This window comes from Peromyscus eremicus, unplaced genomic scaffold (assembly GCF_949786415.1).
Source record: "Peromyscus eremicus unplaced genomic scaffold, PerEre_H2_v1 PerEre#2#unplaced_113, whole genome shotgun sequence".
Taxonomy (NCBI): domain Eukaryota; kingdom Metazoa; phylum Chordata; class Mammalia; order Rodentia; family Cricetidae; genus Peromyscus; species Peromyscus eremicus.
In genome coordinates, this window is record NW_026734352.1 from 197,291 (window position 1) to 308,836 (window position 111,546).

Genomic DNA, 111,546 nt, shown 5'->3' on the forward strand with positions numbered 1-111,546 from the left:
GGGAGGCCTTACCTTCTTGTAAGAGGGAATGGGGGTGGACTGGGAGGGGGAGGCTGAAAGTGCAAGAGGAGGGAAGAGGGGGAATCTTTGGTATATAAAATGAATAAAAAAAATTCTTAATAAAAAATTAGTTATTAGCATCACTATAAAAATTCTCATGTTTTTCAGTAGTAGTTGTTGATAAAACTAGTAACTGGTGTTTATTTTATCATCAGAAATCAGGGGATTTGGTAGTAACAATGAAGTAGAAATAGAGTCCCACAAGAACCAGGGAGTTGAACATATCTATCTTAGATTGGTGTCATTATGTCCTTATGTTCCATGACAAGCTCAATGAACACCCAGAATCCTGCATGAGTGCACAAGATTACCACATCTTCATCTTGGTATTTATTCACAATCTGAATTGGTTTCTGGTCCAGTGGGATGCAGCATCATAACAGACCACTATGCATCAAGCTCCACTTACAGTCTCATCTCTTGACACAACCTTTAGAAGGATTGGTTTTTCTGGTTGAAGAAGTCCTTGCTTGGCTATTTTTAAAGGGATCTGCAACAGTCCAGCAAGTACAAGAAGCAGTCAGTGAAACAACACCAACCACAAATACAAAGAGACATACAAGTGCCAAGAGTGCTTTACAAGGACACAAAAACTACTTTTACCTCCCATGTCCTTCCTTAGGTGTTATCTACCTTTTTGGAGACAGGGTTTCTCACTGGCCTGGAACTCACAAAGTATATAGTCTAGCAGCTTAGTAAGCCCAGGGAATCTGCTGGTCTGTCTCCTCAGTACTGGGATTACGAGTGCATGCCAACACACCTGGTTGGTAATAGGTGGGTTGGTTGGTTGGTTGGTTGGTTGGTGTTTGGTTGCTGGCTGGGTTTTTTGGTTGGTATGTTGGTGGGTTGTTTGGTTTGTTTGCTTGCTTGCTTACTTGCTTGCTTTGTTTGCTTTGTTTTGCATGAGTTATAGGGATTAAGTTCAAGTCCACATGCTTTCAAGGCAAGAACCTTACTGACAGACCTATCTTCTGAAGCCCCTGAATTTAGACAGTCATTATACTTAGGTCTTTATAAAGCAAAAGATGCAACTCTAAAACTGAAATACTTAAATTATCCAATAGATATTGCAAAGAAATTCCTTGGACAAATAGATCAATATGCTTTTCTGCAAATCAATGCCCCAGTTAAAAAGCAAAACTCCCCAAAAATATAACTTCTGAAAAAGCACACTCACCTGAGTTTCCTTACAAGGCTGGAAGGAGAAGTTCTGCAGGACTCTGACAAGAGCAATTTTCATGTTCATGAGAGCAAACCTCATGCCAATGCAGTTCCTGGGTCCATCCCCAAAGGGCAGATATGTGTAAGGATTAATGCTACCCTGGTTTTTCTTGCTGAACCTGGTCCCACAGGAGTAAATGAAGACAAGTTAATGAAGCCTAAGAATCCACAACAGTCACTTGCTTGATATTTTTTAGATACCCATAAGCAGTAGTAAACAGGAAGCTTTCCTGAGCCAGTTGTGGAAATTCTGGTGTGACATTTAGAGTTTCTTACTTGTATACAATGCATTGTGATTGTTTTCCCTGCCACATTAACTTCGTGTATACCCTCCCCAACTCTATTCACTGTCTTCTTTACAACTTGTCCCCTCCTATTTTCATGTCTATTTTGTGTGAGTCTTTCACAGGTTGTCACAGACATTGTGTGTTCATGACAGCAAAGGCTGTGTTCTAGCCAGAAGACACTATTGCCACACCTCCTCTACTCTTTAGCTCCTACAGTCTTTCTACCACTTCTTCTGTGATGTTCTCTGGGCCTCAGAGTGGGTGATATGCCATAAGAATTATACAAATTACAAGTCTTCCCTCTTGCTTTACCATGGAGGAACTTTTAGTCATATTGAGATGAAGTAAATGCTGTCTAGAACAAACATTCATCTTTAAACATGATCTTTGCATTTAGTATGATGTGTTCATTCTCTGAGACATAAGAAATGAGACCAAAGGAAGAAAAGTATGTTATTGGCTGAACTAACACTCATTAAAGCAGGAGGATAAAATTCTTACCACTACTGAAATTGTTTCCCTTGCACTGTCCTCTCTCTGTTATTCTTTTTTCTCTTCTCCATTATTATTTTTCTACTTTATTTCTCTTATTTCCTTCACTGCTTACCTTCCCTTTCTCCCCACTTCTTTCCATCTCTCACTCTGTTCCTTCCAGCTTCCCATCCTCCCTTCCTCCACTCTTCCTTTCCCTTCCTCTTTCCCCTCCCTTTCTTCCTCTTCCTTTTCCTTCCTTCTGTCCCTTCTAGCCTCCCTTTTTCTTGCCTTCCTCTTACTTCTTTTTCTTCTTGCTCTTCCCTTCCTTCTTACTGAATAGTTTAAGTCAGATAATTTACAAAGACATACAATGCTACTCTAATATAATATTATCATTAATTTATTTCTCTATGTATTCCTTTGAGTATAAAAATCTAGGAAGATATACAATTGTTATTCAAATCATATAACAAATAAATGATACTTAAGAGAAATTTTTTGGTTTCTAGAAAAGTGGCAATTGCAATATGACTATGTGTTTTAAGCTATTTTTTAATATTTTGGAAAAATTCTAATGTATTTAAGACTATTATATTTCCAAAATCATAATGATGATTTGTGGAGGTGTGTGAATAAACACCACACATGGACAAATGGATACTGGTCACATAGAATTCCATTGAGAGTGCTATGGATATTGATTTGTATACAGTACACTCGTGAATTTGTCAAACATTCTCTGTTGTAGACATTCATCAACATATCGCTTTATCAGTGTTTGGAGTAGTCCCTCATACACAGTAAACACAGGCTACCTGTCTCATTATTAAATGAATATAACAGCAATATGGTCAATCATCTGTGTGTTACAAAGCTATAAGAGATGTAATTGCTGAGACTGGAAGGAACACAAAAGTCATCTGGTCTGGAAGACAGAAATACTGATGAGCTCTGGTTAAGTTCTTTAGCAAGTACTATATATAGAAGCAATGAATGTCTAAATCCTAGTCCTTTCGGCTTGCCAGCCTCTGCCCTAAAAACACCATTCTTTATTTTGCTTACCAAAAAAACAATTAGACTGTAGAAATATGACTGAAGCCTGACCTTGCCTCTGGGTTTCCAGAAAGGACCACCTGAGCCACATCCAAAAGAAGAGTGTCTCAGACTCCTAGACATCAGGCAACATGGCTTTGGAAAAGTCACATAAGGTAAGAAAGTGGCCAGGACAACAGCCAGAGGCAAATAATGGAAGGACCTGTGGTCTCCTCTGTGTTCAGCAAGGCAGCTCAAATGACAAGGCCCTCAGATGACACCATTAAAGCTGCAGTGAAGGACCCAGGAGGCAAAATGTAGTCAAATGGAAAATGTAAATATTCTCTAAAGGTGAGGGGAGCAGCTAAAGGAAACAGCAAGAAAAACCTAGGCATGAAAAGCCTAATGCATAAAATGAGATAGTGTGGAGCACATTGTGACAGATGCTACTCTTGTCTTAAAAGTTTGAATAGGTAGATAAGTAGATAGATAGATAAGTAGACACAGAGACAGACTCTTGTTGCTACTTATGTGACTTCAACACCAAGAGACAGCACATCATGCTTGGACTAGTCCAGTTCTGGGTAGTTTATCTTTCCCATATCCCTGTACCTTTCAGGGTGGAACTCCTCAGGCTCTGGCCAATGCTTTGGGTCTCTGTGAAGAGCAAAGGTTGGTACCATCATCACAGTCCCTTTGGGAATGAGCACCCCATTGATTTCAACATCTTTCTTACAGACCCTCTCAAGTCTTCCAGCAATTGGATATAATCTGAGAGTTTCATTCACCATCATGTCCAGATACTCCATCTGGACCAGGGTATCACAGGTGGCAGGTGCCTACAAAGAGAGAGAGAGATTTTCATAAATTAAGATCTTGAACTAACTTTCATCTGTAGAGAACTACTAAGGGGTTACACTACCAAAGAAAAACTCCTGTTGATGAAAGACCTTAGCATTTAAAAAGCATTTTAATAACTGATACTTGAACATGCTCAATGCACCTATAAGAAATGTAGGGTAATTATGAAATATGGAGACTTTGTGACAATCCCAAACCCAGGACCTAAAATCCTCAGCATTACTATATACTACTTTTTCTTTCTTACGTAGGGAATCATAACTAACAGATCATGATAATTAGAGTCAACAACTTGACACACTTAGAGTTACCTTTTCACAGAAAGGGCACATACATGTACTTGAAGGTATATAAACATAGGAAGAAGAAAAATCCTTATTGTACTTATTTGAAAATATCCCATGTGCCATTCTTTCAAATATATATATATATATATATATATATATATATATATATAAAATTTGGAAGCATTAATAGGATAAAATTTTAAATGATCTGAGGAGATACTGGTCTCTTCTATATTAAAGGTGACAAAAGACAGATATAGTCATTGCCATCAAAATGCTCAGTTCCAACCCTGGTAAAAAGTTACAATGAAAACAGGATCCATCACTCAGCCACATTCTCTATTGCTGGTCCAGCACACTGGTTGTTCCCTCAGGGCTTGCCTGGGAGCTCTGAAGAGAATGATAAGGCAGACAGAGGGCCTCACAGACCACATAACCTCACATCCCAAGCCTCCCAGTTTGGGCAGAGTTGTAAAGACCAATGTGAGAAATGTTTGACTATTACTTTATGGGACTTTCAGACAAACTGTACTGTAGGGTTAAGAGTTTGACTCAGGCTGCCTATGAGTGGAGAGAGATGTGTGGGACAGAACTAAATCAATCTGCCTAGCCCAGTCCAGCCAAGGCCAGTCACACTCAGCCAACAGCAGGCAATAGCACACCCCATGACATCAGCAGACCTGACTACCGAGACACTTGACTAGCCAAAGTTCATCTTCCATGCCACTGTGATTTGGTGGTTGTTTCTTGGTAGTTTTTGATGACAGATAATGGATAAAGCTATACCAATATTTATGAACAAAGACATTGTTTTCCTAAAAGCAGTAAGTAGCCAATGCCTGTTTCCCATTCATTTCTCTTTTTAGAACCTTAAGTAAAGGAATCGATGCTTATCACTTCATTGAAAAAAATCTCACTGATAAGGAATCATTCATGTCAATGTGTCTCCTCTTCCCTTCCTCCCTCTCCAGGTACTGTTCCCTCACCTTATTGGGCAGAGCTGCATCAATTTCATCCTGCAGTTTCTTCTGGACATCAGGGTGAGTGGCCAGTAAATACAAAGCAAAAGAAAGAGCGCTGCTGGTGGTCTCATAGCCAGCAAGAATAAAGATAATAGACTGAGCCACAATCTCCAGATCGGGTAAAGCTAATGGGAAAGGAAATACATTTTATTTTATTTCATTTGTGTGTGAGAGAGAGAGGGAGGGAGGAGGGGGGAGTATGCCATGGCATTCTTGTGAGGGTCAGAGGACAATTTGCAGGAGTGATTTCTCTCCTTGCAACATTTGGATCCTTGGGTGTGAACTCAGGTCTTTGGCTTGGTAGCAAGTACCTTTATCTGTTGATCTATATTGCTGGCCCAATAGACACATTTTAGGTAAAGGAGATCAGTATTTCTTAAAAAAATTATGATTTGTGGCACAGGAGACCACTTCCTAAATATAACACCAGTAGCACAGACACTGAGAGGAACAATTAATAAATGGGTCCTTCTGAAACTGAGAAACTTTTACAAGGCAAAGGACATGGTCAGTAAGATAAAAACAACAGCCTACATAATAAGAAAAGATCTTCACCAACCTCACATCTGACAGAGGGCAGATCTCCAAAATATATAAAGAACTCAAGGAACTAAATATCAAAATACCAAACAATCCAATTTAAAAAAAAAAATGGGCCGGGCGGTGGTGGCGCACGCCTTTAATCCCAGCACTTGGGAGGCAGAGCCAGGCAAATCTCTGTGAGTTCGAGGCCAGCCTGGACTACCAAGTGAGTTCCAGGAAAGGCGCAAAGCTACACAGAGAAACCCTGTCTCGAAAAAACCAAAAAAAAAAAAAAAAAAAAAAAAAAAAAAAAAAAAAAAAAAAAAAGGGGCTACAGAGCTAAACAGACAGGTCTCAACAAAAGAATCTCAAATGGCTGAAAGACTTTTAAGGAATTGCTCAACATCCTTAGTCATCAGGGAAATGCAAACCAAAACGACACTGAGATACCATCTTACACCTGTCAAAATGGCTAAGATCAAAAACACTGAAGACAGCTTATGTTGAAGAGGATGTGGAGCAAGGGGAACACTCCTCCACTGTTGATGGGAGTGCAAACTTGTAGAGGCACTTTGGAATCAGTATGGCAGTTTCTCAGAAAATTGAGAGTCAATCTACCTCAGGACCCAGCAGTACCACTCTTGGGCATATACCCAAGGAATGCTCAATCATACCACAAGGACACATGCTCGACTATGTTCATAGCAGCATTGTTCCTAATAGCCAGAACATGGAAACAACCCAGATGCCCTTCAACTGAAGAATGGATAAAGAAAATGTGGCACATATACACAATGGAAACTACTCAGCAGAGAAAAACAATGACATCATGAAATTTGCAGGGACAGGGTCTCTTACTGAACTAGAAGCTCATCATTTCAGCTAGTTTGTCTAGCCACTGAGTTCTGGGCCCTCCTGTTCCCACCTTCTGGCTCTGGGGCTATACAAGCACATGTAGCTTTACCTAGCCTTTTGTGTGGGTGCTGGGGATTCAGACTAAAATTTTCATGTTCACAAAGCAATTGCTCTTAACCACTGAGCCATAACCCCAGCCCTGGAAAATGACTCCATATAAGTAAAATAGATGACACCATTTGCCCTTTTAAAAAAATATTCTGCCTAAAACTTAGTTTCAAACATTTTGAGTAAGTATGAAATAGAAAGGTTTAAGTGCATGAAACATTAGCAGATCTATGAACTATATAGGTCTTAAGAAACCTGAGGCAGTGGTATGAAAGCTACTCAAAGTGTGGTCTGTGGACCAGTAGCAACAACTTGGAAACTCTTAGTAGAATCTCAAACCCACCCCACGTCTCCCTGGTCAGTGTTTGAACTTTCATGAGCTGTGATATTTATATGCATAAACCATTGGACAAACGAGTATTACCAATCTTCAAAATGTAATTCAGAAATGAGAGAAATACAGAAAAAAGGAATAGCTACAGAGTATTTAGAGTGATGGGCTAGAGAAATGGCTCAGCCTGTTAAGAATATAGGCTATATATCCTGATAATCAGATTGGTGATTACACTAGCTGTCACCATAGAGCCTTCACCCAGTAACTGATGGAAGCAGATGCAGAGATCCACAGCCAAGCACCAGGCTAAGCTCTGGGAGTCCAATTGAAGAGAGGAAAGAGGATTCTATGAGCAAGGGGAGTCAAGATCATGATGGGGAAATCTACAGAAACAACTGAACCAAGCTCATGAACTCATGAACTTTAGACTGACAGCTGTGGAAGCTGCATGGAACCAGACTAGGCCCTCTGCCTGTGGGAGATGTTGTGTAGCTTGCTCTGTTTAAGGGGCCCCTGGCAGTGGGATTGGGGTCTATCCCTGGTGCATGAGCTGGCTTTTTGGAGCCCATTACCTACAGTGGAACACCTTGCACAGCCTTGATGCAGGGGAAGGGCCTTGGACCTGCCTCAACTGAATGTACCAGGCTTTGCTGACTCCCTGTGAGAGGCCTTATCTTTCCAGAAGAGGGAATGGGGAGTGGGTTGTGGGGGAGGCTGGAGGGGAGCAGGAAAGGATGAACGTGGGATCTGTGGTTGGTATGTAAAGTGAATAAAAAATTTTAAATAAAAAAAAAGAATGTAGGTTGTAGCTGGATAGTGGTGGCACATGCCTTTAATTTCAGCACTTGGGTGGCAGAAGCTTGTGGATCCCTGAGTTTGAGGTCAGCTTGGTCTACAAAGCAAGTTCCAAGACAGACAGAAAAAGTCTGTCTAAAAAAAAAGAATGCAGGCTGTTCTTGAAGAGCACCTGAGTTCGGTTGTGGGCAACTCACAGCCACCTGTAACCTCAGCTCCAGGGATGCTCTCCTCTAACCAACACAGGCACCTGCACTCATCCATTCACACAGACATACACACATACACAGACATAAATTAGAGAATAATTCCTTAATTGAAATGGTAATGACTAGCAACATTCTAATAAATGGAGCCTCATTAGAGATTTTGTTTTTAATCTCAAATGGAAGAAACATCAACTCCAGATAAACTGCATCTGTGGAATGCGGCACCCTGATGCTGTGAAATGCAGCCCTGTTCCCTAAGACCCAAGCTTTTGACTAAAGCTAAACTTGACCAAGCAAGACTGTCCTTATGTGTGTGCTCTTTATTTAACAGTTTTTCTTTACAGTGCAGGGATTACAACAAGGTAGTTGTATGCACAATGACTCATGTTATCTTCCCATAAAGTATAAACTAGCCGGTCAAGTATAAACTTGCCCACATTCATTGAGCATGAATCAGATGCCATGGACAAGACCAAGAATGAATCCTAATTATAACTATGGGCCTTCGGTGATAATATGAACATGTAGGTTCAATGCTCATAACAAACATATTGCTCCATTGAGGAATGTTAAAAATGGGTGAGTTTGATGGTACAGCAAGATGGCTCAGCAGGTAAAGGGCCTGCTGCCAAGCCTGATGAGCTCATCTCCAGAAACAAAGGGCAGAAGGAGAGGACAGAATTGTGCAGATTTTCCTCTGACCCGCACACGCACACCATTGCATGTGCACGCCGACAAATATATGCAAAAGCAAAATAAGTGAATTTCTAAAATTTATTCTAAAAAGGATGGGAGACTGTGCACGTGAGGGAGGCAGGAACATATGAAAGCCTGTATAAACTCAACTGAAATTGACTGTGAGCCTATAATTTCTCTAAAATTTGTAAACTACTTTTTAAAATATATAAAATTAGAGAAGAATAGGAAAGAACTTAGTCTGTTCCAAAGACAAGTTTCCTTGATGAGGGATGAAGAGTGTACTCATCTGATGCTGTAAGGCCAAATGTTTAGACTGTTGTTAGGGATTATATGGTTTAGTAAAGTGGTGGTTGTAGATTCTCCTCTAAGATCCATGACTTTACTAGCCCTGAGTAGTTAGCTGGGTTTTCAGTACCAGGCATGGTTTCCCTCTTGTTGAGAAGGTCTTAAATCCAATTAGAGAGCTGTTGGTTACCACCAAGGTGTGTGTGCCACTACTGCTGTGGAGCCTAGTCCGAGTAGATATATCTACAAAACACTCTCACACCCAAGGTTCAGGGGACATTGCAGATGAGGGGGCAGGAAGAGCCAGGAGATCAGGAAGTCCTCTGTGAGACTGTCTCCTAGTAATATCAGAAGCTATGCCCATAAAGTCTCAATAACATGACTGCCCAAACACGAGCTGACACGGATGACACCAATAGATATGCCAAAGTGCACGGGGAGAGTTCATGAGGCTTCAACACTACACAGAGAATGACAGGCAACTAAGCAATGCTGAGAGGGGGAGAAACAGTCTTCTCCAGGGAAGAGCACAGTTATTCGGTACCAAATTGCCGTTGCTGAAGGCATACATATGTATAACGTCATATAGACTTAGCAGATTATATTTAGGAACATTTATGTATATACATATGTGCATTCAATAACAATGAAAAAAGAGAACGTGAAGTTGAAAGAAAGCATGGATGGGTATATGTTAAGGGTTTGGAGAAAGGGAAAGGATAAGTCTTGTGATTACATGTATTAGGATCTCAAAAAAAGAGCTCAGATGCCCATATGAAAGGCTTATTCAATGTATATGCCTGAATGAACCTGAGTGTCAAAATAAGTGATGATAGTGAGGGAACAGAATTAATACATGGGATTGTGCAGGGGAGGTGAGGAGCAGGAGCAGGAGAAAAACAAAGGGGAGAGAGGAGAGAAGAGTAGGAGGAGAGAGAAGGAGGAGGAGTTGTGGAGGATGAAGGAAGGGAAGGAAGAGGAAGAAGGAGGAAAAAGAAGAAAATGAAACAGAAAACAGACGGCTTGCCCCTCTCTTACACAGAACAGAGCTCATAGCTGCATAGGATGGGACGGCATTAGAAAGCCATCATTCTTCAACCGTCACAGCAATGGCTTCCTCAGAAACCACCCATGATGGGATAATGAGCAGGTGAAAAGCTAGTAAGAGTAGTGGGGTATGTGCTTAATCCCAAGGCTTTCTCTACACGTTCCATATCAACTACACAGGAAATCAAAGCTTGGCTGTAAATCAAGAGCTGGACAAGCATTCATCCCAGGTTTCCAGTGACCATCACCACTGTGGGGCTGTTCCTCTCACTGGGTGAAAATCTCCAGGCAGAGCTTTTGACTCAGGGGATCTAGATGAGGCCCAGTTGGTATCTGTTCTGTAGTACCAGATCCAGAGACCACTGGTGATCTCCAGTCCTGAATTGCATGCTTACAGCTGCCCTTCAGGTTTTGAACACAGTAATAATCCTGTGCTTCTAGAAAGTTCCTCTGGCTGCTGTATATAATGTCTACATCTGTGGGTTGGGGTGGAATTTTTTTAAGGGGTTGGAATTGTTTGTTTGAAATTTGGAGACATAGTCATCTAATTGAAAATCCTTCTGAATATTTCCAGGACAAACTCCTCACTCTGAGGTTCCCCATCAGTAAACATAAAACATTCTTGCTTACCTTTATGAGACTCCTTGATGTTAGAACTCTGGGAGTTTATTATCAGCTGAAGAAAATCCACTCTTTGCTGAAAGAATAATTTTTGAAAGATTCAAGGTCAGTTGAGAGGTCAGAGTGAGTCACAAGTGCAGAACTAGTCACCATTCTGACAATAATGCTTATTGAAAGTCCAGAAGTCTGGCTGGGATTCCCAAAGTCAATGATAAAGAACAACAAAAAAAAAAACATGTCCATACACATGCTTTGGAGAGCAGAATGCTTTCCTGGGTGAACACTGGCTCTGAATCCAATGGCTTTGGTCTTTCCTGTCTTTGACCCTGAGTTCTCTGGCTTCTGAACAGTCCAGGTTGGCCCCTTCCCTTTGCGTGTGTGTTCACACAGAAGTTCTGGACTTCAGTCTGGTGTCCTCCCATCTTAATCTCAAACCATTGTCCTTATAATGAAACTTGGAGGCAGAATGACTGAGAGAGACGAGCCTGGGCTTCATAGCAAGATTATCTCAAAAAACTTAAAATTAAAAATAAAGCAGACTAAACTGTGCTGGGTAGGATAAAATGAATTTTTTTTTTGAAAATGTGTAAAATGATAAGCTTGGAAATGAAGTGATTTCTTGCCAGTATGAGGTCTGGGGAGTTGAAGTACCTGGAAAGAATTTGTAAGCAGAATCATTATCCTTTTAGGAAAAGGAAGTGGTAATTTTGTCTCACTTTTTTAAAATTTACATTAAATGACGCACACAAAAAAATTGTACATAGAAATGGAATGAAATGAAAATTTGATGCATGTATATATTGAATGTTGCTTAAATCAGGTTAAGTATATTTTTCTCAACATCCATCACTCATCTGTGATGAGAACTTTCAAAGTCCATTTCTCTATAGCTTTGGGGATTTTTAGAATGACTTCAATGAGCATAGGAGTACAAATGTCTCCCACACAAGCTTATGTCATCTTATGACCGACAGGAAGATGGCTGGATCACATGGGAGTTCTATTTTTAACTTTTTGCTCATCTTTTTCCTCTGATGTGAACTAAGATCACTGAAGACTTAATCTTTGAAGAAATTATCCATTAATAATGGTTGTTCCTGTCTGGGTGTGATGGCTCACACCTTTAATCCCAGCACTCAGGAGGCAGAGGAAGGTGAAAACCAAAATAATAATAATAATAATAATAATAATAATAATAATAATAATAATAATAATTAATAGTTTCTCTGTTGTGATCTTCCAGTCCAACATCAAAGTCATAAACTCTGTTTCCAATATGAAACTCTAGAATAGGATTGAGCTGGATACCCAGGGCAACTTGAACCATTGTTCAAGGATGACATGTTTGCTGATCACATGTAAGGATCTGGGTTTTATTTTATCTCCAGCACTGACAAAATAACAAACTTTGATTTTTTTTTTAGATCTATCCATATAGTTTTCCATAATTCCCCCAGTTTACATCCCCACAAATCATATGCAAACAATATCTGTTTACTAGCATGTGGTGAAATTCTTGCCCTAAAAATATTTATTCTGTGGTACACTAATTGTCAGGCATATCATTAATTTTAAATGCTTTCTCTGGCTCATTTTATTTCTCTATTCCCAACCACTACACTCTTCATTCTCTTCTAAATATCGAAAATTCCCTGTCCTTAACCTACACTCCTCATGTAACTTTTAAAGATACAGAGGAAATATATATATATGTATATTTGTTTTATAGAAAGAGGGAGAAATACATTATCAACAAATGAAAGTCCTCGTGTGAGTAGTTATTACCTTTGCTTTCTCTTGCATGCGATCCTCCTTCATTTGCTGTACAGAAGTTTTAAAAAAGCTTATAACATCTTTTGGAAACAAGCAGATATTTAACGCATCAAATACTGGGATAAGGAATGGAAAGAGTGCTAGAGGGGAAAGAAAAGAGAAACCGTGGTGAAAATACAAATTTTACCTGGAATGATTACATTTATTCCAAACACTCAGAACAGTAAAAGTTACCAGGATCTCAACCAAGACACTCTCTCTCTCTCTCTCTCTCTCTCTCTCTCTCTCTCTCTCTTTCAGGTTCCAAGCCACTGGCTGGGAAAGGGTGTGTCAATGTATGGCCACTGACATAGAAGTGATATCAATGGCACCTGCTGCACGGTTTCAGGGTTAAATCCCTTGACCTCTCACCCTTGACATGTTGGACTAAGGTCTTTTTGGATAAATCAGGCTTCAGTCCAGTTGCTGCAGTTAATCGTGATGTTCAAGAAAGAGCTTCATGCTGGAGAGATGGCTCAGAGGCTTAAGTGCTTGCCTTGCAAATGTGAGGCTCTGGGTTCAGTGTCCCAGAACCCACGTTAAAATCCAAGTGCAGTGCCTCGCGAATGGCAACATGAGAGATGAAGACACTGAATTCCTGGAAGCTTAATGTCTAGTGAAGCTTGGTGAAGTTCGCCTACCTACTTGGTGAAGTTCCAGGCCAGTAAGAGAGCCTGCCTCAAACAAAAGGTGGCAGATGCCTGAAGTTGCCCTCCGACATCTGCATACTTATACATACTCCAGTGCATACACCCATATACCCATATACTCCAGTGCACCTACCCACCCACCCATGAACACAGACACAAATGATGATGATAATGATGATGATGATGATGATGATGATAACATTAACCAAAAACACACAAAAAATGAAGAAAACCTTATAAGATAGAGACAAAACAATATCCAGAAGGGTATTTGTGGGTATTGAGGAAAAACTGATGCCGTATGACAATACTTTATAGCATGTACCACTAAAAGAGAAGGAAAAACACACTTTAGGCAGAGAGAGAGTGGATACTACTGACCAAAGTGCAAACTAATAAAATAAAAAACATGGAGGAAATCAATGAAAACAAAAGATTCTTCTTTGAAAATGTCTTCAGAGTTGGCAAAATGTTAGCTGGGATTGTTCTAGAATTAGAGTGATAGCTCAGATTACTAGCATGCATAGTGAAGTGGGAGGAGAATAATGTTATGGAAAACACAAGGGCATATAAAGGAATCCCACTAGTAATTGAGCAACTAGGACAATAGCCTCAATTATACATCTGAGCCAGAATGTACAAATTCCTAGAAATACACAAATTGTAGAAACTGACTCAAAAAGAAATGCATACAATGCATAATAGACTGGTGACATAATGAGAAGTTATTTGTTGCAAAGCAAGCACACAGAGATCCATAGCATTCCTCACAATCTAGAGAAAATTGAAAACTATGACAAGAGGAGATTATCGGATCAATGTGTTCCGGTATCATACTTAATCTTACCTCCTCCTATCTAGCCTTAAGTACAGAATTTAAAGTGCTGCTGATTTTTTAAAAAATGCTATCAACAAGGAAAGCCTAAAACCAGGAGGTTTCAATGATGACTTTTGCTAAATATTTAAAGAAAAGCATATGCCATTTCTTCCCAAATATGTCCAAAATATAGAAAGGACATGAAAACATCTCCAAAATTTTCCATAAGATGTGTGGTACCCTAACACTGAGACCAGATGAATATCTCACAGGAAAAGAAATCTACAAACTAACATCACTTGTAAGTGTGGTTGCAAGATTTTCAACACGATATTAGATACTAAATCAAGTGACTATAAGAAGAGTTATATTACCCTAACTCGGTAGGATTCATCTCAAGGATGCTCTGCTGTATAACTGAGTATATCAATGCAAATGAAAATGAGCAAAACAGATGAACAGATGAAAAAAACATCAAAGCCAACACTCTTTTGTGATTAAAGACATGTCCTTAATTAGTTCAGCACATTATATTAGATATTACTATACAACTCAGGACTTCCCCTTGAGTATACATCAAAAAACAACTGAAAACGTGTTGAAACACAAATTTGCATAATATTCATAGCAAGGCCAGGTAGTGGTGGTGAACACCTTTAATCCCAGCACTTAAGAGGCAGAAGCAGGTGGATTTCTGCGAGTTCAAGGCCAGCCTGGTCTGCAAAGCAAGTCCAGGCCAGGCTCTAAAGCTACACAGAGAAGCCCTGTCTCGAAAAACAAAAAGAATATTCATAACAGCACTGTTTCACAACAGCCAAAAAAGTCAAAACATTCCAAATATCCATCAGTTACAGACAGAACATGACATGTCCATAAGATGGAATATAATTCTGTCATAGAAGAAATGAAATACTAATACACACTTAAGATGCATGAACTTTTAAAACATACTAATTTGAAAGTGAGATACAAAAGGTGACATTATACAGTTCTATTTATATGAAGTGTCCAGAATAGGCAAATCTGTGCAGTTAGAAAATAGACTTACTTGTTGTTTATGCCTGTGAGAGGTAAGGAGTTAGTCATTAAAAGTACAGAGTTTCTGAGATGACAAAAATGTTCCACAGCTGACAACAGTGATAGCTGAAAATATTTTAAATATACTGAAAACCATCTTTTGGCCTGTTTAAGTGGACTACTGACAACATATGCAGATTATATTTCACTACACTGTTACTTAAAAAGACAGAAAGAATGAAACATGAGGTCACGTACTCACTGTGATGAACAATGGATCAAAGATGTCAACTTTTAAGATCTTCTTTATTTTTTCCACAAAAGGATCCTGTGGATTGTTGAGGGAATCAACATTCACACCAAATGATGTGGCAGTGATCACATCCATGCTGTAGGCCCCAAAAATGCTGAGGACAGAGAGAAATGGAAATTAACAGCTACAACTCTTCCTACTCTGCCTAAGACACATAAGGTGTGAAGTAGGAGTAAATTCAGTCCAGCCAAGATAATCAGAGTGCCACACAGAAACCCTTCCTATGATGCCCTTGTTCTGACCATACTCAATTGTGAGAAGTTTTTCAGGTGACAGTGTTGTACCTGTCTTTGTGCTGTGGGATGGCATGGATACTACAATGATTAGTTTTAATTATCAAAATAACATAATCTAGAAATCCCTGGGAAGAAACTCTTAAGGAGGAATTGTTTATACCAAGTTGGACAGGCGTGTTGCCTTGATTGTGTTAATGGATGTGGGAAGACATGATCCACATTATCATTCCCTAGATGTGGTGGTCTGAATGTAATTGGCCGCCAATAAGCTCATAAGGAGTGGCACTTTTAGGAGGTGTACCTTTGTTGAAGTAGGTGCAGCCTTGTTGGAGGAAGTGTGTCACTGAGGTCTCCTATGCTCAAGATTCCACCCAGTGTCCGAGTTCACTTCCTGTTGCCTGTGCAAGATGTAGAACTCTCAGCTACCTCTCTACCACCATATCTACCTGCACACCACCATGTCCCACCTTGATGATAATAGACTGACTCTCTGAACTGTAAGCCACCCAGTTAAATGTTTTCCTTTATAAGAGTTGTCGTGGCACTTTGCACAGCCTTGGTGCAGGGAGGAGGGGCTTGGACCTGCCTCAACTTACTGTACCAGGCTCTGCTGACTCCCCATGGGAGACCTTACCTTGGAGGAGATGGGAATAGGGGGTGCTCTCAGGGGGGAAGGCTGGGGGTAGGAAGAGGGAGGACAGGGGAATCTGAGGTTGATATGTAAAATGAATAGAAACTCTCATAATAAAAAAAATAAAGAAAAAAGTTGTTATGGTCATGGCATCTCTTCACAGCAATGGAAACCCTAAGACACTGGGTTCAGTCCTGAGTTTTGTAAGTGTGGGAAAGATAAGCTAAATATTAAGCTTGTGTGTACTCATTTTACATTGTTCTTCACTGTGGACATCAGTTCTCTCCCTCTACCATGTGGCTCCCAGGGATCTAGTCAAGTTAGCACTTTGGTGGCTGGTGCCTTTACCCACTGAACTGTCTTGCCAGACCAAGGAAAGATTTACTATTTCATTGATAGTCTCAAAAAGTTTATGATGGAATATAAATTGTTTGACATTTTAACTTTCCTGGTACACACACAGCATCCGAGTACTTTCTCCATCTTTTCTACTGAATCAACACTAACAGGTTTGTTTAGATAATGTCCTTTCTTTCTAAATTATCTTTTTTTTTTCTAGAATTTAAAAAATGACAGTTGAGTAGATGACTTAATAATGGATCCTGTATACAGAGGTGAGACTTGTTCTCTGTAAGTCATCCTACCTTCTTATAGGAGACAACCCTTTGTAGGCTGGCCCATTATAAGCCCATCCTAATACTGCTACAAGGATGTCTCCAGTTTCCTCTGGTCTCAAACTTCAGTAGTAGTCTGAACTGTTGTAATCAGTTGAAACACCATACAACTCACTTTCTACTGGTCCTGGAATAACCTAACAATGGACACTTCAACTCCACAGCTGGCAGTTATGGAGTCTCCTAGCATTATTGTTATGATTTGAATGTGCAATATTCCCCCAGAGGATCATGCATTTGAACACTTGGTCCCTGGCTAGTGGCACTGTCTATGAAAAAAATGTGGAAACTTGGAGGTAGAGCCTCATTAGAAGAAGCAAGTCATTTTGGGCAGGCCTTGAGTCTCTATAGTCTGGCCATACTTCCTTCGTCCTGATCGTAGATACAGTGTGATCCGCTAGCCTCCTGCTCATGCCGCCATGTCTTCATGCTGTGACGTACTGTATCCCCCTAGAACTGTAAGGCAACATGAAGCCTTTCTTCCTTCAGTTGCTTTTGTCAGGGTCTTTTGTCACAGCAACAGAAAAAGAACTCACACAACAACCCAGCCCCCAATGACCATGCCAGCACTCACTCTTTCATGGAGATGGAATTCCCATTCTCTGATCCATGCCTCATATTTCTCACCAACACATCTGCATACTGGTTAATGATGGGGAGCATCTATACACAAAACAAAACACCATTGTAGCTTAAGTTTTTCTGCCTGGCCCACAGTCAGGACAAATCTCTCTCACCTGCCAGTCCCACAGCCACTCAGACCCGACCAAGTAAACACAGAGACTTATATTGCTTACAAACTGTATGGCCATGGCAGGCTTCTTGCTAACTGTTCTTGCAGCTTAAATTAATCCATTTCTATAAATCTATACCTTGCCACATGGCTTGTGGCTTACCGGCATCTTCACATGCTGTTTGTCATCGTGGCGGCTGGCAGTGTCTCTCTGACTCAGCCTTCCACTTCCCAGCTTTATTCTCCTCCTTGTCCTGCCTACACTTCCTGCCTAGCCAATGGCCAATCAGTGTTTTATTTATTGACTAATCAGCAACACATGTGACATACAGAACATCCCACAGCACACCATCCATAGTGAGCTGAGGGGCCTCAGTTCCCAGTGGACACAGCTTCCCCAAGGACAAAGCAAGAAGTCCCATTAACACAAAGAGACATTCTTAGGAAGTTTCAACTCAGAGGACACTGCTTGGAAAAGGACTGTGATCTTCCACTCTACTTGTCCCCATATCTGTTCCTCATGTTTCCAATGACAAACTTATTATTACTTCATTACTTCCTTGAGCTTTCCACTGGTGAAGGTTGGAGACAATAATGCTCGAATTCTCTTCCATTCCTCATTCTCAGCGATGGTGATGGCTTTTTTCAAAATTCCCGATGGACCAAATACCTAGAATCCAAAGCAAAAGAGATGTTGCCCTATATAGATTTGGAGAACTGCCAGGTTGTGGTGAAATGTTAACAGGCATCATTTACATACAAATTGTTTATAACTATGTCATTGAATGGCACAGGAAATGTGTGTTTCAAATGCCTTACTCTCTGGGAGGCTAGAGGTAGAGAAATTCACTCTGTAGCCCAACTTAGACTCACACATTTTCTTCTACTGACCTAACCTCCTGAATAGTTATACCACCACCAGGCCAGATTGTCTGAATCTTAAAGACAAAAAAGCTGTAATGTCCCTTTTCTCCTCTGAGCCCGTCCCTCCCACCCATAATTCTTCATTTGATATTAGCTCACCTCCTCCAGGAAGTTTCCCAGCAGCCTGGGAAGGCATTCCTTCCCAGTTGTGGAGGTTTGATAAAGGTAGGCTTGAGTTGATTGATGTATCAATATGCATGCATTTTAATATTATGCCTAGCTCTACTAATAATATGTAATTAATAAATGCAATGAAAAATTTTAAGTGTATGTGTTGTATGGAAAGTCACAAGAGCAGCAGCTAAAATTGAGCCCAACTGTGGAAGAATAAAGTTTATCTCCTTTAAAAGTAAATGCACACTCAACATTCTGTTCAACATTGTACTGGAGTGAAGAAAAAAATAAAACAAAAAGTATATAGAAAGAAAAAACTTCCCTATTTTTTATTAAATTAAGGTCAAGATAGAGAATTCATGGAAGATGTAAACAAATATCTAGAACTTACAAATGAGTCAATTTGCAAAAATTAAGGCACACTGGTAAGTGAGGAATATGCAAAACTACATTAAATACACAATGACTTTCACAATCATTCCAAAGAAAATGAAATACTTTAGGTATGAATCTAACAAAATCTAACAACAGCAATAAAAATGCTCATTTAAAAAAATCAATGAAAATTTGAAGGAATGAAGAAATGTCAAGAATTCACAGATCAAAACAATCTGCTGGGGAGACGGCTCCGAGGGTAGGAGGGCTTGTTCTTTAAGCATGAGGACCTGGGTTTGAATTTGCAACAGCCACATTTTAAAACATTTTATGGCCAAGAGTGCCTGTAACCTGGTGTTGGGGGAATGGAGACAGGCAGATACCAATAGCTTACTGACCCACCAGACTAGCCAAAACAGCAGAGTAGAACAGTAGAACACGTAACATCCTCCTTGGGGCCTCTGCAGGTTCACACAGGCACACACATGTACACACACATTTATACAACTCTCACAAATGCAAGATTGAGAATCCTAAAATATTGTGCTATAGACATGCATACACACACACACACACACACACACACACACACACACACACACACACAAAATGGAGTCTTATTCAGCCATAAAGAGGAACAAAATTATATCATTTACAGGAAAATAGATGGAACCAAAGATCACATTAAGTGAAGACAAATTCAGGAACACGAATATCACCTATCAGTGTCGATAATAGTTTTTTTTAAAACTATGTTCATACAACAAAATATTACAGGGACTAGAGAGAGGGGTCAGCACTTAAGACCCCTCAGTGCAGGGGGAGGGGTTTGGACCTGCCTCAGCTGAATGTATCAGGCTCTGCTTGACACCCCATGGGAGGCCTTATTTTCTTGTAGGAGGGAATGGGGGGTGGATCAGGGGGAAGGCTGGAGGGGGTGGGAGGAGGAAAGAGAGGGGAATCTGTGATTGGTATGTAAAATGAATGAAAAAAATCTTAATTAAAAAAAAAGAAGACTTGCTGCTCTTGCAGAGGACTGGAGTTTGGTCCTCGACACACTTCAGCTGCCTCATAAATACCAATAACTACGGCTCTAAAGGATCTGTGCCCTCTTTTGGCCTCTGTGGGCACCTACACACATGTGCACATGCACACACAGAGAGAAACACATACAAACATATACACAAAATAACTATTTAAAAAATAAAAAAGTCACAAGAAAGCCCACTGTTTTTGTACAATAAATATATGCCAATGCTGTAGAAAATAAAGATAAAATGTTTCCAACTAAAAAAAGAAAATACAAGCTGTGTGTGGCAACTCTAATAGACAAGGATGTGGGAACCTCGAGGTGAAGGAACAGTTCTGTACCTTGGCTGTTGATGGTTATACATAGGTGCACCAATAAACATGCATGGAGTTACATACCCTTGTGCACACACACTACAAAATAAAGAGATGTAAGATTGGTACTGAATAAAATGTATGGGTTATACAAATTTCCTGTCACAGAAGCATACTAAATTTATAGTTATGTAAAATATCACCATTGAGACAAACAAGATGAGGGACATATGGACCATTGTTATGTATTTTGGGCCAATGCCCTATGAAATTATAATTATTTCATGATAAAAAACTAACATATTGCCAGGTGGTGGTGGCTCACACCTTTAGTCCCAGCACTTGGGAGGCAGATGCAGGTGGTTCTCTGTAAAAACAAAGCAAGTTCCAGGACAGCCAGAGCTGTTATACAGAAAAACCTTGTCAAAAAAAAAAAAACAAAAAAAAACCCCACTAACATATAAAAACATAGGATCTGAGTTTGAATATCAAGCACATATTTAAAAAGCTGGACATGGCCCTGTGCATCTATAACCTCAGCTCTGTGAGGGACAGAAACTGGAGAATTGCCAGTGCTTACTGACTGACAGCCTGGCTCCAGGTTCAGTGAGAGACCCTGTCTCAAGGGAATAAGGCAGATAGAGTAGGACATCCAACATCCTTCTCCGACTTCCATATGTGTGTAGGTATGTACATGGGCACGCATATGCATATCCCTATGCACATGCACGTAAACATTCATGCCTCAAAAAGACCCTAATATATAAATAAATAGAGAATAGGCACCTACCCGACGACTTGTGAAGGTAGAATAACATTCCTTCACCAACACTGTTTTGATCATGTCTGGATCCCTGATAGCTAACACAGGCTGTCAGCCCTCATAAAACCTGCAAAGCAAAGAGGATTAAACCCAGCCATCTAGATTTGATAGTTGGAGGCATGCCAAGGAATCCAGAATCTGATCCAAATGTTATATAACCAACAACTTAGTTATGCAACATGAGCACCTAGTTCAAGTTAGGGATTCTGACCATAGGTCACTGGCATCTCATGAAACGAAGTGTAACGTAGGACATTCAGGGAGGGGCAAACACAAAATAGCTCTATACAAAGATCATAATTAGAACTAAATTGGAGTATATGTTACCTGGATGGTGCCTACATGAATATTGCCCATGTACTATTTTTCATAATTTTGCATAATCAAAATATTAAAATACCAAAAAAGATATGAAGTGAATGGAAAATTGAAAGTAAGTAACTTAAGTTCAAAATAGTGGAACATCCAGACACTGGACTGAAACTCAGGTGAACCATTCCTGAACCGTCAAGTCCTGGAGAAAAATCAAAATATGCGACTTTCTCCACCAAAATCTGTCTGTGAAGCACAACACTGGCAGACATATGGGATCTTTGGTAGGAAAAGCCCCCCAAAATCTTCGTAATACATAGCTTACACTCCTGTGGGCTTTGACATTTCCCGTCTTCCCAATGGAGGTTGCCATAGTACTTACCCCCACATTTTCCCATATTTTCTATGACATTGTTTGTCAAATTCCCAGAAGCCCTGGAAAGAGAAAGAAAATAAAAATCCATAACTATTTTAAATATACTCTTCTCACCTCTAGTTGGGGCACAAATGATTTGGATCTTACAAAATCAGGTTTACTGTCTATCCCTAGACAGCAGTGAGAGGGGCATTGTTATTTGTAGCTGTCGGAGTGGAAAGGAGATTAAATTGCTAGAGGTATTTGAAATGGGGATATTAAAGTTTCTCAAATTTTCTCCCAACATTGCAAATGAACAAAAGCTCACCCTTGATTGTAAATAATTGCCTATGCTTGGCCACTTACCCTTCGCTACAAATAACAGCTAACAACATGTCTCTAAAGATTTCGCTTCTCCACATGCTGTCCCTAAAATCCCAAGACTCTCTGAACTGTTCCCTCCATAGACACAATGGAGAAACAGAAGCTAAGGGAATGCCAGTGAGATCCACTAAACTCCTTACCCAGCATCTTTTTCATTTATTTCATGCCTCTTTCCTTAGAAGACTAACAGAATTGTGACAGTGAAGAGACCAGTGGCCTCCTTTAATTTAGAGCATTTAGTCTCCACCAAGTTTCTGAGTGAGAAGGCAAGTGAATAAGAATGATAATGAGTGGGCTGAAGAGATGGCACAGTGGTTAAGAGCATTGCCTGGTGTGCCAGAGGACCAGGGTTCAATTCCCAGCACCCACATAGCAGCTATCTGTAATTCCAGTTCTAGGGGGACACCTTTGTGGGCACCCAGAACTCATACACAGACTTGTATGCAGGCAAAATACCCATACACCAAAAAAAAATATTTTTAAAAAAATAACAAAGGGAGTTTGCCTTTATGGCTCCCTGGCAACATGGAAAAATGGGGAGAGGCCACCTCTACACAGAACACAGCAAAGGAAAGTACTTTCTCCTCTACACACAATGTTGGAAATGAAATACTTGCAATGAGTCTCTGACACTTCAAAAGAAAACTTCTGCTAAGTTTCAGTTATAAGTTCTAATTATGCAAATAAAAATTCCAGAAGCATGGCTGTCCCTTGCTAGAATCTGCACTGAGAACAAAGGACATTGCCCTTGGAAGATCACAAGTCTGAACATCAAGTCCTCAGCATGAGTGTTGATATGTCAAAGGTCTGAGCTGATGAACTGCACTAAACCGGAATTTCCAAAGACTAACAGCAAGGCCTTCAAGAAGCTGATCTTGTCTCAGATGGAAGCCAAACATAGTTTCTGAAATGCTACCTCAGTTCTACTCAAGATCTTGTCTTTTTATTGATGGACCTTAGCCAATCTTGGCAAACACAAGAAGAAAGATAGGGAGCCCAGTGAACACTTACCTTCTTGTGGTAAGCAAAAATTGAACCCAAGAATGGCAGAGGCTTGGGCCCAGGAATTCCCAACTTTTTAAAAATCCCATGTGAATGGGTTCCATACCTATGAAGTGAAAGAGAAAACTAGTACATTGGGATTGTCATTGTATGCTATAGTGGCTCACCAGTTGTGGATACAGACACTATAAAATTCAAACAAGGGAGGCAACATGTAGGCAACAAATAACAAAAACTCCAACAACAATAATTATTTTTAGTCTTCACATCTTCTCCATGGGACTCAGCAAGTGTATCTGAGAGTTTTCTCTTGAGAGAGGAGGCATATTCTCCACTTCCTTGTAACTCATACCTGAAGGTATTTCATTTCATCACTGGCCCATCCTCTTCCTTATCCACCTGTACTAAGGGATTCACACGACCAGACAGACGGGTATAGGAAACACTGATGAATTTTTTAAAACCTAATAAGCAAGTTTATTTCAAAGCATACATGCGATCTATACCACGTATTTGTTTATGCATTAGGTTCCCATTCCTGGCACTATCATAAACAAATGAGTAAATACATCAGTTGTCACAAATATTGAAAGCAACAACCCCATTTTAACTTTTTGAAGGAAGGTCCTGGGATATCTAGAGCTGAGTAGAAAGAAGGAAATGAAACATTTCCATTAATTGTAAAATATTATCAGATGGAAAAGATGTTGCACAATACTTTAAATACTTACCTATTGCTTTAAAGATAAATAAAAATAAAACCACATTTGAATTTTTCATTTTCACATCATTATGAATGTCTAACTTCCCTTAGAGTAAAATGGTGACAGAAGTCACAGACTCATAGTTTCTCTCTCTCTCTCTCTCTCTCTCTGTCACACATACACACACATGCATGCACGCACTCACGCACACACACACACACACTCACACAGAAAAAGAGACAGAGACAGAGACAGAGACAGAGAGAGAGAGAAAAAAACAGTGGTTCTCAACCTTCCTAATGTTGCAACCCTTTAATACAGTTCCTCATGTGGTGGTGACCCAACTGTAAAATTATTTCATTGTTGCTTCATAACTGTACTTTTGCTACAGTTATAAATCATAATGTAAACATCTGATATGCAGAATGTCTGATATGTGACCCCTGAGAAAGGGTGGTTTGACCCCCAAAGTGCTCTTGACCCACAGATCGGGAACAGCTACAGTAGAATGAGCTGGGGATGGTGGCCACATATGCTTTGAATCCCAGAAATCGGGATAACCTCTCTCCTCCCCTCACTTGTACAGGACTCCCTTCATTGAAAGGAAATCCTGGGATGGATGTTTTGACTGATGCTCCCAGTAGAACTTAGAATTTTGGTTACAGATTGCCTGCCTTTTGAGGATGCCAGGAGATCTCAAAGCCAGGGAGGAGTAACTCCTTATACTGAGGCTAGAGGATTTGAAAGAAAAGAACCAAAGTCAGGTCTCATTTGCCCTAAAGATTCATCATTTATGGGAACTAGAGAGATGGCTCAGTGGTTAAGAGCACTTGTTGCTCTTGCAGAGGATCCAGAGTCAATTCCCGGCATCTACATGGTGGCTCACAGCCATCTGTATGTAACTCCAGTTCCAAGGAATAAGATGTCCTCTACTGACTTCTATGGGCAAAAATAACACATGTAGTGCGTATATATACATGCAGACCAAGCACTCACATAAAATAAAATGATCAAATATAATACAAAAAGACTCATTACTTAGAAGCAAATAGTTCAACAAATTATACGTAGAAGGACTGAATTGGGGGAAGACAGAGAGATCCAGGGAAGGATAACAAAACAAGGAATAGTCTGAGCGTACCATATAGCCTGGAGTATATTAGGGGCATTATATAAATCGTCTTAGAAGTGGGACAAGGGAGCAGAAACTAGCCATGTGCACATGAGGCAACACTAAACATCTCCTGCATCAGAGGACACAGGTGAAGATGACACAGAAGCTCCTCCCATCCCCACAATCCCAAGACCTTGCAGAAGAGGCCTCCTCCTATCATACACAGTGACCAGCTATTTGTAATCTGCTTCTGCTGAGCTCTGGTTGGTTAATCTGGGGAAAAACTGAGACTGAATCAGAGTATACCCCAAGTATAACTGAGGTCACTCAATCCTCCTATCCACAGAAAGTGGAGTTTAGTAGAAGGGGAAGGCCTACTTATCCCCTTGGAGGGATTTGCATAAGACCAATAGCAACACCTTAGGTCTTAGCATCTTACACTCAAGCAACATCCCCTTCATTTTCTCTTTGGATTTTCCAAACAGGTAGAGGAAAGAATTATCCAATTCACATCCCCAAGTCTTGATCACTGAGGAGAGGAGCCTGGGCAGTTTACTCACAGGTAGAGGAGCACCAGGCTGGTAACCAGGAGCATCCAGGTTTCCATGGAAAAGTTTGGGATCAGGTCCATTGCCGCTTTCTTTAATCAAGTCTCTCTTTTGTGCTTTATTCTCAGCTGTGTGCTGCACCTTGCAGGTCTGAGCCTGATGAGCTCCCTTCCCCACCCAGCTGTGACTCAAGGAGGCCAGCCTGCAGTGCTTAAGGACTGGGAAAGGGGTTGGGCTGGCCTTGCAGCCAATGAAAACACCACTGTGCTCCACCCACAGTTCCATGAGTCAGGTGCACTCTCTATCTTAGCAGTTGGCATGGCACCATGGATGTGCCCACTTTGATCTTTGAATTCATTTGGTATTAAATATTAACCAAAAAAATGCAACCAGTGATTTCATTATCACTGAGTGCAAAGGTTATTGCTTCTTACCAGAAACTCAAATGAAATCCTTGGCTTTAATTCTTTTCTAGTAATTCTGTCCTTGTTTGCTTTCTGTAGTTGTGATTAAAACAAAAAACAAAACACTATGATCAAAAACAACCTGGAGAAAGGGGTTTATTTCATATTGCAACTTATGAAAGAAAGTCAGGGCAGAAAATCAAGGTATAAATCTGGAGGTAGGAACTGAAGCAGAGCCCATGGCTACTTACAAACTTGCTCCCTGTGGCTTGGTCAGCCTGATTTATTCCCCACTGGAAATGGTTCAGAGAGCTGGGAAGGGTCCAAGGATTAAAGACACTGGGACATGAGAGTTCCCCCTCCTTTATAGACAATTTACATAGTGCCTTCTGAGTTTTGTGTGTATATTTGTGTGTGTGTGTGTGTGTGTGTGTGTGTGTGTGTGTGTGTGTGTGGCTGTGTGGCTGTGTGTGTGTGTGTGTGTGTGGTTTTCAAATTCTGTTTTATTGTATGCAGCCCATGGTCAGAGGATGTGGTGGTTTGAATGAGAATGGCCCCTGTAGGCTCATATATTTGAACACTTACTCCACTGTTTGGGAATAATTAGGAGGTCTTGTTGGAGAAGGTGTGTCACCGAGAGTGGGCTTTGAGGTTTCTAAAGGCCACATCATTCCCATTCTCTCTCATTGCCTCTTGCCTTCGGATTGGATGTAAACTCTCAGCTACGGCTCCAGTGCCATGCCTGCCTGTCGCCAAGCTCGATGATCATGGACTCACCCTCTGAAACTAAACTGCCTTGGCCATGGTGTCTCTTCACTGTAGTACAACAGTTACAAAGAAAAAGGGGGTTCTATCCTTCCTCTATCATTGGTTTACCTATATGTCAATCTTGATGCCTCTGGAACCTCCTTCCCTGCTGTTCTCCTACATCAGGTGTAGCTGATAGGTTTATTTCTACATCCTCTCCTGCATTCCTCTCATTGTCAGGAAGACGAATGGAACCAGAGATCACTGTGGTTAAGCAAAATAAGTCAGATTCAGAAAGACAAGTATTGCATATGGAATCTTTTTAGGTTTTACTTTATTTTTTCAGTCATGTTGGGAGTGCGTGCACATGTACACCCATGGGTGGGTACCTGCAGAGGCCAGAAAAGTACAGTGGACTAGAACTCCCCTAGAACTGGAGTTACCGACAGTTGTGAGCCACCCGACATGGATGCTGGGCACTCAGCTTCAGTCCTCTGTAAGAGCAGAAAGTGTTCTTAACAACCTAGCCATCTCTCCAGGTCCCTCATATGGAACCTTACAAACAAAAGGCCTAGTCAGAGAAGAATGGTTATAAAGGAATAAAGGGGGACCATAGAAGTGTAACAAGTTTGAGTAATGAGAGGAAATATGATCAAAGGGTCTTATGTAAAATTTCATATTGAACTCCCTTAGAATTTTGGACAATTTATTACACTAGGTTTTTTTTTTTTTTTTTTTTAAAAAAAAAGAAGCCAAGTAATTTGTGGTGGGACAGTAGGAAAACTGTCTTGACAGCATATCAGGTACTGCATTGCACCTCACCCATCACAGGCTCAATGGTGTAAAAACGTGAAGTCATTTGAAAGATTGCTTTGGGAGTTTCAGGGCAACCTGCTCACACAGAGCCACCTTGCTGTGACAGTTTCCCTGAGAAGATGGAACACAAACATCTATTAACCCCAGATAAGGAACTGATGACAGACCAAAAAACAATTACACCAAAGTCCAACTTGGCAAATCAGCTGGTTTATTGAGATTATCTGCAGGAGTAGGGGTGAGAAGTTCCTTATCGGAACATGGATAGCTCAAAGACATCACGCAAAGTTTGCTCATCCATCCCAGTATGAGTAATGACTCAAAAAAAAAATGTGAGCCCTGTAACTCTCTGGACATTTTTCAGGTACCTTAATAGGTCATAGAGTCTCCTCTCCTCAGCAATCCTTAGTGCGTATAAAGCTTTGAGAGGGGAGGACCTTGTACATCTAATCAACATCAAGGACTAACTGAGCCTTTTGAGTTGTTTCCTTCCTGAGTCTTAATAAGCTTCCCTTTAGAATTTCATGAGTGTTATGTGGATTCATTTTTGAATTTCCTGAGATTTAAGGCATTTCCTTCCAGGATGGAATGACTCAGAGAAAACCGCCACATAACAACCCAAGTGCTTGTCCACATTCAACGATCAAGCCACGCATAGGATGCCATAGCTGTGGTCCAAATTGGCCCTTTAACTGCTGTATCTGTTAGCAGAACTTGTCGGCATCTGAATTTCATAGGAATGCAGATTGTGAGCATTGAGGGGGACGGTCACGGAGGTTTCCATAATACTGCACAGGAAAGCCGAGAGGACAGAGCCTGTGTTCAAGTCACAATCCCCATGGCAGTTCCTGAATAGGGGACAGGTGAAACTGTGAGAGTGAAATTAATGCTGGAGTAGAAACCCCCATGAAAGGACTCTAGCCAGCCCAAGCATGGCAAGCATGGCTCTGGCAGGCCTTGCCCTTCTCCCCCACTCTATCTGTCTTGCTAAAAACTGTTAGATTACATTCCTAAAGCTAGCCACCAAGGTCTATTCCCTTATTTGACCTCTTCCTCCTCCTGAAACTGACCATTGAGGTCCAGCTATCAAAGTATTAAAGTTCAGCAATCAGAAGCCCCCTTTGGCTGTCATAATTAACATGTCCAATTAAAATTAAACAATTCATCCTAGCATGGGGTTTCTCATTTTACCTTTATAAACCACCCTTTGCCTATGAGCATGTCTCCCTCTATCCAAGTGCAGTCCTTTTGTTGTGCCCAGATTGTGACCCCCAGAAAGACCAACAAAGACGAGCATGCCGGAATGCAAAAGCAAGGTTTAACTCTGGATATCCAATACAAGCCTAGGCAGGGACTTGCCCAATACATCCAACGCAGTGGAGGCTGGAGGAAAAAAAAACCACCTAAAAACCAACAGTAAACAACCCCCAAAACAAGACCAAAAAAGTCACCTTCAACAAAAATCTGAAAAACAACAAAGCAAAACCGGACCCAAATCATACCAAAACAAGAACAAAAAGAAAAAAAGAAAGAAAAGAAAAAGGAGAAAATTGCTGAGGAAGCCTGCCTCCCTATCTCCTTTCTCCCTTTTGTCCTTTACTTTTTCTGACCTCCTAAAATCTAGGACCTAGGTCAGTGGTACTCTACCTTCCTAATGCTGAGACCTTTTAATACACAGTTCCTCATGTGATGCAGCTGTCTTTGAGTCATTTCTGTTCCAGTAAGCAATCTCTCACCCCATATTCTTTTTTTTTTTTTTTTCTTTTTTTTTGGTTTTTCGAGACAGGGTTTCTCTGTGTAGCTTTGCGCCTTTCCTGGAACTCACTCTGTAGCCCAGGCTGGCCTCGAACTCACAGAGATCCGCCTGGCTCTGCCTCCCGAGTGCTGGGATTAAAGGCATGCACCACCACCACCCGGCCACCCCATATTGTTGTTAGCAACCCCAATACAACTCATCGGTTCACCAGGTTGGACTTTGGTAGTATCCGTACTTTGGTGTGTTGTGGGTTCCCTGTCCCCCCAGGAAAAGTTTTGTCACCCAAGACCACACTCATGCTCACCCAATCAACCCTAGTTAAATTCAGCGAGTCATAAATTAAAAGAAACACTTGCTGAAAGAAAGAACGAAAAAGAAAAGAAATCGTTGAGAGACATTTTAAACGTTTACTTCACAGGCTGCTAGAAACCTAATTTTTAGGACCCCACAGCAGGATCCATATTGCTACCTAGTGGCAATAATCTGAAACTGCAACAGAATCTACCTCTAAGTCTTTCCTGAAGCAGGCTTGAAGAGGTGTCTGAGGAGGCTGCCTGGAGGTATCCGTTATTAGAGAGCATCCAGAGGTACAAGGACTTGTTTCCCAATGGAATGTACTAGTTACTTTCTCGTTGTTGTGAAAATGCCTGGCAAAAGAAACTTCAGGAAGAAGGGTTGGTTTTGGTTCAGTTTGTAAGGTGTAGTTTATCGTGGTGGGAAGGCATGGCAGCCGGAGCTTGAAGCAGCTGGTCATCTTGCATCCACAATCAAGAAGCAGAGGGTGGGGGGGGAAGGGGCAGGGAGAGGGGGAGAAGGAGAGGGAGAGGGGAAGGGGGGCGGTGCTCAGCTTACTTTGTTTGTTTTGTTCAGTCTGGTGTTGCCCACATTTAGGGTGATCCTTTCCACCTCAGTTAACCTAATGTGGATGATCTTTCACAGAGGAGTCCAGAGTCTCTTAAGGGACTTTTAGATCCTGTCAAGTTGACAATCGATATTAACCATCCCATCACGGGGAATATGGGGGAAAGGACAGTACAACTTTTCCTTGTTTCCTGGTTCCATTTCCTTGGAATCCCTTTTCCTATCCTGTCACTATAAGACAGTGTCTATACTTAGTAACTCAGTGTTCCATTTTCACTTCCTTGGAAGATTCTCTCCTCCTTCTGGTGCCTTTCTAGGTACCTAACCTCTGTGATTATTCAGATTGTAACACACATGACAAAAGCTTAAAATAGGGACATACTGATAGAATTTCTAGCCATGCCCCATGACCTCGCATGTGTTGGCAAGATGCTTAGTCACTTCCTGGGCCGTACCTATGTAATCTGTGTGCTGTGTGGTCATGTAATTTGTGTGCAGTGTGATCACGTAATCTATGCACATGCGTGGTGTAGTGTAGGCCCATATGTGCATGCGTTGGGGGAGTCCATGAAAGGCGGATCCCATTACCCTCTCTTCCCTCTCCCACACATGTCTTTCAAACAGGCCTGTCCCTCCCTTCTCCTAATAAACCCTTATAGTGGGTTTTGTTGTGCCCCATGACTTTTTCTCACAGGGTAAACAGCACTGCATAAAACTAACACATACATTCATAGAATACAGTGTGTAGCAAGCCCACAGCCAACATCAATCTAAACTGAGAGAATCTCAAAGAATTTCCTCTAAAATCAGAAATAAAACCCAGTGTCTACTGAAAGATAAACAGTACTGTTTGGTGGCGCTGGTTACTGGTGGAAAAGTCAGGAGCCACGGCCATAATTACTAGAGTTACAGAGAGCTTTATTAGAAGGGAAAGGTGAGGGAGAGAGGGGAGCTAGGTCTGGGGGGGGAGATGGCGGGAGCAGAGCAGAGAGCAGGGAGCAGAGAGGGAACACAGAGTAGAGAGCAGAGAGAGAAGGCACAGACTGCGTGACCATGGCAGGTTTAACTTGAGGCCCAGTCCATGAGAGGGAGTGGGTGCCCTATACTATCTGATGGCCAGGAACTGGAGACTGGATAGTCCAGAGACCTAGGGTGGAATCAAACACTACAGGCAAAAAACAAACCAACAAAACACACTGAAATAATTCCTAATGATATTCTGCAATACTCACAGATCAGTGCTTTGTCCAGTTATCATCAGAGAGGCTTCCTCTGGGAGCAGATGGGAGCAAGTGCAGAGACCCACAGCCAGACGTTATGCAGACAGAAAGTTTCAAGTGGAGGTAAACATCCAAATATTATTTTATCCACCTTATCCTGTCATATGAACTATGCCTTCTGCAGTTGTGAATACAAAACAACTCTGACCTCCCAATTTGATATTTTTATACTACATTTCACTGTTTCATTTCTTCATATGAGCAGCTCCAGATTCAGGGTTTTTATCAAGGCCAGGTAAATTTACTCTATATTCTAGATAAGAAAATTTTGTGTTTGAAAGATTATTTTCAATTCTGAGAAATAACATAAATGGACTCAAGGCAAAGATCACATGATGATCTTAAAAGATGTAGAAAAAGCCTTTGATAAAATCCAACATGCGCCGGGCGGTGGTGGCGCACGCCTTTAATCCCAGCACTCGGGAGGCAGAGGCAGGCGGATCTCTGTGAGTTCGAGGCCAGCCTGGGCTACCAAGTGAGTTCCAGTAAAGGCACAAAGCTACACAGAGAAACCCTGTCTCGAAAAACCAAAAAAAAAAAAAGAAGAAGAAGGCAGGCTGAGCAAGCCAATAAGCAGCACCTCTCCATGGCCTCTGCATCAGCTCCTGCTGCCAGGTTCCTGCCCTGCTTGAATTCCCATGCTCATTGCTTATGATGATAAACTGTTACATGGAACTGAGAATAAAATAAACCCTTTCTTTAAAAAAAAAAAAATCCAACATGCTTTTTTTGATAAAAGTCCTATGGTACCTCAATAGAATGGAGGTTTCTATGACAAACCCACGGGCAGCGTCAGGTTCAGTGGAGAAGAACTTGAATCAATCCCAATCAAATCTGAAAATAATCAGTGCTGTCCACTATGCCCAGTCCTTTTCATTATTGTATTTGATGCATTAGCTGGAACCATGAAGCCTTAAAAGGAAATTAAACACATACCAATAGGAAAAGAAAAAAAATCAAAGTATCCCCACTTGTCAACGATATGATATTATACACAACATTTTCCAAATATCCTGCCAGAAAACTTACAGAGATGGGGGGCTGGAGAGATGGCTCAGAGGTTATGAGCACCGACTGCTCTTCCAGAGGTCCTGAGTTCAATTCCCAGCAACCACATGGTGCCTCACAACCACCTGTAATGAGATCTGATGCCCTCTTCTGGCCTGCAGTCACATATGCTGTATACACAATAAATAAATAAATCTTTAAAAAAAAAAAAAAAAGAAAACTTACAGAGATGATCAACAGTCTCAGCAAAGTGGCAGGTCCCAGAATCACCTTACAAACTCAATAGCTATTCTACACACCACCAACAAACAGGCAGAGAAAGATCATGGAGACACTGCCATGCAGAATATTCTAAAGAAGACAGAATACCTGTGCAGAAGCTTCTAAGTGTTATGTTGGCTTATGCATCAAATCTTGTTTATTTCCCAAGCGACTGCATTCTTGTTCAGAAGGTCCTTCTCTGTAGTTATAGTTTGAAATTCACTCCTTATGTTTTCATCTAGCAATCTCCAGAGTATTCAGATATTCTGCTGCTGATCTGTTTGTATTCAAAAGAGAAGGATTGAGTCATATGCTTGTATCTTTTTATTTACTATCAAAAAGATTTCATGCAAAAATATTTTTTATTGGATGAGATGTATTAGTTCTTCACCTTTTGTTACTCTCCCCTAAAGTTATTTGGTATTACTTTTAAACTTTTAAATATTTTATTGTTTATTATTTTATATATGTTATTATTGTATTCATTTTTTGAAATGAATACATTTACAGTTGACTAGGGAGGCATTACAATATGTGCTAATGATATCCAGAGAGTGATTTGGGAATACCTTGAAAGCATATATTACAAATGGAAAATCAAGAAAGACACCTGTGAGATTTCAAAATTAATTCAGGAGAGGAGGTGCCATAGACTCCCAAATATAAGGATATTGCTCTTTGCTACTATTCAGAACTTGATATAAGAACCTATTGCTGATGGTATTGGCGTAAAAACAGACAGGTGGATCAATGGAATCTAATCAAAGACCCAGACATAAATCCACACACCTATGAACACTTGATTATCGACAAAGAAGCCAAAACTATACAATGGAGAAAAGAAAGCATCTTCAACAAACGGTGCTGGCATGAATCCAACACTCAGTACAAAACCTTATCAAAGAAAAGGGGGCTAAGAGTAACAGCAGCTTCCACCCAGCTTCATTTTTGATACATTCAGGGTTTAGGAGCCTTCAGAGGCTGGGTTTAAATGCATGGAGAGATTTTTATGACAGAGCCACTCAAAGAAATATAAATTTCCCTTGTGCAAAACAAACAGTGATTGAAGCTCAGACACACTGCCACCACAAGAGACTCTTTTTGTTTGTTTTTGGTTTTTAACATTCTTTTCTAGTCACTTCTTGGGGCGAAGGATAGAACTCAAAAAGCCAGGGGAAACTTATCATACTTGGAAATAGAACTAGGACCTTCTGGAGTGTGTGTGTGTGGGAGCGGGTCCTTTAAAAAACACAGACTCGTGGTGGAGCCTCCTGCCTCAGCCTCCAGAGCCCGCGCCACCACAGGCCCTGCTTGCATTGCTTTTGTTTAGAGTTCGGGTTCCAGGGCCTGCTGTATGCTCAGGGCCACCTCTACCAACTACTAAGTCCAGCACCAGGACTTTGGTTATTAATATCATTCATTCTAATAGCAGCACAAGCCACTCAGTAGCCTCCAGTCAGGGGACTCAGGCTCCACTTTACCCTGAAGCAACAGGACAAGGCTGGGGGAGGCGTGGCGTGGTGATAAAGCTGATGATGCATTTCCTTAGAGTTGAGGGCTTCCTTTCTTCTGTTTCCTGGGGGAGAGGTTTGCAATGAATGTTTCAGTGATCTTTCAAAAGAAGCTCTATAACCACTCTTGAACATTCTGATTTTATTTCAAACTTCACTCCAGAAAAGGAGTTCCATTTACTTTTTGTTGTTGCTGTTCCATGATTCTGGGGGGTTGTGGTTGTTGTTACATGTTTCTGGGATTTTTGTTCTTGCCTGCTGTTCCTGCCCTTCTGATTGTATATTACTTTTAAAATAAAAAAAAAAATCTAAGAAATTCAAAAGATACAAGAAACTAGATGTAATGCCAACACTCGGAAAGCTGAGGCAGGAGGATTGTGAGTTCCAGTCTGGCCTATGCTCCTTAACAAGGCTCTGTGGGGAAAAAAAAAAGCAGTTCAAAAACAGGAGTGTCCTGTCATATCAGTATAATCATGAAAATTTGGCCCTTGGGTCTGTCATGGCGGCTCATGTTCTGATCCACATTTAGGGGATGAGCACAATGAAGATCAATTCAGTGTTGCCTTTGACTCTGGATATAGTCCTGAGAGCTGCCTAGCCTACAGGAACCCCAGTGTAAAGAGAGAGAAAAAGCACCTGGGGGAGGACAAGTGGCTCACACCTTTAACCCCACCACTCAGGAGGCTGAGCCCTGAGAATCACTGAAAGCTGGAGGCCACTCCGGTCTACACAGGAAGCTCTAGGCTGTCAGGACTACTGAGCAAGGTCCTGTCTCCAAATAAATAAATAAAAGAAACAAATAAACTTGGGACTAGGAGATTGGAATAGAGCACTTTTCTGGCCTGGGGAAAGCTCTCTGGGTTCTATTCCCAGAGTTGGAAAAACAGACAGACAACCCAACAGTCAGCACATGGCCAGGATCCAGGTCCTTGCTCCTTTAAGGTTCCACCTTCCTGAGAAGGTGGCACCTGGCAGGCAAGCCGCAGCAGCAAAGGGCTGCTTTTCTCCTCTGGTCATTTTCTGAAGTTCCTGAAGCCACACTGAAATGTCTCCAGGGTTTTTTCAGCATTCTCCTCTGTAGGCACACAGACATCTTCCTGACCCCTGTGACAAACTCAGAGCCTTTCAGGTCAGAACTAATTTCAGCCAGGTGGCAACCCAAGGATTCAGAGGGAAACTCCATCCAGTAAATATCAACACCCAATTAAAACCAGAAACTGAAAGAAAACTATGTGAGGCTTGAGATCTACTCTGCAGTATAAAACATGATACAAACATCATCTCCAGTCCCCTCTGCTATCACTACAGAGACCAGGATAGCCTGAAACTGTGGCAATCCTCCTGCCTCTGCCTCTTGAATGCTGAGATTACAGGTATGGAACACACACACACACCCCTTTAAAAGAGAGTTTACTTGCATGTATAGATATGCACTACATTCATGCAGTACTCATGTAGGCCAGAAGGCGGCTTTGGATCCCCTGGACTTGGAGTTACAGGTTATTGTTCTGATCACTGTGTGGGTGCTGGGATTTGAACCTGGGTCCTCTGCAAGAGCAGCAAGCTCTCTTAAAAGCCATCCCTTTAGAAGAGAAAGTAGGAAGTACTCTTGAACGCATTGGCACAGGAGATCACTTCCTAAATATAACACCAGTAGCACAGACACTGAGAACAACAATTAATAATAATAAATAAATAAATACTAAGTTAATAAATGGGACCTCTTGAAAATGTATGAGAATTCAGTGGAGTTTCAACCCTAGTTCATCTGCACATCTTCAGGTTCCCATGTGTGCCTTTAATACCTATGGAGTGCCGGGCGGACGCCTTTAATCCCAGCACTTGGGAGGCAGAGCCAGGCGGATTTCTATGAGTTCGAGGCCAGCCTGGGCTACCAAGTGAGTTCCAGGAAATAGGCGCAAAGCTACACAGAGAAACCCTGTCTCGAAAAACCAAAAAAAAAAAAAAAATACCTATGCAGTACCCAGGGTTCCCGGGGGTTAGCTACATCTGGCATGGGATATGAGGGAAAAAAATCTACATACACTATGTTCTCATGTGTATTAACTTTATTCCTCTAAGACAAAATTCTATCAATTCAGCTATAGCTCCACCAGGCATTCAAGGCAGGAGGAATAAGTCTAGACATATCTATATCCATCTACTTTATTTCTCTGGGAATGAAATTCTGTCTCCATAACTGCAGTTCCATCCAGGTCCCTAGCTCATAGTCCTGCTAACGACTAATGTCAATTCTCTCAGCCTCATCATCGTCCTCTGTGTCCTCTTTCTCCATTTCTGCTACTCTCTACTCCTGGCACTCAGAAAACTCTACTCGAGATCTGCTTACCCTTTATGGAACCTCTGTCATCCTCTCTTCTCTCTCGCCATGCGGTTCTGTCCCTGTCTACAGAATATACCTGCCTTTTCTTTCCCTGGGCACCTCATTGCCTGCCTCCTCAGGAATGTTGTTTTATCTCCCACCTTGATATGTAAAAAGCTCTTTTGTTCTCAGTCAAAGTGCTCTGGAGAACCAGCAGGCCTCAAGGCCAGGGGATGGCCTGAGCTTCACTAGCACAGGAAACAAAGCTACATGTCTCTGCCAGCTTGTCAGCAGGGCAGTTAGTAACTTAGGTTCAGCAGGTCTGGGGAGCTGAACTGTTTACCAATAGGTCTGGGCACACAAGGATTTCATAGCATAAGACAGCTGAAATATTAAAGGCTGGGTAACACCAAATATTCATAATAAATGGCTTTGCCTTTTGACAGACCCTTGGCTGGTCAAAGTTCAGCTTTAATACACAGCTGAATCTCTATGATATATTCTTGCGGCCCGCAAGACTTTTTATAAAGAAATTAGACACCGTTGGAGAAGCTTCCTAACTCTGTCTATCCATTTTACCTCATGAGGCAATAACACATCTTCATCTTGGTGGCAGATGCCTGCTGCTTTGGAAGCAAGCCATTAGGGTCATGTCCAGTCTTGTGTGCTTTCCAGGTGTAATGCTGACAAGGGTCGGCTCCTTCCCTAGAGCTACTCAAGACCTTTCCTACAGGGTATTTAAGGTCCGGCCCATAAACTTGTCTGGTGGTTTCCCCTCTTCCCCTGAGACCACCGGAGAATGCTTTGCTCATTTTAAAACCTGGACTTAAATTCGGTTTGATTAGGCTTAGTGCATGGGTGGAGTTACCCACTACCTGGGGATATTTTGCTTAATACCTCTTTCTCAGGCTGTTTCCACCCTCTTTGTAAAGCTCTCTTTGGCAGATATCCCATAGTTCTGATACTTCTTTATCTTTCACTTCACACGATGGCCTCTTAGGACGGATGTCCTGACATTTCAGGGCCATCATGTGGGGACTCCCCTGCCACATGCTGTCTGGCCTCCGTTCTCTGAAACCACAGAGCACGAATCTATGACCCCTTTACTCTTGCATCCTTCATGCTGAAGCCAGCGCCAAGGAGGTGGCACTGCCAAGTTCTGCAGCCAGCTTGGGTTGGACCCTCATCTCCCTGAACCACACTGGCAGCAGCTTTCGTTTGTAGTTGCTTTCTAGGAGCAGAAAATGCTTTCGGCCTTTTCCTTTTACAAATCAGAAGTGCTGTGTGGGGTTCTGGCCTGGGAGAACTCTTCCGTTTGTTATGGTCAGATCATTAAGGTCACTAATCTTAACAATCACAGCCTCTGTTCTAGCACATACCTGGGATGGGATGCTAAGTTTGCAACATTTTTTTTTCTTTTTAAATTTAGCCACAAGTAGGTTCTCATGTCACGGGCAGAAGGCAGTCAGATTCTTTGCCAAAGTATCCCATGAATGGCCTCCAGTCTGTTTGCTGACATCATTCCCCTGTGAAACCCCTTGAGCTGTGTCTCCCTAGTCCACATGGCTCTCAGCACTACTGCCTTTAGGATCCTATTAGAATGACCCTTTAATCTCTACTTACAGTGTCCAACCACTTTTCTAGTCCAAAGTCCTAAAGTCTTCACATTCCTCTAAAACAAAAACAAAAACAACATGGCCAGGCTTTTCAACAGCAATACTTCATCCCTGATATTAACTTCTGTATTAGTTACTTTCCTATCCCCATGATGTTAAAACATTGTGACCAAGGCAGTTTATGAAAGGAGGATTTTCCTTGGGCTTATGTTTCCAGACAGATAAGAATGCATGCAACAGGAAGACATGGCAGCCAATACAGGAAGCAGAGAGCTCACAATCACAAGAGAGCAAGGAAGTGGTGTGAGGCACAGGGCTTGGGGATTAAACCAGTAGCTTCCAAAAAAGGTAATCTGACACCTGTGGAACATCTTGTAATGTCTGGAGACAGCTTCTGCAGTCAGAAGAGGGAAGGTGAGGTTGGCACCTAGCAGAGGGGAAACAGTCCCGGACTGGAAAGAAACCAAGTGTCTGTCACAGTAGGAAGAACAGACAATCTGTGGCATAGGGCTGTGCCCAGTGCTGCTGCTGGTCTACAATCCCAGCTCTTCAGGAAGCAGAGGTAAGGGAATCAATAGCTCAAGTCGCTCTCTCTGCTTTCAGCTTGTGCTGTGAGATGTGAACCCTCAGCTCCAGCTCTAGCCTCTTTGCCTGTCATCTGTCACTCAGCTCCATCATCATGGGTGTTTATTTCTCTAGAACCATAAACTTAAATCAACCCTTCATTCTATGTCTTTCCCTGGTCATGCTGTTTTATCACAGCCACAGAAAAGTGACCAAGACAACAACAGTGTGAATTCAAGGATAGCCTGGGAACTTAGTGAGACCTTGTCTTAAATACAAGATAAAAAGAGGGGTGAGCATACAGCTCAAGAGTACAATGCTTGCCGGGCGGTGGTGGTGCAAGCCTTTAATCCCAGCACTTGGGAGGCAGAGCCAGGCGAATCTCTGTGAGTTTGAGGCCAGCCTGGGCTACCAAGTGAGTCCCAGGAAAGGCGCAAAGCTACACAGAGAAACCCTGTCTCGAAAAACCAAAACCAAAAAAAAAAAAAAAAGAGTACAATGCTTGTAGAACTTGCTCAAAGCCCTGGGTTCTACCTCTAGTACCATTTTTTTAAAATGTGGGCCAAGGAGCTGGTTTAGTGGGTAAAGTACTTGGCACACAAGCATGAGGACCTGAGTTCAGATCCCCAGAACCTGTGTAAAGCTGGATGTGGTAGCACTCTGTTGTCAGGATGGGAAACAGAGGCAGGGGAATCCCATGAAGCTAGCCTGTCATCTGCAGCTGTAAACAACAGGAGACTCTTGACAAGGCTGGGGAGAGGAAACCTCAACTGAAGAGTGGCCTCCATCTGATTGGCCTGTGGGCATGTCTGTAGGGCATTTGCTTGATTGCTAATTGATGGAGGAGGGCCTTGCCAACACTGTGGGTGGTACCACCCTTAGGCAGGTGGCATGGGCTCTATAAGAAAGGAAACTGAATGTGAGCCCAGCCTACTCTCCAAAACATACATCCAGAGGTGTGTGTCTCCTAGGTGATTTCAAATCCAGACAAATTTGGCATGAAGATTAACTATCTATTCTAGTTCCTTTTTCTGACCAAGAGCAAGATGGGAAATAAAAGTTTTATTTTATCTTGCACTTCCAGGTCAGTCTATCATTGAGGGAAGTCAGGGTAAAACTTGTGCGGAACCTGGAGGCAGGAACTGAAGCAGAGACCATGGAGAAGTAATGCTTGCTCTCAAGCTCACATTCTAGATTTCATGTTAGGTAATGAAAACAAAAGAAAACAAAACAAAACACTGTAATATCAAACCTCGTACCTGTGCACCTTGCTTTACTCTCTGTAGTAGCATCATTTGCTTCTTGGCAAATGTGATGAGATCTTCTCCGGGCAACGTCTCCAGCTGAAGCAGTTGTCATATGATCGACTTCTGTAACCCATGCATCCAGTGTGTCCCCCAAAAGAAACACAACATCTGCCTAAAACAAAAACACGCTCAACATTCAAGGCAACCATACTTCTAAAATTAACAAGTATAACTTCAACAACTTTAAGTAATCAGAAGAATCAAAAAGCAAACAAAAACCCCAGGATAAAACTCTTACAGAAACCATTAAGTTCTCTAAGTGTACGAGTGGGTGTTGGACCTAGAGATTTGTAGAGCTGTAAAACTCATTCTGTTGGAAGCTGAAAAGTCATCCATGTGCACATGAAAACAAACATAACTACAGTCGCACATGAATGGAGGAACATTCAGGCTTTATCTAAAATCTTAGGCTTTACTAACTCTGAAGACTACTTAATCCTTGTGCCTTCCGTTTCCTCACCTGTAGAATAAGATAATGAAGGAACTCAGCTCACGAAGAAGCTTAAGTGACAGAATCGGGAGCTTAGGCAAATGCCTGGAACTCAGTAAGCAAATGAAACATTTTGGTAATAAACAACTACCTTTCAGAATCATTGAGCATTAAACATTTCACAGGGCTGTAAGAAGGACCTTATTCAACCCTCCTTTGACTATGGAGCTGAGTCAACACGATATAACTCCTTGACTCTTCCCTTTATCAGGTCCTCTTCATCGCGTCACTGTGTAAATGTCTGAAATACAGCAGGATCTCTCGGGATAGTGATAACAAGGAGCAGGAAGGAAACAAACTGCTTGTACATCAGAAAATTGAAAAAAAAAAAAAAAACACCAGGAAATCAATGGGTGATTATAAATTGAAATGGAAATCCCTGAGGAAAGGAAGAGTGCTTCTTTTAAAGAAGAAATCCTTCTCCCCATGCCCGAATTTTCCAATTGATTACCCTTCCGAGCTACAGGGAACCTGGCAGTGGAATGCTCTCCTCACCTTGGATTTTCTGGTCCCGGAGGGTGCCGCAGCCACCCCATCTTGAAGAGGACCGTGCAAAACAAAATCGTCACAAGAATTCAGCCAAAAGAGCTTGTGACAAGGAAGAGCCCCTTCAGGATCAAGAACCAGGGACCGTCGCCCTGGCACGTGCCAGCACCGGGCTCTACGCTGAGCGCAGCGGCTGGCACTGAGCCGCGGAAGCCAGGACAGCGTGATGGCCGTTCCCTCCCCCTCCTTGAGTGATGCAGACCAAAGGGGCAGAGCGACTCCACCGTTAGCTCCCTGCCCCTACCACCGTCACCGCTGCTATGCAGGAGTCTGGGTTGCTCCGCCTCTGAGGCTGCCAGAGCAGATTAAGGGTGGTGCTAAGGGAAAGCCTCCCCAGAATGCCTCCCCCGGTTTCCAAGGTTACATGGAAGAGGCACTTCCTCTTCCTCCTCAGCCTCCTGGAGGAAGTTAGTTCCCTGTGAGCTGGTCTCTGGCCTTTGCCTGCAGCACCAGGAGCCTCAGAGCTCTGCCCTGGGTGGAGTGAGGCGTTTGAACACAGGTGTTCGTTGATCACTTTGTTTCCTAATTTTTTAAGATGTTGTTTGTAAGTTTGAGTATCCCAACTAGTGGGCATATGTGGAACAAGTAGTTCCTAGGTGATGTAATTCTGTCAGATGTACAAAATTTGTTGCGTCGTGAATAGTAATTGGGAATGTATATCTGGATCCATTAGTTTATCAGAGTTGCAAAATGCTGACATGTTGACTCTGTCCTTCTAAAAATTAATTAATTGGCTGAGATAATTCTTGTGCTTCTTAAGATTGTTAATTTGAAAGGCTCTGGAATCATGTAGGAGACCAGCCTTTAGGCTTGTCCGTGAGATTTCTCTAGATTAAATTAATTGAGATGGGGAAACCCACGGTAAATGTGGGTGGCGTTATTCCGTGGATTAGAGGACATGTCTGCATGAAAAGGAGAAAGCAAATTGCACACCAGCATTCATCTGAAAGGATTCATCAAGGTCACAGTGTGGAAAGTCAAGAGTGACTGGTCTCTATAGGCTCCCTTCAGTGTGGTCCCTAAGGAGAGAGGGTGGTGGGATGCAGGGATCTAAGAGTTCTGCCAGAGTATAGCAGCCTTCCCTTTCCTAGTGGTTGCTCACAAGGGGATGGAAGGAAGAAAAGAGGAAAATCTCAGAGGACTCTCTGGAGAGGCAGGCAAAGAAGAGATGGAAGATATTCCAATATAGATGTTTGTTGTTGCCTCATAGAGTGGTAACAGATAACATCTAGACTGACCTAAGCCATTAAAAAAAAAAAAAAAAAAAAAAAAAAGGCCTGATATTTTTCAATAGTTAATCCTGGCCCAAACATAAACTGGAAGATGGAATAAGGAGTATCAATCATAGTGCTGCTTGTTTGTAGGTGAAAAGGCATTTATTTATTCCTCCAGTTTTTCAGGCTGTCTTCTCCCAGGTGTAGACACACACTAATTGCAGGTACAGGCCTTCAAGCAGTTTGGCCCTCACCCCAAGTATAGCCAGAGAGTATCTCAAGTTACCCAGGGGTAAAGGCAGATAGTTTTGTTGGCTTGATCCTCTTTGATCGTGGCTTCTGGAAGCTGTGTGGCATGATCTTACAAAATATGAAGATATCAGAGGTTTACAATTCAAAGTCAAGTTTTGTCCCTGATAATCCTCTGGTGGGGCAAAAATCCTTACCTCCTTTTTGTCCTCATTCTCAATACACAGCACAGCAAGCAACTGGATTCCTTCTCTCTCGCTTCTCTAGTTCTTCAGAAAAAGGTATTTTCTTCAGTTTTACAGTGGAATGAATACCTTTTGTTAGGAAATTGTCATGTGCTATGTAAACTCACTGAAGCTGGCTCCAGAGGTGAGATTTTCCCACAGACCCAAGCACGTATGTCTCACAGTGTCCTCCAAACTCCCTGTTTTCCATCCCTCTTCTCTCTACTTTGTAGCAGGAGAAAGGAGACCAGCAAAGCAGCACTGGGATGAAAAGCACTGTGCCCTTGGAAACAGCTGAAAAGGCACTGTTTCCAAAAGAGGATACTGTTGTTTAACCCAGGATATAAAATGGCTGTGGTACCCAGAGCAAGAACTGACCTGCATTTCTGTTCCCTTTGGATTAGACTTCCTGGTACCAGAAAGCACCATGCGAGATTCCAGAGATGGGAGACAACTCACAGTCCTTCCCAGCTCTGACACCTGTGAACCGCATCAACCAGCATGGCATGACAACCCGGGTGCAGTTGTGGCATGTGTGTGTACCTTGGACTAAATTGGACTCATTGGACTTAAGACCTGCTCAACAAGAGGGCAACCATGCTTGATACAGGAAACAAACCTAACTATTCAGTGCTAGTGAGGTCATGGTTATTGGTAGAGAATTTACAGCCACTAATTTGCTAAACCAGCATCATCCCTAACAACAATCTCTAAACATTTGTCCTTATGCCCACAGATAATTGTGGTCCTCACTGCTCATCAAGGCAACTTTTCTTTGCAATGTACGGAGACCACTACAGAAAAACACAATCAATCAATATGCAGAGTTGTAGAGGTCAGTCCCAATGGATGAGACTGAGAACATGGGCAGAGAACATGGGCAGAGAAGAGCCCATGAGGCTTCAACCCCACATAAAAAACTACAGGTAACTGAGGAAAGCTGGGAGCATGAGAGCACACCAGTCGCTTGTCCAGTACCAAATAATCAGCCCTGAAAACATCCATACAAGTAACAGGGACTGAAGAGGTTATATTTAGAAATATGCATGTATATATGTATGTACATATTTGCATACAATAATAGTTAACAAAAAAAGAAGCCATGAATTTGGTGGAGAGCAGGGATTGTTATATTGGAAGGGTTCTGAGGGAGAAAAGGAAAGGAGAAATGTTATATTGTTTACCTTCCCTGGCCAGGGAGGCTAAATCTCTTCACAATAAAAGGTCTGTGAAAAGATCTATAAGGGATTACCAGTGGACTCCAGACTTAAGAGTGGTGTGAACAAAGCACTTCCCACTTTTATTCTTTTTTTTTTTTTTTTTTAAAGATTTATTTATTTATTATGTATACAGCATGTATGACCAGAAGAGGGCACCAGACCTCATTACAGATGGTTGTGAGCCACCATGTGGTTGCTGGGAATTGAACTCAGGACCTCTGGAAGAGCAGTCAGTGCTCTTAACCTCTAAGCCATTTCTCCAGCCCCCCACTTTTATTCTTAAAACAAGAGAAATGTGAGGTGACTTTTACAGTTAACCTAAGCAAATAGAAGGACACTGAGGAAATTCAGCTGGTGGTATGTCTTATCATCTTTGGTCATATGAACAGAGCCAAGAGTATCCCACCCAGGCCTTTTCCTTTTCTGTAGAGGTAATGTGTACATGCCAAGCCGTTCCCTTTCATGTCCTTGCTTTCAAGTGCATTCACTTATGGTTTATACATTTTTTTTCTACAAAGCTACCTGGGGAAAAGAACATTCTGCACTCCAACCATATTTTACTGTTAAGGTTACAGCTTCTTTTTTTAACATAGGCTCCTGATTTTATAATCTCAGAATGGCTAGTAAACTCTTTTTTTTTTTTTTTTTTTTTTTTGAGATATGGTCTCTCTACGTACTTCTTGACTGTCCTGGCACTCACCACGTGCAGACCAGGCTTGGCCTGCAACTCACACATACCCACTTTCCCCTGGCTTCCATGTGCAGGGATTAAAGTTGTGCATCCCAATCAGCCAGTAAACAGTTTGAAAAGTATTCAATGTCCTTGGCTATGAAGGAAACACAGATGAAAACTACTTCAGGATTCCATCTCACTCCAGGCAGAATGGCTATGATCAGGAATACAAGTGACAAGCAATAGTGATGTGGATGTACAGAAAGAAACACTCTTATGCGCTGTGGGTGGAGGCATAAACTAGTACAGACACTATGAAATCAGGCTGGTCTCACAAACGTCCCCCACAGGCTCCCATAGTTGAACACTTGGTCCCCATTTGGTGACACTGTTTAGGGAAACTGTAAAAGGTAGAACCTTGTTGGAGGATGTACCTAACAAAGGATGAACTTTGAGCACGAATGGCCTTGCTTCACTTCCAGCTCATCCTCTCTGCTTTATTTTTGCTTTTGAAGATAAAACTGTAAGTCAATATAAATTCTTTCATAAGCTGTTATTACTCAGAGTAGCTTCCCAGAGCTAGTGAGGTCATGGACCTTAGAAAAGAATCTACCAGCACAACTTCTCTAGACTAGCATAATTCCTTACTACACTTGAAATCTTATCCTTATATCCACAGATAAGTGAAGCTACTATCCCTCATTTAAGACTCTTCTCTTTACAAAACATGTGGAGACCATCACAGAAACCACAACTGGACACAATGCGGAAATAAACCAGTGGGTCAAGGGGAGACCAGTACCAATGGATACATCTACATCACAGCTGTGTCTCTGAACAGGTACCAATATGGAAGCGAGCTTGTGAAAGCTAAAATACCAGGAAGTTTGCTCTGCAACAGTTTCTCCTAAAAATGACTCTATAAACAAGACCAGGACAACAGCAGTATCAACGGACATGTTGATGTAGAACACCCCTAGACAAAGGACTACAGGCACCTAATGACTGCTGAGAGGAGAATTAGTTTCTCCCAGGGTTGAACCCCTTATTCAATGTCTAATGCAGAGTGGTCAGCCCTGAAACTGTATATACACACACAACAAAAAATGTATTCCACAAGTTGTGTATACATATATATTACATATTGTCTTAGAGTTTTTATTGCTGTGAAGAAACACCATGACCATGATGACTCTTATAAAGGAAAACATTTAATTGGGTGGCTTACAGTTTCAGAGTTAATCATCATGGGGAGATTGGTGGCATGTAGGCAGACATGGTGTTGGAGAGGTAGCTGATAGTTCAGCATCTTGTGCAGGCAACAGGAAGTGGTCTGTCTCACTTGCATGGATTGAGCATATATGAGACCTCAAAGCCCAACTCCACAGTGACACACTTCCTCCAACAAGGTCATACTTATTCCACCAAAACTACACCTCCTAATAGTGCCACTCCCTAGGAGCTAATGGGGGCCAATTACATTCAAACTACGGAGGTCCACTCTCTGGCCCCCAAAAGCTTGTAAAAATGTCATAATACAAAATGCATTTAGACCAACTTCAAAAGTTCCCATAGTCTATCACAATATCAACAATGTTTCCAAGTCCAAGATTCACCCTTCTGAGGTTCATGCAATCTCCTAACAGTAATCCCCTACAAAATCAACATCAAAGAATAGATTACATAATTAAAACATATAATGCCATAGGATATACATTACCATTCCAAAATGTAGGGAAGGTGGTAGAGTGAGGAAACACCGGACAAAAGCAAGACCAAAAACCAGATGGGCAAACTTCCAAACTCTCTATCTCCGTGTCCCATGTCAAAATGCTCTTCAGATCTCTTAACTGCTTTTAGCTTTGTTGACTGCAACATACTTCTTTCTCTTGGGCTGGTTCCACTCCCTGTTTGCAGCTTTCTTCAGCAGGTATCCCATTGTTAGGTGTGACATGTTTTGTTCCACAGTGCTGTGAACAGTGCAGCAGTGTGGGCGCACTGAACGGGGGTGTGGACGTATGCATTGTGACAATGTGACTTAGATTCATTTTGTATAGACCCTGGAGTGGCTTCGCTGGACAGTATGACAGCTTTAGTGTTTTGTTATTGTTAACCTCCTGTGATGATTGATCTTCCTCTCCCTCTGGCTACATTTGTAATCACCTGGGAGCCACACCTCTGGGTGTGTATGTGAGGCTGTCTCCAGAGAGGGTAAACTGAGCAGGGGAGACCCACGCTGAGTCTGGGCAGCACCATCTCATGAGCTAGGGTTCCAGACTGCTTCAAAAGCGAAGTGAAGTGGATGCTGAGCAACAGGATTCATCTGCTTTCTGACCAAAGAGACAATGGGATCAGCCACTTCAGACACCTGCACCACTCCTTCCCCACCAGGATGGACTAAACCATTCAACAGGAGCCCAAATAAATATACCATCCTGCCTCAAATTCCTTTCTCAGATATTTTGTCAAAGAATTTGGGAAGTCACCAACAGCCCCCATATTGATTCCCATGGCAGCTGCACCAGTTCCCATTCTGACCAGCAGAGTATAAGAGCTCACTTCCACCTCCTCCCTGGAAGCTTTTGTTTCCTTAATATGACAGTTCTGACTATAATGAGATAGTATCACCACACAATTTTAATTTATATTTCCAGTGGATTGTGGTATTTGCCCTTTTTTTCAAATGTTTATGGAGTTTTTGTAAATTATAGTTGTATTTCTTCAATTTACTTGTCCATTTATTAATTGGAAGATTTTTTGATATTCAAGTTTTGAAATTCATTACAGAGCCTAGATATTAATCTGCGGACTGATCTTCTCCCATTTGCCAGGCTGTCTCTTTATGCTGGGGATTGCTTCCTTGCTAATGGAGCATGATTTTTAATTTTTGGAGGCCTATTTGTTGAGTTCTTGGAATATATTGTGTACTGGATTTCTTCTCAGAATGTTCTTGCATATGCCCATATATTGAGCAGTTTTCTGTAGCTTTTTCTCTAGTGGTTTCAGGTCTCACCTTAGGGTCTTTGTCTAATCTGAACTGCACTTTTGGTTGGAGGAGAGATGAGAATCTAATTTTATCCTCTATGTGTGAATATCCAAAACTACTTATTCAAAAAATATCATTTTCCTCAATGTATGTCTTTGGCATCTTTGTCAAAAGTATGTTGGGGCCTGGAAGGATGGCTCAATGGTTAGGAGAACTTTCTGCACTGACATAGGATACAGGTTTGCTTCCCAGTATCCAATCTGTCAACTCACAACCACCAGTAAGTAGCTCCAGCTCCAGGGGATCCAAAGTCCTCTTCTGTCCTCCAAGGGCACTCCCATTCACTGCCATACACCTGGACACAGACATATAAATAAAAAACAAAAATCTTGTTAAAGACCAGGGTGGTTCTAGCTGTGTGGCTTCATTTCTGTGTCCTCTGTCTATTCTACTGGTCTACTCTTCTGTTTTCTGATAGTACCATGCTGTTCCTGCCACTTAGAACCAAGTCTTGAGATCAAATGTTCTGATAACCTGCAGTGTTTTTTCCTGCTTTGGATTATTTTTTTTCCTAGAGTCTTTTTAGCCATCATATGCATTGTAGATTTTTTCCTCTTGCTTTGTGAAGAAGATCATTGGAATTTTCATAGGTATTACCAAGATCACTAGATAGATTTTGACAAAACAGACAGTTTATTTTATTCATGTCAATCTAAAAGCATGAGAAATTTTCTGTTTTCTAAAACCTTAATTTTTTCTTATATTTTTGGTTGTAGATATCATGTACCTTCAATGGTGGGTATTATTTAAAAAAAAAAACTTTTAAAAGTGGATGGGGTCCCCACCTCCTGATTTCGACAGTATCCAGAGTTTGATTACTGCGACCCGTGCAGCTGGAGCACGAAATCTGGCGAGGGACCCCGAGATTAGACAGCACTCTAGACACCCAGTTTCAGTTCATCAGGGAAGCAGCTCTCTTTATTCATACCAACATGGGCTTATATACCCCTCCAACAGCAGGGGTCAAGGAATGGTTACTCTGTATCCAGAGGCAAGCCGGACACTGTTTTCCAAACAGGAAAAACCACAGGGGAACTGATCCCCAGCACCCTCTGGAACCCAACTGCACATTTTTCACACAAACAACTTAACTGGGACAGGACAAAAAAAGGGCATTTAAAATGAAGGCAGCAAACTTACTGCTGCCGACATGTCCTCCCTTTTTATTTTCAAAAGGAACACATCAGCTAGAACAGCCTGTGGAAGATCAGATAGCCCCTGCCTTAGGTCACCTGTTGCAATCCCCAAACTTACCCGTCATAGGGGGCTGCCCTTATGCCCCCTGCCTTAGGTTGCATGAGGACCACAGGAGTTGCCCGTCTCTGGGTACTATCTGTAACCACACTTGTGCAGATTCAGAGGGTGACGTGGCCAGAAGGGCTTGCTGTCGGTGTCGAGTGAACTGGCATTGCCATTGGCATAGCAGAAATAACCCAATTCCCATACCACCTGCACAGATTAATAAGAGGGAAACAGACCCTGCCCACCTAGTAATCCACCCAACAGCATTAGACATTAATGACCACCAGGTCTGCTCATTTACAGGAACAACTCTAGTTTCATCAATCCTTACAATAGCATGTGCTAACTGAATTGTATAGTTCAAAAATGTTCCATTCCAAGGCCCTCGCAAATAAGCATTCAATTCTGCAACCTTGGCCAATGCATTAAAAGCTGCATGAGGGGTTATACAAACTTCTGACATTCCATAAGCATGTAACATATGTTGGTGTATCCACAACATATCTATTTGTTCTTGTAACAGTGCTGCTTGCTGATTAAGCATCAGAATTCCAAAGTGTAATTGTCCATTCAATGTTTGCTGAGTGTCCAAGGCACCAGCCACCCTCTCAGATAATGTGTTGATAACGGCAGCCTGTTGAACAGTCTGAGATAATGCAAGCCCAGCAGCTGTAGCAGCAACAGCAGATGCAGCCACAGCCGCAACAATTGGGGCAGGAATGCCAAAGTCTCTTCTTGTCCTCTTCAGTTGCAGCGGAAACTGATCAGAAGGACTCTCCAGAGGCATCACTGCAAATGCAGGTATTCTCACAATCACTGCATGGGACCAATTTGCACTCCAGCAATTATTCAAGCTACAATTTAGAACTGAACAGTTCAGTAGTCCCTCCCCTCCCACATCACCATTCCAAACAACAAAAGGGAAAGGAGCACTTGGGAGACCCACAACACGAGACATGCTGGAATTACCTACAAAGTCTGCCAAAGAAGTATTACTCAGGACTAGGCAATCATGAAATCTGCCTTTCAGATTCAAGGAGATATCACTGGTATTATTCTTGCCAGCTGTCTTGGAGTTTTACATTGCTGGCAGCAGTACCAATTGTCCAATTAGAAGAAAATACAGCAGGAAAAAGCAGGGCTATCAATACTCACAGGCAGTAACACAGGCGGATTTCTTACTAAACTCCATAACGGCTCAGCTTCTCCCTGAGGCATCATCATGGGCATCATCATCAGTCACAGTATCCACAGATGCATTTTTATCAATCTCTTCTGCCAGGCATATACACCTTTCTGGGAGCCAAATGGGCTTTTCAGCACCTGAAGGATAAACACACACAGCTCCCCTCACTCTGGCCAACATAGGTGCAGGAGGCTGCCAGGTACGGGTGGCTAAATCCTTCCATCGCACCTTAGCATCAGAGACAGAGGGGCCACCAAAATGCCTCTGAGCTGCTGAAACTCCCTTGCTATCAACAAGCAAAAAATTTAAAGTAAAAAGTGTAATGGAAAGTAAAGCTTGAGGTCCTTGTATATCCCTATACATCTCACCCTCTTTTATTTTTTGCAAATCGGTTTTAAGATGTTGATGAGCCCTTTCCACTATGGCTTGCCCCTGGGGGTTATAAGGAATGCCAGTCTTATGAATAATATTCCAATGTTTACAAAATCCTGTGAAGCTGGCACTGGTATACACAGGACCATTATCTGTTTTTATATGCTAAGGAACCCCCACATAGGAAAAAGCTGAAATTAGATGTTTTTTAACATCTTGAGCACGTTCTCCTTTATGCAGAGAGGCAAATATTAAGTGAGAAAAGGTATCCATTGACACATGCACATAGGCCAATGGTCCAAAGCTAGAAATATGAGTAACATCAGTCTGCCAAATCTCATTTGAGATAAGTCCTCGAGGGTTGACACCCAGAGAAGGCACATGAATAAATGGTGCACATAAAGCCTCAAGTCTAGAACAACTAGTACGATGTTGCAAGGTCTGAGCATTAACGTGAAATTTACGATGCAATTGTAGAGCATTATCATAGGCAGTAACAGCGGGGAAACAATTGAACATTCATGGCATGGCACCCAATTGTACCTCCCATCGAGTATAATGATCTGCCACTTTATTGCCTTCAGCTAGTGGACCAGGCAACTCTGTATGTCCTCTAAGATGCCCAACAAACACAGGATGCTTCCTTGCCCAGATTAATAGTTGAACTTGTTGAAGTTGGCTTTGCACAGCAGAGTGTCGGCCTATGTATGGGGCAGTTTCTATACCACAATGGCCTTAGCTACATAACAGCTATCAGTATAGATATTAAGGTCGTCTGTAGGAAACATTTCAAGAGCTAGCTGTAAGGCAAACAACTCTGCTTGCTGAGCAGACATATTGGAAGTAGATATTCGTCCAGTAATGTTCTCACTAACCATCACTGCATATCCATTCCCAGAGGCATCCATAAAGACAGTCCTTGCATTATTAAGAGGGCTTTGTTTTACTACCCTGGGAAAAATAAATGAACAAACCTTAAAACTTTCAATAAGTTTATGCTTAGGATAATGATTATCTGTCTGGCCACAAAAGGTACAGAGAAACAAACACCAAGATTCATGTTCCTTTTGCAAAGTGTCTAACATTTCCTGTACATAAGGCAATACAAGATTGTCAAACATCTTTCCAAAGGTAGTCAAACTGAGTTCCTTAGCTTTCCACAATAGTTGAATAACCAATTCATAATAAGGATTCAATACCTTAGTAGGTGAAGCAGACAGATGAACCCAATAAATAGGCCCAGTCTGCCAAAACACTCCAGTGGGAGAAAATTTGGAAGGCAAGACTAGTAATTGTAAAGGCCGGCCATAATCTATCTGCTGAACATGTAAATCTAATAAAGCCTGTTCTACTTGAGCCAATGCTGCTTTTGCTTCTGGGGTTAATTCCCATAATGATGTAGGTGAAGAATCTCCTTTAAGAATATCATAAAGAGGCTTTAGATCTCCAGTAGTTATCTGAAATGTAGGTCTAAGCCATTGAATTTCTCCTAAAAATTGCTGCCATTGATGCAAGGTTTGTAATTCTGAAATTTTAAATTGTAACTTTTGAGGAGCAATACCTACTTGCTGAATAGTATAACCAAGATACTGATATGGCATTTTCTGTTGCACCTTTTCAGGTGCTATAACTAGTCCAGTACTGGCAAGTGCTTGTTGTAAATCTGCATAGGTTTGCAGCACTTGTTCTTGTGTGCGTGCAGCCAGTAAAATATCATCCACATAATGTATGATATATGTCTCTGGATATTTGTTCCTTATGGGAGATAAGGCTTCTGCAACATACATTTGACACATACTAGGACTGTAAGCCAACTGCTTAATAACGGGCATAGCCTGATCAGAGTCCCCAAATACCTTTCCAGCTAGTTGTAACAAGCGTGAGACAAAGTCAGCATATGGCTCAGAAGGGCCCTGCAGCACTTTTGATATCTGTTCTCCTGCAGCTACATTAGGTAGTGATTTCCAGGCTTGCACTGCGGCAGCAGCTATTTGAGCATAGGTACCGAGATCATATAAAATCTGTTGCTGAAGGTTAGCATACTGTCTTGATCCCGTGAGCATGTCATAATTTCTCTGGGGTTGTCCAGCTCGAGCATTTATGTAAGCCAGTTCTAAGCATTTCTCATGATTTTCACTTTTCCATAGTAAATAATCATCCCCAGATAACACAGCTCGGCACAATCGCTGCCAATCACTTGGCATCAAATGATTAGCGGAAAATGATTCAAACAGAGTCACAGTGAATGGAGCCTGTGGTCCATAACTGCTCACTGCCTCCTTCAACTGCTTCATCTCTTTGAAAGTTAAAAGAACATGCTCCCGGACCACCTGTCCAGCTTGATTCTGAGTTTCAGTTACTGGATATGTTTCATGCCACATCACCCCCTTTTTTTGCCTATATCTGTCCTCTGATTCTTTTTCCTCCCCTATCCAATGAGGATTTCTTGGCAGGGGCCGAGACAACAGAGGCATAGAAGGTGCTGACTGTGCTTTCATTTTTGCACGACACAACTTCTGTTGTAGTTCCTCTATCTCTTTTTCTAGCTGCTCTTCCTCCTCTACTAAATCTGAGACAGAGGCAAGATCATCGTCTTCTTCCTCATCCATTAAATCTTTCACAAATATCCTTATACACTCTTTACAGGGGACCTCGACCTCTTCCTTTTCCCCTTTCAAAGATTCATTCATCTCGGCCTCCTGAGCATTAGCAAATGCTTGCTCACACTCTGAAAGTTGCTCTTTCACTTTCACTTTATCAGTCAGAAGAGCATCTTTCACAACTCTCCATAGAGAGCTGTAGGAAATTTATCTGTCAAACCTCCTCCCGTCAGAAACCAAGGACTTGCTTCAGCTATGGTGTCCGCAAATGTGAGTGCGGTGCTAGACTTAATTCCTGTTCCTTGCTTACTTGACTTAATTCCTGTTCCTCAGTGGCCAACTGAGCTTTTGCAGTAGAATTACCCATGGTATGTACCAATGTTCCAGACCTCTACCCCTCCTTTTAGGGTGAGCTTCGTTCGCTTACCCCTTTCCAGATCTCAGTGGGACCTCCACTTGCCACGACACGTGCAGCTCGAGCACGAAATCTGATGAAGGACACTGAGGTTAAACAGCACTCTAGACACCCAGTTTCAGTTCGTCAGGGAAGCAGCTCTCTTTATTCATACCAACATGGGCTTATATGCACCTCTAACAGCAGGGGTCAAGGAATGGTTACTCTGTATCCAGAGGCAAGCCGGACACTGTTTTCCAAACAGGAAAAACCACAGGGGAACTGATCCCCAGCACCCTCTGGAACCCAACTGCACATTTTTCACACAAACAACTTAACTGGGACAGGACAAAAAAAGGGCATTTAAAATGAAGGCAGCAAATTTACTGCTGCTGACATTTGATTTCCAAATAGAATCAGGAAGGATTCAAATTTCAGGTAATTGAAGTAAGTTGTGAAAATTTAGGAGAAAGGAATCTAGACATGGTAGCTTTTAAGGCCAAAACTCAGGAGGTAGAGACAGGCAGATCTCTGAGTTGAGGCCATGCTGGACAGCAGAGAAGCCCTGTCTCAAAAGCAAACAATCATTCAGTATAATGCCGGGCGGTGGTGCCGGCGCACGCCTGTAATCCCAGTACTCGGGAGGCAGAGCCAGGCGGATCTCTGTGAGTTCGAGGCCAGCCTGGGCTACCAAGTGAGTTCCAGGAAAGGCACAAAGCTACACAGAGAAACCCTGTCTCGAAAAAACCAAAAAAAAAAAAAAAAAACCAAAAAAAAAAAGCAAACAATCAAAAAGTTAGGAGAGAGGCTGAGAGATGGCTCAGCAGTTCAGAGCACTGCCTGCCCTCCTGGAGGACCTGGATTCCACTCCCAGCACCTACATGATGAGTCATAACTACCTATAATTGAAAAGCACGATTAAACATGAACGCATACAGTTTGCTACTGTCTGTTACCCTAACACTAACCTCAACCTAAATATCCCTAAGGCCATCTAAGCATGGCCTTTTCTATACTGACATGTACCTAGGCACTTTGTAAGTGGGTCCTCTGTGTGCCCTTGTGTGGGTATGAGGACATGGGCACAGTGCCTTTTTGTTCCTTCACCTCTGGTGACAGTGGTATGGGGTTTCTCAGGTATAGGGAATCTGTGATCATATACAAAAGATGACACACTAGGAAATCAACACCAGAATGATCTACAGGGAGGAGGTTTTGAACAGTGGGAAGACCCTAAGAGAAAATTACTTTTTTCCTGGAATGCATGTGGTATAGAGGTAATGGTTGGGAAACCTCTTCTGCCTTCTTGAAGTTGAGGGTCTGGCTGGAGCCAGGCTTCCCAGGTCAGTGTGTGGCATGGGCATATGGACACCACTGTGTCCCATTGTACACATGGAAAGGCAGGAGAGAAGATGGCAGCCCTGGTCAGCCCTAGAGAAAGCCTATGTGGAGGAAGTGCTGACTGGAGGGCCCCAGGAAGTGACCTCACTTCCTTAGTATTATTACAGATGGAACTCAGGCTCCTGGTTACCAGGTAACCAGCCATCAACAGCAGCCTCAACTCACTCACTTCTCTGGAGGCACTAGAAGAGCAAGGATGTTCTCTTGCTTCACGTGTTTTGGTTGCTCACGCCGCCAAAAACCAAAGCTTCCTGGCCGGTTCCGACGTGTGCTGCGAAGTATTTGTGCACACCTCTGTCTATTTTCCTGTAGGAAAAATGAGGTAACACAGGCCAGCCTGCAGCCAGGAGACTTTTTGGTCCCCCTGATCCACTGCAGTTCCTGAATGGGTCTGTGTTCCTGTGAGAACACTGAGAAACGTCTTTTATGCTCGCTTTTCACTTCAGTGTGTGGTAATGGGTTGTTATTGTCTCTGAGATTTCACATTTAAACCCTCCTTCCTTCCTTGGTCTTTCCTCAGGATGACAGGATTCAGGAAGACGGCCCCATATTTGATCCACGGAGCCCAACCTATATGCAAGACGTTATCAATCATATACCAAAAGCCTATAAGGATGGGAATTACCTATTTATAGGTATAATATTGACTATCTACCATAGGTTTGTGACCACCTGGGAGATGCTGGACTTAATTATGGACACGTGAGTGGCTACACACAAGTCAGGCTCTCAAGCCTCCTGTTTGGTTTTAGAATGTCTCTACCCTTCTCTGGGACTGTATGCTCTCACAGAACAAGTATTATTGTATCATTGGTCCTGGGCCTGGACCTTCAAGATGACATGGCCAGAGATAGGGGTAGGGGAGACAACACTAGATTGTCATTCACTTTTCCCAAGAAGTGTCAAACACTATCCTTTCTTATCCTTTGAACAGAGCCTTTTTCCCATTTGTATAAAAGCTTCTAGACACTATCTAGGTTTGATGGGACTAACAGAAGCAGATAAGGGTCCCTGGGGCCACCCAAGAAATCCTGTAACAACAACAACAACAACAACAAAAAAAAAAAAAAACCAAGAAGGAGAAGCTTAGGTTACCCATTGTGTGACAATCCTTGAGAGCTGTGACCAGAGGCTCTTTCCCAGACCCTAACCATGGAAGTCAGAACATTGCAAGGAGCCCTGAGGACCCTCATCCCCTTCCTGGCTTCTATTTCTCTACCTGATTCATGTAGCTCCTTCTAGATCCCTTGGTGGGTTGGGGACACATGGCCTTAGTGGTGACACCCTCATGAAATGCCACAGGTATGGACCTTTGCAGCCAGACTGTATGGAGGATCAGGAAAAAAGGAAGTGAGTTGGCTTGGGTGACGAGGGAGGTAAGAGCCCCTCTACACAGTGGGATGTCTGGGGTGGCTAGGGTTGAGGAATGAGCTGTTACCAGTCACCCTGCTCTTGGGATTCCCACTAGAGGGATGGTACCAGAGACTTCACGTGCAGGTGGAGAAAAACAGAAATAAATCTCCATTGATCTCCTTGGTCCTGAGGAGCACAGGGATTGACGGAAGCTAAAGGGCCCTAGGGGAAACCATCCCCACTACAGCCCAGCCCAGTCTGCCCAGTCCCTCCTCCAAGGGACAGAAAGTGTCTCGAGCCCTGTCCATACAGCTCTACACTCCTGACCACCATGCCCAGCAGCACATGGGCTGGGCAGCCTTTTCCTCATCTAAGGGACACTGCTGTGCTGGTGAAGTGAGGCCAGGCTTCTGACTCTACTTCCCTCCAACCTGGTCCTCCCTGCAGTGCCTTGTTATCCTTCCTATCAATATGGACGTCAAAACAACCCCAGGACTTCAGGTCTCCAAACCTTGCCGTGGCCAAGAGGCTCGTGAAATATCTATGGCCCGATGAGCCTGCAAAAGACTTCACTCTCCAAGGGGAGGCGCTGGAGGAGCAGGACTGTAAAATGGGTGAGGAGGCCTGGGGTAGGTTCCTAGGAAGGCTGAGGTAATTTCGATGATGGGTTATACCAGGGAATTGTCCAGATATCCCGCCTGGAACCAGAGCTGGACACCTGTCGGGTGAGATGTCCTGTTGTGGGGAGAGGGGACTGGGGATTTTCTGACATGAACAGACCTTGTGTAACCAGCAAGGCCATCTCTGGGAAGCTCACCCCATCATGGAAACTTCTAGGGCACTTCCACTAATGGTTCATCTCTTTCTGCCTTAGATGATGGACTCCTCAGGGAAGTTAATACAGAGGCACCCATGCAGGATGCATTAGGGATGGTGGAGACTCTACATGTGGGACCAACTTCTGTGGCAGAGCCCCGGGAATTTCTGAAAACCCAAGATGACACAGACCTGGCCCTTGGGGAACCAACCGTGCCAGAAGCTGGACCAGTACCACTTCAAACTTCAGACCAGCCTCTGCCCACTGATGCACAGCCACCTCTAGAAGTGGCTGCAGATGTTCCAGATGCTGGGCGGCTCTTTCTAGTTTCTGTTGTGCAACTGGGTGCACCAGAGCCCTTTTTCCCTCTGCCTGATGTTGACATAGATTGAGATTGTTTATTACCTGCCGAGTTCCACCCAGGACCAGCTGTCCTTCCCGTCTTTAGAGAAAGTATCTCCTTTCGTTGTGTTTAAAACTTTTTATTGTTGTTTTCAAAGTTAATATTAATATTGCCTTTAATTATATTTAATTATTTTTCCTTGTGTTTTCAATATTAATATTTATTAATAAACATTAAGTATGCCTAGTTCTCTCATTGTTTTCATGTTAATATCACCTTTAATTTTGTTTATTTCTTTTTTATTAATGGTTTCATTGTTAATATTTCCTTTAATTTTCTTTAGTACTTTTTTCAATGTTAATATTGCCTTTAGTTATGCTTAATTCTTTTTATTGTTGTGTTCATTGTTAATATTGCCTTTCATTTTGTTTAATTCTTTTTATTATTCTTTTCACTGTCAATATCTCTTTAAATTTTGTCTAATTTTTTTTTATTGTTGTTTTCATTTTTAGTATCTCCTTGAATTTTGTTTAAATTTTTTAGGGCATGATCATTTATTTGTTACCCTTAAAGACTTATTTCTGACTGGACTCAGACTCACAAGTAAAAGCTCTGAGAGGACAGCCTACGTCTCTTGGCGATCTGGTCCTGGCGCTTTACTTGGGCGTCCTTCATTCTCTTGCCAAAAGTTCATCACATTCTGCAGCCTTCTCCTTGTTTTCCTTTGTCTGTTGTTTCTTTAGAGCAGCAATATGACAGCCTTTGTGTTGCAGGACATGAGGAGTGACAGGATGCTGAATCTTGAGTGCTTTGGTCCTGGGCTTTTTCTTGGTTTAATGGCTTTCTGACCATGTATTTTTGGCGGACATCATCTTCCTTAAAGAGATTAAAAAGCTTTCAGATTCTGCTAGCTCTTTAAGGTCCCAAGTGACGAGGCACAGTAGTATCTGTCCATCCAGGAATATCCTCCTCTCCTTTTTTTTTTTTTTCTTCCAATAACCAAATTAGGAACACTGAAATTGGCTTCCATGATGCATCCTCAAACAGACTTGTGCTTCCTCTCTCCGTTCTCCTTGGTCTATAACAAGAATGGCCCTTACTCAACAGCAGGTGCACGCTGCCATGGGTCAAAATGCCTTGCTTCATGGGAAAACTTTTTCATTCCTGCCAATGATTCAGACCACATACCCCTTCCACTCTTCACCCAGAGCATCAGCAGCTACTTCTGTGGCCATGGGCTTCTCACAGAACATACGAAGCTTGTGTTCATCATCCACTTCAATGAGTTTCTGACAGCTGGTGGCAGGGAAGGAGACATTCAGCTTCATCTTGACACAGCCAACCGCCTAGGAGGTGCCACAAAAAAGAGCTGTTTAACTCCTTTTTATGGTGTTCTCAATGTGGGTTGTTATTTAGACTTTAATATTAATAAAAATTTGTTTACTCATGTTATGGTTCAGGGGCATCATGTCTATTCCCCATGTGCTACAATTTACTCATGTCTACCTGTGTATGGCAACTCTGAGACAAACACGTGGATCATGGAAGGAGAACCCTTGAAGGCCGTCTTAGAAGCAGGGAAAAGCAAGCAGCTCATGTGGCAGAAAAAGGGCAAATACCAACAATGGTGAGGAATATATGATTGTGAACTGGCAGTCTTCTGCTCAGCGGTCTCCCTAACACTTAGGGACATAGATTCTGAGTTCAGATAGAGTAGGGCTCAAGCTCAGAGGTCTTCACTTTCTCCATGGGCTTCTGCTCTGTCAAAATGGTCTGCAGGGCCATGCAGAGAAAAATGATGTCAACTTAACTATAATGGTGCTCCCCATTCTCACCAACCCTGATCCCAGAGCTGTGTATACACACTCAGTGTATGTTGTGACACTTGTCACACCCCAATGAACATGTTTAAACAGATGGTTATCATAAAGAAGTGCCAGGTTTTCCCAGAATTGTGGGGGTGATCAACACATGACAGAGTTGAGTCCATGGAAAATTTTCACATTTGTCTGTGGGGAATGGATTACATGTCGTCTTATGTTCACTATGTCCAGGAAACCCTCCAAAGGACAAAACTAGAGGTCACCATCAAAAATGGCTCACTGTAGTCCTCATCCTGGGCATATGTGATGCCACCTACCATTTAGAGGACACTGAGTGGTATCAGTGGGCAGCTCATTTCAGCTATGATATATGGGAAACCCCCCACACACACCACATCACTGTCCACCTAGGCATTTGACTTTGAAGAGGTTATATACATCAAGCTAGTCCATGTCTAATCAAAAAGTGAGCTTGTTAGCTCAGTGATGGTGGCTCAAACCTTTAATCCCAGCACTCGGGAGGCAGAGCCAGGTGGATCCTGTGAGTTTGATGCCAGCCTGGTCTACAAAGCGAGTTTCAGGTCAGCCAAGGCAACACAGAGAAATCCTAGCTCAAAGAACAACAACAAAAACAACAACAACAACAACAACAACAACAACAACAACAACAACAACAAATCTAGCTGTTCATATCATCTAGTCTCCAGAGCTAGGGTGTACAATGACTCTGGGAACGAGAGATCCAGGGCTGCATTAGACAGGTTGAGAGAAAACTCATCCATTTTGCAGGATGGAGACAGGCTTTCCTGTTGAACTATGGTGGCCTATCCAGCACAGAGAACAGAGAGGGGCAGTAGCCAGAAATGATGGCAGCAGTGGTCTAGCTGTCATCCCTACTCACAGAGAAAGTGAACTAGTTCATTAGTAATATGTGCAAAAAGAATCTACAGAACATAATCAGAGCTAGTAAGTTAGTTCAAGAAAATCACAAAGGACACACCAGCACACATCACAAGAAATGAACTCACCATTTAACTGCACACCAGCCATGCCCAGGGAGGACACCAGATAAGAGCATCGACTCAAAAACACATCACAGGAGAGTAAGTAGATGCAGCCATTCAAACAGCCATCGATGCTGTTACTGCCTTGTCCCCTGCTCTCCACAGTGTACCTAACATTCCCTCCAGAATACTTCAAAGAAATGTAAACAGTGGGTAAGAAATTAAACATGTAGCTTAAAAACCAAGAAAGCCAAGAGATGCAGAAATGGCAGTTCGTGAGTTAAAGGACCATAACTTTTAAAGTTGGTGACATGGGAATCATTCTGCACACTCCACATGATTACTGTGGTAGACAACAGTGGGAATGCTTATGTCAATGTCCCTAGGCGGTTTCAAAGTACCCACAGGACAATCCAGATCGGGGATAAGGAGATTCTGTCAGTATGCTGCCTGCTAAGAAAACACAGGGACCAGAGTCTGGATCTCCAGTATTTACATAAAAAATGCTATGGTCATGTGCAGATGATGCCCAATGTGCTGTGTTTCCTTTTGTTGTGATTATTGTTGTTTTCAACTTGATACAGGTAGGGTCAATTGTTAGAGGAAATATTAGTTGAGAAAATGTCTCTATCAGATTGGCCTGGAGGTAAGTCTGTGAAGCATTTTCTTTATTACTGAATGCTTTATGTGAGAAGGTTCAGCTCACTGTGGGCAGTGCCACCCCTGCACTGGTGTTTTGGGGTGCTATAAGAAAGCAAGTTGGGCAAGCCATGGGGAGCAAGGCAGTCAACAGTGTTCCCTCATAGCCTCTGCTTCAGTTCTTGCCTCCAGGTTCCTGTCTGCATTTCTGTCCTGACTTCCCTTCATGATGGACTGTAACCTGTAAAGAAATAAATGCCTGCTTTCCCAAAGTTGTTTTTGATCACTGTTCTATCACAGCAAGAGAAAAGAAAACTGAGACACCCTAGGTGACAGCAGGTCTCCAGAGCTCACTGGTCAGCCGGTCTTGTCAATTGGTGAGCACTGCATTCAGTGAGAAAATGTGGTTCAATGAAAACTAGGAGTAGAGGGAATAAGGAAGACTCGTGGTGTCAAACTCCTGCTTCCACCCACATGGACACCACATGAACACAAACACACATGTTCACACATACACATGGATATACCACACATACACAAGGCTATACACACTCACTCCACACCTGTGAATGGACACATACACACACATAGACCACACATACACATACTTACATGTGTGTGTACGCACACACACACCAAAACACGTGTATGGATACAAACATACCCCCCACACACACACATACACACAGAGAGAAAACAAAACAACTAGATCATGGCCAATTTCAATCCCACCTCAAGCAGCTATTACCAGCTAAGTGGGATCAGCTGTCAAGAAGACAGCCAAAAGGATCAATGGAGCTGAAGCAAGAGTCCAGAAACTGAGAGAATGGTCCTGGGGTGCAGTGTTCACACAGGGTCTCACTGTGTAGTACCGGCTCACTTGGAGTTCACCTTGAAGTCTTAGCTGGTCTTCATCTCCAGATCTCCAGGTTGGATGGTCCTTTCACAAGGCTCACTTAAGACCATCAGAAAACACATATATTTACATTAAGATCCACAACAATAACAAAATTAGAGTTATGAAGTACCAACGAAAATACTATTATGGCCAGGTTTACCACAGCATGAGGAACTGAAATAAAGGGTCACAGCATCAGGAAGGTGGAGAACCACTGCTTTACGTGGTAGGATTACAGGTGTGCACCACCATACCTAGAAAAAACCATTTATTCTTCTGGTGGAATGTTCTCCATCATGAGAGCTGCTTCTACCATTAGTGACTTGCCCCTGCATAAGGCTGTGGACACTCGGGTTAAAAGACTAGACAGAGGCCATGGGCTCCACACAGCCAATGAGAACTGAAGGTCTGAGTGCAAAAAAGGGTTAATGAAGAGATGACGGGACCCAAGACCAGGCTCCAAAGATCAATTGGCAGTGATAATCAAAACGTCAAGTGGGTTGCTGAGATGTATGTGAGGTTTTACTCCTCTGTCTTGTGAGACCTCTTAGGTAAAAGTGCAACTTAAGCCAGAAGAAGACTCATTCCCTTCACCCCACCCAAGGTTACAGAAGTGTAAACACCCGGTGGGGGAGGTGACCCTGACCTAGCTGGCTACCTGCAAATAATATTAGGTTTGGGGACCCAGGAAATGGAGGATTGGAAGCCCAGCAAATTTTCAACCCATTTCTGATCCCTTTTCTGGACATTTACAGGCTCTGTTTAAGAGATCAGTGACAGTTCCCACAGTTTATAGAGAAAGAAACACCATTCCTGACAGCAAACAGTTCTCTAAAATGGTGTCTCACAATACAATACAGTGTACTGACCTGGGTAGCATAAAGTGTCAACTTGTCACAGCTAGAGTCATCTGAGGGGAGACCCTCCAATGTAGGATTGGCCTAGGTCAGATGGGCCTCTGGATATGTCTGTGAGGGACTCTTTGGTTGTAGGTTGATGTAGGAGGGCTCAGCCCACTGTGGGAGGTACCATTCCTAGGCATGTGAAAATCAACTGTATAAGAAAGCTAGCTGGGTATAAGCCAGCCGGCAAGTCGAGAGTAAGCAGCTTTCTATATGAGCCTTGCTCTAATTTTTGCTTGTGAAATGTGATCCTTTAATGGAAGTAATGCTATGTGTACCAGCAAGCAGATGTGACTTCAGATCCTGCTTTGACTACACTCAGTGTTGGACTGTAACCTTCAGTCCTAAGATGAATAAATACTTTCCCCCCTTAAGATGCTTTTGGTCAGAGGTTTGCAGATTTTCTTTTTCTGTTTTCAGTCACAGCAAGAGAAGTGCAAGTGGAATATGTACAGAGCTGAATTGAAAGCAGATGAAAATTCCTCTGGCACTCTAGTAAAGCAGCATTCAACATCTGCCATTCCAAAGCAAAGGTCACAAAGAGAAACATCCAGACCCAAGGCAGCTTTCGTTGAAACTCTGGTTCTTGGCACCATAGATTCTCTCTCAGTGGATACTCAACAGGCCTTACAGAACCAAGAGCCCCTTTCATCTCAGGAGAGAGGTAAACCAATAGAAGCTATGAAGACAGTGAGGTATCAGTGAGTGTTCCCACCAGAGCCACACACAGAACTCACTTAAACAGGGAAACAGTGAGCTTCATCCCCTGATATTATTATTTTAAGTGTATGGGTGTTTTGTCTACAGGTAAGTCTGTGCACCACATGCATGATTGGTGCCCAGGGAGGACAGAAGGCACTGGATGCCCAGGACTACAGTTATAGGTAGTTATGACTCATCATGTAGGTGCTGGGAGTGGAATCCAGGTCCTCCAGGAGGGCAGGCAGTGCTCTGAACTGCTGAGCCATCTCTCAGCCTCTCTCCTAACTTTTTGATTGTTTGCTTTTGAGACAGGGCTTCTCTGCAGACCAGCATGGCCTCATTTCAGAGATCTGCCTGTCTCTACCTCCTGAGTGCTGGCCTTAAGGGCCACCATGTCTGGATTTCTTTCTCCTAGGTTTTCACAACTTACTTCAATTGCCTGAAATTTGAATTCTTTCTGATTCTATTTGGAAATCAAACTCTGTGGATACTGTCGAAATCAGGAGGTGGGGACCCCACCCACTTTTAAAAGTTTTTTTAAAAAAATAATAACTAAGCCGGGCGGTGGTGGCGCACGCCTTTAATCCCAGCACTCGGGAGGCAGAGGCAGGTGGATCTCTGTGAGTTCGAGGCCAGCCTGGGCTACCAAGTGAGTTCCAGGAAAGGCGCAAAGCTACACAGAGAAACCCTGTCTCGAAAAACCAAAAAAAAAAAAAAAAATAGTAATAACTACCTATGAAGGCACATGATAGTTACAAAAAAGTAAAAAAAAATTAAAGTTTTAGAAAACAGAAAATTTCTCATACTTTTGGATTGACATGATTAAAAGATGAAACTGTCTATACTGTCAAAATCTATCTATTGATCTTGGTAATTCTTGTGAAAATTCCATTGATATTGCTCACAAAAAAAGAGAGAAAAAAACTACAATTCATATGATGGTAAAAAGACCCTAAAAAATAATCCAAAGCAGGAAAAATCACTGCAGGTTATCAGAATATTTGATCTCAAGACTTGGTTCTAAGTGGCAGGAACATCATGGTACTATCAGAAAACAGAAGAGTAGACCAGTAGAATAGACAGAAGACACAGAAATGAAGCCACACAGCTAGAACCACCCTGGTCTTTAACAAAATTTTTGTTTTTTATTTATATGTCTGTGTCCAGGTGTATGGCAGTGAATGGGAGTGCCCTTGGAGGACAGAAGAGGACTTTGGATCCCCTGGAGCTGGAGCTACTTACTGGTGGTTGTGAGTTGACAGATTGGATACTGGGAAGCAAACCTGTATCCTATGTCAGTGCAGAAAGTTCTCCTAACCATTGAGCCATCCTTCCAGGCCCCAACATACTTTTGACAAAGATGCCAAAAACATACATTGGGGAAAATGATATTTTTTGAGTAAGTAGTTCTGGATATTCACACATAGAGGATGAAATTAGATTCTCATCTCTCCTCCAACCAAAAGTGCAGTTCAAACTGGACAAAGATCCTAAGGTGAGACCTGAAACCACTAGAGAAAAAGCTACAGAAAACAGCTTAATATATGGGCATATGCAAGAACATTCTGAGAAGAAATCCAGTACACAATATATTCCAAGAACTCAACAAATAGGCCGCCAAAAATTGAAAACCGTACTCCAATAGCCAGGAAGCAATCCCCAGTATAAAAAGACAGCCTGGCAAATGGGAGAAGATCAGTCCGCAGATTAATATCTAGGCTCTGTAATGAATTTCAAAACTTGAATATCAAAAAAAATCTTCCAATTAATAAATGGACAAGTAAATTGAAGAAATACAACTATAATTGTATTTAATATAATTAAATTTAATATAATTTAATATAATTGTAATATAATCATGTACTTACTCAGATCTCCCAAAATAAAGGCTACATAATCTAAGAAAATCCAGAGAAATCACTTCCTAATGGACTGGCTCAAAGGAAGCATTGGGATGCTTGGTTATCACAAGCAGAGGTCTCAAAAGTATCATGTACTGGAAGCTGATGAAGGAAGGACAGAGATGCAGAGCTTTAGGGCCACTTCACTGAGCATGATGGAGCTGTGTTTACAGAAGAGGTGAGAAATAAAAAGTTTGCTTCACCAGGGACATCAGAACTGGTGTGCCACTTCAGTGCCTTTGCAGAGCTCCATGGTAGAATGTAATCTCGTGGAAACAACTAACATTTGAAAGCAGGGGTGGAGTGTTGTGTAACAATTTTCCCTTTTTTGATATGAATTTTTTCTGTTGGTTTTGAGATTAGAATTACATTATTTTCTCTTCCCTTTCATCCTTTCAGACTCTCCCTACAGTCTTCCTTGCTCTTTTTCTAATTTATGACATCTCTTTTTATTAATTGTTGTTGCATGCATGTGTATACACATGCAGTTGTAGATTGCTAACTGTAAACTGATCATTCTGTATTGCTAGCATGTATGATACTGGATATCCAAATTGTGTGCTCTTCCCTGGCTAAAACTATTTCTTTAAGGCTCAGAAAGTTCTATGGAAAGATGGAGGACGTTCATAAGACTCAGGCATTAAACCATGGCTGGGAAAGCTGAAACTTACAAGATTAATAAGGCCCTTCCCCTCCCAAGGTTATACAGGTGTTGAGTAGGACAGCTGAAGAGATGAGTCATACAGAGATATTCAGGCTTCTAGTTTTCATGAGTCACCCATTTTAATATGAGCCTTTGTGATGCTACTGCATTTGAGTTATTCATATTCCTGTAAGTAATCCCTTACCTATACTCCTGTCAATTAACTTCAATAAACTCATTAATTTGTGGGAGTAGAAATTACATGGTGTTCCCTGGGAGGCAGACAGGTAAAGAAAGGGGGAACTAATAAATAATACCAATGGTCAATTTCTAGCTTCCTTTTGACTTTTCCATCCAGAGACAAAGCCATAGTGGGCTTTTTCTTCCACCAGCAGGCTCCCACTTCCAGATATCTGGTTCAGGCTAGATAGGTATGTTCAGGCTAGACAGATACGTTCAAGATTAGTCCTGAAGATGTTTACCTGAAGCTGCAGATGATCATAGCTCTTGTGAGTGAGCTATGGCTATGTCATGTCCAAAAGACAGCATTTCACAGCAGGTCCCCTCATCCTCAGTCACGATATTCAGGATCCATTTCCATAATGCTCCCTAAGTCCATGGCGAGTGGCTGACCTTTGTGCCCCGTTTAGGACTTAAGCGTTCATGGTCACTTCAGCATTTTGAAGTTTCAAGGCTGTGTGCACTTACTGCTGCCTACTACAGAAAGAAGAACCTCTGACCAAGACTGACAGCTGAAGAGATCTAATTGTAGAAACAGAAATACTTACAAAGCAGTTACTAGTACTGTGTACTGTACTAATTCCTTCCTATAGTGCAGATCAGAAGGAAATGAATTAAACACTAACTCCATGTCACTGCTGCACCAGTGATTTTCTCATAGTCTGTGGGCTACCATTTAAATGGTACTTTCTTTTCCTTTAACGAAAAGTCTTAATTTCATGAGATCCTTTGTGTTAATTTTTGGTCTCATTTCCTATTAGATGAGAGTCCTATTCAGAAAAGCCTTACCCGTGCTTAGAAGTGGGAGTATTTTCTCTACCGTGTCCTTTGGCATTTTCAGAGTATCAGGTCTCATTTTGACATCCATGACCCATTTGGTGCAGAGGCTATGTATGGCAGAAGATAAGGGGCACAGTTTCATTTTCTGTATTCTGAAAACAATTTTTCACAACCACTATATTTGAGACAGTATCTTCAAATGCTAACACACACACACACACACACACACACACTGAAATACAAATATGCATGCAATGTTACACTCAGTATTCACAAGTGCATTCTGCATATAAAATGGATCACTTTGAAATAACCAGCTATGTAGTAAGTAATATGAGGCCAAGCTCTGACCACTCAGAGTAAGGCATGGAAACCATTTGCATTTGAATAAATTCTCAGCCAGACTTATAGCCTGGCTCAAATACTGCAGATTGAGGGGTCATTTTCTTGGGTCCTCAGACCCTTATCACACTAATAAAATAAAAAACAAAACAAAACTGTAAACACAGGACAGGACAAATGATTCTTACTTTTGATGATGAATAATATTTAAATTGCCCGTAATTCCAGCATTTCATTAGTTTTAGTTATTAAAAGCCCAAAGCACAAGGCTGCCTGGAAAGGAGCAGAATCATGTGGAAGACAAGGGTGGCCAGATGCAACCTCACATACAATGCGACAGAAAAACCGACCCTGCCTTCACTGTCCTCCCTTCTTCTCAGTGAGGAAGTTCAAGATTGGAGTCCTGGAAAAAAGGATACAACATGGTGGAGAAGGCAGAGAAACTGTTGAGCACAATCCTAAGGTGAAGCGGTTTTGTTTGAAAGCAAGACAATAATCGGCCATAGAGTGACACCATTTCAGTAAGAAAGAACACTTGTGTGTTGTGTGCTAGTTACACGTGAACAGCACATGAGGATGACCTCCACGGCAAAGGGTGGACTGCTTTTCACTGCCTTCCATTCTCTACATTTGGAAGTTTGAACCACACAAATAGTTCAAAGTAGAACTGTTTAATTTATATTCAAAACAGCCTTGATATCATTTAATGTATCATTAACAACTCATCCGTTACAAAAAAAAGTGCCAACTGATGCACGTTTCTACTAAGAAAAAGTGCTTTAGGGGAGAAGGAACTTGAGGTCATTTTTCTGTACATTTGCTCAATGTTTCTATGAGACCAAAATTTCCCTGCAAAAAAAATAACAAATATACGGCACAGTATACACTTCTGTAGGTAAGAGGTTCTGGGAAGTTAGCGACAATGATACAACAACGTGGATATTGATTCTCACTGAATCCTTAGGAAAGCAAATAATCAGCTTGCTCAGGACCTGATGTGGATGTTGGTCCTTGCAGTTCATGTGGTGAACACTGACTCCAAAGGTGTTAAGAAAGGTAGGACCTGGGCTAGAGAGATGGCTCAGAGGTTAAGAGCACTGGCTATTCTACCAGAGGTCCTGAGTTCAATTCCTAGCAACCACGTGGTGGCTCCCAACCATCTATAATGAGATCTTGTGCCCTCTTCTGGCCTGCAGGCATACATGCAGACAGAGCACTGTATATGTAATAACTAAATAAATCGTTAAATAAAATAAAACTTATTTAAAAAAAAAAAAAAAAGAAAAAAAGAAAGGTAGGACCTTTGATCCCTATGTTCCAGGATCTTTGGTACAGGAAGGCACTCTGCACACACTATCATAAGAGAAACACCATCAGGAAGCCAGCCAACAAACCCTTTATCTGCAATGGTGTACTACCCGCAAGATATGCTAGGTCAATGGTGGCTCAAAGCTTGTGGGAGTAACCAGCCAATGCCTGATTTGACTTAAGGCCAACCCCACAAGATGGAACCCTTACCCATCACTGCTTGGGTGACCAAAGATAGATAGTCCAGTGACCTAGGGTAAAACCAAATAACTACTGGCCTAAAAAAGAAAAAAATTACATGATGATAAAACGGCTCGTAATGGTATTCTACTATACTTATAGATCAGTGCCTTGTTCAGCCATCATCAGAGAATACTCCTTCTGCAGCAGATGGTTACAAATATAGAAACCCATAGCCAGACATTATGCAAAGGGTAAGAGACCTTGGAACATACAACCTAAAACAGAATGTCTCCATTAAATCCCTCCCATCAGAGCTCAGGTAATCCTGTGGAAGAAGAGCCAGAAGGGATGGAGGACACCAAGAAAATAAGACCTTTTAAATCAACATCAACAAAGCTCATATGAACTCACAGAGACGGAAGCAGCATGCACAGAGCCTGCACAGGTCTGCACCAGGTCCTCTGTGCTCCTAGTTTATAGTATTTTTATGGATTCCTCAGGGTGCTAATGCATGGTCTCTGATTCTTGTGCCTTCTCTTGGGCTCTTTTTCTTCTGTTGGTTTGTCCTGTCCAACTTCGATGTGATAGTTTTTGTTTTATCTCATTATATTTTATTATGTTCTATTTTTAAAAATGTTTAAATCAATGGATAAATGATGAATGAATGAATAAAACCTGGCCACTAGAGTGAAAGGTTAACAACTGAAGTGTCATTTATACCTGCTAAGAGAGGGAAATCAGTTTTCTTCAATAGAGTGACAATGGGTACACCAACCACTCCAGGCCAGGTCTCATGTTCAGGAGTTCAGGAGTAGTTGACCAACATATAATGTACTCCACAATTTTTTTGTATGCTTTTGTTTGGTCACAGTTTGGTGGGTTTTGTTTTTTTGTTTCTGTTTTGCTTTGGGGTGGTGTTTTATTTTATTTTCTTCGTTTGGGGGCTTTGTTTTATAGGGTTTTGTTTGTTTTTTTGTGAAAGAACTCGAAGTTGGGTGGGTAAGGAGGGATAAAGGATCTGGAAGGACTTGGGGGATGGGGAGAATATGATAAATTATATTTAAATTTAAAATAATTTTAAATAATAAAATGTTGTCGCGGTGTGTCGGTGGCACCGGTGTGTGGCACCTTAAGAATGAATCTAGCCTTTCTTGGCTGCAAGGGGGTCCAGCCTCTAAGTCTATTTATGTAGATTCCTTTTCTTTTCTTTTTTGAGGGAGGGTCTTACTATGTAGCCTTGGCTGGCCTGGAACTCACTGTGTAGACCAATCTGTCCCCAAACTCATAGAGATCTGCTTGCCTCGAGTGTGCAGATTTTTTGACTGCCACAGTTATCAGGGCTATGGCTATATCTGTGGCTACCAGCAGTGGTTGCCTGAATGATGCCCAGGACCCAGGTCATGTGATACCCCAAGGTAAACGATGCTCAAAGGTTTTTAAAACATAGTTGTAGTGGTGTTTTTTTTTTTTTTCTTTTCCTTAGTAAATCTCTTTAGGGGACTGGAGATATGGTTAAGAGCACTTGCTGCAGTGCCGACCGGTGCCTCTTTTGTGACGCGGCAGATGAGGAGACTCCAGCGCTCGCCATGGCGGACGAGAAACCCAAGGAAGGAGTCAAGACTGAGAACAACGAACATACTAAGTTTAAGATTAAGAGGCATACACCACTTAGTAAACTAATGAAAGCCTATTGTGAACGACAGGGTTTGTCAATGAGGCAGATCAGATTCTGGTTTGATGGGCAACCAATCAATGAAACAGATACACCTGCACAGTTGGACGTGGAGGATGAAGATACGATTGATGTGTTCCAGCAGCAGACAGGAGATGTCTACTAAAAAGTGAACCTGGTACTTTACTCCAGAATTTTGTTATAGACCAAGAATACATTCCCAATTAGAAAGCTGCAATTTGGTTCCACCACATCCTGACTACTGCAGTGTAGTTTTCTCTATTCTTTCATTTCCCTGTCCCCATTTCTTTATTGTACATAAAGTAACTGGTGTACGTGCACAAGCATTTGAGCTTTTTTCTTTTTTAAACTAAATGGCCAATGTTCTGTTTTGATTGACATCAGATGGAGATGGTCTGGGGGAAAGTACTGGTTCTGTGAAAATATCCCCCTCTCTCCATCAGTGGCATGCTCATCCAGCTCTTACCTTTATATTACAGTAAGTTATTTTGCTCTCAATGTTTTAACAAAAGAACCCAACAACAAAATCCTTGCATACATTGTTTGATTGGAGAATTTTAATGTTTTTCATTTATCATTGTAAAACCAAGGACAATTTTATAACTTTTTTGTTAGATGTAGGGCAATCTCTCTTTAAGTAGGGGTAAATTACTCTTGAACAAATGATCCTAGTTTTCCCTTCAAGTCAAGGGTCTTGTTGTTTTAATAAACTTCTCGTTTAAAAAAAAAAAAAAGAGCACTTGTTGCCCTCGGAGAGGTCCTGAGTTCAGTTCCCAGCACCGACAGAGTGATTCACAACCATCTATAACTCTAGTTTCATGAGATCCAATTCCTTCTCTTGACCTCTGTGGGCACCAGGGATGCACATGGTGCTCAGACAAAGATACAGGCAGCATAAGTATGTATGCAAAATAAAATAAAAATAAAAATGAATAAATCTAAAAAAGTTCTTTTAAAAATTTAAAGAGATTAAAATTGAGAGGTAGCACAAGAGAGAGCATGGAGGGAGGGAGGGAAGGAGGGAGAGAGAAAGAATATGTATGTGCAGGTTGCAGGAGTTGGTTTTCTTTTTTTAAAAAATAATTTATTTTTATTTTATGTGCATTGGTATTTTGCCTGCTTGTATGTCTGTGTGAGGGTGTTGAGTTCCCTGGACCTGGAGTTACAGACAGTTGTGAGCTGCTATATGGGTGTTGGGAATTAAACCCAGGTCCTCCAGAAGAGCAGTCAGTGCTCTTAACCATTGAGCTATTTCTCCAGCCCCAGGAGTTGGTTTTCTCCTTCTGCCATGTAGGTCCTAGAGATTGAACTCAGGTCATAAGCTTGGCAGCAAATACCTTTACCTGCTGAGCCACCTTGACAGCCCTTATGATTAATTTTAATTGCCAATTTGACACAACCTAGAGTCACCCAGAAAAAGTCTCAATGAGGGACTGCCCATATTGGATTGGCCTATGAGTATATCTGTTCAGATTATCTTGATTATGTTAATTGAGGTGAGAAGTTCTCTACCCACTGTGGGTGGCACCATTCCCTAGGCAGGAGATCCTGGACTGTATGTAGAGATGGTACTAAGCAGTTGTAGGCATGCATGAATTCATTTTTCTCTCTGCTCTTGACTGTGGATGTGACTAGTTACTTCAAGTTCCTGCATTGGCTTCTCCACAGTGATGGACTACAACTGCTGTTTAGTAATTTCTTTCAAGATTACATACTTTCATCTTGGAGGAAAGCTTGTTAAGACATAGAATGTTAAAAGGGAGATGAAGGAACAGGATGGGCTAAGGGAATGTGAAATATTTCATTCTTCAGGGGATTCACTAGCTTCAGGAAGTCACTGAAACTGATTAGATTTACTAGGCCCCGCCCTCTCCAAGCCTACATGAGTAATAAAGACTACCACGAGACAGTCACAGACAAGATGAGTTTTCTGGAAGAAGCATAGACCAGCCTTGTTGCCTGGGAGAGGCTCAGACTAGCTGAGCTAACTGCAAAGGACAATCTCCAAACTATTGAGCTGCCTGCAGGTTGTGTAGTGGGCTCAAGGTTTCCAGTTTTCATATGCTATCACCCGTGCTTCAGTGGACTTTGGTAATGAAACTGTCTTTGAGTTATTTCTGCTCCTGTAAGTAATCCCTTACTCATATTCGTGTAAATAATCTCAACTAATTGGTTCACCAGGTGGGACATTTCTTCGATCTGTAGTTGGTTCCCTAACTGGGGTTAGTAAATGTTTGCTCACGTCTCCCCAGGAATAGCATCATACAACAGAGACCTGGAAGGATAAGCCAGACAGCCCTTTTCTCTCTTAAAATAGTTTTTGTCAGGTTATCCTTTCACAACAACAGAAATAAAGCCAAGACATCTTTGAGTGAATATGAGAACAAATGTGTGGGGGCAGGACTATTGTGGAATATTAGCTTAAGATGTGTTACATTTGTATATGGAATATTTGTTTAATGATGCCAAGAGATGTTGCATTCTTTTATGTTGCATTTGTTTAACTTTGTAAAGCTGTGTTACTCTGACTAAAACACCTGATTGGTCTAATAAAGCACTGAATGGCCAACAGAGGGATATGCCTAGGCGGGAGAGGGATATGTGGGGCTGCTAGGCATAGAGAATAAATAGAAGGAGAAATCTCGGTTAGAAAAGAAGAAGGAGAATAGGGAGGGGCAAGAAAAGGAGAAGGAGAGGAGGATGCCAGGCACCCTGCCACAACACCAGCCATGGAGTAAGAAGGGAAGAAAGACATACTGTTATGTGATACTTTGTGTTCTGACAAATAAAGCTTGCTTGGACAGTCAGAGGCTGGAGCTAGCTACTAGTTAACCATAGAGGTCTGGAGGTCTGCACAGAGAGGAACAGGAAGTGAAAAGGTGGGGCAGAGACAGGATAATGGCCCTTTTGGACTGGAGGAACGGAAGAGGAAGGAAACGACTGTGGCTTCTCTCCTGCTCTCGTCTCAGGTTTTTATTGATAAGATTAATTATATTCATGATTCAGTATAGAATAAAGAAAAGTAAAAAGCCCAGAGGCAAAATGTAGAAGAGAAACACATTAAGTTAGAAAAGCTGGCTAGAAACAAACCAAGCTAAGATCAGGCATTCATAAGTAAGAATAAGTCTCCATGTATTTATTTGGGAGCTGGGTGGTGGGTCCCCAAAGAGTTTTAAAAAAACAAAAACAAAAAACAAAACAACTATACAGGACACATGGTAAAATCAACTCACACTTTTATAGCATCTCCAAGGTTAAAATGCCTTTCTATGCAGTACTAGGCATGAGGGGTTGTGAGGGCTTACAGATTAATCGGTGAGGAGTTTTACAAGGCCAGGTGATTTGACATTGAGTGTGTACTCAGTGCTTGGTGTTCAAGTCTTCTGTCCCCACTCCTGTTCCTTGGATTCTAGTTATCTGTCGCACAGCTGCCCATGGAAGACCTTGTGGGTGACATTGACTTCTGAAGCTCAACTCTCTCATGTCACACAGAGAGAGTAACTTACTGAGGCTGAGTTGCTGGGTTGCTTTTGGCTTTTGCTTTCTTTGTATCATCCCACTGCACCGAGAGTGACTGGGACAGTCCACTATGTTCTATGTGGCAGAAGTAGGGGTCTCTGTCCTGAGGAGGGACTTCCACCTCCACCCAGGACAGGTAGGTGCCATTTCCATTGGGAAAAACACCTCCTGATTTGGATGCCAGCATTTTGCCGGCCCGGTTCCAGTGCAGACTTATTCCTTGTGGGTAGAAGTCATAGGCCAGGCATTTGAATGTCCTTTTTCTTCCTGGGGCTGCACGGCTGGTGATTGTCACAGTGGGAGGATCTGTGGAGGGATCAAGTGTGGATGTTGAGAGTTTTAAGGTGGACTTTTTCCTTCCATGCTTTCATTCCTAACTCCCTGGATGACCATTTAATCTGACTCCACCAAGAGACCTTTGTGAAGCTCAGGAAGGTCTGAGGCTTCCCCCAAGCCTTCCCTGATGGGTTATGTAATATGTCCACAGCTACTTTCTCACTCCCTGCCTCATGTTGTGGTGTATTGACTTCAGTTGGCAACCGACGTCAGTTGAGACAGGGTTGGGGAGATAGCTTAGTGGGTAAAGGGCTGGCTGCATAAACATGATGATCTGAGCTTGGATCTCCAGAACACATGTAAAAGTTGGATGCAGTCATGCATGTCTCTGTCCCCAGAGCTCATATATGGTGATGGGTAACAGAGACAGGAAAATACCTGGAAGCTGGTTGGCAGGCTAGCCTGGTGTCTCAAACAAGGTAGAAGGTGGGGACCAATAGCTGAGGCTCTCTTCCAATCTCCACACATGCACCCTCATACATACATTTATGCATACATGCATATATAATACATCATACACACACAGAGAGAACAAAACATAGAGACAGGACCTCACTACGTGCGTAGCCCAGGCTGGTCTTGAACTTGTGTTATTCCTGCCCCAAGTGCTAGGATTACTGGCATGTACTACCATGCCCAGATTCTGAGTGTCTTAAGTGTGCTTTATAGCCCCACCCCCATCTCAGCCCAGCTCCTTCCTTCTGTCCACATCTCTGTCCATTAAGCTGTTTCATATTCTAAATAGTCATTTCCCCTTTTCTCCAGTGATGTTTCAGTGTGTGGCACTTGATTCTGCTCCTGTTTGTTCTTCCTTCCTAGCCAGACGTTTAACACACCTACCTCCTCACTACAAACAAGATGAGAGGCATCACTGTATCGAGGAACTGCTATGGAGTTTGGAATCTGAAATGTGGAATTTGAGTGCCAACTGAAGCTGAATCCCAGTTCTTTCTTTCTCCATCTCTCCCACCCCTTTCAGAGACAGGGTATAGCTCTCCTGGTACTTGTCATGGAGGCAGGCCCTGAACTCATGGCAATGCTCTCTACCCTTAACCTTCTGAGTGCTGGGATTACAGCATGTGCTGCAAAGCAAGGATTATTTAGGGAACCTTGCAATTAAGCCAGTTTTGTTCCTGACTTGTGTGTGTGTGTGTGTGTGTGTGTGTGTGTGTGTATGTGTGTGTATGTGTGTGTGTGTGTGTATGTATTTAAGATTGAATCCAGACTCTTGTACATGCTAGGTAGGTGCTCTACCACTGAGCCACACCCCAGCCCCTCACTGGGGGATTCTAAGCAGGTACTCTACCACTGAGCCATACCCCAGCCCCTCACTGGGGGATTCTAGGCAGGTGCTCTACCACTGAGTCACATCCCAGCCTCTCATTGGGGGAGTCTAAGCAGGTGCTCTAAAACTGAGCTGTAACCCCTAGTTCTTTCCACTTTTTTGATGAACATTCGTTTTGGCTCTCACATCATGTCTTCAGAAGGAACGAATCCTAGTAGATGAAAGCTGAGGGAGTAAGGGACTAATAGGGATTGATGGGACAACCTGCCATGGTCCCCTGAGCCTGAGATCACCTTGGTTTTCAGTTTAGTACTTGGAGCAGATCATAAAAGCAGTGCATACCTTTTTGGTCCAGATGAGATCTGCTGTAGTTCAGGTACCTCTTCAGCATTGTGGGGCACTCCTCCTCTAGGTATGCCTTGGCTCGCTGTGTGTAGACTTTTTCTGCCTCCCACTTTAGCTTGGTGTTCTCAGCTGCTGGGACTAAGGGGATCCAGGCTGGGATTTCTTTGTTGAATTCGATGAAATCCTGTCCATCGTAGGCATACCTCCAGAATGCTCCATTGCTTCTGTTATTCAATAGCTCACAACCGAACATTCCCTGGAAGGTATGAGACCCTGAAGCCTCCCCGACCCCACAGGGATTCAGTCAGATGGGTGCCAACTCCAGCTGAGCAACTTTCATTCCTACATGCTTGGGAATCTAAACACTCAATTCTTTATCTTGGCAAACAGGTTACTGCTGTGGGATGATCCTTCTGTACGCTGTGAATATGTATTACTCTCATTGGTTAATAAAGAATCTGTTTGGCCAGTAGCCAGGCAGGATAAGGTTAGGCAGAAAAACCAAACTAAGGAGGGGATGGAGAAGGATGGAGCAAGAGAGATGCCAGTGAACCACCCAAGAAACAAGATGCCAGAGGACCAGTAATGCCACAGACCATATGGCAATACATAAATGAATAGAAATGGGTTAATTCAAATGTAAAAAGAGCTAGTTAATAATAAGCCTGAGCTAATGGCCAAGCATTCTGTAATTAGTATAACCCTCTGATTGGTTATTTGGGAATTGGCAGGTGGGAGAGAAATGTCCATTTACAGGTTACTAGCCAGGCACACAGCAGAGGAAGAAACTGTATTTGGCTGGGTGTTTCAGGCCTCTCTCAGAGGAAATGCATTCTTTATACTTGGAGAATTTCATGATTATGGACAGATTCCAAGTCTATTTCTTTCTAACAGTGTCAGATACTCTGGGTGACTTTGAACTCCTGACCCTCTTGTCTTCATTTCACTAGTGCTGGGTTTACAGGTGTGTGACACCATACCCAGTTTTATGTGGTGCTGGGGATTGAACCCAGGACCTCTGGTGTGCTAGGCAAGCACTCAGATTTCAAGTCTTTTTCATCGTCTCATCTAACAAACTTATGTGTTTTAGTGGATGGTGAATTCTTCAGAATTAAACATAGTCACACTGAACTGCATTTCCACGTTAAATAGGAATTATTTGTGGTTTCTTATAGATTATAGGAATTTCTACATGCCACTTTCTATTTTGCATTTAAATCACTACTCTTTACATAATTGGATCACTTCCCTCTTTTCAGTGGTTAGTATCTTATTTATTGTTTGTTTATTTTTGGGACAGGGTCTCACTTTGTAACCCAGGCTGGCTTGGATCTCATTACGTAGCCTGGGCTGCCACAAACTCATGGCAATCACCCTGTCTTTGCTTTCTGGATGCTGAGATTACTGATAAGCCACCATTCCTGGTGTTTACTCCAAACCTCTAAATCCTTAATCCCCTTGCCCATGAACACAAAGTGACCTGCCTAGCACAGGTCAGTCTGATTACAACAGCGGATATTTACCCAGTCCTGAGTGGTGCTGTTGGCACAGGCTCAAAAAAAGCTCTTAAGCTGTCTGGGTTTAAATTCCAGATCTTCCCCTGGTCCACCCACCTGCCTTGTTAAGTGAACTATGAAATATAATTAAGCTTAAGCAAAATACTTAAAAAAATCTTTGAAATGACAACAGTAATAATAATCTTTGAAGATGTTATTTTGAGCATTAAATGTGATCATACCTGAGGCTAGCACAGAGCAAGTACTCAGTAAATGTAAGTTACTGTTACCTTCTTTCTTAATAATTAGATAATTGTGGTGTGTGTGTGTGTGTGTGTGTGTGTGTGTGTGTGTGTTTGGTGTAAGTGCATGTAAGTGTGCATGCACACTCAGAGCCCACAGAGTGCTGGGATGTTCCTCTATTGTTCTCCACCTGGATAGTGTTGAATCTGATACTTTCTCAAGTGGGCAGGAACATGGAGTTGAAAGGTCAGTGTCCCTGGGTAAGAAGTGACTCTGATACCACTTCTTTTAGGGGCTGAGGTCTGGAGTGAAAATAAAAGAAGCCATGGGGAAGGAGGAGGTCAATGTGAGTACGGAGGATGGGAGGTGTTGTGGGTGAACCTGTGCATGGCTATCTGTGCTTACTGCTCCTCCTTTGTGTGTGTGTGTGTGTGTGTGTGTGTGTGTGTGTGTGTGTGTGACTAGTTCCAGCCTGGGGAATCTTTTCCAGTCATATTCATGGGGCTGCTCAGGTAAAGCACTCCACCTCATTGGTCTGTAATATCTCACTGACCTGCACTGTCCTTGTAATAGTCCATGATGTCTTTCAGGGTCACGAGGAAGATCTCCTCCCTGGCCCTCTGAAGCTGGCTCTCCTTCTCCCAGTCCTCCATTCCTTCTACCTGGCTCCAAGGCCCCACGGGCTCCGCCTTCCTGCTGTTGCTGTCATAGTGGAAGAAGGCCTGGTCATTGAGAAACGCGGTGGCTTGAAACCTGGGGATGCCTTTGCTGGGCCTGGACAAGCTGGTGTAGAGGAAGATCAGAGAATAAGGCCCTGTGGAAGAGGGGAAGATTCTGAGGGGTGGGGTTCATGCCCAGGAGACCCACTGGGGAGGACCCGGCCATGGAGCTTCTTCCTCTGCTTTTACTGCTGCCTCACACTGTGGGAGGTTCACTCATGTGAAGGGGCGCTGTTTCTCCTGGGGATGCCATGTCAGAAACTGTTCTGTGTGTTGTCTCTACACTGTATCCTCTAATTTGCATGTAAAATTATTTCTGTGTGTGTGTGTGTGTGTGTGTGTGTGTGTGTGTGTGATATGTATGTGTTCTTGTGGGTGTGAGCACATGTGCATGATGTAGAGGTCAGAGGTCAAGTTGGGATGTCTTCCTTTATAGCTTTCCATCTTTTTTAAAAATTGTGTCTATTTGTGTGTGTGTGTGTGTGTGTGTGTGACTGTGTGTGCACAAGCATGCACATGCCACTGTGTGTATAGCAGTCAGAGGACAGCTTGTAGGAGCTGGTTCTCTCTATCATGTGGGTCCTAGGGATCAAATTTAGTTATCTGGCTTGGTGGTAAGTACTACTACTTCTGAGCCATGTCTCTGGTCTGACATCTTATTTTTTTGAGATGGGGTTTCTCACTGGACCTGGAGTTCATCAGTTCAGGCAGGTTGGGCCATAAATGAACTCTAGGGATCTGCCTCTACCTGTCAGTCTATCTACCTATCATCTATCTACTATCTATCTATCTATCTATCTATCTATCTATCTATCTATCTATCTGTCATATATTCATCCATCTACCCATTACCTGTCTATATCTTCCTGTCTATCTATTCATTCAGCCATCATCTATCTACCTATCCCTGTTTATATCTTTGCATCCATCCATGCACCCATGCATCCATGCATCCATCCATCCATCCATCTATCTACCTGTATATCTATCCCATTAGTTCTGTTCTCTAGAGGCCCCTTACTAATTCATATTTTTGGTATAGAATATACTTAACATTAAAAAATCTTTATTTAAAAAATTATATATACTGTACATGTGTGCAATATGCAAAGAGGCCAGAAAAGGGTGTCAGATCTCTTGGGGCTAGCGTTACAGGCAGTTATAAACTACCAAGTGGATTCTGGGAACTAAACCACAGGTCCTCTGCAAGAGCAACAAGTGCTCATAAGCGCTGAGCCCTCTTTACAGCCCCTTTAGAACATACTTAACATTCTAAAGACAGTGCCTTATTATAAAACAGACATAAATAACTATGTAACATTCTGGGAATGCACTAAGTTTTTAAACTGGTGCAGTTTGAAATCTTCATCCAAAATTTTGTGTGCAGCAAACAGCCTCATTCCCTGTCCTGGAACTGACTGTGGATCTCACTGGTTCCCCGCTGCCTCATCTCACTGCGGAGGAAGGTCCTGGTTTCCTCTCTTCTAGCCTGCCTCTGTATTTTTCCCCTGGGATCTTAGAAGAGGGGCAAGAGAGAAAGTAGAGGAAATTCATGAGGTCCGTATTCAGTTCCACTGTCTGACTCTGGGCAGGTCACTTTGCCTCTCTGGGTATACTTTTCCCATGTGAAAAAAAAAGTCTTTTGTGTGTCTATGTGGGTGGGTGTGCTCATGGGTATGTCACAGAGTGCAGGTGGGTCAGAGGACACGCTTGGATGTCAATCCTGCCTTCCACCTTGTTTGTTGCTGTGCAAGCCATGTTAGCTGGCCTATGGGCTTCTGGGGGATTCTTCTGCCCTGCCTCCTGTCTTGCCATAAGAAAGCTGAGATTGTAGACAGATGTGACCACATCTGGATTTCCGTGGGTCCTAGGGATCTGAACTTGAGTCCTCAAGATCATACTGAACCACCCCCCAGCCCTGATCCTCCTGCTTCCAGCTCCCATGTGGTGGGATGACAGGAATGAGACACATGGCTTGTGTGGTGCTGGGATAGTGAACCCCAGGCTTCATGCATACACAGCAGGCACCCTATGGACTGAGCTACACCGCTAGCCCTCAGATTCATGTTCCTTAAGGTCTCATTTAACACAAGTCCAGTGACTTCCAGAATGCTTCTACAAGGGTGATCTAGGTTAACTGGTAACTTTGCAAACTGGTTTAAAACTGGTTTACCACTGCACATATGGGAATCCCAGGTGCACGAGGGATCCTTCTTATGGCCCAGCATTCTGTTCTCTGCCTTCCCCTTATTTCTCCCCCAGTCTTCCTCTGTTTTGCCCACTCACCAGTCTCCTGAAGGACTGCAGGACCCAGAAGGAGAGGCAGGGACAGCAGGACAGGCACCATTGCTACTATAGTGCCCGGGAGGAAAGTCTACACAGCGAACATGGCTCTTTCCGTGAGGCCTGGCATCCTGCCCAGGGGAGGTGATTCCACAGCCAATGAGAGAGCTTAGAGGAACTCCTCCTCAGACAGCGTTGAAGACAGACACACAAACCGGCTGGGCAGAGGTGTGCTCACAGGCTTCACACACAGGGGCTGCTGAGAGCTGAGAAAGCCAGCCTAAGGACAGAGACCTTCTGTGTCCCTCAGATGAAAGAACGGCAGTGGGGTGGAGGAGTGTACAGCAGGTGGTAGATAGCTTGAAGGTGTGCCATTCTTACAGTATACGGTGACATCCCCTACCCTGGTGTCAGCAGGAGGATTTGGATATTGCTAAGACCATGTTGTAAGAATGAATTCTTCCTTCTACAAAAGTTCTGAATATGTCCAAAGTGTGGGCAAGATGTACTCTGGAAGATTACATCTCGTGAATTCAAGGGAAAACCTAAACACACCCTCCAGGTTCCCTTGCTTCAAGTAGACTTCATTGACTGACTGATCTAGACAGGATCTCACGTATCCTGAGCTGACCTTCAACTTCCTACGTGGTTGACAATGATTCCAATGCTTCTACATCCCAAGCCCTGGGATTACAGGCATGAGACACTACACTTGCTTTATGTGGTGCTGGGGATGGAACCTTTGCGCATGCTAGGCAAACACTCTGCCAACTGCACTACATCCCAGCCCCTTCGTTGACTTTAAAGACCACTAATTTTTGTAAGTCACATGGTTGAACAATATAGTCTCCCACTAGCTTTGCTATGAAGGCGAGAAAGCCACCAAATATCCTTTGTACCCTTGTTTACACAGAGACAAGATTCACAGAGAGGGAAACAAAAGGTGTCTGCTAAACAAAAGACGGATTAGGGCTAGGTGCTGCTCTCTGGAGCCAGGCCCCGTGCAGCCAGCGGGAACGCTGCCACAGGGGAGGGAGGAAGAGAGGGAGGGAATTCCTAACTATCCTGGAATTCCTAACTACCTTGCCACCCTCCTGTCTAAGACAAATCCCTTTAAAAGCCTCACACCTGCAGCTCTTTTCAGGGTGGTTTGTTTTTTTGTTTTTTTTTTTTTCAGGGTGGTCTTTGCAGCAGTGGCCTCCACCATTTATTTATTTATTTTTTCCTTTTGAGAAATTTTCTTTTTCCTTATCCATGACCAATAAAGCAAACTTTGGTGCTGCGTGCCTTAGTTATCCTTTAAGCACGAGTCAGGAGTTCTTCTGGAATCCAGGGCTGGGGCTGAAGACAAGCGAACACTATTTCCTCCCCACCAATGGATACCACACGCACCGTGAAACTTGCTTTTTTTTTGTTTGTTTGTTTTTGTTTTTTTTTTTAGTTTTTTTTTTGGCTATTGACCTTTATGGATGTTGCAAGTGTTGTTCCTTTACTGTTTGCTTTCACCAGCTTGCCTGCATGGCTGTTTATTTCAGGAGGATGTCTGGGTTACCACGTGTGGGCTGCTGGGGACTGCATGCTCTGTGTGTGTGTGTGTGTGTGTGTGTGTGTGTGTGTGTGTGTGTGTGTTGTGCATGTGCATATGCATTTGTGTGGGGGCCAGAGCTGATGTCTTGTGTCTGCCTCAGTTACTCCCCACTTTATATTGAGACAGGATCTCTCACTGAACCTGAACCTCACAGGTTTGTCTTGACTGGCTAGCCAGCAAGCCCAGGTATCCCCCTGTCTCAGCCTCCCCAGTCCTGGCATTACACATATGTGCTGCTTGCTTGAATTTGAGTCCTAATATCTACATAGCAAGCACTTTAGTGGCAGCTGTCTCCCCAGATGACAGTCTATGCTTTTATGCATCTTTCCGGGCCCACATGCCCACCCGCTCTGCAGCTAAGCTGGGAGAGAACCCATCCTTCCTACTCTCCAACCTTGGCTAAGGCGCTTCAGAAGCAGAACAAACCACACTGCTTAGACTTAGTCACCTAATGGGCCACCCGCAGCTCTCCAGGGTCAGCAAGGAGCAAGCTTCATCCTGTTCCTTGGAGATCACACTGAGATCTCCTCTGTAAATCTCAGCTCAGAAGCCTTCTACCACACCTCATACATGGGAACAGAGTTGGAGGTTGGTGTTGGCGAGTGTGTCCCCTGCAGAACTTAACTGTGGACCACTGAAAAGAGTCATCAAAGCTTTGGTAGCATTCTGATGCAACCCTGCTTCAATCAATGGGAGCAATCGACTTGCCATCCCCTCCTCCACCCATGTAGATAAAGGATCCATCCAGCTCAAGAGTGGACATGTGAGGAGGAGGCAGTTTGCCGTAGTCATATGCTCCCTGAATGTTTTTGCTGGCTGTGTCAAGAATGCAGCACCTGGGGCTGGAGGGATGGCTCAGTGGGTAGTACTTGGGAACCTGAGTTCAGATTCCCAGCACCCATATAAAGTTGGGTGTGGCTGTGCACACCTGTGATCCAGCACTAGGGGTCAGAGTCAGGACCACCATGGGAATGGGTGGGTAGGGGCTGTTGGAGGCTTTGTAAGCAGCCAGGTTAGCTGGCCAGCTCCTGGTTCAATGACAGGCCTTGGCTTAAAAACAAGCAAGGAGCCAGGCGTGGTGGCACATACCTTTAAGCTGGCACTGGGAGGTAGAGGCAGGCAGATCTCTGAGTTTGAGGCCAGCCTACCCTACATAGCAAGTGATAGGCCAGCCAGGGCTGCACAGTAAGACCCTGTTGCTCCCAACAAAACAGGCTATAAGGTGGAGCAGTGACTGAGGGAGACAGTCTGAAGTTGACCTCAGGCTTCCACAAATGCCTGCATGGGTGATCACACCTGCACACACGAGCGTATACACTCATAACACCACACCCACACATTCACACCCACACATGAATGCAAGACCCTGTCTGTTCTTCATCCAGGTCATTTCTCAGAGAACGGTTTGAAGTGGAGTTTTCCCAGGGGACAAGATGCTGACTCCCTTTGCAAAAAGAGCCGGTGTCCTTACTGCTGTCTGCAAGCACATGATCTCACCAAGACCGATATTTCTAGACTACAACATAAATCTTTCCAGGGTTCATCTGGCCTCAGAGAGACATTGTTAGAACTTTAGGGGCCTAAGGGAACTTTGGCCAAGAAAGACGCACGTGTTGCAGCAGATGTCTCAGTCTGTAGGTCTTTCTTTCTCACCCTGTCTCCTGTCTCTGAGGTGTTCTGGAAACAGTAGCAGGTTAATTTACTGGTTCGTAATTCCGGACCCTGAGAAGCACCCACACTAGGGGACGATCCTATGCCCCCATTGCTCACCTTCTGCAGGCATTGGGGTTCTTGAGGGTGGAAAAAGCTTTGACTTGAGTCAACCAACTCACCTGTGATGGAACGGTGGGATTAGGGTTGGTCAGCGCCTCCCCTCCTCCACCCAACCCCCCAACCCCGCACATTTAAGCGAAGGGAGAAATTTCAGAAATAATTAAAGACAATGTGGCCTTGGCTGTGGGCTTGCTATAACCGCTAGGGAAGGAGCACAAAATTAAATTCCACTGTAACTGCTCCAAGTGGTCGCTAGGTGGCGCCATATCCTGGCTGGGACCTGGACAACTCTCAGGGCCCGAGAGCAGGAACACTGTGGTGTAATTTACCTCAACTGATGCTCTCAGGATGCACCCGCCAGCAGGCAAAGGCCTCTATGGGGACGTGCGGGTGGTGCAGGGACGTACTTTTGTCTGGATTTATTCTTCCTGACTTTACATTTTGGAGAATAACCTTAGATGATTGCAGAACTTTTCCAAGCCCGGCCGTTCGGATGGAACAATCAAGGCAGGCGCCCTCTGTCACTGAGTTACATCCCTAACCTCTTTCTCCTCCCCTCCCTTCCTCCTCTTTATCACCTCCGTTCCCCTTTCCCCTCCCTCCCCTCTTCTCCCCTTCTTCTTCTTTGACTTCTCCTTCGCCCCCCTCCTCTTCCCCACCACCTTCCTCTTGTACCTTCTTTTCCTTTTCCTCCTCATCTCCTTTTTATTTTGAGGCTTATGTAGCTCAGGCTTGTCTCCAGCTTGCACTCCCCCTGACCCCCTGCACCAGCAGCTGGGTTAAAGGCCTACACCACCAGGCTTTGCTGGATCCCCAGTTGTCTGTCCAAAAACGTGTCATAGAGGTGTTTGGTCCTGGGGTTCCAAGGCTTCCACACTGGGCTCTGCTCAGTGTGGGAAGAGCAGAGCCTGAACCCTGGATTCCTCTTGGATCTCTGGTGCGGCTTTATTAGACAAACTTTACTATTCCTGCGGCATCCACCCTTAAACCCACCTTTTAGCCTCCAAGGGATTCGGTTGGAACTGAGGCGGGGAAGGAACCTGACATCCCTTCACTGCTTTCTAGCCCAGTTCTCCCCGGCTCCAGTTGCAGCAGAGTTTGAAATCCGGCAGGCTTTAAAAATTATGGCTTTTCCCCTTAAACATTTGTAAAATTACTGGAGCTGGGGATATGGCTCAGTTGGTAGAGTGCTTGGCCCTGGGTACCGTCTCCCACATCTGTACTGTACGGAACTGGGTATGGTTGTGCATGTTGGGGAAGTAGAGGCAGGAGTGTGTGTGTGTGTGTGTGTGTGTGTGTGTGTATGTTGTGTAGGTGCACACATGTGCAGGTGCTCATGCCTGTGTATGTGTGCAGAGGTCAGAGGAGGCTGTTGGGTGCCCTGCCTTATCACTCCCTGCCACATTTCCCTGAGACAGGGATTCTCACTGAACCTGAAGCCAGGTCAGCAGGCCCAGATCTTTTTCTCTCCACCCACCCAGTGGGTGTTGAAGCTACAGACAGTGTTGAGGCGACAAAAATGCATAACCACTCTTAGTTTTTCCTGTGGGTGCTGGGGATTCAGACTCAAGTCCTCATGCTCACACAATAAACACTCTTAACCTCTGAGCCATCTCCTCAGCCTCAGCCCTGCTTACTTAGTGTGTATGTGTGTGTGTGTGTGTGTGTGTGTGTGTGTGTGTGTGTATTTGTAGGTCAGAGGTTGATAACAGTCCCTTTCCATCTTATTTTTTGAGACAAGGTCTCTCTCACTGACCCCACTTCGTGGCTAGTCTGACTGGTGAGTGAACCCCAGGAATCCTCCTGTGTTTTCCTCCTTGGTGCTGGGACTATAGGTGTTCACTGCCATGCTTAGCTTTTTGTGGAGGGGTGGGGGATCTGAACTCAGGTCCTCAAACTTGCATGGCAAGCACTTTACCAACGGAGGCATTTCCCTAGCTTCTTAATTTTTTGATATAAGCATATAAAGCAATATGGTTCATTATGACATTTTATCACATAATTTGCTTCCGTCGATCCTTCTCCCTCTCCACTCTGTCTCTCCACTCCTTGACCCCTCCCATGCCCAGTGGTTCCCTTTGCCCTTTCAGGTCACGTGCGTTATTTCACCTCACTCTTCTCTTCTCAAAACTTCTTTTTCCACTCTTGTGGTTTCCTTTCTAGTTTCATGAACTATACCAACACTAGCATCCACATAAATACACACATACAAAGATCCGAATATTGGAGAGAACACACCATGTTTGTCTTTGTGAATTTGGGCTATTTTGTTTAATCTAATAATTTCCAGATTTCTGTGTGATGATAGGACCAGGCCTAGCCAGAATGTTTTCTAGGGCTAGGCTTGTTAAGTTGTATCTAGTTCTACATGTTCTGCCACTTAGCTTTTGCTGACTGGCCCTGAACACCTCTTCCTCCATGTATCTCTCACTCTTCCTAAGACCTGGTGTGAAAAAGAAAGGGACGGAGAGAGGAAAGATCCCTCCTTCTATTGTGTGTGTGTGTGTGTGTGTGTGTGTGTGTGTGTGTGTGTATAGAGGTTCTAGGCCAGTAGTTCTCAACATTCCTAATGCTGTGACCCTTTAATACAGTTCCTTACAATGCCCCCCCCCCCGCAACTATACAATTATTTTTGTTGCCACTTCATAACTGTAATCTTGTTTTCTACTACTATGAACTGGAATGTAAATATCTGTGTTTTTTTTTATAGTCTTAGGCAACTCCTGTGAAAGGGATGGTGTACCTTGAAGGGGTCGTGACCCATGGGTTGAGAATCACCATTCTAGGCTGTATGCTTCTTTCTACTGCTTACCCTTAGGTGATGCCTGCTCCCTGAGTACCCAGCTACTCCAGGTCTTGGCACACATCACTAACATCTGGCTGTGGGTGGAGGCTGGTCTCATCTGGTGGGAAGAGAGGGGACAGCAGGGACATTGTTGGTGGCATAAAGCAGTGCAGTGAAAGCTTCCTGGCACCGAGCCTAAGAAAGTTATTATGAAAGAGAAGTTTGTCTTGGTGTTTTAACGTCTCGACAGCAGCTTAGAAATAAATAGGCGGAACATCTCTCCCTCCAGCCTTCGGGGCCAACTACAGCCTCCTCTCCTGAGACCCACACTGACCTGGGCTGTGGGCATTTATAAATAGAGCCATTGAGGAATCAGGGGGAAATTCCTGCACCCTTGAGAAATGTTCTTATTGCTGGGTCCTGGTCATCTACCCACTTCCCACCCCCAGTGCAGACATTTTTAACTCTCTGGCTGGACTATCTGTGTAACCCCAAATGGCGGGGTCACCCCTCTTAGTTTCCAAGTGCTTGCTTACCATGAGCAGAGGTGAGGTGTACTTGACTCAGTGGATCTTTCCTAAGAAGTGGTTTAGCAAATGGGGAAAATAGGATTCTTGACCTTTCATTTCTTTCCATTTGGCCTCTTCCAGTCGCTGTTTCAGTGACCTCTCCAGGTCAGTTTTAACCCCTTCATATCTTAGTTTCCTATAACCCAAGGGTGGTATTAAATCCACTTCCTAGGCTTGGAATGAGGGTCATATGAGGTCATATTTGTGACTGTTTAGGAAGGTAGCTGGTAAGTACACCTTAGCCAGCCTGCTCCTCTGACCCCCTCCTTCCTTTCTCCCTCTCTCCCTTCCTTGTACTTTCTTTTCCCTTCCCTCCTTCCCTCTTTTCCCGTCCCCTCCCTTCCCCTTCTCCTCCTCCTTCTGTTTTTGATCTTCTCCTACCTCTACTTCCCAAATTCTGGGATCATGAGAAAAAACGCATTTGACTTGAGCTTTCTTCTATTCATTCATTCATTCATTCGTTCATCTTTGTGTGTGTATGTATGTGGGTACACAGGTGCCGTGGCATGCGTGTGGAGGTCAGAGAACAACCTTCAGTGGTCAGTTCTCTACTTCCATAATGTTGTGCAATTTACAGTCATCAAGATTTATGTCTACACCAAATTCACTAACATTATCTCATTATACAAAAAAAAAAAAACCCCACAGGAGATGGAGAAATGAATAGGAACACAGTCAGAAAATCAGACTACAATTTACACTTCTCAGTCTGTGGACATTCAAAGAAAAGAGTGAGTGACAGAAGATAAAAAAATGACATGAAATGCCAATGCCAAGCTCACACACCTGCTGCTCATTCACATATACGCACATGTATGTATGTACCATAGAGAGAATGTAGTGCAATCACGTTACTTCTCAGGGCATCTGTCTCTCAATGGCTGGCTTAGCAAGAGGAGCATAATTAAAGCTAATGATTGGTAGATAGTTCTCAAGTGTTCATCAAAGGACCAGACCAATTTGCATTAAAAATTGACTATCTACTTATTTATTTTGCATGTATGTTACAATATAGTCTCACTAGATTAAGGAAAATATTTATGATTTAAAAATATTTTTGAGTAATCCCAGTACTTGGGAGGTGGAGGCAGGAGGATCAGTTTTTTTGGCTAGAACTGTACAAAGACAAACAAGCAAACAAAACAAAAAGGGCCTGGGAAGGGGGCTCAATCAGTAGAAGGCTTGCCTTGCAAGCGTGAGTACTAGGATTTGAGCTCCAGAACTCACATCAAACAAACAAACAAACAAACAAACAAGCAACACCCCCAACCTGGGTGTGGAGCCTGCACAGGTTCAAGCCAGCTGGGGTCCCAGCCCTGAGAGGGGAAAGTGAACAAGGGCTCCCAACCCTTAACTATCTGCAACTGATACTCACTGGCAAAGGAAAAATTAGTTTTCTTCAATGGTGTTTCACTGAGCATGTTAACCCCAGTTCAGAGCAGGCCCCATACGCAGAAGTAGACGGCCAGCATAAAATGAACTCAATGGTATTTTTGTAGACTTTGTCTCATATTGTTTTGTTTGGGTATTTTTTTTTTGTCCCCTTGGTCTTTTGCTTGTGAATTTTGGTTTACGTGATTATTATCATTATTATTATTATTACTATTATTATTACTATTATTGTATGTGTGTTGTGTGTGTTTTTATTTTTTGTTTTTGTTTGTTTTTTAAAGAGAGGGAAAGGAGAGGCTGGAGAGATGGTTCAGCGGTTAAGAGCACTGGTTGCTCTTCCAGACAGGATCTAGGTTCAATTCCCAGCACCCACATGGCATCTCACAAGTGTCTATAACTCAAGATCCAGTGGATTCGACTCTCTAACAAAGACATGCAGGTCAAACACCAATGTATATAAAAAAAATAAAGAGAGAGAAAGGGCATGGAGTTGGGTGGGTAGGGAGTCTCTGAGAGGAGTTGGGGGGAGGAAAAATGTGTGATCAAGATATATTTTATGAATTTCTTTCAATTAAAAAATAGAATTATTTTTTATTTTTTATTTTTTTTGGTATTTCAAGACAGGGTTTCTTTGTGTAGCCCAGCTGTCCTAGAACTTGCTCTGTAGACCAGGCTGGCCTTGAACTCAGAGAGATCCATCTGCCTCTGCCTCCTGAGTGCTGGGATTAAAGACGTGTGCTGCCGGGTGGTGGTGGCTCACGCCTTTAATCCCGGCACTCGGGAGGCAGAGCCAGGCGGATCTCTGTGAGTTCGAGGCCAGCCTGGGCTACCAAGTAAGTTCCAGGAGAGGTGCAAAGCTACACAGAGAAACCCTGTCTCGAAAAACAAAAACAAAAACAAAAACAAAAACAAAAACAAAAAAATGTGTGCCACCACTGCCCGACTAAAATAAATAAATATTAAAAAAAAAAATACCCTGGACATGGTGGGGTGTATTTGTGATCCCAGAATTGGGGAGACAGAGATATGCAGATTCTTAGGGCTTGTAGGCCAGCCAGGCTAGCCTACGTAGTGAATTACAGGCCAGAAAGAGAGCCTGTCTCAAAAAACAAGGTGGATAACTCCTGAGGAATGACAGCTGAAGTTGACCTCTAACCTCTACATGCAAGCACACACATGCATCTATGCACCCATGAACATTCGAGTCCATACCTCCCCAATATTTGTAGTTTGTAGAGGTAGGTTGGTTAAGAATTGCCTTAGACTACTAATAACCAAGCAGACATTTTAATGGCATAAAACCAGATGTGTTTATTCTCTTCCCCACAAAAGAAGTTCAGGATTAAGCCTCTCTGCATGCCCAGTGTTGCTCTTCCCCTTTCTCAGCTGCATCTCTGCAGGGACCCTGGCTGCAGTGATGCAGGAAGGAATGGGTGTGGAGCAGAAAGCTCTCACTGGGGCTTTCTGAGCTGCTGAGAGGACACGGAGTGGATTCCCATGGTGCTTTAAGAGTTGCAATATTTCTTCTAGCCAAGAGGACATTGACAAGTCACATGAATTCTGGGATGAGAACTACCTGAGGAAGGTATGTGCGTACACACACACACACACACACACACACACACACACACACACCACTCTTTAATTTTTTTTAAGATTTATTTATTTTATGTGGGTGAGTGTTTTGCCTGCATGTATGTATGTGCACCACATGCATGTCTAGTGTGTGGGGCAGTCTGAAAGGGCATTGGATCCCCTGGAACTGGAGTTATATGGATGGTTGTGAGCTGCCATATGGGTGTAGGGAACTGAACCTGGGTCTGCAGCAAGAGCAGTCAGTGCTCTTTTTTCTCTCTTTCTTCTTCGAGACAGGGTTTCTCTGTGTAGTTTTGGTGCCTGTCCTGGAGCTCACTCTGTAGCCCAGGCTGGCCTCGAACTCACAGAGATCCGCCTGGCTCTGCCTCCCGAGTGCTGGGATTAAAGGCATGTGCCACCACCGCCCGGCTCGCAGCCAGTGCTCTTAACCAACCCTGAGCCTTGTCTCCAGCCTCCCTTTCTAATTTTTTTGACCATCTCATACTTGCACACATTGAGTTATGATTGTATTTATTCTGTATTATCTGGCCCTCCCCGTCTCCTTCTTCTACCTTCCTCTTCCTAGTTAGTCCCTTTGGTACTTTTCACCTCTCTCTCTCTCTCTCTCTCTCTCTCTCTCTCTCTCTCTCTCTCGTGTGTGTGTGTGTGTGTGTGTGTGTGTGTGTGTGTGTGTGTGTGTGTAAGCCTTGAGCAGGTAACCCTGAGTTCATGATTGCCATGTCATGTCCGGCAGACAGCATTTCTTAGTGTTCCTCTCTAGCCTCTGACTCCTACAATCTTTCTTCCCCTCTTCTGAGGAGTTCCCTGGGGTTTGGAGGAGACAATATAGATGCCTACTTAGGGCTGAGCACTCAAAACTCACTTCTCTGGGCACTTTGAATAGTCACGAGACTCTATGTAATCATCTTTCACAGCAAAAAGAAAATTCTCTGACCTAGGGTAACACTACTCTGTGGGTATAAACATAAGCAACTATTTTTTTCCTTTTATTGAAAATAGATGCTTGCCAGGCAGTAGTGATGCACGCCTTTAATCCCAGCACTTGGGAGACTGAGGCAGGCAGATCTCTGTGAGTTTGAAGCAAGCCTGGGCTACAGAGTGAGTTCCAGGACAGCCAGGCTACACAGAGAAACCTTGTCTTGAAAAAACAAAGAAACAAAACAAAACAAACAGCCAAGCAAAAAAGAAAATAGATTCTTTTCTCATACCATGCATCCTGATTATAGTTTCCCTCCCTGTGCTCCTCCCCACCTCCCTCCTTTGATTCACTCCCTTTCTGTCTCATTAAAAAAGAACAGGCTTCTAAGAGATAACAACCAAAATGACAAAATAAAATACAATAAGATGAAGCAAAACTCACCCCACTGAAGCTGGACAAGGCAACCCAACAGAAGGGAAAGCACCCCGAGAGCAGGCACAAGAATTAGAGACCCATTAGCTCACACAGAAGTCCCATAAGAATACAAAGCTGAAAGCTGTAATATATATGTGGAGGACCTGGTGCAGATCCATGTCATAGACATAAACAATTACTAAACAGACTGACAGCATGTCTGGTTAGCAAAACGTCACTAGTAGGTTTCCTTCTAGGGCCTACGACCTCCCCATGCATAGACTTTTGAACACTCTTATATGGGTAAACTTACTCTTCGGGTGCTTTGGACACACTTTCGGGTTTTGAGTGAGGGAGTTTATTAAGCCCATAGAAAGACAATGTAAAAGAATAAATGGAAAGTGATAGGGTGACAGAGATGAACACCATCAAATTGGGGCTTACAAACACCCAGCAGGAAATGACTGGGGGGTGGCAGTCAGCTGGGGTTTCCCACAGAGAGATTCCTGGGAAGAGCAAGGTGTCCCTCTGGCAAAGATTCTAAGTAAAAGAACAACCCTACACAAAGAACTACAGGCAGCTGGGTGAAGCTGAGAGAGGGGGTCATTCCCAGGGAAGAGCATTCCCATTGTTCAGTGCCAAACTGTGGTCAGCCCTAAAAATCATAATACTAGTCCATAATTATGTGGACTCAACAGGTTATATTTAGCAATATATATGTATACACAAAAACAGACGTGCATGCAATAGCAGTTGATGAAAAAAAAAGGCCATGAATTTGAAGGAGATGGGGAGGGGCATGTGGGAGGGTTTGGAGGGAGAAGAGAAGGGAGAAATGTTGCAATTAAAATAAAATCTCAAAAAGAAACAAATAAAAGAAAAAGAAAAAATAAAGAATAAATAATAGACAGAAGTAGCATCATCAGATTGGGTGCTCACAAGATCCAGCAGAAACTGACTGGGGAAGTCGAGGCAGTCATTTGGAGTTCTTCATTTTGCTTTCTCTCCAATGGCTGAGCTCCCCGTGTCTGAACGTTCAGCTCTCCTCCGATTCTAGGTAGTTTTGTATTATGGGATACACGGTGGTAACTTCTGCAGTATTTCCCAGCAGTTCGTTTTCCATCTAGTTGTTCTCAAGGATATAATGCTTTTATTCTTTGGCTGTCTGTTGTTCCCTTCCCTCCCTGTCACAGAGTCTGGGAGGCAGCCCATCTCTAGACAAAGGGCTTTGGAGGACAGGGAGACAAACACACTTGGGTCTGAGACTGGAGAGGACAGCTCCACTTCCGGAGCCAGCTTCTCAGTGAGCTCAAACATCCCAAGACAATTAACCAATATAATGCACATAATAAACCTTCACTCTTGTTTCAGATGACCTCAAAGATCCCCATCCCCATTCACTTAGAGAATACATCCCGTACCATGAACACCAGAGTCATTCTCCAGGGCTCATGCCTCTAGGGCTGGGTCCTTAAATTGAAATTCTTTTACGCTGGAGCGGGGAGCCTGCCGGGAATGAACAAGAGAAGGCGAAGGAGTGGGAGGCTGCAGGAGGCAGGGCCATCCCAAGAGCCTGGACCCTGAGGGCTCCAGTGTGAGGATTCCTTTTGGCTTCTTTCCTCTCTGGTCGCTGCTTCTGCTTGGAGCTGCCCAGCAAGCACTGGTAAGTTCACCGGCAGAGAGTAGCTTTTCTGGCTGAGATTATTCTGGGCTCTAGAGAGGTGTCTGTGAGCGGATGCAGTCATGATTGCTTAGTGATAGCTCTGAATTCACCTACGATCTGGAAGGCAGGGATATTGCCCAAGATTCTGCATCTCTGCTCATGCTGGTTTTGCAGGGCCACACTTCGAAGAGAAGCATCTAGAATGCATTCCAGGCCGGGTGGAGTAAAGCGGGAGCAGTGAGTTAAGGCTTGCACCGCCAGGTTCCTCCCTTCTCACGGGTTCTTTTCCTCTGTGGCTCCTTAACTTTCTGGGATGGATTCAGTCACTGGTGGAATCCTGACAACCTCACCCCATCCCTCCATCACCAAAATTAGGTGAGATGCTTTGAAAAATTCTCATTTAAAATGGGATTTTAAAATGATCTCTTTAGGTACTTGAAAATCTGCTCGAATTCCGGGATTTCCTTTCCTTTCTCAATTTTGAGTCTGTGATTGTTGCTTCACTTACACTTTATTTATTTATTGAGGCACAGTCTCATGCAGCCTAGACTAGCCCTAATCTCACTATATAACTGAGGGTGATCTTGAACTTTTCTGATCCTCCTGCCTTCATCTCCCCAGTGCTGGAATTATAGGTGTGCACCACAGCACCTGGTTTATGTAGTGCTGTGGATAAAACCCAGGGGCTTGTGCATGCAAGGCAAGCATTCTACCAAACCGGCTACACCCTCGGTCCTATTTGTGTTTTGAAAATTAGCATACAAAGCAATGTGCTTCATTATGGTATTTTCATGCATACTTTGATTCATTGCTATTTCTCCCCTCATTCCCCCTCCCCCATGCTTGCCCTCTCTGCTAGGTTAGTCCCTTTGTCCCCTCATTACACTTCCATATGTGAGATCTACTCTGTTCCCCTTTCCTTACTCATCCTGTAAGACCTTTCTCCTTGAGTTTGAGGAGGTCCTCTCTCTCTCTCTCTCTCTCTCTCTCTCTCTCTCTCTCTCTCTCTCTCTCACACACACACACACACACACACACACACACACACACCACATACATGAAAGTCAGAAAGTTTCAGATTTTGTAGAATTTCAGATTTTAGATATTTGGATTCAGTATATTCAAACTGTAGTGGACATTTAATTATTATTGTCTTGATTTTCAAAAGAAAAAAACACCCCACATTTGTTTTAGATTTGATTCCTTTTTGTTACTTTATTAATTCCATCCTTTAAATTTTATTTTTCAAGGTATTGAATTTATATAATATCTCAATTTGATTTTACCCGGAATCTGTCCTATTGTCTTCAAGGTGTATTTTTAAAATGTTTTATTAGCTTACATTAATAATGCATAATAATTAATTTCATCATGACATTTTCATACACATTTATCATGCATTTTTCTTATATTCACCGTCCATTACGGTCTCTTGCCCCCTTGCATTCCTACTGATTCCCTTTTTCGTGCCAAAGGCCTCCTGGCCTCCTTCTACCCTCCTCTCTCTCTCCCTCCCTCCTTCCCTCCCTCCCTCCTTCCCTCCCTCCCTCCTTCCTTCTCTCCCTCCCTCCTTCCCTCCCTCCCTCCTTCCCTCCCTCCCTCCTTCCTTCCCTCCCTCCCTCCCTCCCTCCCTCCCTCGTTCATTCCTTCCTTCATTTTGTGTGTGTCTGGTGTTTTAACTCTTCCCGTGGGTGTGTGCCCATGAGTATGGATGTCAGATACTAACTTTTGTCTCTTCATTGATTGGTCTCCATTTCACTTTTTGAGACAGAAGCGCTTGCTGAACTTGGAGCTCACTGATTGGTTAGGCTGGCTGGCCAATGAACTTCAGGAATTTGCTTGTTTCTGCTCGCTTCCCCCTCCTGCTCTGCCCCCCAGCAGCCCTAGGGTTGGTTACAGAAGAGTGCTGCCATGCCTGGCTTTTATGTCGGTGCTGGCGACCCACACTGAGACCCAAATGCTTCGTGAGGGGCTCTTTACCTACTGTGCCATTTCAAAACTAGGGAGTGGGTTTTGAATTCCAGGGAAGGTCATCTGGGGATCAAATCCTCGCAGCAGTGGGAAAGGAGAGGCCTGAAGTGCTAGCTCTGGAAAGGATGGTGGTATTCAAAGGGGTAGGAGCATCTTTCTTGAAGATAGGAGAAGGAAAATTAAGATAGAAAAAGGGCCGGGCGGTGGTGGCGCACACCTTTAGTCCCAGCACTTGGGAGGCAGAGCCAGGCGGATCTCTGTGAGTTTGAGGCCAGCCTGGTCTCCAAAGCGAGTTCCAGGAAAGGCGCAAAACTACACAGAGAAACCCTGTCTCGAAAAACCAAAAAAAAAAAAAAAAAAAAGATAGAAAAAGGAAGGGTGTTGAGGTAGCTCACTGGTAAAGACACTGGTTGCACAAGCGTGGCAACCTGAGTTTGATCCCCTGAAGCCACGGGAAGGTGGAAGGAAAGAACCGACTCCGCAAACGTGCCCTCTGACCTCCACAGGCGTGCTACGGTATGTATGCCCCACCTCCATGTGCGAGTGCACGAGTGCGCGTGCGCACAATAGAGACAGTTGTGGCTAGTGATCACACTGGTTTAGGGAAGTCACAGCAGTGGGTTCTCTTTACCCTAACTTCATTCTAAATACTTACCTTGAGCCTGGCGGTGGTGGCGCACGCCTTTAATCCCAGCAGTCGGGAGGCAGGCGGATTTCTGTGAGTTTGAGGCCAACCTGGGCTACAGAGTGAGTTCCAGGAAAGGCGCAAAGCTACACCGAGAAACCCTGTCTCGAAAATCTAAACAAAAGAAAGAAAGAAAGAAAGAAAGAAAGAAAGAAAGAAAGAAAGAAAGAAAGAAGGAAGGAAGGAAGGAAGGAAGGAAGGAAGGAAGGAAGGAAGGAAGAAAGAAAGAAAGAAAGAAAGAAAGAAAGAAAGAAAGAAAGAAAGAAAGAAAACGAAATATTTATCTCCATACCTACAACTAAGCGTATCTCTCGCCTTTCACCAAAGAAACTCCTGTTTGCGGCACATGGAGACTGTATAGAAAGCTACAACCGGTCAAAATGCAGAGAGTCACTGACTGTAGGGTGCCCGGGTTCAGTTGATACATCCACAATACAACCCTACACCTAAGGCTTAGGGAACACTTCACAAGACAGGGGCAGAAAGATTAGAAGAGTCAGAGGACCAGGACATCTAATGCACCCATGAAAGGCCAACAATATGGTTGCCTGAACTAGACCTGAAATGTGACAACACCAGGTTACATGCCACTGTGGAAGGGGGAAATCCCATGAGGCCCCATTCCTGGATAGAGTTACAGGCAATTAATGGCTTTTAAAAGAAGGAGAATTAGTCTTCTCCAGGGGCAAGTGCTTTATAGGCTATCTAATCCCAAATGGCCATCTCTAGACATACATACATAAAAGTAATAATACAGGGACTCAACAGGTTTTGTGTGTGTGTGTGTGTGTGTGTGTGTGTGTGTGTGTGTGTGTGGCAATAGCAATTAACAAAATAGAGACCATTACTTTGAGAAGGAGTTGAGGGACATGGGTAAAGTAGGAAGGAGTTGGAGGAAGTGATGTAAATACAGTACTCATCTATAAAATTCTTAAACAAGGGAAAAAAGATAAAGTACCATCTGTGGAGCTTTCTAGGGGGTCTGCATAACATCTTAGTATAATAAAACTGCTGTAAAATATCTTCAAAGGAGTAATTTGTAATCCACAGAATTTTATTTTTTCCAAGTTCTGAAGGCTGGAAGTCCAAGAGGCAGGCACTAGCAGATAAAGTGTCTGGTGTGTAGGCCTTTTCCTCATGGATGGTGATGTCTCTGTGTCATCAATTGACGGAAGGGGCTGAAGGGCTCCCTCAAATCTCCTTTATAACCCCATTCATGACTTAAAGGCCTTGCTTCTTTTTCTTTTCTTTTCTTTTTTAGGTTCTGAGGTTGCATCTACGGCTTTTTGCATGCTGGGCGTGTACCTCCAGTATCCCACTGGATGATTCTGGCTGGTGCTCTACCACTGAGCAATACCCCAGCCCCTCACTGGGGGACTCTAGGCAGGTGCTCTATCACTGACCCACATCTCAGCCCCTCACTGGGGGATTCTAGGCAGGGGCTCTACCACTGAGCCACACCCCAGCCCCTCACTGGGGGATTCTAGGCAGGTGCTCTATCACTGACCCACATCTCAGCCCCTCACTGGGGGATTCTAGGCAGGGGCTCTACCACTGAGCCACACCCCAGCCCCTCACTGGGGGATTCTAGGCAGGTGCTCTACCATCGAGCCACACCCCAGCTCCTCACTGGGGGATTCTAGGTGGTGCACTACCATTGACTCCTCACTAGGTTTCAGCATCTGACTTGGGGAGGGTGGCAACAGTTAGATCATAGCACATGACCATCATGATCATTAGGGAATGAGAAAGGGAAGATGGTTGGGAATGGCAATGGTTGGAAGCAGCTTCTGGGCACTGAAGAAGGTTCCCATTAGGGCAGAGATAAAGATGGCAAACTTGGTATTATGGACAGAGAACTGAGAAACTTCTGAAATTTATCCTCAAAAATGGTTACCCCTCATCATGGGGAGATAAACATTTAAAGAACAGAGATTAGGAATTTGAATTTTTTTTTTTTTTTTTTAAAGATTTATTTATTATGTATACAGTGTTCTGCCTGCATGTGTCTTTGCAGGCCAGAAGAGGGCACCAGATCTACTTGCGGGTGGTTGTGAGCCACCATGTGGTTGCTGGGAATTGAACTCAGGACCTCTGGAAGAGCAGTCAGTGCTCTTAACCTCTGAGCCATCTCTCCAGCCCCAGGAATTTGAATTTTTATCCTCATTTTGGCTTTGCCCCAAACCCTATAGCATTTAATTATGGCAAATTCTTGTTCCCAAGATGGTAAGGTATAAAGAACATTAGATTAGAGTAAATCTTGACATTAACTCTGTTCATCACATTGCTTTCTAGCTCCCTAATCCAACATGTTGTGGTTGTTTTAAATTAAAAAATGATTTATTTTATGTGTGTGAGTGTTTTGCATGCATGTATGTATGTGTACCCCATGCATGTAACCATGAAGGCCAGAAGAAGACACTGGATCTGCTGGAACTGTAGTTACAGATGGTTGAGAGCCACCATTATGGGTGCTGGGAACTGATCCAGGGTCTTCTGCAAGAGCAACAATACTCTTAATCACTGAGCTACCTTCCAGCCATCTGTGGTGATAAGTCTGTCAACCTGACACAAACTAGGAAGGGAGTTTCAATGAGGGATTGTTTAGATCAGGTTGGCCTGTGAGTGGTGTGTGTGTGTGTGTGTGTGTGTGTGTGTGTGTGTGTGTGTGTGTGTGTAGTGGACCATGAGAGACCAGCCCCCACGATCCGCTCAGGGTAATGAAAGGAATGCCTCAGAGTAGGGAGGGGTAGGAAACTTTTATCTGAGGGTAATTAGGAACAAGTTTTAGTCTGTCTATCACACTTACTCATTCATTCTTTCACTCATTCATTTCCTCACACTTCTCTCATGGTTATTCTTCTTCATCTCTCACCCAGCACACACACACACACACACACACACACACACACACACGTACAAACACTTCACTCACATTCTGCAGCAGCTCTTGTCAAGAAGTGTCACAGCACGGGTGTGTGAGTTCAGTGGAAAGAAGACTCAGAGGCATCTTAAGAATGAATTTAGCCGTTGAGGCTGCAGGGGGATCCAGCCTCTCTGGACTCAAGGCTCTAGGGACTGACCCCTTTCCCTTCACCCAGGGCATTTTCATTATTCTTGATATTTACAGTTTAGCCAATTGATTTCCATGTGCTCAAAACAACCTGAAAGGAGCTCCCAACAATACAATGCCAAGTGCAAATTCCACGATTTACCGGGTACCGCAATTTGCCTGGTTTCCTGAACCAAGTTTTGCAGAGGCCTTTGTATCCTTGGGAGACTCTGAAACAAGGTTCACATAGGACAAACGAAAGGTATCAGTTAAAGGAAAGATGGATTAGGGCTAGGTGCTACTCTCTGGAGCCAGGCCAGGAGTAGCTCAGCAGGGATGCAGCCACAAGCTCTCACACAGCTCTACACAGCTAATAAACAATTGACTGAATCTTGAGTGGTCAGGGTACCTACAGAAAGGGAGCTACTGCAAGGACTGTGTCTTGATGTAAACATCCTGGCCTTGATTTAGCAATAGACAACACTAGGAATTAGTCTTTGTGTATATTCTGTAGGGGCAGCTAGTCTGTATTGGACTTGTTCTAAGGTCTTTGCAAAATGTATATACAGCTTAAACAGAAATCCACAGCTAAATGGGTGCCTGGAGATGTAAAACACACCACCAGAGGGCTGTCGTAAGCACCCCACAGCTGTTCTTACAGGGAGGTCTGATGGTGGCACCTGAGAAAGTTACAGACAGAAAACAACCAGTTTCCACAGTCAGTGACCCCACGGCTTTGCCAGGTGGGGCTCCCCATCAGGGAGGTATACGTCTGGTGGGTTGACTTGTCAAACATCAGTTGTCACCTGCTGTATACTCCCACGGCCCTCAGTGTGTGTATGTGTGTGTGTGTGTGTGTGTGTGTGTGTGTGTGTGTGTACTGGAGCTCAGTGACGTGTCATTCTCTGGAAGTCATCCACCTTGTGTTTGAGATAGGATCTCTTGCTGGTTGGAGGCTCTCCAATTGGCTAGGATCCTCCTGTCTCTGCCTCCCCAGCAGTGAGGTTTCAAGTGCACACCACTACACTCCAAATTTTTACATGGGTTCTGAGGATTGAGCTCAGTTTTTCATGCTTGTGCGACACTTTACTGATTGAGCCCTCCGCCCCCAATCCATGAAAATGTACTCTTGAAAGGGATCATGGGATTCTGTCCATCTTCCCCACTCCTTACATTGAAACTTTTTGCTCCAACATGCCCTCCTCCTCATTGCCATCCAAGACATGACACATTCTTTCAGTGAGTGACCTTCACCAATCTGTGCTATGCTATTTGGAGTTCAAACCTCCACAACTGTGAGCTAACTAACCTTTTTTATGTTTATAAAAGCACTTACCTCAGGTATTGTCTTATAGGCATGCAAAACAGACTATATGGTGTTTGATCAACTTTGAGAGGAGCAGATCTTGCTTTGCAGATCCTTGGGTTAGTAGGTGAACAAAACAGGCTGAAGCCTCCTCTAAAGGGCAGTGAGTGGGACACCTTCACTGATAATTGTTCTCTGCTCAGTGGCAGAATGTGTGGCAAGTTCCTGAGGCAGCTGTTGGCTAAGGAGAGCCAGCATTCCACCCCCGTGGGGCGCTTCCTACTTCCGGTGCTCATGGGATTCCGCCTCCTGCTTCTGGTTTCCAGTGGACCTGGGGTCTTCGGTGATGAAGAGAACGAATTCATGTGTCATTTAGGGCAGCCAGGCTGCAAGACCACTTGCTATGACATCTTCCGCCCCCTTTCTCCATTGCGCTTCTGGGCCTTCCAAGTCATCCTGATGGCTGTACCCAGTGTCGTTTACATGGGTTTCACTCTGTATCATGTGATTGGATACTGGGAGGAACCAGAAAAAGAAAATAAGGAACAAGAGACACGGATTTGCAAGGGGGACCATAGCAAGGGTGTCTCGGGCTGGAAGCCTCAAGCTTCTCTGGGCCTATGTGGCACAGCTTGGGGCGAGGCTGGTCCTTGAGGGAGCAGCCTTGGGAGTTCAGTACCACCTGTATGGCTTCAAGATGCCCAGCACTTTTATATGTCGTGAGGATCCTTGCATCGGCAGCACAACCTGTTTCCAGTCCCACCCCTCGGAGAAGACCATTCTCCTCAATACCATGTTTGGAATCAGTGGGGCCTGTCTCTTGTTCACTTCCTTGGAGCTTATGCTTTTGGGTTTAGGGAGGTTTTGGAGGATGTACAAGCACAAACTTTCCTTTTTAAAGAACTTGCGAACCTCAAAGAGCTCCGTAAGATGCAAGGACCCAGCTGATGACTTGTCGGTGGTGGAGACAAAAGAGCCATTTTGAGAAGCAGGTGAGGACCCTACTGATACTGACAGTCATCTGTCCCTGCCTCTGATGTCTCTGTGTTGGCGACCTTCACCCAGGGTAGGTCCCTTATCCTCTGGGGCGTACAGCTCCCCATGTTACAAACTAGATAACCACTCTCAAAGCAGATGCACTCTAAAAAAAGATTTACTTTTAATTTTAAATTGCGTGTGTGTGTGTGTGTGTGTGTGTGTATGTGTGTGTGTGTGTGTGTGTGTGTGTGTGTGTCAGTGTGGGTTTGTACACATGAATGGAGGTGCCTGTGGAGGCCAGAAGAGAGTGGTAGATTCCTTGGAGCTGGAGTTACAAGCAGTTGTGATCCTCCTGATGTGGGTGCTTGGAAGCAAACTAGGGTTCTTTGCAAGAATAGTACACATTCTTAACCACTGAGCCATCTCTCCAGCCCCCAAATGTATTTTTTTAAAGGGAGGAAGTGTTTACTTTGGTTAACAGTTTGGGGTACAGTCCCTCGTGGTGGAGAAGGTGTTCATTTATGTATATGAAATAGGTAGCCCTGGCTGGCCTGGAACTTGCTATGTAGACCAGGCTGGCTTTGAACTCACAGAGATCTACCTGCCTCTGCCTCTCAAGTGCTGGGATTAAAGTCACAAGCCACCACTCCTGGCTGAGTCAGATGTGCTTTGATTACTACCCCGCAAACATCTCCCAACACCTGTCCCTATCAGTTGTGTGACTCCCAGTAGACCACCATGAACGTACTAGTGCATGTACTGCCATTGGGCAGAGTCCTCAGCTTCTGCTTCATTTCTCCTTTACAGAGTTCTAAAGTTACCTGGCTTGCTTGCAGAAAACCTAGCAACTGGATCTTCTTCCACGCATCCAGTGAGATGGCTGGTGAGACGGTACAGTGGGTAAAGGTGCTTGCCACCAAGCCTCATGATCTGAAATCCATCTCCAGAACCCACATGGAGAAGGGAGAAAACCAACTCCCACAAGATGTCCTCTGACCTCCACATATGTGCCACAGCACACACACACACACACACACACACACACACACACACACACGATGATAAATAAAATAATAAAATCTCAGAAAACAAAACAAAAACTCTTGCATCAATTAGCTATTACTTTTAACTCCTTATCTCTCTTGTCTTTCCACTAAATGTAAGCAACCATTTTCTGTTTTAATGGGTTATCCTAGTCTGGGATTTTATAGAGATGGAATCATGCAACATGCTTATTGGTCACTTGTATATCTTTGTAGAAAAGACCAAATTCTTCTTTGCCAATTAAAATCAGTTTTTTTTGTTTTGCATTGTAAGAACTTTTTATATAACATGATTATTAGATAATTATCAGATGAGTCATTTCAAAATATTCTCTTCCATTCCATGGTTGTCTTTCATTTTTTTCTGAGTAGTATTCTTTTAAAATTATTTATTCTTTGATACTTTCATACATGTATTCGGTGTATTTTGATCATGTCTACCCTCACATCCCTATCTAACTCTTCCTGGATCCCCCATCATGTCCCCATCCTGATTTCATGTCCTCTTTTTTCTCTATAATTCACTGAGTACAAAATCAGTGCTACTCAGATGTGCATGGGTGTCAAGCCACCTAACAGAACATGGTCAGCCTACCTGATGCCACATCCCTGAAGAACATGGACTCTTCCTCCACCATCATCTATCAACTGCTAACAGTTCCTCAGCTGTGGATAGTCCACCAGCCATGCATGCTGGAATGATGAGTGCTGTGAGCCTGTGTAGACAACAATTGCTTCTGGGAGCTCCTGAGTGCAGCATCTCTGCTGTGTTAAGAAGATGTGGTTTCGAAGCAGACCCCCCAGAGCTCTGGCTCTTTAAACCTTACTTCCCCTCTTCTCTGATGTCACCTGAGCTTTGGGGCCAAGGGTGTGATACAGATGTCTCATTTGTGGCTGAGTACTCCACAGACACTTGTTCTCTGCATTTTGACAAAATGTGAGTCTGAGTATCACAGAGAAATTTCTCTGGTGGGCAATGAGAGTTGACCTAATCTATAGGTATAGGGAATTATTTAGAAGACAGTTTGATACTATCTCAATGTAGCAAACTAATAGTAACAGGCTTTTCTTCCCCAGAATGGTTTCTTGGCTGGATTTATAGTACCAGGCATGAGTTTCCTCCGGTGGAGTGGATCTTCAATCCAATCAGAAAGCACTTTGTTACTCCCATAACACCTACACCACTGTTGCACCCTTGGGTATGTCTTGTGAGGCTGGTTGTTGTAACTCACAGGATTCATACATGAGTAAGACTGTTGGTTACGAGGAAAACTAGCCAGCAGGGACTTGGCAGTATTCTTTGATGCACAAAAGCTTTCCATTTTGATGAAGTCAAATTACTCATTTTTTGTGATTTTGGTGCTACATTCTAGAGGCCATTGTTTGACCCAAAGCTATGAATGTACACCTGTGTTTCCATCTAAGAGTTTTATACTTTTAGCTTCTACATTTATGTCTCTGATCACTTATGAGTTATTTTTTTTTTACAGTGAGAAAAAAAGACAAAGATGAAAATACATTTCTTATTGGAAATAATGTAAATGAGCAAAATCTTTGAGGTATAAAAATGAAAAAAAAAATCCTGTTAGAATCCTACCATTGGCAGAAATAACTCTCCAAAGCAAAGGCAAAATAAAGGCATTTGTGAGTTAAAAACAAAAGCTAAATAAAAGTTTACAGCTGACCAATATTTCAATAAGTGTTGGTGACCTACTGTTTTAGTTACTTTTCTGTTGCTGTGCTAAACCATCATGACCAAGGCAATTTATGAAATAAACTGTCGTATCTAAGACTCTCAGTTCTAGAGGGGTAGACCCATGAACTTCATCAAATTGTGCTGTGCTTAAATGTGCTTAAAACAAACCATTCGGGGTCAGACTCTTGATGTTTGAACCAACACCAGCTACTGAGCCATGTTGAACCAAATCTTCTTGTCTCCTACGGATCACCTCTCTGCTGGCCCGTGAAGGCATTTGTTTGGTTCAACACTTTCCTGGTGATTACCTAATCCCACGTGCACACTAAAACACAAAGTAAGCTAAATAAATATTGGATGTGATTACATTGAAACTCTTTGTAAAGTACATGTGATAGGTTCTATAGATTAACTGAGAAAAATAAGCTTAAAATTGGGGGAGGGTTCAATGTTGTCTCCAGCCCCATACTTAGTGCAAAGGCTAGATAGTGCGAAGGTCACCAGACTAGAAATCACACCTGCTTCCAGCCTTCTGGGAGGATAACAGGTATTTTATTTCTTCCCTTGAAAGAACATCCTGGTGTTCTTAACGTTCCTGATTCATGCCTCCTCACCCTACTGTGCCTCCTAAATCCTACATATATTAGAGTGAAGCAATTCCTTATGATAAATCTCACACAGGTACAAGAACACATGTACATATACAGACATTTTGTTGGTTCTGTTTCTTTGGAGAACCATAGACTAATACATTCACCAACTATGTAAATAACCAGGAATAAATGCATGTGGAATCTGTCATGTATTTACAAGTAAAATCTTTGATAACAATAGCTCTCCTTGACATTAGGAAATGACTTTATCTATTCCTTGCTTTTAAATCTATTTTGAGGCTTCCGAGTAAGATGGTGGGGTAGAAGGGGGCTCCAGGGAATCCAGTAAGGGAAAAGAGTGAGAACAACAAGAAAAAAAAAACTTCAGAAAGAAAGAGAGAAAAAGCTTCAGAAATTTACCAAAGTAGTATTAGGGTATGTGAAAAGTACAGAAAAACATAGGTTGATGCATTGGTAAGAAGTAACCCAAGGGCTGATGGTTCAGTGGTTAAGAGCACTTGTTACTCTTACAGAGGATCAGAGTTGGGAGGATCACAACTACGGTAAGTCTAGTAAGTCCAGGGGATCTGACACCCTCTTATGGCCTCAGTGGTCACGGTACTTATGTGCACATATTCATCCATAGGTACCTCCTCCCACAGAGTGATTAATACACAGTTTGCAGTGTTGTGGTACTCACAATTCCAACACCTGGGGCCGACACTTTCAGTCCCCAGCCCTAGACAGAATACTAGTTAACCCAAGGGATTGCAGCTGAAGGTTCAGAGAGCCTGCGCAGACTGTGGATAGTTAAGTGTGGTCAGCAGAGGCCACTGACCTGCCAAGAAGACAAGTTATTAAGTGAAGGCAGATGCAGCACTCTGGAAGACAGCACTTGTCCAATGCAGAGTCAGCAACATCATAAACCAGAGGAGAGACAAGACTCTACACTTCATCAGACCCTTTTCCTCACTCCATGCATGTATGTGGCCATTTACACTTTTTATTTAAAGTTTTACTTTTTTTTATGATTGAGTGTTGACCTGCATGAATGTTTGTGTACTATGTGACTGTCTTGTGTCCATGGAAGAGGGCATCAGAGTCCCTGAAACTGGAGTTACAGGTGGTTGTGAACCACTGTGTAGGTGCTGGGAACTGAACCTGAGTCCTCTGCAAGGGCAGCCAGTGTTATTAACCACTGAGTCACCTCTCCAGTCTCACACTTTCCAGTGTTTGATACCTAGGAAGAAGCTGCTCTACATTTCATCCTTCAAAAAAGTTGATTTTATTTCCCTCTCTCTCTCTCTCTCTCTCTCTGTGTGTGTGTGTGTGCAAATGTACATGATGAGATCAAGTGAAGGTCAGGTGTTTTCCTCAGTCCCTTTCCAACTTCTTTTTAAAGACAGAATCTCTTATTGGGCTTGGAGCGCACTGATTGGCCAGCATGGCTGGCCAGTGAACACCAGGAATTCTCCTGTTTCCACCTCCTCAGTGCTAGGATTACAAGCACATGCTGCCACATCTACCCCACCTCCACTTTGTGAGTGCTGGAGATTGAACTCAGGTCCCTCACATTAGTGCAACAAGCATTTTACTGACTGAGCCATCTACCAAGAACTAATCGGTAGCTTTTTTTTAAATATACTAATCATGAACTTAGCTGAGAAGAAAATCTTGGAAAATATTGCAATTCAAAATAGTTTCTAAAATACCTGAGATGGGGCCGGAGAGGTGGCTCAGTGGTCAAGAGAACTTGCTGCTCTTTCAGAGGACCTGAGCTCAGTTTCCAGTACCCACACTGGGTCTACACACATGGAATATTCTCTTTCTCTGTCCCTCCCGTTCTCTCACACACGTGCACATAAATAAAAATAAAACAAATCTTTAAAAATGTCTAGAAATAGGGCTGGAGAGATGGCTCAGAGGTTAAGAGCACTGGCTGTTCTTCCAGAGGTCCTGAGTTCAATTCCCAGCAACCACATGGTGGCTCACAACCATCTAGTATGAGATCTGGCTCCCTCTTCTGGCCTGCAGGGATAACATGCAGGCAGAACATTGTATACCTAATAAATAAATAAATAAATCTAAAAAAAAAAAAAAGATTTAAAAAAAAAATATCTAGAAATAGATTAAACAAGGTGAAACACATTCACAGCGAAAACTGAAAAAGTGGTTGAAGAATACACAAGGGATGGAAACATCTCCCATGCTCATGGATTGGTAGAATAATATTGCGAAAACGGCTCCATTACCAAAAGGAATGAATATACAAATTCATTGCAATCTACATAAAAATTCCAACGACATTTTTTATACTAGAAAAAAATTCATGTGGGGACACACACACACACACACACACACACACACACACACACACACACACCACTAAATAGCCAAAGCTATTCCAACTAGGTGTTGCAGGTTTCATAGTACTTGTCAAATTATACAACAGAGCTATAGTAACAAAGTCAATGTGGCACCAAGTACAGACCCATGGAGCAATGGAACAGAATAGAGGACCCAGAAATAAACTATACAGCTAGACTTCCTAAATTTTGAGAGAACTGCCAAGAATACACACAGTAGAGAAAAGATTAGCCTCCTAGCAAATGGTTTCAGAAAACTTGGCTATCCTCATGTAGAATTGGATTCTCCCTGCACAAAACCCAAATTTAAATGGATGAAGGCCTTAAGGAAAAATTAAAACTGGTGGGAAAATAGGCGAAATTTCAAAAATGTAGGTGTAGGCAGGGACTTTCTGAAGAGGCTGCCAGGGGCACAGGAGGCAATCCCAAGAATTGGCAAATGGCATTCTTCAGGACTGAGAAACTCCTGCAGAGCAAAGGAAGCAACCAAAGCGAAGAGAGCCTACAGCAGTGGAGAGTCTTTGCCAAGTATACAGTAGGTAGATAAATATTATTCAGAGCATAGAAAGAACTGTAAAAATAAAACACCCCCTAATTTTTCCCATCTCCAAATGGGCTAATGAATCAAACAGTTAATGAAAGAACTACAAATAGCCAATAAACATTTGAAAAAGCATTCGACATCATTAGCCATCATGACATACAAACTAGAAGCACTCTAGGATTTCATCTCATTTGAGTCAGAATGGCTATCATCATGAAAAGAAATTCTGGGGGAAGAGAGACCCTTATTCCCTCTGGTGGGAATGCAAACTGGTGCATCAACCATGGAAGTCATTTGGAGTTTGTCGTACCACTGAAAACAACTACATATGACCCAGTTATATCTTTTGGGCATGAGCCTGAAGACTTGAAATCAACATACATAAGAGATGCTTGCACTTGTCTATGGCTGTACTATCGCTAGGAAGTGATACCATCCTATATGCCTATCAACAGATGAACTGATAAATATGATGCTTATGCAGAATGGAATTTTATTTAACTGTACAGAAGATGAAATAATGGTGCTAGTAGAGAAATGTATGCAACTGAGTCAATATGTTAAGCAAAATGATTCAGACTCAGAAACACACATTCCACACATTTTTCCTCACAACCAGAACACAAATTTAAAATTATATATGTGTTTATATGTGTATGTATGTGTCTATGTCATGAAAATAGAAAGGGGACCATGAGAGGGGAGGAAGAGATGCTAAGGTGAGGGGAATTCAGAGTAATGGGATGCATTTGACATGAAAATAGAAGGGGGCATCTCTTGGAGACAGGAAGAGGACCATCCAGACAAGGATAGGGGCAGCGTAGAGGAGGGCAGTGGGGGAGAGGCATGAAGTATAATCACACACACACACACACACACACACACACACACACACACACACACACAAATCTTATAATGAAACACAGTAAATTATATAGTAACTAAAAAAATTAATAAAAGAGATAGGTTCTCTGTTCGTGTCTTTTCCTTTATCTGATACAAAGTCATGGATCTCCAGACTGATTTCAAAGTCAGTATATAGCTGAGGATGACCTTGAACTTCTAATCCTCTTCGACTTCTGATCTTCCTGTCTCTACCTCTTGAGGGCTGGGGTCGAAGGCATGCACTACCATGCCAGTTTTATATGGTGCTAGAAAGTGAACACAAGATTTGATGAACGTTAGCAATGTGCTCTACCAACCGACCAAGTTCCCAGGCCCCCTTAGTCTCCTCTTAATTGGATAACTCTTACCTTAGTATAAAGATCTTGGCTTCAGTGTCACTTTTTTTGGTGTTTTGACACAAAGGCTGAATGAGTAGATCAGAACGGTTTTCAACTTACAACCCTTCTGCTAGAGCCTTCCTTCCCAGTACTGGGGGTTGAAGGCATGTGCCACCAAGCCTGGCTTAAGCATCACTTCTTTGAAGACATTGTACTGGTCATTTTATGTCAACTTGACACAAGCTAGAGTCATCAGAGAGGAGGGAGCCTCACCTGAGAAAATGCCTCCTAAAGATTGGGCTGTAGGCAAGCCTCTATGCTATTTTCTTAATTACTGATTGATGTAGGAAGGCCCAGCCCATGGTGGATGGTACCTTCGCTGGGCTGGTGGTCCTGGGTTCTATAAGAAAGCAGACTGAGCAAGCCATGAGGAACAAGTCAGTAAGAGTACTCCTCCATGGCCTCTGCGTCAGCTCCTGCTTACAGGTTCCTGAACTGTGTGAGTTCCTGCCCTCACTGCTTCTGATGATGAACTGTTACATCGAAATATGAATAAACCCTGTCCTCTCCATGTTGTGTTTGGTCATGGTGTTTCATCACAGCGATAGTAATCCTAACTAAGACATATTTTCTTTATGAGCAAATCAAACACAGCAAGTAGACAGTGAAGGCTTCAGAGAGTGGCCGTTAGTCTGAGGCTCTGTGGAAGACATCTTCTTGGGATGTTTATTTTTATATTTCAGGGTTAGGGATCAAATCCAGGGGTTCTAGAACACCAGATGAGTACTTTACCAGATGAGATGAGAGCTGTGCCCCAGCCCATTCTAAAGTGATTAACTAAAAATGTTTGTTTTTATGTGAGCTTGGGTGTTTTGCCTGCATCATGTGTGTACAGTCACTGTGGAGGCCAGAAGAGTACATCAGATTCCCTGGAACTGGAGCTACAGATAGTTGTGAGCCACCATGTGTGGTATTGGGAATCAAACCTGGGTTCCCTAGAAGAGCAGCCAGTGCTCTTAGCTGCTCATTCATCTCTTTGGTCCCCTAGAGTGAGTTTTTAACTTAGAGATGAGGATGAATATAGAACTAGATACCGCATTCACCTTTCATACGGGAATGTCTGAGACAATGAGATGCAAGACAAGATGGAAGATGGAAAGACAAGGTGCTGATGATGCTCACATTCCCAGAAGACGACTGAGGTCAGTTATGCCCCACTGATTGCTATGGTTGTTAATCCTCCCATTACACAGTATATGTGTTCCTTCACATCATTTCCATCTGGACAGAAGTGATTAATGCAATCCCTCAAGTCCTTGGCAATTTAATTGCCTACTAGGGAAAGGATCATGTGCTTGTTAAACATTCCACAAATGTTAACCAATGATACAATGCTGGAAATGGAATAGGTACTCATTAAATGGTGGTCCAATAAATGAATGAATGATACAGCTGTAATAGCTGCCTTAACTAGACAGATACTATATTCTGGTGTAAAGAAGATGATGGTGCATTTAATCTACTCAAAGAACAAGCAACAATATGGAGCGACTCAGACATTTAATATCCAGATTATGATAGAGTAACAAAAACCCACTTTCTTTCTTTAAAAACTAATTTTAATTGTGTGTGAGTGTGTATGTGTGTGTATGTGTGTGTGTGTGTGTGTGTGTGTGTATGGGGGGGTATGTTCATGTGAATGTGACTGCCCTTGGAGACCAGAGGCATTAGATACCCTGAATCTGGAGTTACAGGTCCCTGTGAGACACCTGACATTAGTACTGGGAACCAAGCTCAGGTCCTTTGCAAGAGAAGTAAGTGCTGTTAACTACTGAACCATCTCTCCAGCACTAAGACCACTTATATTTTCTTTTAATTTATTTTTAGTTAGCATACAAAATAAGGGTTTTATTATAACATTTGTACATATGCATATCATTGCATCTCGCTCATATTTATCCCCATTAGTAGCTCTTATTGCTCCTCCCATGCTGTTGTCCTTACTCCCTCCCTACAATAGAACACTTTCTGCTTTCATGTTGTATGTGTTATGTGTATATATATATATATATATATATGTATATATCTAACATATATATTACATAGATTTAAAAACTAGATTCTTCATTAAAAGAAGCGGTGACATTTTTCCTCCTAAGTCTAGTTTATTTCACTTAACATGATCTCCAGGTCCACTCATTTTTCTGCAAATTACATATGTTTGTTCACTTTTCGGGCTGAATAAAACTCTATTGTGTTTATATAGTTTATAAAGTTCCTTTAGTCTGATCCCACATGTTGGCTTCTTCAGTATATCTTTATGAGAAGGAAGTCAATGTATTGGGACTAGATGAAAGTAAATAAAAAGATGAAGGGATATGGCATTTTTTTGTTTTACTCTTAGACAAAATCACTTGACATATTTTATTCTTATATCTTATGCAATTGGGGTATAATCAAGAGTGAGGGTGGAAATGACTTGTCTCTATTTTGTGACTTCTTTTCTATGATAGAACCCCTGGGGAAACTCCTCAAAATGGTCTACTGTGTAAGAGAGACTACATCAGTGGTCCTCAACCTGTGGGTCTTCACCCCCACAGGGGTGGCATATCAGATATTTACGTTATGATTCATAACAGCAGCAAAATTAGAGTTATGAAGTGACAATGAAATAATTTTAT

The 111,546-nt window shown here is 43.0% G+C and overlaps 4 protein-coding genes, 2 long non-coding RNA genes and 2 pseudogenes across 15 annotated transcripts; 4 read left to right on the top strand and 4 right to left on the bottom strand.

The window, feature by feature from the left end:
• Positions 1-454: 454 nt before the first annotated feature.
• On the bottom strand, positions 455-25,684 carry LOC131901580 (cytochrome P450 3A9-like; annotated as a pseudogene).
• A 6,510-nt stretch (positions 25,685-32,194) lies between these two features.
• Positions 32,195-60,441, bottom strand: LOC131901588 (small ribosomal subunit protein eS6-like). Of its 8 annotated transcripts, XR_009376786.1 has the most exons (7): positions 54,760-54,972; positions 47,930-48,012; positions 46,907-47,001; positions 40,008-40,167; positions 38,192-38,240; positions 32,843-33,011; positions 32,195-32,377 (listed from the first exon to the last, which is right to left on the bottom strand). XR_009376786.1 is itself a non-coding variant. In XM_059252696.1 (5 exons), the coding sequence occupies exons 1-4, from the start codon at positions 60,277-60,279 to the stop codon at positions 40,040-40,042; spliced, it is 372 nt and encodes a 123-aa protein (XP_059108679.1). In that variant the 5' UTR covers positions 60,280-60,441; the 3' UTR covers positions 32,714-33,011; positions 40,008-40,039. The 8 variants fall into 8 exon arrangements, 2 of the variants coding, with proteins under 2 accessions (XP_059108679.1, XP_059108680.1); XR_009376784.1 differs by lacking the exons at positions 38,192-38,240; positions 54,760-54,972 and adding an exon at positions 58,027-58,599; XR_009376783.1 differs by lacking the exon at positions 38,192-38,240.
• On the top strand, positions 40,903-45,461 carry LOC131901592 (uncharacterized). The gene is made up of 3 exons (XR_009376790.1): positions 40,903-41,590; positions 43,183-43,704; positions 45,351-45,461. It is a non-coding gene; the product is annotated as an uncharacterized LOC131901592 (long non-coding RNA).
• LOC131901593 (uncharacterized) lies at positions 42,446-43,066 on the bottom strand. The gene is made up of 2 exons (XR_009376791.1): positions 42,752-43,066; positions 42,446-42,665 (listed from the first exon to the last, which is right to left on the bottom strand). It is a non-coding gene; the product is annotated as an uncharacterized LOC131901593 (long non-coding RNA).
• LOC131901582 (uncharacterized) lies at positions 55,094-57,671 on the top strand. Of its 3 annotated transcripts, none has more exons than XM_059252691.1 (5): positions 55,094-55,234; positions 55,433-55,614; positions 56,215-56,262; positions 56,713-56,894; positions 57,140-57,671. In XM_059252691.1, the coding sequence occupies exons 1-5, from the start codon at positions 55,109-55,111 to the stop codon at positions 57,472-57,474; spliced, it is 873 nt and encodes a 290-aa protein (XP_059108674.1). In that variant the 5' UTR covers positions 55,094-55,108; the 3' UTR covers positions 57,475-57,671. The 3 variants fall into 3 exon arrangements, 2 of the variants coding, with proteins under 2 accessions (XP_059108674.1, XP_059108675.1); XM_059252692.1 differs by having other exon boundaries at positions 56,713-56,879; XR_009376781.1 differs by lacking the exons at positions 55,094-55,234; positions 55,433-55,614 and having other exon boundaries at positions 55,963-56,288; positions 56,713-56,879.
• Positions 60,442-68,081: 7,640 nt separating the features above from the next.
• On the top strand, positions 68,082-70,806 carry LOC131901589 (small ubiquitin-related modifier 2-like). The gene is made up of 3 exons (XM_059252698.1): positions 68,082-68,355; positions 69,103-69,235; positions 70,274-70,806. The coding sequence occupies exon 3, from the start codon at positions 70,299-70,301 to the stop codon at positions 70,626-70,628; it is 330 nt and encodes a 109-aa protein (XP_059108681.1). The 5' UTR covers positions 68,082-68,355; positions 69,103-69,235; positions 70,274-70,298; the 3' UTR covers positions 70,629-70,806.
• Positions 70,807-73,719: 2,913 nt separating this feature from the next.
• On the bottom strand, positions 73,720-80,773 carry LOC131901581 (zinc-alpha-2-glycoprotein). The gene is made up of 4 exons (XM_059252690.1): positions 80,713-80,773; positions 78,261-78,521; positions 75,966-76,241; positions 73,720-74,308 (listed from the first exon to the last, which is right to left on the bottom strand). Exons 1-4 carry the CDS (start codon positions 80,771-80,773, stop codon positions 73,986-73,988), a joined length of 921 nt encoding a protein of 306 aa, XP_059108673.1. The 3' UTR covers positions 73,720-73,985.
• A 19,859-nt stretch (positions 80,774-100,632) lies between these two features.
• LOC131901586 (gap junction gamma-3 protein-like) lies at positions 100,633-101,407 on the top strand (annotated as a pseudogene).
• The last annotated feature ends 10,139 nt before the right edge of the window (positions 101,408-111,546 follow it).

Excerpts from the sequence above, each read along its gene's own strand:
- LOC131901582 (XM_059252691.1), top strand. The coding sequence starts at position 55,109 with ATGTTCTCTTGCTTCACGTGTTTTGGTTGCTCACGCCGCCAAAAACCA. Across the intron at positions 55,235-55,432 it reads TTTCCTGTAGGAAAAATGAG|GATGACAGGATTCAGGAAGA; the intron begins GTAACACAGGCC and ends GTCTTTCCTCAG. Across the intron at positions 56,895-57,139 it reads AATGGGTGAGGAGGCCTGGG|ATGATGGACTCCTCAGGGAA; the intron begins GTAGGTTCCTAG and ends TTTCTGCCTTAG.
- LOC131901588 (XM_059252696.1), bottom strand. Across the intron at positions 48,013-58,613 it reads CTGGGTGAAGAGTGGAAGGG|GTGTATGGCAGTGAATGGGA; the intron begins GTATGTGGTCTG and ends GTCTGTGTCCAG. Across the intron at positions 40,168-47,929 it reads GGAGCTACTTACTGGTGGTT|GCAGATGTTGTGTTTCTTTT; the intron begins GTGAGTTGACAG and ends TTTTTGTTTTAG.
- LOC131901589 (XM_059252698.1), top strand. The coding sequence starts at position 70,299 with ATGGTTAAGAGCACTTGCTGCAGTGCCGACCGGTGCCTCTTTTGTGAC.
- LOC131901581 (XM_059252690.1), bottom strand. The coding sequence starts at position 80,773 with ATGGTGCCTGTCCTGCTGTCCCTGCCTCTCCTTCTGGGTCCTGCAGTC. Across the intron at positions 78,522-80,712 it reads TGCAGTCCTTCAGGAGACTG|GGCCTTATTCTCTGATCTTC; the intron begins GTGAGTGGGCAA and ends CCTCTTCCACAG. Across the intron at positions 76,242-78,260 it reads CTATTACAAGGACAGTGCAG|GGTCTCATACCTTCCAGGGA; the intron begins GTCAGTGAGATA and ends GGGAGGCTTCAG.